This window comes from Solanum lycopersicum, chromosome 2 (assembly GCF_036512215.1).
Source record: "Solanum lycopersicum chromosome 2, SLM_r2.1".
In the NCBI taxonomy this organism is placed as follows: Eukaryota; Viridiplantae; Streptophyta; class Magnoliopsida; order Solanales; family Solanaceae; genus Solanum; species Solanum lycopersicum.
This window is the reverse complement of record NC_090801.1, coordinates 64,334,715-64,440,856: the sequence shown is the minus strand read 5'-3', so window position 1 is coordinate 64,440,856 and position 106,142 is coordinate 64,334,715. Positions and strand designations below refer to the sequence as shown.

Sequence of the window (106,142 nt, the reverse complement as noted above, 5' to 3'; positions counted from 1 at the left end):
GGATAAATTTGTCAACTTGTATTTAGTTAATATCAATGAAAAATAGATAAAAAGATTTGTTATCAAAAAAATTCAAAACAAAGAAAATATATATAATATCGTGAACAACGAAAAAAGTCAATGTGATCGAGCGAAACATGAGGAAAGATCTCTTAAAATTATTCCAAAATTTTATATAAAATGGCTAGATTTGGATCATCTTCTCCTTTAATCTAAAAATCACTTTCAATAGAGGTTAAATTTTTATTAGCCAAACGAATAAACAATTCAAAGTGAAACGAACAAATGTCATTAGTAAGAATGGATAGTACAATTTATTCATTAGGCTAATAAGACCTTCCCTTAAGTAGGTCAAAAGTCGGTTAATCATAGCGTGGTAATTTTTATTGTAACGGTGCACTTTAGGTTCGATCTATTCCTTGAATAGTTTTTCACATATGTATCTCAAGCCTTGTTCAATAATTGTTGGGCTCATTAAATTAATTTGAGAATTTTCATCTACCATACAAATGTCATTCAAAAAGATATGATCTCCATTATGGTTACAACAATTGTTTAATGATGTACTACAACTCAACAATATGAAATTTATCATTACATCAAGCACAATAATTGTACTTCAACATCCATAAATTATATTATGCTCGTTAATTCGAAACGATAATAATCATGGTTATATAATGATAACACTAACACATCTTACTAGATCTAAGAAGAAAATAATAACTTAGTGTATTCATAATTTTGAGAGAATAATGTCTTTCCACGTACCACATATCTTTGACTTTGACTGGTATTATACCTCGTACTCCTGTACAAAGAAGAACTTTAAATCAATTACTTGAACCAAAAAAAAGTTTGACGCATCTCATGAATTGACGGTTGATACATTAAAGTAAACAATGCTTACTAACATGACTTGTTAAAAAAAACAATACACTAAAAACTCCATATTGTCAAGACAAACTTTATGGTAGTATCAGAATCACATATTATAGATTTCAAAGTATGGAATAAAATATTGAGTTAGATAATGGTCGGGTACGGAGTATCTAAGTATATATAGACAAAAGAAGTCTCTCAATACTTACCTGTATTTAGAAAATATTGGACCTTAAGAATTTTATCCAAAAAAAAAAAAAAGACTAGCTAGGAGGATTACATCTCATGTGGGCTCATTGACAGGATAACAAATTGAATGGAATGTGCATGGCCAAACATACTAAAAATATTTTTAATTTTTTTATCGCGTACCTATAGTTTGATCCAAAGTTAATTATATTGTTACCTTTAATCGATTAACGAGACTTTCCACCTGACTTGTATTTTGGGAATGGGACGTCACCAGATTCAATGTGCTTAAGATCCTCTACAAGTATAGCATAGTGATGTTTAACTTCTTCAACTGATTTCCCACCAACGTATCTAGCAATGTTTTGCCATCGATCAGATGTGTCCTTATCGTAGACCGCGAGTGCCTGCTCGAATTTCTTGTTTTCTCTTGGAGTCCAAGCAGTGAGTGAATTTGATGCCATCTTTATGATAAAAATACTGAAGTATATATATTAATTGTTGAGCAAATCTTGAGAACTATGAATTGTAAATTGGAAGTGAGTGAGAAGTTGTTAAGGGAGGTGTTGAATTTATAACAAGGAGAAGATGCTGGGTGGGTGGGGTAATGCCAGTTGGGGAATATATAAATTCTTACAAATGAAAGAATCATTGGGTGATTCGTCAGTTTAGAAACCACAAGTACGTAGAACAAATTAAATGGTGAAGAAGGAGAATCAGTACTTAGTACCATAATATAAAGGACATGTTGTTATTTATTCATGGTCTCTTGGTGTATAACATTTGTAGTGGAATATGATTGTACATTGATAAGACTAATGGAATAATTAGGGAATCAATTAAGGGAAGAAAGTTATAAACCATTGTAATTAGATTAAATTAATGTGGGATATTGGTTATTGGTGATAGGTGTGAGATGATGGAAGAAATTTTTATTATTCCTGTCCGTACTATTAAATTCACTAGAACTTTGATGACCTCATTCCTTTTCTTAAGAATCCCATAAAGAGTTTTCTCCGTCTTATTTCGTATGAGTTAGTTTGATTATTTTTAAAATTAAATAACAATTTATAAAATTTATAATTTAAAATAAATTATAAATATTGATATAAGATATTTCAAAATTAAATTATTACTTTATAAAGAGATATATCATATTTTTGAAACCGATTAAAATGAAAGAATATTTCTTTTGCACTTAGCTAGCTTTATTGTTTGGCTGATCCAGCTTATGTAAGGCCATATACTGCTAGAAATTCTATTAAGTCAAGGATGCGGGGTTATAATTTTCCATGTATCAATCAAATTATTTTTGTTTAATATCCTAAGTTGACCTGAAGTGATAATAGCTAGCTAAGAGTCTGTTTGTATTATCGATAAAAAATAATTAATTTTCAGAAGTGAATTTTAAAAAATATTTTTAATAAGTAAATTGTATTTGTCTTATTTATTTAAAAGTGTTTTTAGAGTTAAATTATAAAAAAATTAATATTAATGTGTTTTTAATAATAAATTATTCATAGAAAAAAGCTATTTTAAATATTAAATACAGAAACTTCAATTACATTTTCAATTTAATTATTTTAAATGTACCAATACAACTTTTCAATGAATATTATATACTTAAGATAAATATTGAAAAGAGGAATCTTTTGTTATTTGTTACTTATTTTTTTATTTAATCTTAGCTATTTTTTTTTTTTGGTTTGTTTGTCATAATACTCTCTAGTTTTAAAAAATTTAAATTAAAATACATAATACGTAAAAGTAAGAAAAGAAAATTTTGTTATATATTACTTTTTGGAGAGGTCTAAATCTTTAATGGTTACTTTTCCTCTTTTTTAATCCTACAAAAAAAATAGTTGTTACTTTTGTTTCGAATTATATTAAATATAATCCATAAAGTAAAATATACAACATAATTTATAAATAATAATATAAAACATAAATAAAATATATAAAAATAAATACAAATTTTTGAATAAAAATTAACCAAACGTATGAGATATGTTAATTAATTAATAAGTGATATATTAATAAATTATATATATATATATATATATATATATATAATAGAGATATTTTAGTCATTAAAAAATTGTTTCTTTATTTTTGGGAAGAAATTTTTAGTTTCTTTCTTGACATCCGAAAAACTAATTTTGCTTTCATTTAAAAGCAATTTTGAAAAACTTATCAAACACTTAATTTCTGGAAAAAAACACACACACACACTTCGAACCCCAAAACAGCAATGTCAAAGTAGTATAATGTCTTCTATACTACATCATTGTGGATGAAAAAAAACTGAACACAAAGATGATGTAGTTGTAGGAGGGTCTGCATTAGCTATTCATGTAACTAAAAAAAAATTGTTTCACATCTCTTTATGTAAAAAATTGAGAATTCTTATAAAAGAATATAAAACTAAAAAAAAATAAAAAGTTTGTAAAGAGCTATAAAATCTAAGTATTTTTTATGATATACGTGTATATTTCTAATACATAAAAATTGCTGATTCAAATGTCTTTAGATTGATACAGATTGAAAGTAAGGTTATTAGGTCAAAGTAGAAGCATCTTGACTTGGCATATGTGGAGAATAAAATATACGAATTGTACAATATAGTCCAAAAATATTTTACAATATCGTCCAAAATTCATCAAGTAATTTAAACAATTTGAAAAAAAAATTGTTATTATTTAGTATTTATCGTTATATCAGGTAAACATATGAATGGTATTTGTTGAGCCAGTGCTTTCGTATTCTTTAATTTGGTTTGTTGTGCCAAGTTGACCATGTACCGGCCCCATATATTAGCATACTTGCCAAAAGGACCATTGCCTTTTTGTTAGCGGAACCAAGTATTGTCACGTCTCACTGCACGGAACCATCTACATGTATTTGTATTGAGACAAAGATTTAACGTAGTTATGACAATTAATTTAATTTCACAGATATAAATAATTTACTATATAAATATAAGAATATACGAAAAATAATTATAACCCAATTTACTCGAAATCTAGCGATGTTTACACAACTTTTCCGCATAGAAGAAATTTTCAAAGCCTTCTAGGACTACGCACCTTGTGAATGCTATCAAAAAAAAGAAGGAACGATTTGTTGGATTTTATTTGCCTCGCCTTTCTTGCCACTAATAGGTTTTGAGGAAAAAGTTTTAAGATTTGACTAGTTTTTTTCTTGTAGGATAGATGTTAGGACTCAATAAATATGTGTTTGCTCCTTCTAACTTGATCAATATTCACAATGTAATAATAGGGTTTTGATTATGTGGGAGAATTTGTGAACCTTTTAATATTTCGAGTGACACTATGACAAAAATGATCATTAGCGACAATTAATTCTTAATTGCTATTAAACATGTATTTTTAGCGGCAATTGTCACTCTTTGTATATGTCCCTAAAGCCTTTAGCGACATATGAATCTTAACTAATGCCGGTAAAAACTTTAACACTCTTTATTAGTGTCAATATTTAATGTCGCTAAAAGTTATTTTTGTTGTAGTGTGAATTGATTGAGGATATTTCTCTCTATATCTGTATTCCTATATTTATTATGGATTGTTCATCTCTTTTGTGAACGTAGGTCGATTGATCGAACCATGTTAAATCTATGTGTTTTTTGATATATTTCTCATATGTCTTCTTACTCGTGATCTTTGAAAGTTTACTTTCCTAACTTTTATATCATATCTAATTATTTCAATCCTAACACGAATCTCTATTTATAGGATACTATACATTTCTACAGAAAAAAGACTAGCAAAATATGCTAATTTTAGGTTTTTTTTAGGAAAAGAAAAATTAAATTATATAAGAAATTAAACTCAAGATAACTATACGAACAACACTGTAACTCAGATAAAATAAAAATAATGGATAAAAAATGTGCTCATTAATAACTCTATTTACAATTAATAGTCAATAGACTCATTTAAGCTTGTGCATATTCTTGCCCACATCGTGTGATGATCCTCTGGTTCGATGCATGAGTCATCAAACCCTTATATATTCGGATTTAACTTATACTTTACGCTAACTTTTAGATGATTTAATTGTGTAAAAATTAATTATTGTTAATATATAACAAACAGTCTAGCACTATATGAGCTGGGGGAATAGGGTAACTATAATGGGGATGCAACCATAGGATGAGAAAGACCTGTGGAAATGAGGATCAATGGATATTCTGCTACAATTATTGGTGGTCCTTCATATCATTTCATTTTATAAAGGTAATATTTGGATTCCTTATCATTTTGTATCTACCACTGCGTAAATCTCCATTTTGGGATATATTTTTTTTCACAATGAGGTGCTTCCTGAAGGTATACGTGGACTATGTTTCTTCGTTTCGTTAATTTCTTTTATCTAATTAATTTTGACATGATCGACTTGAGATTTAAAAAGTAAAAAAAGATTTTTTGAATCTTATAGTCTTTTAACTCTTAAATTATAGGTATGTAAAATATGCATGTCAAAGTAAACCGCTCATGAGGATTTGAGTATTTTGTTCCATTTGGTTTAATTAGTAGCTAATTTAAATATAAAGTTAAAGATAGATATTGATGTATGAGTTTACTGTTGTATGACTATTAGCGTAAAAGTTGAAATCGTCCTTTTGGAAGAATCTGTAGAAAAGCACAATATATTCAAAGAATATTGAATGACGTTAGTCTGATTTTATATGATTTTGTTCTCAAAGATAATACTAAAAAGAATATAGAGATGGGTGCCAAATTATATTATGTTTATACGTAACACAAAATAAAGGATAGGCCACCTTACATGGTTTATATGAGTGCACTACGTAAAAACAATTCTCTGGAGAAAGCTAAGCTTTCAATGACCATCAAAGATTATTCCAGATAAGGGTGATATATTCAGTTCATGATCCCTAAATTAAATTTGCATACTAGCTAATCCTCATTAATTGAGGCTTCACTAATATAATGGGAACTGATGAAATAAGAAATTGTTCAATTTATTTGCTAAATTACTGGACTACGTAGTTGCTGTTATTTTCCCCCAATCTGTCTATGAAACGCTTATAAATGCATATCAAACAAATAATTAATGCATTGCATTTGTCTTGACATATAATCATGGTTAGCTACTTAGTGTCATTTTTATCTATTACCACCTGGTGGTTGTTATAAATACACGTGATTATGATTTGATGAGATAATATCAAGTGCGCATATATATCTCTCATGATATCCACCCAATAAAGAAATGAAAATAAAAAAAGATATGATGCTCTATTCTATGTACGTCATTCAACTCTAAGAAATTTAACTTACTTAATTTGTGTCTTGTACAATTGATACAAATCGCGTTAGACTCTTCAGAACCCAAAAATATAAGATTTGAATTCACTAACTTGGAAAATAAATAGAAATCTCCCTGCCCCTCTCCATCCATAAAAAATGAAAAAGATCCAAAGAAAATAGGTAATAATTAGGGAGTGGGCATGTGGGTGGGGAGAGGAGGAGCTGTTTCTTTTTGTTTTGTGCATATAATTTGTTGAAAAAAAGTTGTTCTTTGTATAGAATCCAGGACCTCCAACCCAATTGGAAAAAGTATATATGAAGGGAATCCTCTTCGAAACTATCCTCGAATTTTGCTCTGAATCATGTTCAACATTGTCAAAAATCCTCTACATTTGTCATTATCATGAATATTTATCTATCTAATTGTTATAGTGGACTAATAATGTCTACACCTCAGGTAGTAGGAATACTTAGAAGGGGTCGATAACTATATTTTAGGAATTTTTAGTATCTCACTTATCTGACAAGGTTCTATTCTTCATCTTATAATCCGTTAGCGAACTTTTTCCTTTAAAAGAAAGGCAAAATTGTATATAATAGCAAACTAATAATCTAAATTAAATGGAATAGTTAGGGTTTGATTTAATTGTGCTCCATAGCAAACATTAGCTAAAATTTGCCAGCGTCTCTCTCCAAAAAATCTTGCTCGCCACTCTCCATTCTCGTTCGCCTCTCTCGCTTTATACACAGAAGTGTATAATTCTGTTTCTGTTTTGTATAAAGCAAGAGAAAATTGTATATACACATGCAAAAATGTATATCTTCGTGTTATACATTTAATTATACAATTTACAAACATTTTACTTCAAATATTGCAGAGAAAAAGGCCAACGAATTATACAACTGCGAATTATACAATTGCAGTGAAATACAATTTTCTCTAGCTTTATACAACAGAAGTGTATATATTGTGTTTCTGTTTTTGTATAAAGCGAGAAAAACATATATCTTCTTGCTATACACTTATAATTATGAAATATACATATATTTTAATTCGATTCAATTGTATGCAAAACAAATTATACAATTGCAGAGAAATAGGCCAGCGAATTATACAATTTAGGGCAGCGAATTATACAATTGTATATGTATAGCAAATTATACAATTTTATATTTGATATGAAGCGCAATTATACAAAGTTTACTATAGCATACAAATATGAATTTTTTGTTTGCTATATGTGAAAGTTAGAAATAATCAATAACTCTCTTTTCAGTATACTTTAGTTGTGAACAATCATACGAGAACTCAGGTAAATTTAAGTAGAGGTAAACTCCGGCGAAAACTATGAAGTATGACGATACATATGTAATCTAGAGGCATGATGATATTGGGCTATAATTTTCTCTCCGGGCCTTCTAAAATTATGTGAAGCCCATTCAAAGCCCACATCTACTGACCGATTCAATTGTGTTTTAGAACTCTGAATTACTCCAAGGCATGACGTTAATTTGTCATTTCTCATATGTGTCACCGTCGTCTAATGTTGATGTTTATTTTACAATGTTCTGTTTTTATGAATTATTATTCTTTTATGTTATGCTAATAATATATATATATATATATATATATATATATATATATATATATATATATATATGTTGACTGACACATGGAAAAAGATTATCAAAAGACGACAATGTCTTTTTCGTTAATTTCTGTGATTACAAATGAATAGGTTAAATTAGTGCTTTATTTTTTGTTTCTGAGTTTGTGGCTAGCACCATCCTGCAAGTTGTTCATGATTCGTTAAACACCATGTTTTCTCTTTTTTTGGGAAAAAACACTATAGATAATAGATTAAATTACTTAATCATATTTTACATGTCCATAAGGTACTTTGTACATTTTTTACAATTCAACTTGGGAAAAGAGATCATTCAGCCATATTATGAGCTAGTATATTTCATACACAAAACATATACTATTAAAATCGATCGCTTGAAAAAAACTCAACAATCTCAAATATTCTGATTTGTAAAAGGTATTTTGATGTAATGACAGAACTCTATATTACGACGATATTAGACGATATTAGAAATGTTTATAAATTCATCTACCACGCAAGTTGCAACCGATTGGATATTTCAACGTGCTGCACCTAATGCACCTTCATTGTTATTTTTTAATCAGAAAGCCCCCAATTTATTTTCATTAATGAAATGTCCACACAGTAGTTCTATCCTATTTATAGATAGTGACATCTGCGTAGGCCAGTGGATAGACATCCATTACATGGTTGTTTATGAACAATTAATTAAGATCCCTTGTAGAGTACCATTTATGAATTAATATAAAAGAAGATATTTTTTTCTGATTTTTTTAATGTAAAAAAATAAGACCTTTTACTTATAAAAAGGATTATTTTTAAGTGAATAAGCTATAAAATTAAAAGAAGATATTTTTTTCGATTTTTATGAAATTAAAAATAAGACCTTTTACTTACAAAAAGGATTATTTTTTAGCTGCTCGATCACATTAAAATATATATTTATATCTCTGAGGCCGATTCATCGAAAAGAAGACGAAATTACACATCACTTGGTTAGATATTTCTAACGGCTAGTCACTATACAGTAATGCTTAGAGTTTGGTGAAGTCAAATGTGTTGCACATTCATTTTCCCAGCAGATGCCTATGATTCTGACTTCCCAATATATTCTCAACTGCAACGAATCCTCTTAGCTACAACCTCTTATTTGCTTTTGCTTACTACTATTTTTATTACGACTCATTATTAAGGACGAAGTCTTTAAAAGGTACACTTGCATGAAAATTAAGTACCATCAACTGCCAAATATATCCAATTATTATCGGGGCCCATTCAACAAAATTGGGGTCTAAAGCCAAATCTCAAAGAGGAGCCCTAATGTTTATTAATTTTTTTTTGAAAAATATATATTCATTTAAAAGCTATTTTTATTGCTTTTTAGATGTGAAGTCATTAATTACTGTTTTTTGATCAATTTATTTTACTAATTTCTTTTCAGTTGATAATACAACTAATACATTCAATCTCACATTGTTGATCTTAGATAAGATTTTATCAATTTTAGTTTTTTCGAAAAATTTCTTTCGACCGAGGCAATAGTTACAGGAATGGTTAACATTATTCTATAAACAATATATCCATTCGAAAAAGAATCAAGTCATTTTATTTGATTGAGTATTTCCAATAAATCATTATCTTCTACTTATATTATTTCTCTTAATAATAACTAAAATGAGAATATATATATTTACTAACTAAGAATATCAACAATGACAAAATTTTTAAAAAAATTATAAAATAAATTAGAATAGTAAAACCTTGATCACAAATTTGATAAGATTATATAATAATATTGAAATAATTTTACGATCCTTCAATATAATTTAAAAAAACACTTAAAAACAAATTTTATTCTTTTTTGATTTGTAAGCAATAGTAAAAAAAATTTTTAGGAAAGAGCTCAATATTGAGAATAAAAATAATAAAAAAGAGAATTTAAAAAAATGAGTATAAAGTAAATAATAATATAAGGTCAATTTTTTCGAAAATAAATAAGAAAACAAAATTTCTCACTTAAGAAAATTATATTCATAAAATATTTCATTTTCTTAGAAAAGTGAGAAAAATAACGGCTATTTTGTTTTTTTATATATCTTACATGTTTTTTTTAAAAAAATTAAACATATGTATAATTTTAAGTAAAATGCATAAGTATTTTTTAAAAAAATTAGGAGCCCCATAATAGAGACCGCTTTAGTAACCTAGTGATTAAGACGACCCTGATTATTACCAGCTTAACCTACAAAACCCTAGATTAGGCAGGTTAGTTAGTAGCTCACCAACAAATGGATGTACTGCATGTCTGCATCGTATTTTGTCTATGATGCTAGCAAAATAATCCAAGGTTTACCTTTACTTAATTCCGAACGAGTATGATCTTATTATATATAATTTCACGCTAAAAGGTAATAAATTCTCTGATTGTTGGGGTTGAATTTTAGTATTGAAAAATGAAAATGAAATTAACTGGGCAAATCAATAGATTTTTGTTTTTAGGTTTTAGGTATAATTAGTGAAATTGGGCTCATGATCATGACTATAGAGGTCACTTTACGTTCACGTGTATTGAGTCTTAATTAACATGCATATACACTGTTCTCCTAATTAATCTAAAATCGACAAGTTGATAGTAAATGCATAAAGCTAATCCTTCAATCATATATTAGTACTTGGTCAAATGTTTTCACAGTATATAGTGGTGACTCTGTGGACTAATAATAATTACGGGTAGACGCGTGGGAGGGTATAAGAGAGCTTAGTCCACAAGATTGTCAATGGGTTATTTAGTTACACAAGAAAATTATGTCATATATTTTAAATTTTGAGATTTAAATAAGTTTAACTAATTTTTATTATAAATTGTTTTGATTTATTTTTTAAATGGTTAATTATTATTATTTATAGTACTTTTTACGTAATTTACAAATACATAGATTTAAATTTTATAAAAATTAAAAATTTCATATGCATTTTCGATCAAACTTAAATTGTTTGACATCAAATAACAAAATGTCTCACCTAATTAGGACGGGGAGGGGTGGGGGGAGTAGTTTTTATAGTACGTAAGTTTTTTTCTTTGAGAGTGTGTAGGAAAATATTTTTATTTTTCTATTTTATTAGGTATGATCGATCGAAATATTCAATAAGTATTTTATTTAAGAAAATAAATTTCTTAAAATAAGAAAAATGATGTTTCTAATTAGGCAGAGAACACTAGTTTGTATGTTTTTAAATATTTAAATTATAACTTACAAATATAAAATAAATTTAATATAATTTAATCTTAAAATTTAATTTAATTGATTTCTCATAAGCATAAAACAATTAGTATAAAACCCCGAGTAATTTTTGCCCACAAATTATAATCTCCACACAATTTACTCTTGACAAAGTCAGTCGCTACACTTTTCTGATTTGTCATTGTCAGAGTCTAACCCTCCAAACAATAAAACTAAACAGAAAAAAGAAATTAACAATAAAGTATTAATCCTATCCTTTTCTTTTTTCTTTACGCCACTATAGAAAAGTGATAAATATTAGACATCGTTTAATAAAGTGTATGAGTATAAATAATTATATTTTATTAAATATATAATAAATATATTCTATTTAGCATCATTTTTATAGTATACTCTATTAAATCAAAATAGCGCTATTAGCAATATTCGAAGTAGATAAAATAATTATTCTTTCTTTGATTAAAAAAAAAGAATGATAAAGTAATCTATAGGTTACAAAGGGAAAGTAAATATATTTTTGCTCCAAAAAAAGCAAATAAAAAAGTGTGAACTTTCTTGGACTATATGAATTTGCTTGTAAGACCATTTTTTAAATTATATTGTTCAAAGTTGGTAGGCTAAATTTCACCTTTAAAAATAGTTGAATTGAACATTTTATTTTTTAGTGAATAAATTTAGCTTGCTTAGCAAATTGCTGACATAATCCAAATAGAATCTTCTTAAAATGTTATTTGTAGATTTATTTTAATGATTTTATCTTTATTAATAAAATTTACATTAATTTATATATATATATATATATATATATAAATATACATGTATCCGTCAAAGAAAGACAAAAGATACAGCTGGTAGCGGGGCCCACGATTTATAAAGTGATCTCATGGGCCTTACAATTATTTGGCTGGGCCTTTAAGCATCAAGAGGGCCCAGTGGTCACATCACTATTTCCTCTTTTAAAGGTTCAAACGACAGCGAATCGCAAACCAGCTTTAACTTTATTATTATAGCCAACTTAGGCGATTGGCTAATGGAACAAGCTAAATAGTTAAACTGTATATCTCATTTTACGTGAAATTTATTTATATTTAAAATAAATACAAGCTTATTATAATTTGATATAATTCATTAACTTTTTTTTTATTCTTAATTAAATGATAATATATAAATACACAAGTATCTAATAATTATTTTACATCATAAATATCAAAAAAATTCTTTAATTGTTTGTTAATAATTATGTCAAGTCAAATACTATCGTATAATTAGGAATACTTTAATTTAAAGTTTCATTTTATTCTTAATTAGATGATGTATAAAAACACAAGTACCTAAGGATTATTTTTAAAAAATCATTTCAAAAATTTACATTTTATTAATAACTCATCAAAAATTATCACATGAAATAAGACGGAAAAGTTTTAATTTGTATTTGTAGCATTTTGTTTTATTTAAGACTAGCTATATAGATTTTATTACCCAATGAGAAATCAAGTTCAAAGAAATAATTTGATACGTTTTCATTAGGATCACAATTTTTTTTTAAAAAAAGTTCCGTGATAAATTAAAATTACTGAATACTTGTGTCTTTATCCTAAAAGAACAGTCCCTGTTGGCTGCTCTGCCTTTTCCATTACTTAATTATTACTTCTTCTACCCTTTTGCTTTAGTTAGTAGTAATATATTATTTTATATATGTATAACATTTGACCAATTCTACCATATTCCTTAAAGAAAATATCAAGGGGTTGTTTGGTTAGAATATAAGAAAAATTAGTTTGATAGTAATATTCTCTATTATTTTCACAAAATTAATTTAATTTTCGGATGAAACGTATGTTGAATCATAATATCTTCTTCAAATACGATTTTCAACTTTAACTACTACTTTTCAAATATAATTTAATATCAGATAAAAATATTTGTACTAGAGTATCTATGGTCAAATGGGCTACATGTGAATTGTGGTATAGTATTGATATTTACATACACAAGATTTTTTAAACAAAATATTAATAATAGTAAATAATTAATGTAATGACATTATATTAATAAAAATTATTCAAAACCTATCAAGTATATTATTAAATTTTACTTGAGAATTTTTATATTTTGAAATATATTGATGATAGTCATTGAAGACAATACTAAGCACTAAATATTCTATTGCAATTGGTTTAACTTGGTCTAATTTGATTTGATTATAAATAGAAGAGGTTAGAGGTTCGAACTAAAAGACAAACTCGAATTAAACTTTTCTCTAAAAATATTTCAAATATAAAAGAAAGCAGTGTCATTAACATTATTTGTAGGTTATTTTTCCAGATTTTTAAATATATATAAAATACTAATTTTTTTCAACGAAGCAGTATCGGTCGATACTCTATGACATAGGATGAGTCCGCTCTTAGTGATGCACTGCTTCATCCCTAACTAAAGATTTCGAATTTTAGCTTTGGATATAAAATCTTTTTATTAGGATTGCCATCAATCCTGCTGTGCGCAATCTGAATTTAATAGGAATTTCAATGTATGCTCCGAACAACAACAGGGCGGATAGGAAAAAAAAAGAAAGAAGAAAAAGGTCAAAATGGACTAAATTAAAATAGACAATTCCAATTCTAATGAATTCATCACACACCAATTTACACATTATTATTCATCATATATGGGCCCGTTTGGCCATAAATTTTGCAAGTAAAATTTGGGAAAAAATTTAACAAATTTTGTTTGTCCATATACTTTTTTATTATTTGGTAAATTTTTTTGGCAAATTTTTCAAATTCCCAAATACTAGAAAAAACTAGTATTTGGGTCAAATTTCATTATTTGGAAAGTTTTAGAAATTCAATTTTTACCTTTAACTTTTTATTTTACAAAAATAATATATTTATTGACACCAACCAATTCAATTAGCACAATGTTTCCTTCTACATGCATTCTTTTGATTTCATACATTCCTTTGTTACAGTTAGTCTTAATGAACTAGCTACTAAATAAAACATGAATTGCATTTATTTTATTTAGTAGATAAATATTACGTTGTTGATGTTGGTCTACGGAACACAAGAGGATTTTTAGCTCCATTTAAAGGAATGCGCTATCATTTGCAGGACTACCGAGGAAGTGAAAGAGAGCCTAAGAATGGAAAAGAGCTATTTAACTATAGACATGCTTCTCTGCGCAATGTAATTAAAAGAACTTTTGGTGCGTGGAAAAGTAGATTCAGAATACTAGAACAAGGCATGAACAACTATGAATGTGACATGCAAGTGAAAATAGTAATTGCTTGCGCTGTATTGCATAATTTTTTACGTGAACACCAAAGTAGTGATGGAATATTCAATGAATATGAAAATGATGATATGGTTGTTGATGAAAGTGACGAATGATTGGCTCAGGGTAACAACATCGCTTCATCTTCTCAATCATCTGATTCGGAAATGCAAGCTCATCGAGAAGAGAATGTTCATAAAATGTGGGAAGGTTATATTAGAGAATATGTTGAACTCTTTCAGATGAGAAAGCATAGGTTCTTAGTGATTGCAATATATATTTTCTTTTGTTTTCTTCTCTTTTTTTTCCCCGAATTTATATTAGTTGTATTTTCATTATCATGATTTGTACCAAGACCTTTTCACTATACTAATATTTACTGTAATGATTCTTGTTGATTTGTTGCGGAAGTCATAAATCTTATTACGTGAGATTTCTATTGTGCTATGTAATACAAATTTATGGTTAGTTTGATAGTTTTAAAAACTTATGGGTATAAATCATATTTCTTTAAAAAATGAAATATGTTTCTCAAATTCTATGGCCAAACACATGGTAAAATTTCACCCAAATTTTCATCCAAATAATATTTGTCAAAAATATTTGAATATCTATGGCCAACCGCTAGCATAATATCTTTGTATTATTAGCTTATTAAAACAAACCATACATTATAATTTGTCAGTATAAACCAAACATCCCTTGGTGAGCAGTTTTTGTAGTTAGTATGCTAAAATATTAAAATACAATGGTAGTTGTGTGGGGTTGATTGACTGGACAAAGGTGAAAAATTGTATCTTTATGCTGAGTGCGGTCTTCTTTGGAGTTTTGAGATTATTATTATTATTATTATGTGTTGACTCTTGACAAAGTTGAGCTCTCTCATATTCAAAAGAAAATCTTCCACGCCTGCTTCTACAAACATAATTATCATATATTCATATGATTATTGTTTCCGAGGTTCGTCAAAAAGGTGTAAAGATTGCAGCTTTAATTAATGTTTTGGTTTTCAAGACTTAATAATTGCGAATATGAGTATGTTTTCCCAGTCTTGACGAGAAAGAATCGGGTCTTATTTCTCCTTGTGTAGAATTGGGAAAAGTATTCGCTTTTGCTGGGAATTTGATGAGGTTTTTGAAAGTGGACTTCAGTTTTTTGCTGCTGGAACTGTAAAGAAACAATTGGAACTATACAGAATTTTGAATTTTCATCTTAATCAGAGAGGGGTTCTTTGTTACTCTCCCCTAGGTATGGATACTATGCATCTTACCTATTTATTTAGGTTTTGGTGCTATCAGCTATGGGTACAAAAAGAAATTCTGAATTTTAAATCTTAATTGCTTGTTAAGTAAAGTTTGTTCTCTTTGGCTTTTCAATGTTAACTTTCTTATTTCTAGAGTTCGTCTGTGAAGGAGAACAGATGTGGTTATGCATCTGTCTTTGTGTTTCTTGATTATTTTGAAAATTGAAGAGAGAGGAGAAAGTGAATATTTGTTATAGCCTGAGATGTAATGATTTTATAAGTAAAATTTTCAATCTTTTATGGATTTGTGTATAGATTTTCTCACCTTTAAGATGAATATGATACATGATGCTCAACCATCAATTTGTTGTATGACAGATCTGCTTTTTTGAATTGTGTGACTATCAGTTCTTGTGTTTACTTAATTAGGCTATTTCATGTGTGGGGCTGGTTCTTTTTATGAGCCAAGCCCGTGGAAATAGTTTTTTGCTCTTTGGTTGGCCGTGAGATTTAAACCCAAGAACACTTGCTAGCTCTGATACCTTATTGAATTGTGCGACTGTTTCATCTAAATGCTTTAGAGAGAGAACACCACTTTTGATTGTGTGATTATATAGGTTTTTGTTCATCAGAAACTTAGAGTGTGTAAACACAAAGCTGTTCCTGTCAATTTATGCTAATGAAGCCATGAATTCCTGATATAGAATAATTGCCTAGTTATATGCCTAAATATATATTATTTTATTTTGGAAATATTTCTATTTCTGATGAATTTTGTCCTTTCTTCATATGGATTTTCATGTTTGTTTTATTCTCTGTTATATTCTGACTGGTTGATACTTGTATTTATTACTCAATATTACAAACTAAGTTTTTTGCTCTTCTTTAGTAGAAGTTCCTTATGGGGAGTGATGCTGCTTCAATTGCTGGGATACCATCTCCTCGTGACATTAAGGTATAGAAATCTCTGCTCTTCCATCTGTTTTCTTTAGCTCCTGATATTATCTTCACGCGGAGTTTAATTAAGGCAATTTACCCTCAAGTCATTCTTCTAATCACAAATGAGATGTGTCAAAAATTCCGGATTTCACTCATCTCTAGAGCAACACTCCTCTTAATCTTGGTGCCTTCACATTAAGGAGTAATAGTCACTATGTCGTATATAAAGAGAATGGAAAAAATGTTTTCTTGTAATGGAGTTTTGCATGTGTCAGCTCTAGCTCCTGATGAACTATAAAAGGGTTATTTAACTCTTGGACTGAATCTTCATGAGGATGCTACAATTCAAATCTGAAATTTAAAGTGGTTACCTCATTTGCAGCATTATAGGTTTAAATTTTGTCCTTCCGAGTTTGCAGAATGCTAAGTTTTGTTCATGGATTATGTACCTGTCAAATTTCATGGTTTCCTTGTCATTATCGAGTCCCATTGTGCTATTTATGTTTTGCCATACAATCTTTTCTATGACTAAATATATCCTACATTGGATGATTACAGGTGCATCGTCTAATGTGCATGGAACTAATTAAATTTGTAGCTGGAGTTTTAATGTTACTTCCAGCAATTGAAGAAGCCCGTCCTGGATCCAATCCTGGAATACAGGTACTTTGCCAGATAAACAGAGCACTTGACAAAGCCAAGGACATTCTTCAGCATTGTAGTGAATCCAGTAAACTATACCTGGTAAGCATCTTTACTCAATCTTACAGAACTAATTCTGTCTGTTTTTTTTTAATATATATCCCAATTAATACCCTTCGGGGTGGCCTAATGGTTTGAGCTTGGGACTTCCATGTTGGAGGTCTCAAGTTCGAAACCCCTTGCCAGCGAAAGCAAGGGGTTTACCTTCTGGGTCGAGCTCGTCGCACCAGGCTTGCCTGGTGCGGTTACCTCTTCTATGTGGTTTGCGAGCTATTGCATAGGGCGCGGTTTACCCTGTGTGCATCCAAAAAGGATAGCGGCTGCGGGTTTCCCTTGTCATCAAAAAATATATATATATATATATCCCATTAATAGGAGATTACTTGCTTCAGAAATTAGTTGAAAAGAGTGTATAATATTTGGCTAGTGGCTGGCATTTAATTGATCATCAACATCTGTAGGTTTTCCAGTGGATTTTTTTTATTACATTTCTATATATCATAGGAAGGGAGAGAAGATCCAAAGAGTTCCAACTACTAGCACACTCGAAGGTCATGCAATTAAGTGTAAAAATGTAAATGCTGCAAGTGCAATCCTTCTTTATGTTATCAATCTACCTGTTTGGATAATTAATGTGTTCATTCATATAATGGAGAACTAAGTCTTAATAAAATTAGCACCGTATTTTCAGGCACTAACTGGAAATGTTATACTTTCAAGATGCAACAAATCAAAAAAATTGCTTGAGCAAAGCTTGAGCTGTGTGCAGAATATGGTTCCTGTGATGTTGGCTACACAGGTGAGTCAAAATATTTTCTTTTTAGAGATTTGTCTGTGTTTATTTGCTTTCTTTTTCTGTCCATCTTGATGGCAAAGACATTGTTGGTGTGTCCTGATTATTAATTCTACATCCAAGCCAGAGTGTATGCAGTTTTAATCGAAAATAACTTTGCTGTGTTAAACTAAATGACAATGTCTGCAGTTTACATTAGGCTATCCATTTACTGTTGCCAGAGCTTTTTGTTTCTTTATCCTGCGAGCTCGTCCAATTTATTTCCTTCATCCTTATTTTCAAAGCTTTGCTTTACAATGAAAGAGAAGGAAGAAGGATCAGTCTTAAACTGTGGATTCTTCTTTTTCTTTCTTTCCCTTTCTCTACCTGGTTGGTTTCTGTTTCTGTTTGATGGCTCTGACAGCACTTCAATGGCATTATTGGCTGCAGATATCGCAACTGGTTGCTGACCTGGGAGCTGGAATATTCAGCTTGGACCCATCTGAAGAGGAGGCAAGGAAAGTATTGAGCAAGCTACTTCATCAGTATACGTCTACAACACATTCAGGGGAAGGACACGTCTTTGAGGCTATTCAAATTGCTATGGAGAAACTGCGTATCACATCTCCAAAAGATCTTTTGATAGAGAAAAGATCCATCAAAAAACAGCTGGAGAAAATTGGGGAGGGTGATCCACCAAAAAGGAAAATCTTACTGTTCTTTCTGAGTCTTCTCAACAAAAATGGCAAATCTATTGTGGCAGAGCACACAGAGAATGGATCTCTGCAGCATGAAGACTCTCTTGAATTTGAAGTGGAATCTCGTCTGAAATGTAATTATAATGATGCTCAAAGAGATATCTTCAACGGCTCTCGACTTCCGGATGAGTTCAAATGTCCTTTATCATCAAGACTAATGTATGATCCCGTTGTCATTGCTTCTGGACAAACATATGAAAGATTTTGGATTGAAAAATGGTTTGCTCAAGGTAATGATACATGTCCAAAAACCAAAAGGAAATTGGTTCATTTGTCTTCAACCCCAAATAACTCAATGAAGGACCTTATATCAAGGTGGACTGCAGCACATGGGGTCAGCGTTGTTGATCCCAGTGTACAAGCAGCAGTAGGTCACTCATGGGAATCATCTTCCACTTCAATTGCTAGCTTGAGCAGTTCAATGATGGATCTATCTATAAATATAGACTTCAGCAATTTATCAATGGGAACTTCAGATGCTAGTTTTGTATCACATACTTCGCATTCTAAGATTTCAAATGACTTTCATAAAGGTCAATCTCGTGAAAGCATACATGAAATGGAACTGGAGCGTTTAACAAGGCTCAGTTCACTCTCTTGGGAGTCTCAATGCAACTTGGTTGGAAACATCAGAAACATGTTGACACAAAACGATGAAGCTAGCAATTGGATGTCATCGGACAATTTTATTCAAAAACTTTTCAGATTCTTGAAAGATGCGCATAAATGTGATGATCAGGATGCTCAATTATTGGGATGTCAGTCATTATTAGCAGTTCTAGATGAATGCGGGTAAACCTGCTCTCTCTCTCTCTCAGTGTCTGATTCTTTATCGTAGATGGCATCCCCCACCTAAGAGGATTAGTAAACGGGTAACTGCTCAAAGAACCTCTGTGGTAACAAATCATTCTAACAAAATCTCTGGGGGGAGAAATCCATGTTACAAAATTTTGAAATCCCTTTCAAGTAGTTACTTTTTCTGATGAAAATGTGAACATGTCTGACTTCTTCCCCTTAGGAAGAATTTATTTATTTTAATCAAATCCAATTTGAAATTCAATTAATTATCTTGATACACTCGGTGTTTAATGCTTCTGGGCCTTTTTGAAATACTAGTAAGTGACGTCTTCTATCTTATTCTGCTTCCACATATTGATACTTGTATGGTTCCTCCGTCTCAGAAGCAGTTTGCCATACTTGAATGATGATGCATTTGCTCTTTTGACTTCATTGCTTGGTTCGGAGGTTTCTAAAGAAGCTATTGCTATAATCGAAGTGTTGTCCCGCCACCAAAACTGTCACCATAAAATTACCATGTCTGGTGCACTACCTATTCTCCTGGAGATTCTTGATGCCCACAGTAGAGAATTGCAGGAATCAGCCATCAAAATATTATGTAACATGTCAGGAAGTAGCAAAATTGGTTCCTTGATTGCACCTTCAGAGTTGGTCCCAAAATTGGTTCCTTTTCTTGAAGATACAGCACTCGCAAGAAATTGTGTTATCATTTTGCATAGTTTGTGCAACAAAGAAGATGCTAGAATTGCTATAGCTGAAACTGATGGATGCATTGCAGCAGTTGTGAAACTGCTTGAGCGTGAGAGTCGCAAGGACCAGGAACATGCTGTGGATTTTCTTCTTTCTTTATGCCTTCAACGGGTTCAATATTGTCAACTGGTAATGGATGAAGGTGTCATCCCTGAACTCGTCTCTGTATCTATTAATGGAAACAACAAAGCAAAGGCAATGGCTTTGGAGTTGCTGAGACTGCTGAAGGGGGAATTTAGTGATACTGTAGAATCTTACGAACCGGAAATCGACATTCCTAAACCCCCTACCTCTGACTTTACTCAACAGAAATCTCATTCCGAAGGAACAGGAATTTTTGGGAAATTTTTCTCAAAACGTAGTTCGACTACTGCCAAAAGGATAAATAGAAAGTGATGCGGTTTGAAGATTTTTGTATGATAGGATGTGTATAATTTCACAGGTTAATCTAGTTTTTGTTAGGGAGAGGCATAGACAGTAAGCATTTATATTGTTATAGCTGCTTGAGAGTTGGGATAGAAGGTGTAATTATTGTTGTTGTATCTAGTTTTTGTTTGTATTTAATTGATTTCACTGGACAACATATTCAGGTGTATAGTGTATTTTGTATGTACAAATATGATAAATTTTCAAAGAGATGGTCATTTTTTGATTAAAAAGTTGAGAGTTGATGAATATCCATCTGTGTCCTCTACTTTCCTATTCTTCTCAAGGAGATCATCATCGTTGTGACATTGGTTCTAATGACTCTTAATCAATGTCAATATTTAAAGCAGCTAAAAGTTTTCGTAGTAATATGGTCATTTTTTTGACTTGGCATTGTTTACTACTTAGACTTGGACACCATCATTATTAATAAGATTTGCAAACATATCACGCCGATTAAATCTTAGTAGCTCAGTTGATTGGTTAATTTTATTTAATACCCCCAAAAAATAGGTAGGAACATATGTTTTTCGTCATTCTACTTTTCTCTTCTTTTTTTTTTCCAACTCCAAATGTATGTGTCTTGATTTCTATTTTTTGTTCAATTTTGACGAGCGAGTTAGTTCTGGAAGTTGACTAATAATAATTGGGAATTCTTGGTGTGCTATACTTTCTGTATTTAGTCCTCTTTCTGTTTTGGCTCTATCTTATTTAAAAGTAAACTTATAGCCTGGGAAGCCAGAAAAAAAATTCCTGAAATTTCTCGTTTTTTGTATATGTTCTTCACCTCAAACCTCAATACATACATAATTCAAACACAACATGTGGAATTTGCTTGTTTTTATTTGTTTTGTTGGAAAAAGAAATATTTATTTCAAAAAAGCTTTTTAGACCTTCAAATCAGCTTTGTTGTACTTTTAATACGAGGATGTAAGAAAAAGACATTTTGTTTTCACCAAACTTTTTGTCATAGTTTCTGGATCTAAAATGTTGTTACTCAAACAGGGTGAGGTACATGCACTTGGGCATAAAATTGCACATTTAAATGGCCATAATAGCTAAGACTGGTAAATTGCGTAAGTTCTCTCCCTTGACATAGTAACTTTCACGTGATTCAACAAGTACAGTACTAATTATATATATAATGGATATTTGCTGCTGTAATATGTCTATTGTCAAAGAACTTGGAGATGTTCAAAATAAGAAGGAGGACTTTGAGATCATCGTGAAACAAAGATAACGTGTTTAAAGAATGGACAAATATTAGTATTATTTATAAAGAGTTTCGGGACAGACAAAGTCACCCAACTATCTAGCTGGTAGTAGTCCAAAACAGCAGCTTCAAGCCTTCAACCAGATACCAATTCAACACAAACAATCTGAAATTTCCAAGGGACTATTACACTTACGACAAGAAATAGCTAAGGGAAACTAAGTTTAACAGACATTTGACGTATAGTTTCCAGAACCTAGGGAAAACTTAGTTGCAAATAGTGATTGATATATGCAAAGGGATAGATAGTGTTATAAACTAGGTGAATAACTTATCGAATGGTAGGAACAATATAATTTATTATGATGACCAAGACTAGTCATTGAACTAATGAAAAACTGGTGTGTATCACAGTACAAATGCAAATTCAGCTTTGAAGTATCAGAAATGATGCAAGTTAGCAACTCAAAGGTCTAGACTGAGAACTAATGCTCATGAAAAAACATTGGAAGGGGATTGTATGGATCATAATTATCTTTTGCACATGAAAGTAAACATGAGAATGCTATTGGAACATGAGAATGCTATTGGAGAAACTGGCACATGGCACAACGAATATTCTCATTTATACAAAGGTCATGCGTTGAGAACTTCCTCAGGGATTCTACATGAATTTGGAACATTACTAAGCAACCAAAGAGAAGAAAAGGAGCTTATCTTGATTTGCAATCTGCACGAAATCATTCACAGGCTGGCTTCGTGTCAAAGCTGCTCAAGCAGATTGCAAAAGCTTGGAAAGCAGAAAGTGGATAGCGGTAGTCCATGGTGAAGATGTCTTTCCCAATTTTTCCAAACTGTAAAATTACTTTTTCTTGTTCTGCGACTGGTATATTGTGAGATGGATCAACTGCTGCCACTAGCTGAAAATTTTTCACAGAAGCAACTGTAACACGGCCTTTAAAATTTAAGCACCAGCACTGCAATTGTTCATGCCACCTAGGAGCCTTGTTTTTTAGCACAAGTATGTCTTGAGAAGTCGCCGTTACTGCTGACCTTGAAATGCCAGAGGAGCTGATATCCATAGCTGACTCCTTTGCTATTGCAAGTGGTGCAGAAAATGACTTCTCATCAAAAGATTGTGGGAATGATTTAGGTGTTGGAGCACTGCCACCCTCCTGGATTGAAGACAAGGGGATAGAGTGCATGGCAGAATGCATTCTCCTAGGTCCTCTGGTACGAAGGACATTGAGTTCATACGAAATGGTAGCTACTCTATAGTTGCACGCAGGAACTCTTGGAGAAACTTGTTTTGCATGAAATCTCCGACTGAGACGACCAGGTTGTTGAATGGCTGCATCACTTGGAGGTTGGCTATCATGTATGGAGAACTTGGTCCCAAGAAAGTTAGACCTGGTCAAAAATTGTTCTCAAACATTATATAAAATGGAAATTAGATTCTTTTCTCTGCCTCCTGCCAATCTGAAGGGTCGACGAGGAGTGAGAAAAGGAAATATAATTGGAAATTTGATTGAACTTGCCTCAGTTTACCGGCATACATATTGCTAGCTCGAGAAAAATCATCTGCAACAAATGATATCACAAAGTCTGTGTTTGTTGCCCTTCTGATTTTTTTGGCAGACAACAATAGTTTATCCCTCTCATCCTCAGCTGTCGTGAAGTAAAATATCAGTTATGCATCTTTCATTGACTTGGAAGAATTTCCGATGAAAAAGATTGACCACAAACATCACTAGAAGTTCTAAAAGGTTGTGAATTTTCTATCTGGTGTACTAACTTGAATGTACATCAGCCTAAGTGCAAGTTCCCCATTAAAGTAGGATCTTAAAATCTTTACAGCACAAACAGGATAGGCAGAGGATATTACTTACATGGAATCATGCCAAAGTAGAGACGATAAACTGAATTAGCTCTGTCCCGTTTAATAAAGCACTGGATTGGGGATTCACGGGGACCCGGCTGGTTTAAACGGTAAAAGTTCTCTATTAATATCAATCAACATCATAAACATACATAGAAAGGAAAGTAAAATAGACTAAGGTGATTACCTGTTTCAGTGAAATGGGAAAGGTAAGCCTACCACATTCCTCAGGAGTCTTAACAATCTCCTTGGTAATTCCCCTCCACGATTTGCAAACAGATGCACAAAAGAGAAGGGCGGATCGAGCAGGCCATGATAACTCACTCTCTTCAACCCTACGGATGATATCAAGAAGAAGTTCCGGTGGTAAATTTGCCCATTGCCCTTGTTCAATTTGATCAGAAAGGGCCACATCAGGGACTATATGTGACCGGGTTCTGTTGCTCCAATGCTTTCTTTCTGTTCCCCTCCTTGATATATTCCCTATACCATCTTTCATCTCCCTCAGCTCACGAACAATGCTCTTCAAAGACATTTCTATCAATCACATCAACTGCAACTTCCCTTCAAATGGAAGGGTAAAGCAATTAGAACTTTGCCTTTTAACCACAGCATCAACCAATTATCGAAACCTCAATTTCAAACATTCTGCTCTACTCGGACCCATATAATTCCTATCCAAAATATGGCCTTCAAGACAAACTAGAAATTATCTATATTTTGATCAAAATCCATAGCTTTTCTGAGGGAGAAAAAAAGATCAACAAGAATGTAAGAACAGGTGCTTTATCTCATTTCAAGCATATCCCAAGTTTCAAAATCTAAACCTCAGCACTCAAAATCGGAATTCTGAGATTCCGCCACTATTTTTTTTTTTTTAAAAAAAACAGAAATTTAAAATGTGAGGTTCTTTACAAAGGCAAAAAAATACCCTGGAATAAAAAACCGAAAAAACAATCAAAATGTGCGATCTTGTGGCATTTTGGTACTATCTCCGACGAAAACCAAAAGCAGAGCTGACATGCAGCTAGGAAGAGAAGAAGAGATTATGAAAATGAAATATATCCATAGAACATAAATGCATCAAAACACAGAAAAGGGTAGGAGAAAACCTAAGAAACACGAGTTACAAAGAAGATGAAATCGTTGAAAGCAAGCTGCGGGATGCAGAGATCGAAGAAGGAAAAAACGCGGCGAATGAGGTGGAACACTGGATCGGCGACGCTTTAGACTTCATGTCATGTCGCCGGAAACACCAGTGGCACCACCACCGAAAAACCGCCGTTAATTCCGCCAACAAATTGAAGGAAAAATGTCAGGAGCTAGGAAGACGAAAGGGGCTTCTCTGTGTGCGTATCTATCAAAGTTTTCCCACACCCAGATGTCTCAAAATGACAAAAATTGTCCCTCATATTTGATGCTATTTATATAATATTTTAAATGAGATTTTTTTTAATGTAATTTTACTTTTTAAAAATATTTGTTTTAATATTATTTACTAAAAAAATGAGAAAAAATAGTTTATTTTAAAAGAAAAAAATATTTTATTTTTTAAATTTACTGATCAAATTTTGATAAATTTTTTGGTCATTTAGCACTTCTCTTAAAAGTTTCACTAAACATTTTGATTCTCAAATTTCTCAAAGGATAAACAATATATATATATATATATATATATAAAGTAGAAATTACAGCTAAAAATTATGGCATACTACTCTATATTACATCAAGTATAGTAGAAATTAGAAACTATAAAAAAAATTAAATCTCTAAATGATGTGAGTTTTTGCTATATATAGTTCTATCAAATTTAAAGTATAGTAGATGTAGTATAAGCGTATAAATAGAAAAATTATTAATTATTTTTTAAATTTCTAACATAACACTTGTTTTATGATAATCTTTTCAAAACTAAAATGACACTTATTTTAAAATTAAAAAAATATAAAACTATGCTCTAAATAAACATAAAGCATGCAATTTATACATGGATAAATCTATACGCGTATTAGCAAGTGCATGAATTTTGGTGAGGTTAAAATTGATTTTATGTACTTCAAAAAATGGATGGTAAAATCAGAAAACCGTTAAATATTCAAAAATAACGTTTTTTTATTGTGGTCACAAGGAGTCAAACGCACTAATCTAGCTAACTATTGTTTTATTTGTCCTAAAATACTTATTACATTTTTTATTCATATGTTTTTTAAAAAAATATTAAGTGTTTTAATTACTATTTTATTATTCTTATCATTATTATGTCTTAAAGATATAATCTTATTTACTGGATGGCTATTTAGTTTTAAGTGTTATTAAAATATTTGTAGTTTTTAAGAATATTTATGGCTAAAGATTATATAATACGTATAAACGTTAATTATGATATAGAATTTTACGAACTCAAATTTAAAAAAGAAACATATACATTTTAAAAATTACGATAAAAAACTTTTGACCAGAGAGTTTTGTATTGAGTGTCATGAGGATGGTTTGGTCTACCAACAGATGTTGTTGTGCAGAATATTTCTGTTTACAACAAATATTAAACATATGAAAAACAAAAAAAAATTATAAAAATAAAATATAAAGAAATATAATATTATTCATTAAAATAGGGGTACAATTCTGGTAATCCCTAAATTTTACTCTCCTGAGATTTATTCATGATTCGAGGGCCGTTAGTGATATATTTCACGAATTAGAATGATTTAGATTTTGACCTCTCTTTATGAATAAATCATCAATTTGTAGAGTATTCGAGATCTTGATCTCTTTCGAGATGCCTTTTAAGAGAATTTAGAACCCTTTATATAAGGATAAACTAGGGTTTAGAGTTGAGTAGCCTTCAAGAATCCTTATTTGAGTTGAACACAATTTGTGAAGTTTCAAATCGAATTAAACGCATTTTGTAGAGTTCCACAAAATTTAAATGTCTTCAATTTCACCTCCAATTAAAAGTTTTGTGTTTGAGCCATGGATATAAAGAAAATTTTGTTAAAACCATCAGTTTTGAATGAACCCTGTAAAGTGCAATTTAAATTTAATAAAAGTTCTAATGTGGACTTCGAATGCCGGAAAAAAAGGGTGGGTTGGTCTGCTTTTCTATCACTTTGTTGGGGAAACGCGTGAGAGTATCATTACCTTACTCAAATGTCCCTCTCCACCGTATGCTTTCCAAGCACGTAATGATGGTGACACAAATATAAATCTCTTATATATAAAATTAACAAAACTTATTCAATAAATCAAAATCTTTCCTAAGCCTCCCACTCATTCTAACAATTGGAGGAGCGTTATATTAATTAATTGAGAAGTTTTATAAGAGAGGAATAAAATTTCAGACAAATATTCTCGTGATTAAGGTTATTAAGTATATTTTTTTCTCAACTAAAAAATAAATTAAAAGACATATAGCATATATATGAACCAATTAAATACTTATTACATTCTAAAAGGATAATACACAAGTATCCTCTCAACCTATGTCCGAAATTCCAGAGACACACTTATACTATACTAAGGTCCTATTACCCTCCTGATCTTATTTTATAAGTAATTTTCTATCCCTTTTTAGCCTACGTGACACTGGTTTGGAAAAAAAAAGTCAACCATCATTGGGCCCACAAGATAGTGTCACGTAGGTCAAAAAGGGGTAAAAAATTATTAATAAAATAAGTTCAGGGATAATAGGACCTTAGTATAGTATAAGTGTGTCTCTGAGATTTAGGGCATAGATTGAGTAGGTACTTGAGCATTATCCTCATTCTAAATCACCAAATGCAGAGCATTTTCTTTTTCATTTTATAGAAGCATCGATCTATTATTGAAAAGCAACAACCATTCATGAGCAGTAAAAAGATTATAATTTCTTATATGTATTCGCTGAAAATGATTAAACAGACACAATATCTATACATATCACTCTCATTTTCCTCTTCTTTTTTTCTTTTCGATTGTATTGGTATCAAATGAAATTTAGATTTAGATATTGCATGACTTATTTCAATGGGCAAGTCACTCGCAACATCAACAACAATTTCAATAAAAAAAATTTCTATCCAAATTAGAATCTTAACTATCTCATCACAATTCATGATCAGTGATATTTTTTTAATTTTATATTTATGATAGCTTAAATTGATATGTTCTTTCTATTTTTGAATGAATTACACAAAAGAATAAGTACTATCATATCAACTTTTTACACCATCACATAAAATTCACTCAGAATAATAGTTCTAATATTTTCATAGCACGCTTAATATATATTACAGATAACCTTTACAAAAATAGAAAAATATTATGCTATAATCGGTTTAGAAAAAATCACAGTATAAACATTATCTACATACTAGTATAATGATTAATCTAAATAATTTTAGCAATTAATATCAAGACAAAAGGAGGTGTGGAAGACCTGATTGGAGGTTATATGTGTCAGGTTTTGCATTGTCTCTTTAATTATTTTCAGCTCTTGGAAGGGTGCATCACCCAAGCATGTTCAACTGTTATCGATTATTATTTTCGTTTATTTTTAAAGACGATAATAATTTTAATTAATATTTTATGATATACTTTTTTCATCATATTAATATGTAAAAGATTAAAATTTATAATTTAAAATATTTATAATTTTTATTTAAAATATTAGATTAATATAATCTAATTTAATTTTAAAAATTAATTAAATTAATTTTAAAAAATATAATTTAACAATTAAAAGCATCCCACTACAACTATACCAATTTTCTTAGAAAGTCAAATTAAATTTATCCTAAAATTAAGAAATTATATCATTCGTTAAATTTTTTAATATTTCCCCTTACATTTATTTTTATTTAACTTATCTAATTTTCTTTTCAATTAATTTAATAATTTGTTAATTATAATATTTTAATTATTAAGTGATATTTTAAATACATTATACATATTATTAAATTTTGTGTCGAGTTAAAAATTGAGACGAAGAAAGTATTACAAAGGGACCAGAGAAGTTGAAAGTAGAGTAAGGCCACAGTAGATGTACTTCAATGGTGCGTGTAAAAATGTATCTTGTCATGTGATGTTTCGATATTCATGTTTGGGCATCCATTCCGTATCTAATCATTCTATCCCATGACTTGCCAGCTCACAAACTTTAACATTTTCTATTTTCTCACTTCTATATTTTAAAAATTATTTTATTCAAGATGATTTCAATTGTGTGTTTAATATTCATAGAGTAAAAAAATTTCTATGTCCACTTAATTATCATACCAGCGATTAATATTGTTGAGTATATACGATTAAATGTGGTTTACTATTAAATAATAAATCAATTAAAATTTTTGTATATCGTTGAAGTGGGTTTATCTTAATCTCAAATGAGAAAATTGAGATTATAAATATTTAATCCTTGTGACTGTTACATGAATTTTTATTCCATGTCTATTTTTGAGAAAACTATCTAGCAACTGATTTTTTTAAAAAAATTAACTTATGAATCTTTCAAAATGTGGTGTAAAAAATCTATTTTGAGTAAATTGATAATTTTATGAGAAAACAATTAGACTATGATTTAAAATTTGTATGTTTTGGCTAGACGATAATCTAATGTTATGAGCTAATATTAGACTCGAGTCTAAAGTTGTCTGAAAGGATAATTTTTCAAAGGTTATATTTGCATAACTTTTAAAATAATGGACAAAATTCAAATGATGGCATGAAAAGTTCAGCAGGCTGTTTTTCTAGTTGGGCTAGAAATAGGTTCTTGTTAGTCCAAGCTAAGTGGGCTGCGTCCTCTTTTGCTGATGGAAAGCCCAAATAGCAGTTACTTACTAACACCATTGGCATTCTCTATTCATTTTCTTAACAGGATTACTACTACGTCATCATTGTATTTATGGTGCAGTAGTGAGACTATTTCATTCTAAACGAGATCTTTTACATTCGAGTTTCGGGTATGAAAAAATCATGTTGAAAGCGCTAAACCTGAATGGGCCCAACAATGCAAGGTTCCAATATAGACTCCAAACATTGCATGACAAAAGAAATCATATTTTTTTATACTTGATCAAAAAAGGTTAAAGAGATCCATGTATTTCTATTGTGAAAATGCTTGATTAATTGCATAAAGTTAATTTATAATATATTACATTTTTTTTTTCTCATTAAGTATTTAAGTCAACTGAGACATTTTATGTTTTGATGTGAGAATATATGAATAAAATTATAATGTAATATTTGTGACTTTTAGGTGAAGAGTTACATCTGCTAAATGTCTACCAATCTTCATCCTCCTTCATTGTAATCTGTTATACTTCTATCTCACTTTTTAAAAATATATATTTGTATTTTTACTGATGATTATTTGCATTTTTCCTTTTGGTGATTTAATAATGTAAAAAAAATTCTTACATGTCATGTTTAATAGAAATTAAGCTCTCTTAGAATACTTACATATGAATAATAATAATAATCTAGTTTAGAGAAGAGTAAAAGATAAACAATGTTAAATAAGTATTTACATCAAATTAATATAACTTATCATACTAAGATAATTAAATAAAGTAAAAATATATATTAATTAAACAATGATTAAGTAATAGTTAACTTGTATTCAAACTCACAGATAATAAAAAAATATCTAAAAAATGATGAAACTCATGATAGATCTTCATGATTATAAAAGCATAACGAATTTATTTTATTTTAGTAATATTCCCTTCAATTTTATAAATGTCTATATCAATTGCTAAGATGAGCAGCCAATGAAACTGAGAGTTCAACTACCATTCATTTCTAGTATTTCCCATGAGCTCGATAGGACACTTCCAATGGATTTGATCCCTGTATAATTTTTTTTTAATCTATTTTGTAGTTTAACTGAGTAATATTTATTTTTTTTTTATAAAAAAATTAACAGAGCAATAAATACTTAATGTTCTACATATTTTTTTTCCTTCCAAAAATGAACTACAAGTATAATATAATAATTGTGATATTTCCCTTTTTGTTCTTCTATTATTTCCTTTCCTTAAATTACCGAATTAAAATTAAAAATCATGAGCATGTGATAAAACTTGCATATGCGTTTGGTTTGGAAAAATTATTATTAGAAAATAATGTCGGATACATGTTTGAAAAAAATAGAGTACTAATTTAGGGAATTATTTTGAGTTGAGTTACATCCAAAAATTTAATTCCTTAATATGATACTTGAGCAAGACTTATCCCAATTTTCATTATTGATGTCACGTTGCCCTTCGTATTAAATTGTTCAATATGCTTCAAACGTCTGTGTGTGAAGACTCCGCATTAGAGCGTAGAAGTGATGGATTATATGCATCTATTTTGGATTGAGTTAAACCCAAATAAACATGACATTACATTGGAGCAACAGTCATCCCAATTTTTGTTTACCTATATGAAATCGCCCAATGCAATTTAGATGTCCAACCCTAAACATGAATGTTTGTGTGAAGAGTCCACATTGATGGTAAAAAGGACGGATGGTCTCTTCTTGAACTAAGTTTTGAGATTGACTTAAACCCAAAATTTATTTCTTTTTAACACAGTACAACTATATCTATTTGTTCATTGATCAAATGCAATGCAGTAAATTAAACCTGGTAATTTAACATTTTTTAGCTGCACAAGTTGTTTTTTCTGCTACTAATGTACAATTTGTTTCGAATGAGGGGTTGTTCATCGTTAAAGGAAACACATTTTAAGTGAAATCTAAGCAAAATGTGGCCACGAATTCGAGGAAATAAAGAAAAGCAACTAAATCTTAGAAGTAAAATTAGCACTTAGAATTAATAAGTCTCTGCAGAATCTTTATTACTTTACTCCTTTTCGTATGTGTTTTTATCCTTTATTATATACTAATAAAACTAAATTTTTTGTTCACGCTATTAATATATTTTAACTTATCATATTTTATTTTTTATGAACGTTTACCGTAATTATCTTTGAGAATTTTTAGTATATGGAAACTATGGAAGTAAGTTATAGAAATATGTCCTTATTACATGCGTCCACCTCAATATGCAATAGCACCAAACAGTGAAATTATCTTCTTCCTTTACGGTTAAGGTAAAGTTGATATACTAAGTACTATTTTATATTCTTGTTTGAGTATATTCGCTTTAATTTTGAATTTAGCCTCTACGTTAGTCAATGGCTCCCAAAATGTCTTCATCAGTATTTGCTTAAAAGCTTTGCAGTGCAGGCCATTGGAATCCTTTTCCACCTAATCTCTGTTACAACAAACTGATCGAATTTGCCTTGTATAAATGTATCTCTAATTTACATTCTTTCTCTCATCATCCAAACAGTTGTTCAATAGCTTCTACCAAAGAAAATGGCAGCGCGGACATGTTTGTTAGGCGTCCTTGCCTTTGGTTTTCTTTGTTTCATTTGTCTACCTGCTGAGGCTGCCCTTAAGAAATATCAATTTGATGTTAGTCTCTTTAATTTTCAAAATGTGCTTTTGTTTATTTTGGTTCTTAATTAGCTACTAGCTAGCTCATTTGGCACCTTTTTTCGTCTTTTACAGGTTAAAGTGTCAAATGTGAGCAGATTATGCCATGCAAAACAAATGGTTACAGTTAATGGAGGATTTCCGGGGCCAACTATATATGCTAGAGAAGGAGATAGAGTTCAAATCAATGTTACTAACTACGCACAATATAACTTGTCCATCCATTGGTAAGAGCATTAGATTTAGATGGAATTGAAGTTTCTGAGCTTTCAAAGGCTAAAACAGATTTTTTTTTTTCCTGATTCTTGCAGGCATGGTTTGAAACAATATCGCAATGGTTGGGCAGACGGTCCAGCTTACATAACTCAGTGCCCTATCCAGACAGGAAATAGCTATGTTTATGACTTCAATGTAACAGGACAAAGAGGAACCTTATGGTGGCATGCACATATTCTTTGGCTAAGGGCAACTGTCTATGGAGCAATAGTGATAATGCCACAAGGAGGAACTCCCTTCCCTTTTCCTCAACCAGATAGGGAAGAAGTACTTGTACTAGGTGAGACTTGACACTCATTAATATACACAGACCAAAATTAATTTGAACTTCTCTTAGTGCAAAGCATGAACGAAACATGACACTTCTTACACTTAAATATTGATAGGGGAATGGTGGAATGCTGATGTTGAACAAGTTGAGAAACAAGGAAATGCATTAGGCTTACCTCCTAATATGTCTGATGCTCACACGATCAACGGAAAGCCAGGGCCTCTTTTTCCATGTTCTGAGAAACGTAAGAATTAAGATACTGATATTCGTTCAAGTATTCAAACCCTATCTTATCAAAATAAATATGACTAGCAACAATGTTAGCATGCAAATCATACACATACTAACCATGATCCAATCACTTGTCAGATACTTTTGCTATGGAAGTTGAAAAAGGAAAGACATACCTGTTGAGAATTATCAATGCTGCTCTCAATGATGAGCTCTTTTTTGCCCTGGCTAACCATACCTTCACAGTGGTAGAAATTGATGCAGTCTACACGAAACCATTCACCACAGACGCAATTCTAATTGCACCAGGCCAGACTACAAATGTTCTGGTTCGAGCCAACCGAGTTCCAGGAAGATACTTCATGGCTGCAAGGGCCTTCATGGATGCTCCAATCAGTGTGGATAACAAGACTGCCACTGCTATTTTCCAGTACAAGGGAATCCCAGAAACCGTGATTCCAAAACTTCCTACCTTGCCTGCACAAAATGACTCGGACTTTGCTTTGAGCTATAACTCTAAACTCAAAAGCCTAAATACTCCCAAATATCCAGCAAACGTTCCCCTAAATGTTGATAGACACCTCCTGTTAACAGTTGGCCTTGGGATAAATCCCTGCCCCACCTGTCTAAATGGAACTAGGCTAACAGCTTCTTTGAACAACATATCCTTTATCATGCCACAAACTGCACTTCTTCAATCTCATTACTTCAACATTAAGGGTGTGTACACTCCAGATTTCCCAGACAAACCACCTACTCCATTCAATTTTACAGGGGCACCCCTTACAGCCAACCTAAGGACAAATGTAGGCACTAGGATCAGTAAAATTGCTTTCAATTCCACAGTTGAAATAGTAATCCAAGACACCAACTTGTTATCGGTGGAATCCCATCCTTTCCATCTCCATGGCTACAATTTCTTTGTGGTTGGAACTGGCATTGGAAACTTTGACCTCAAAAAAGATCCAGCAAAATACAACCTGATTGATCCTATTGAAAGAAATACTGTAGGTGTTCCAACTGGTGGTTGGACTGCTATTCGATTCAGAGCTGATAATCCAGGTACCCAGTTTTCGGCCAAATTTAGTTAAAACTTCTCTATTGTTTTGAAAATTTATTGTTAAACATATCCTAATTTTTTGTGAAGGGGTGTGGTTTTTCCACTGTCATCTGGAGTTGCACACAGGCTGGGGACTGAAAACAGCATTTTTAGTGGAAAATGGAGCAGGATCAGATTATAGTATTCTGCCTCCACCAAAGGACCTTCCATCATGCTAAGGCTTTACTTTTATATGTTCAGATGGATTTCTTGTGCAAGTTTACAGATTTGTTTTATTTTCCCATAAGGAAACAAAAGACTTTGATGATTATATATATATACACTTTAGACAGTGTGAATAGGAAAAATATGCAAAATTGGAAAAATGAAGGAGGAATTTAAATGTAATTTGAGTTGTAATAAAGGTCCACACATAAAAATGTGACTTTGGGCTGTTGTTTTTTAGGGACTTCCCTATCTACTTGGATTGAAATATAGTCTGTTGATACTACTTGACTTTGACAGTTTAAACAATTATAGCAAACCTGTGTAAAATTGCTACAAAACTGTGTAAATTTAGAGCAAAAGCCCAAAAAAATCCCCTCAAGCTTGAGAACAAAAAAATTACACGACTGCACAAACAGTTCTTTGAGTATTTATTCAGGTAATGGAAGTCTTAAAAAGTTGAACAGAAACTTAAGGGGAAGACATTACCAGAATTTTCTATTGGAAATTCTGATTTTTTCTAGTAGTGCCTGATTTGGAAAGTGATGCAAGTGAAATAGGGATTAATTTTATGCATATATAACTCTAATTCTATGAAGAATTTGACCATGGTTTTTAGGGGAAAATTGTACTAGCACCTTGAAGTTTAAAACATCTGGTGAAATAACAAATAAAATTGAAAACATTAGTAACGTAGAACAATGTTTAAATGTAAGTGTACCGTATCTTTGTCGGTTCAACATTTTTCATTCCCAAAATGATCTTAAAAAGGTGTACTATATTAATTTTTACTGAACTTCACGTATTTATTAGCGGTTCATTTTACTTGTAAAATACTCCCTATATCTCTAATTATTTGTCATGGTAAGGTTCATGCACTCCTCCCAAGAAAAATTTAATACAAAGTGTAATTTGATTAATATAACCTAATTATACCAAGGATATCAAAAATCTACATAACTTTTTAATTGAACAAAATGGAGTGATTATTAAGGGCAAAATTGAAAAAAATACTAATTATTTCTTGATTGTTTAAATTGACAATTAATCTTAAACATCTATTTTTAGTATACTTATCAAACAATTGTGGACAGAGGGAATACCATTAAGAATTGATTGTGATTTACCTCCAAAAAGTTATAGTGCGGGGTTAAGTTAGACGGCTCTATATGTAGAGCCGTCAAAGTGGGTTTGGCCCGCAAGGTCGGCCCAACCCAACCCTTGAAATAAGTGGAGTTGAGCTTAATATTTTTGGCCCATTTATGAACGACGCTTTTTAGCCCGCCCTATTTGGCCCGTTGGCCTCTTAGGCCCACCCCCAAATCTCAGAGGCCAGTCCGTGGGCTATTAATATTTTAAAATATTTTTATATATATTTTTAATAGTGTTTTACTTGTAAAATTTTTATGAATAAATATTTTGAAAAATAAAAAATCAAATATTTTGAAATATCATCTTGCATGGTGAACTGTAGATGAAGATGAACTTCTTAAGAAAATAATATCACATGTTGATTCAAATGTGATCGACAGTGGAAGTAGAAGCGGAGTTATAAAACATTAATTAATGCGTCATGTAATATTTAGATATTTAGATTTGTTTAGTATTTAGGCTGCCTTGTGTTGCTGGAAATCTTTTAAACCAGCTAGTTTTTGTGGGAGAAATGGTGAAATGATCAACATTTATCCGCTAAATCTTACGTTGACTATTATGTATTTTTATAAGTATTCACCAAAGTGTGTGATTCACAAATGTATTTTTGTAAGTATTCATTGAAGTGTGTGATTTATAAGTGAATTCTTTATGAATTGATGTCGTGTTCATAGGCGTCAACATTCGGTACTCTTTTTAAGAGAGTAATATTGTTCATTTTTTGATTGAAGGGTCACCCCGTCCCAACCCATGGCCTGTTTAGAATTGGGTTGAGCCGCTATTTTATTGGCCCTTTAATTAAAGGGATCAGCCCGTTTCAATCCATTTAACTCTCTAGCCCGTTAGGATAACCTATTTTGACACCTCTATGATTACTATATGTATTTGAAAAATAAGACACTTACTTTAGGCCTCCAAATTTAAAGATTCTATTTAACAATAGTAAGATTATTACAACTACTCTTAAAAAATAGAACAAAATTATAAAGTTAGTTTTAATCTTTATTTTAAGATTATACGATTTAAAAAATATTGCTATTTCTTATTAAACTTAAAACACTATATCAAGCCAAAATTAGACAAATGAAAAAGTACTATTTACAAAATAAAATATTTTTGCATATAAAAAGAAAGAAACAACTTTGCATCTCAAAATAGTTTTTTAAGATATGCATTTCCAAACACTTCGCATCTTAAAAGAAAACTAGAATAATAGATTTAAAATTAAAAAAAAAGTATTATTATTATTCAAAAAAATTTAAGAGCTCTAATTTATTTTTGATTTTAAGCCATTAAAGTGCTTGAGTCGGCATCAATTACCATTCTGAGTTATTAAAATTATATTTTTTTTAGTTAACATACCATGCAAGAAAAAAAGAGAGTAAAGCAGCTTGTTGAGAGAAGAGTAAATCTATAGAAAATTCTAATGAATGAAGTTGCTATTTCAGTGTCAGAGATAATAAAATTAGCCATAAAAAAAATATGAAAATGGTGATATTCATAGTAGGTTTACATGACTACAATAGCACAACGAACATTTATTTATTTTTGTTAAGAGCTTGAATGTGGTGGATTTTGAATTTAGCCTCTACGTCAGTCAATGGCTTTAAAAATGTCTACATCTTTGTATTGCTTAAAGGCTTTGCAGTAACAGCAAATTCAAATACTTTATGTACCTAATATATCTCTCTTACAACTTCCTTTTCCCTTAACAACTTATATGACATTTCCCTTGTATATAAATATGCTTAGTCTCATCCCATTCCACATACTTGTCATAGAGTTTCTAAGCCAATTAAGGAAATGACAAAGCAGACAAGTTTTTTAGGCTTACTTGCCTTTGGATTTCTCTGTTTCATTTGTCTACCTGTTGAGGCTGCCCTTAAGAAATATCAATTTGATGTTAGTACTTTCAATTTTTGAATTTTGTTTACTTTTCGTTGAAATCTTTTCATCATGGTAAACTATTTGTGGTTTACAGGTGAAATTGTCAAATGTGAGCAGATTGTGCAATGCAAAACAAATGGTTACAGTAAATGGCGGATTTCCAGGGCCAACTATATATGCTAGAGAAGGAGATAGAGTTCAAATCAATGTTACTAACTATGTACAATATAACTTGTCCATCCATTGGTAAGATAAAATTAGAAGTAGATGAAAATTGAAGTCTCTCAACTTTCAGATGCTGAAACAGAATGTTTTTGTTCTAATTCTTGTAGGCATGGTTTGAAACAATATCGTAATGGTTGGGCAGACGGTCCAGCTTACATAACTCAATGCCCTATCCAGACAGGAAATAGCTATGTTTATGATTTCAATGTAACAGGACAAAGAGGAACCTTATGGTGGCATGCACATATTCTTTGGCTAAGGGCAACTGTCTATGGTGCAATAGTGATAATGCCACAAAAAGGCACTCCCTTCCCTTTTCCTCAACCAGATAGGGAAGAAGTACTCGTACTAGGTGAGCGTTGGCACTCGTTAATATACATAGAATTTCACCACCATAATTTCTTGAACTTCTCTTGTAGCAAAGAATGAAAGAAATTAAATGACAGCAATGCTTCTATCTGATTGTGATGCAGGGGAATGGTGGAATGCTGATGTTGAAGCAGTTGAGAAACAAGGAAATGCATTGGGTATTCCTCCTAATATGTCTGATGCTCACACGATCAATGGAAAGCCAGGGCCTCTTTTTCCATGTTCTGAGAAACGTAAGAATGGAAGATTTTGATATTGAGTGGAATATTTCAATCATATATGGTTGTTAAGAGTATTTGCTTCCAACATAATCCAATGTTTGAATTTCTTTTCAGATACTTTTGCCATGGAAGTTGAAAAAGGAAAGACATACCTGTTGAGAATTGTCAATGCTGCTCTCAATGATGAGCTCTTTTTTGCCCTGGCTAACCATACCTTCACAGTGGTAGAAATTGATGCAGTCTACACGAAACCATTCACCACAGACGCAATTCTAATTGCACCAGGCCAGACTACAAATGTTCTGGTTCGCGCCAACCGAGTTCCAGGAAGATACTTCATGGCTGCAAGGGCCTTCATGGATGCTCCAATCAGTGTGGATAACAAGACTGCCACTGCTATTTTCCAGTACAAGGGAATCCCAGAAACCGTGATTCCAAAACTTCCTACCTTGCCTGCACAAAATGACTCAGACTTTGCTTTGAGCTATAACTTTAAACTCAAAAGCCTAAATACTCCCAAATATCCAGCAAACGTTCCCCTAAATGTTGATCGACACCTCTTGTTTACAGTTGGCCTAGGAATTAATCCTTGTCCCACCTGTCTAAATGGAACTAGGCTTACAGCATCTCTGAACAACATTTCCTTTATCATGCCACAAACTGCACTTCTTCAGTCTCATTACTTCAACATTAAGGGTGTGTACACTCCAGATTTCCCAGACAAACCACCTACTCCATTCAATTTTACAGGGGCACCCCTTACAGCCAACCTAAGGACAAATGTAGGCACTAGGATCAGTAAAATTGCTTTCAATTCCACAGTTGAAATAGTAATCCAAGACACCAACTTGTTATCGGTGGAATCACATCCTTTCCATCTCCATGGCTATAACTTCTTTGTGGTTGGAACTGGCGTAGGAAATTTTGACCCCAAAAAAGATCCAGCAAAGTATAACTTGATCGATCCTATAGAAAGAAATACTGTTGGTGTTCCAACTGGTGGTTGGACTGCTATTCGATTCAGGGCTGATAATCCAGGTACCTAGCTAGTTTTCAACCAAGTTTAGTAAATGAACTTATTGCTATTGTTTCAAAACTTTTTCTTTACATATCCAATTTTGTATGAAGGGGTCTGGTTTTTCCACTGTCATCTGGAGTTGCATACAGGCTGGGGACTGAAAACAGCATTTTTAGTGGAAGATGGACCAGGATCAGATCATAATGTTCTGCCTCCACCAAAGGATCTTCCAACTTGCTAACTTCACAAGGCTTTCTGTTTTCTGTACAAATGGATTTTTTGTGCAGGTTTTCAATTCTCTTCATGCACCATAAGCTAAGGAAGCAAAGGCTTCGAGGATCATATAAATTTAGAAAGGAGTTTCCATCCAGAAAATTAAAGGAATTCGTTTGTAATTTGAGCTGTCATAAACTTCCACACAAAAAAATGTGGTTTTGGATTGTTTTTTTTTCTTTTGTTGTCAATTTGGATTGTGTTTTCATGAACTTTGCTAATTTGTTTGATATTTATCATTGAATTGAAATAAGTTTGTTGATACTTGCTTTTGATTTGTCCCTATCTATATGACAAAGATTCAAGTCCTGCAATCAGTCATTAATGTTTTTATCACCATACCAAATATTACCATTTAGATTTATCAACTATAGCAAACCTGAATTAATCCAGTTAAGCACCTGGAAACCTATGGCTAATGAGAAGTCCTAAAATATTCGATTACTCCATGGTAGAAAATGCAAGCGCCAAAACCAAGAAAACACTTTGAAGTATATGTCGAAACTCAGATAACCACACATCCTAGCTACTTACAACAGAAAAGGACATCCTAGCTACTTTGTTTTTAATTTTCTAGGTGGCATTTGATGGGTTTGGGAGATAAAGTTTAGGACTTTGGCTTTTGAAAAATAATTTGCAACCAGAGTCTTAAGAACGCAAGCATTAAAATGGGTGAAAAATTATGACAGACAACTAAACAAAAATTCAACTATAAATAGAAAAAATTGGCTTACAATTATGGAATATTGGGATTACTTTTCTTTAAAGCCAATTTCTTCAATAAATATTCAAAACAATAAAAGCAAAAGAAAAAAAAAAGAATATTCGAACTTATTGTAGAGGCACAATATCCAGTTTAAGTAGTTCAGTGGACAACAAGGACTGCACAGAGCAATAAAAAGAGAACTTCAGTTGAAAGCAAAAAAGACTTACTTTTTGCAAATCCTTAGTAATTTTGCCATCAAATAGAAGATGGCAGCATTGTCTATGACCTGGTCTTGCTCTCCCTTAACCTCCTCAAAATTTCGGCGAGTCAATCGGTGAGTTTCACTTTCATTTTTCATCTCTCTATCATAATTTTTTGGTATGTCTTCTTCTTTCATTTCACCCATTTATCAATCAATTTTCTGCTCCCAGACTAGTGATTAATTCTTCAAAGATTTAAGCTTTTTTTGGACCCAAGTCTTGAAAAATGCGATCTTTTTATGTGGGGTTTTGTGTTTGATGAGAAATTGGCTGAATTGACGGGTTGCGGTTGGTCACAGATATTCAGGAATGGCATTTGCAAGTGTGAAATCTACTGAAGGGTTGGGGAATTTACCCAAGGTCGTTTTGACTTCTCCTCATGGAAGGTACATTCTTAGTTTTTAAAATTGATGATTCTGGTGCTATGATGGTAAATTTGTTGGATACCAAGTAGGATTGTAAGAAATAGTTGTAGCAAAAGTAGGCTGTTTGATATTGAACCTTAATCTGATATCTTAATGGTACTGCATTTTGCAGAAAAGATCTAATCTTAAAGGATTAAATATTACTACCTTGGTTCCAATTTGTTAGTAAAAGTGATTTTTGAATCTTGTGGTCTTAAACTAATGAAAGGCAGAACTTACTAAAATGCTCTTTAATTTTTGGTCTTAAACATGACATACGGAAAGTTAGAATTAAAGAGTTGCCAAAAAAGGAAAGGGACATACTTACTCACTAATGCATTATGTAATGAGGTGGGTGGGGAAGATCTTCCAAGTACTTCATGTTGAACTGATCCCGATCTGGACCAATAGCTAAATTTTCTAGAAACAAAAGTGATGTCTGATGATGCTATGAGCTGTTTATCAGTGATATTAGTAGTACTGCATTAGTCATTCCGATGGCAATATCATTTCTTGAGTAATGCAGCAATTCATACTTCCTATAGCTTTACAAGTTCAAAACACTGGGTTTGTACTATGTAGAGATACTGGGTTTGTACTATGTAGAGATATTGAATAGGCTCGTCAAAATTGTTCCTGGGTACTTACCTGAAAGTTGGCTTATGTGGTCGATTGGCTAAAAGCCTTCTTTCCTTCATTTTGCAGTGAGGCTGAGCTATATCTATTTGGAGCTTGTGTCACATCTTGGAAAGTAGACAGTAAAGATCTACTTTTTGTTCGACCAGATGCTGTATTCAATGGTCAGAAACCAATCAGGTCATCAGCCAGTTTTCAAGTTCTAGAATTTGGTCACAGTTATATTTGCTCTTTTGAACAGCTAAAACTTAAGCTTTCCTCTTCCTCAACACAGTAGAGCACGTTTGATTATTTACAATTCACCTGACTAGAAGCGTTTTTCCTTACTTTTGTTAAAGATGCAGTATTATCAATCTTCTACTATCCTTCAAAATTTAAAATTGGAAAGAACTAAAGAGGTTATATCACCTTCCTTACTAACTATTTTACATTGTACAGTGGAGGAATACCACATTGTTTCCCACAATTTGGACCTGGCCCAATCCAGCAGGTAAATTACTTCTCATGTTTCAATGTATATAGTTTAGACTTCTTAAAGTTAGAGAGGTTGCATTTGTTTATTGAGAAGCAACTCCTTTACAAAAGCATCAAGTGACAGTTTCTTCTGCCAATGCACTCTATCCCTTAGCTACATACTAGAAAAATAGTTATATCTCTACTTACAGTTCTATTGGTAATTGTGTGATGCAATACCTTAACTTATTCTTGAATATTTCATGCTATCCGATCAGTTTCTGAATGCTGGTTTTGAGTCTTAAATATATGCTCATCTGGTTGACAGCACGGATTTGGAAGGAACATGAATTGGTCCCTTGTTAGCTCTGAAAGTGTGAAGGAGAAACCTGTTGTTACTGTGGAGCTAAGGGATGGGCCTTATAGCCGTGCAATGTGGGACTATAGTTTCCATGCTCTTTACAAGGTTTGAGTAGTACATATTTATCTTTCGCCTTTCCAGTCAAAATTTTGAACTAGTTTCTAATATCACCTCTGTAGCTAATTACAGTCACAGACAGCTAAACTGGACGAATACCTGTTTGAGTAAACGAAGGGTGAAAGCTAATGGCAGATCTATAGGGGGAATGCCCAGCTACCTTTGCATCTGCTAATTATATTTGCCTATGTTAATTTGTAACTTTTCTAAAGTAACTACATAGAATGTGCTAATCGCCCCTTTCCCGACATATATTAGCCCACAACTTTCAAATCCAAGACCTATAATTGGTATGTGACTTTTTGTTATAGAGAAATTGGATAAAGGACTCTCATTTACATACCTTGGTAAAGTACCTATTTGATTTGATAGATGTCTATGATATACCTTCCGCTCTCTCATAGTTACAAGGGAGGATTCTTTTGATCATGATTCACGTGTGGTACATGATAAAACTTCTAATTTCTCATTTTGCAATTGATTGCAGATCACTCTTGATAAGAAGACCCTGTCAACAGAACTCACAGTTAAAAATACTGACAACAAGCCATTTTCATTCACTACTGCACTGCATACTTACTTCAGCGTAAGTATTTCTCTGGCAACTTGTGCTTGGAAATTTCCATAGTTTGGGTGCATCTCCTAAAACTCCTAAAATTTATCAGCGATTCAAGACCTGACCACCTGTATGCTAGTAAATATTCCTGTTCTGCTGTCTCACTCTTCAAGTCAAATAGGCCTCACTTGTTCCTTTTCTTTTTTCTTTTACCTCAAGCATTTTGGCTCCATGGTTGATGTAGGCTAACTCATTTCCTTAGAATTTCATAATCTTTGGGGTAAAATTGATTCTTGATCATTGTTGAAATTGTTATCCACTAAAAAGAGAAGATTTTATCATCTAATATTCTCTTCTTCAGGCTTCTGTAACAGGTGCATCAGTTAATGGTTTAAAAGGTTGCAAAACTCTAAACAAGGTTCCTGATCCCACAAACCCTGTCGAGGGAAAAGAGGAAAGGTCAGTATGAGATCTCAAATATATCATGAAATCATCATTCACTTCTCCCAGAACATACTTATTATCTTAAAGAATTCGTGACTGCAATTGAGAATTTATATTCTCTGCAAACGTATGTCTCTGGGAGATGTCTGGTTGGGCTTTATATTTTTGTCATCACGAGTCAGGTTAATACTCTTAATGATAAACTATGAAAATCACTAATGAACATACAAATACTCACATATTGCCTAAAACCAACCCATATTTCTAGAATTCTGAAGTACTTATACTTTGGCACTATTTTGTTGTCAAGGAAATCTAAGAAATGTTGCGATTCTAGTACATGCATATAGGTCATTCTCTCAAGAACCTAATCCTCATTCTGATTATTTCACCTGTTTCAGAGATGTGGTGACATTTCCTGGATTTGTGGACTGTGTTTATCTTGATGCACCTAATGAGTTACACCTAGATAATGGCTTGGGTGATAAGATATCTATCAAAAACACCAAGTGAGTTACTAGTACCCAGACACATTGCCGTGATGGAGTTTATTAAAAGAACTGTCTAGCCCCCCTAGTTGTCTAATTTAGCAAGTTGCTTGTGTTTTGTATGTGCAGTTGGTCTGATGCTGTTCTATGGAACCCTCATTTGACCATGGAACAAAGCTATAAAGATTTTGTTTGTGTTGAAAATGCCAAGGTATTTACAATGAATCTCTCTGTATTTCTAAATTGAAGCGTGTGATTAGATTTTTGTGTCCCATTTACTTTGAGGTGCCGCGTGTGATCTCTTCATACATTTGATCAAATTGCTGACAAATATCCTATTGTCTGTCGAATTGTGTGGTCTTTCCTCTTGTGGTTGAGAAGATTCAAATGCTTGACCTAATAAGCAATTTATATCATTTTTTGGTGTGTTTTTCTTTGGTTCATATCAGATTGGAACAGTGCAGCTTGAACCAGAGCAATCTTGGACGGCTGTACAACATCTAACTGTTGCTTAAAGATACCTCCCGGAAGAGAAATCAACTTTTTGGAGAAACCCTCCCCTGCTTTTCAATTTAAAAGACTCACTTGAGAAAATGATTGAAAATGGCTATACAAAATAAAGAATAATGTTGTATCTAACATGACCTGCATTTCATAGCAGTTAAGAGTGTTAAGTGATATTTACATCTTCTCTCCCATCAATCTTCTCTGTATTTGCAAAATCCTAATTGTACAAGGTAAACGATATGAAGGTGCAAAGTGCATAAGCTGAATTATCCAAGATTTACGATGGAACAGGAAAAAGTACTAGGTAAAGAAATGCTAGTTCCTGTTTTATGATTCAATATGAAATGAATCGGTACATTATGATTGTAGCATTCAAAACATTTCTAACTATCTCTAAGACTGGTAAATACTCAAGAGTCCAGAAAGGAATAACAGAGCCGAAACTAAAATGAAATGACGTTGTATTTTCAAGTGCTATCAAGAGCTCAATGTAGCAATTAAGCAGACAACCAAAATGATCAATAACACAGCCCATACCCAACATATCCATGCCCTTCCCTTCTTCTGCTGCTGCTTAGCATAGAAAAGACTGTTGGTTCCACCACTGATGAAGCTTCCAGCAATGGCCATATTATGCTCAATGTCATCAATCTGTTCACCTTGAGTCTCAACTAGAACAGCCATATCAAGAAACACTTGATGAAGTTTGTCCAGGCTCTTCTTTATGTCCATTACAGCCTCGTGCCTATCTTTGTCATCAAGATTCATCTCTGTTTTTGCTGCAAATATTTGAACTTTTCCGCTTTCTCCTGAAACCATCTTCTCAATCACTTCCTCGTTTGGCTCCTTCCCCGTCTCGTTGTAATATCTTCTTCTGAGGCAGTCTTTGTAATCTGACAAGATCTTTTCTCTCAAAGCCTGAAAATCATTCATGATGTCCCTAAGCTTGACCCTCAATCCATTAGACATGCTAACTCTGGTTCGATCAACCACAGAGCCTTGTGCATATGCCACTGATAATTTGCGATTCCCCACATTTGATTTGTCAAGTGCTTCAAGTTTTGCCTTGACAATCTTGGCTTTGCGAAGGACAGAGACCATGTCAGAATCCATTCTGTCTCTAATGCCACGAAGAACTTTTGGACCGTGAGTAGTTTTTGTCTCCTCATTCAGATTTTGAAGATCCATCAAGAGATTAGTTATCTCTTGAATATCACCCTTCACTGCCTCGATTTCACGGAAGAAGTTGGAAAGATTGTCTTCATCTGTGCGGCTGAGTTGGCCCATCTCCAAATCCCTCTCTGTTTCAAGATCCAGATGGGCTTGTTTCTTCAATTCCATATAACTTAAGAACGATTTCGTCATGAGATCATTCATCTTCACTCCAGTTTACTGAATATTCTGCAATTAGTCAAGAACAGCTTAACAAATACACCAAGAAAACAGATAAGTTTTCAAGAAAAGATTTCTCTACCCCTTCCCACAAGATGACAATTTGTTATGAAATTCAACACCAATAAAAACAAGAAAACAGAGGAAGTAACTGAATGCAAGAAAAGATCTCTACCCTTCTGTTGAAGATGGCAATTTAACCCGATGGAATATGAAATTGAACACCAAGAAACATGAATAAAGCAGGAAGATATAGATAAGAATGAAACGAGTGAATTGAAGAAGAGATTTTTTCACTAAAAATCTCGATTGAACTGAAGAGAGGGTATTACCCAATTTTGAAGAGCTTTGCGTTCTTCTTCTTCTTCGTCGTCTTCTTGATGATGATGGTGCCTGTCTTCTTCTTGGTACTGTTTGGGAGGGGGAAGAGGGATATGGAGATTCTGAGAAGTTTGAAATATTTCAAAGTTTCATAAGGCAGAGATAGTGAGAAGTAGCCGTTTATATTGATGTTCCGCTTAAGGCGGTTACGGTTAGTAACCCAACCATGAAGTGCGAAAAATGTTTTTTAAAAAAAAATTTATTTATTGCTTTAACACCTAAGTAAATTCATGTTAAATATTAAAAAAATTGTTTCAATTAAATATTAATTTATTATAGTATAAAATGTTGTTGGTAGATTTATGAAAGAATAGATGAGTGGAGTTTGAATGTCTACTTTTGAGATGATGAAATGCATTAATAGAGACGTTAAAATTTTGTTTAATTATAAATTTTTTTAAAAAAAACTCTTTAAAAAAGATTTATTTTGACTATAGAATTTATATAGTTTTTTTGGGAGATTTTGTAAATCAAATCTTTAAATGTCAAATTCTATTTTAGACCTCTTTTTGACCCAAGATATAGCTGTTGACCTGTTATAAAATTTTAAAACAACTTTTTTGTAAGGTTAGTCTGTTAATTACTCCCCTATCCCAATATGATATTTTTTCTTTTCTAAGAATTAAATAATTTAAGTTTGATCAATAATACATGTATGAAATTTTTAATTTTTTTGAAATACATAATACTATATAAAAAGTATTATAAGTCACAATAATTGACAATTTAAAATATTTAAAAGATGTATGAAATATTTATGATAAAAAGTAGATTTATTTGAATTTTAAAATTCAAAAAGCCACAGGAATGGATGGAGTATTAGTTTTTGTTTTGCACTAATGAGTCTTTGTAATTAATTGTAAAATTTGACAAATTATAGTAGCTAGTAATTGTATTAGTAGTAGTTGTTATTAAAACATCATGTTGTGATTTAAGGATTATGGATAACCTAGTTCATTATAAAAATATTAATATTTCTACTGAATAAAAAATCTATCTATATATAGGATTTGGGTTATGATGTGCGTGCTAATTATAATGATCATAAATCAATGAAGGTACTGCATAATTTGAGATTAACAAACTGTTTGTTTGGTAATGTTGGATATAGTTGATAGTTTTTAAGACTTACTAGTTACTAGTATAAGTCATGTTTCGTGTTTACCAAACACAATTCCAAGTTCAATCCAAACTTCACTGTAACTCCAAATGCTAGCTAAATCCGTGGATGGAAGTAGAAACATCTGTAGAAATTATGCAAAGGACGAAACAACATGCTCAATTAAATAAAACACAAATAAAGACTTCCTCATGTTATTAGAAAACATTGGCCGGAGATGTAAGTCTACTTTGGACCAATTTGCAACTACTACCAGTCCACTTGCAGCAAAGCCTCCTCATTGCAGAATGTTACTGCCTGAGTAGCAATTGACAGCACTTAACACAAGACTAGTTTGCAACTCTTAAGATACATTGCCCCAATTAAAGCAATTCAATAAAGACTACGAGGAATGGTTAATCACCCTCAACTCCTTTGATCTATTAACGTCTTTTCCCTTTGGGTATGAGTGTACATTCTTGGAGAAATTTCTGTAATACAGATACATATTTGTCTGGAAAAGTTCGGTAATGATCTACATGAGGAGAAGAGCCAAAGTTGAAAGAGTGAACCTCTCTCCCAATTTTCCTCTGCTCTTGAATAAAAGATTCAACTGACTGAATTGGAATGACCTTGTCAGCTGTACTGTAAAGATATAGCTGAAGACAGGAAGGCTGGTTCTTGACAAGGACAGTAATTATCTTCGTCAACCGCCTGTAAATTGGAAATAACCAATAATTAGAAGTAGCTATAAACTTTTTCAATAGACCAAACCTTCTAATCAATAGCTGAATACTTACTGCAAACCATATTTCTCTGAACTATTTCCTAATTCATAAGTAAACAAAAAGAACATAACATGTTGTAGTGCTTACTCATTAACATCAGGCAAATTAAGAAGCAACGAGAAAAGCTTCTCAAGTGTTGCAAAAAGAACGGTTTCCATCATCATGGCTCCCTTAGTTTGAATGTTTCCCAAGGTTAATGGACGTTCCACTTCATTTCCTTCTCCAGCTTCTACTGAAGAATATGCAAAGGAGCTACACTTCTTCAGCATGGCTGCAGTAAATCCAGCTGCCCAGACCTGCAAGCAGTTAAGACTGAATTACCATACAACTTTCCTCATTACTCAATTCTGTAGGATCAGAATCAACACTATACAACAAAAGCGAAAATAATGCACTGCGTTTTTTAAAAGGAATGAATGAAAAAGTGCACCAGAAGAACAAATAATCTTCCAAAATGAAAAGAACAGAATTCCCCCACAAAAGGAAGAGAAAAAATTGCCAAGCATTCTTGGAATGGAATTTCCCCAAGTTGTGAGAAAAACTCCATCAAATAGTTCAACCTATCAAAGAAAGACAATGGCAAAGAGCAATGCTGAAATCTCAAAGAATATTTAAAGAGGCTTGTGTCCTGGCTATACCCAACCAAGAGGTTACAATAGAAACTATCATCTTGAAACTGAAATTTCTATGATAACTTAAACAGTATGAAACACATTCCATACCAACCCATATCCTTTGCAATGAGAAAAGTCAAAAACTTTTCAGGTATCCGTATGTGGATTAGTGAACAAAGAACCCTTGGTATACGTCAATCATCCTGGTCCTCCGACCATATGATGAATCCATAGTTACATTTTACTAAACCAAAATCAATTTTAGAGAAAAGAGTAATTAAGGCTCAAACAAAAGGATAGCATCAAAAGCAGCTGAATGCTATCCTATAAAGCATCAGATAAAGGGAAGTGATGGTAGGATGAGGTAAAAAAACAACCTTAGGGCTTATATCTGGATCACCACCGGAATCTACGACACAACCCTTGATCTTTTCCAACAAATCCTGTCTATTTTTCAGATTCTCAAGAATAGCACCATAACTGCACAGTAACAAATACTAATAAAGGTTAGAACAGCTAAAAATTACTAATAACTTTAGCATGATCAATATTTGAAGTCCCATTAATCAACCTACGCAAGCCAACCGGTATTACTGAATGTGTGAAAAATCAAACACCGTTCACGACCATCGTTATCGGATTCCGACAACCACAAAGCAAGCTCATTTGCCAATACAGCAATCCTCTCTTCCAATTTCTTGCCAAGATCGAAAGAAAGAACATCTTTCACAGAAGCAACAAATGTTAGAGCGTGAATACCCTTAGAGTTATACAACTCGATATACCTCCTCAAATGTTTCGGCTTTGACCCGAGCCAACCCAACATCACAACCGTCACAATTGGGCCTTCTTTGGGTATTGCCCCAATTTCATTACCCTTTTCACTGCCAGCAGCAAAATGCCAATCGAATAATTTATCTTGGGTACCAGATACTATTCGAGCAAAACGATCGCTGGATAAGATGGGATTCAAGAATTTCGACGGGAAAGGGTTTTTCGAAAACCCAAATGGAGAAGAAAGTGGGGAGGAGGGATTGCGATGTGATAAGAAAATGCGGGGGCGATTCTTTGGGGGAGAAGAAAGTGAAGGGGTTCGAAAGGAAGATGGTGATAAAGGAAAGGGCTTGTGATTGAGTTTGAGGAAGAGAGAAGGGGAGACATGGTGGCGATTAGAACAAGTGAGTAGTCTGACAGAGGCTTCCATTGAATGAGGAGGATTTGCGACTTTGTTTTTTTGGCTTACAGGTGATGCTATTTGTACCGAGAGAAATGAGAGTAGTATTTTTGTTTGTCCGAGTACTATCAATTCAAATTTATACATTGTGCATTATTGTAGGACCCGTATACCACAACAATCCATGAACTGTTGTGAAATGAATTAGACACTTGCTTTATCCAACTTCTTTAGCTTTAGTGCTTAGCGTTTGGAACAAGTAAAGTTAACAATTCCTCACCTCATGTTTACCAACACAAGCAAAGAATTTTTTTTTTGACATGATATACACAACGGATCCAGTTTTATTTTTTATTATTTTCTTGAGATTTAATGCTGGACTGATTTGATTGAAGGGAAAGAATACATTTCTTCTGTTTTCACGACTTGAATTCAACATATGTAATCAAGTGTGGAAAGATTTATTTCATCCAATTGCTCTTACTCAACGAAAAATGAGTTAAGGATTTATATGTTCATGATCTTTCTCTATCCCCTTTGAAAATTAGTTCTTTTATCAATTAGATTCACTGCTGAAATCATGCTTATAAGTATAAAATAAAAATGTTCAGATCAAATGATTTCAGAAAAAAAGTTTATATCAGTCTCTTTGGAATAGACCTCAGTGGCTCAGTCTAATTATCTCTTCAGTCTTCGGTGTCTTGAAATGATCGGCTTCTATGCAATCTATTCAGGAAAAGATGATGAAATTTCTTATCGCAGGGCAGTACACTTTGATAACACATACTCTACTACATATGTTAGCAATGAAGCTAAATTTCTGATGTCAAGGTTGATAACCAATCTAATAAAGCTTTATTCACTTGTTCTGGAACTTCATCCTGGGGGTAATGCCCTGCCTGCAAGTTTACAAGGGATGTGTTCGGGTAGAAATCCTTAATTCGATTTGGCTTTGCACGATCATGAACCCAAGGGTCTAGGTCCCCCCACAACAACAACAATGGGCAAGAGAGTTGGCTCAAAACACTGTCAAGTGTGTGCTTTGTGGGGTTTGACATGAGTTGTTTTAATAATCTGCAGAAATGCAAAGTAGACAATATTAGCTAACTTTCTTAGCCTAAACTTTTGGTACATAAACAGGTTGGAACTTAAAAGTATATGTATCTGACAAAGCAGATGTAGTAAATCTCTAGTCTTTTGTACACTTCTAAATGTTAGTAGTATCTCAACATTATCTTTGCACTTCTATCAATTTGCAAAACACTCTTGGCATATGCTGGAAAAGGTCGAACCATCTCAGTTTGAAGTTCCAAAGACAAAACTCGTCAAACAGGCTCGAGTCATGAGAGTCAAGGACTTCAATATGAATGGTGGGGAGATTTCTATTAAGATTCTAGACTAATAAGGCAGATAATGGTGTTCCAAGTGAGAAAATGATAATGGTTTTTAGCTGCCAAAAGGAGGCGAAAAACAATAGGCTATATAGCTGCATTCATACCGGTAATAAACTTCATAGGCATTTGGGTCAGCTGCAGGCCTTAAAATTGAATTGATGAGGTAATCATCCACATTTGAATGGTTTCTGTAGACCTTAAAACAAGAAAAACATCAAGGAATTAGTTATTCTATCTAATGTTCGTCAAGATTATCAGCGGTAGTGGCTAAATAACAAATGAAATGCAAATGCAGAAACCAGCCATCCGTTTCTGATGCATCGTGCAAATAGCAAGAAGATATAAGGTTCAAATTTAGCTAGGAAGGAACCTACACCACTCTTTAGTACAGCTTCAATTTGAACTGGTTGCATTGTTATCCAGAAAGCTGATCTGACAACAACACGTTGAAAAATTTCCTCCATTGGCTTTACAATGAACTTATGTAAGGCAGACTCTTCAGTTTTGTCAGTTGTACTAACGTCATCCCCAAATCGTCCTGCACTATTTAATAAGGAAACTCCCCTGATTTTATCTGGTAGTGCTGCTGCTGCTAACAAAGTAGTAAACCCTCCAAGACTGTTTAAATAATTCAAGAGTCATCATATTACATACTACTTATATATTACTGAAGCTCTACCAATTAAAGCTACTAATTGCATCTTGTAGATTTATTACAATGACAAGTTGGTAAATAAATGAACTCACCTGTTTCCAACTAAAACAGCGGGTTGTTTAACTATCTCCTTTAAGAAGTCGACAACCTGATCTCTCCAAAGCAAAGCATCATAATCTATTAGTGTCTTTTCACTCCAGCCAAATCCTAGCAAATCCAAAGCATAAACCTTGTATCTTTTAGCCAGTTCTGATATGTTATACCTAAAATTTGATGCAAATAAGCCCACTAAATCTTTTAATTAAACTCAAAGCCATACAAACACAAATATTATAGAATTACCTCCAATGAAAAGAAGAAGAAGCAAATCCATGAATCAAAACTATTGGAAACCCTTCCCCTTTCTCCACATAATGAATTCTGTAGCTTCGCCATTTCCAATAGTTGTATCCCTCCGGTTTGAATGGCAATTGCTGCAAGCCTATATATATGAATCTTTGTTAAGTAGACACACACACAATAAACAGACACCAATAAATTCAAAGGTACAAATGGGGTGATGAACTGACCTTGAGAGGATACCGCAACAACAGATGGGGTCATAATCGAAGTACCAGTAGCAACAGTTTTATTAACAGCAAAACTTATTAGTTTCCATCTGCCACCTTCAAACAAAAAGAAATTGAGGAAGGAGATCAAAACTCCCAAATCAATGAGTTTCACATAATAGTTAAGAACTGGTCTGGTGTAAGGTTAGACGAAAAGCTTACTAGAATGATTACTTCTTCCAGGTATAGCCAACTTATTGCCTATTGGATTTAGTGATTCTGTGTTAACCGTGGCAGTACAACTTGACATTGATAATACTTACCAACTAGAAGTATTGAAGAATCTTTATGAACTTTGGGAACAGTTGAACGTGGTACTTAGAAGTTGATGGCAGTTAACAAGATTCTCATGAGCTTTTCTGGAAAAAAAACAAAAATTATTTTATCTTTTTCAGAGACAATGTGAGACCTTGATAGGGATTTAGGGAATCGTTTTTTTCCATGTAGAGACAACAAAATTAGCAAGTTGTCATCCTCGGCAATACGCTTAGAAGTTTCAGAACATCCTTGTAAATTACAGATGCTGCACACAATGTTAAAAACTAACTCTTATTTCTTTATTATACCATATTAGCTGGTCTTAAATATGCCCCAGCTCATTGTTTTCACCAATGTTTCTGCTTTGCCTTCATCGCTCTTTTCATATTTTACTATATATTTCGTGCCATTTCTCCACCTCTTTGGTACCCACTTCAGAATATTCCTGTTCCACTCAATGTGATATCATATGTTGAATTATGATGATCTTATCGAAAAAGTTTTAACAGGTTATGGAGAACACATTTTCATTTACTTACAGCGAGACTTGAACTCACAACATCTGTCTACTTCAATACCATGTTAAAAATTATGTGACCACGTAGTATAAAATTTTAAAGCTGTAATAAAGAGCATATTCCTATTTTATTTAATTACATCTTGAACACCATAGCTGTTCTTTTCTTGTGCTTTTCACACACACAAAAAAAAAAAATTCTTATTGGTACAATTTTGTTGCCATTCTCTGTATGTTGTTGTCTTCACAGAATACGTTGGATTCTAATTGCCACCTATGAGTATTTTTTTCCTCTTGGACCAGAAAATTATTACTATAATTTTTCTACTGTTCAAATTATAGCTAACTACAGAGAAAATACCTTCTAAAATGGAGGGAGCTTCAAAATATAACAAAGCTTTACAACTGAAACTCTCGTCGACCATGAGGCAAAGAAGAAGTGGTTATGAGCCATCAGATACGGAGACAGACTGGACATTGGAGAAGAGTCCACACAGGGAAGTAAACGGAAAGAATGAAAAAGAAATAGATCTTGAAGAACATGAACCAGAAGAGCCCAACGTAGGATTTGAGAGAGCAAAGGACAATAGTTCTTTTAATTTAAGCTGGAGAACTAATAATGTTCCAAGTTCTGCTCGAAGGAGAAGTACTAAGTCTCCTTATAAGCTTCGCAGAGATATTGATGATGGTGAATTTCCTTCTTCTCCAAAGGCTTTACCAAGAAGTGTTAGCACATTTCCACGCAGACCTGATCATTCATATTCTCATAGAAATGTTAGTCCTTTTCAAAAATCTGAGAACCGTAGACATATGTCTCCATATAAATATGCTGGTGATGATCATGACAGGATTTTTGCTGATTCAAATAGGAAGCAAAATCAAACACAAGGTAATAATAATGTTCTTAGTAGACTAGGGGAGAAATCAAATTATAATCGCAGGTACGCTTCTGCTCCTAGACCTGACAGACAACACAAGTTTGATGCTTCCAAGGAGAGAAGAAAAGCAAATAATAAGACGCAGACGCCTTCCCAATTGCCAGTTAGGAGCTTGTCGCGGAAAGAAAGGGAAACTCCCTATAAGCACGGACCTACAGGAGGTGAACTTAATGAAATGATTGCCGAAGCAAAGATTTCTGGAAGTACTACTGGTGCTAATCATATGTTTGAAAGCACAGAAACTGTTTCACCTGGTGATATTTTCTTTTCTCGGGACTATGAAGCTTTGAACATGCAGAAGATTACTGAAAGGAAATTTGATAAAAAGCCTCAGGTACTGACTGATAGAAATGTTGAATCAGTGAAAACGCCTGGTAATTTCAATCAGAGTGGAAGAGGAAATTCATCTAGTAATACTCAAAGAACTATAAGCACAAGCACTTTTGTAAGTAGACAGAGTAGTAATTTGAGTGATACTAGTGGAAGGACGACCAAAAGTATGAAAAAGTTCACCGCGAACAGGCAAAAGAGTCAGTCAGAACCATGGTTTTCTTGTCTCAAGAAGGGAACATGCAGCACGTCAAGAAGAGAATCTCCAGAAAAAGGGCGTCCGATTGATGAAGCTGTAGTAATTGCTAAGGCATCTGTAGTTCAAAGCTTGAGACCCTTCTGGGCTGACAAGCATCAACCTGATTTACTAGAGGGATTTACTTGCCACAAGCAAGAAGCTTTACTACTTAAAGACCTGGTAAACATGATCTAAACTCCCTTTTTCTGATGAATCAAGTGGTGAAGCACACAAAGATACACTCACTAGGACATTTTGTTTTAACATTATCTGCTTAATTAGATCACAACTTCCTTTGGTTTTCTAATGCCTTTTCTTTTAGGTTTCTTCAAGTGAAATCATTCCACAGATCTTATTCAAGGGTCCTCCTGGTTCTGGAAGGAGAACACTCACGATGGCTTTTTTGCGTGAAATCTATGGTGATGCTATCTGCAATGTAAGCAAAGCCAGACTTAGAATTAAGATGCAGATATGCTACATTTTCATGGTTCATCATCAGTACAAAATATTCCAGTTTTTTCGTTTGTTTTTCTGTTTCGCAGATATCCCATGATTTGAGATACTTCCAAATTAAGGTACCTCAGACTTGATTTATTTTCTGCTATTTATTTTCATTTATACAAGTCTCTGTTGATCATGGAAGTTAGGGCTCTAAGTCTGCTTAAATTTTCTCAACTTCCATTTTCCAATCAAACAACAACAAAAACACCACTCCCTTTATCAAATTGTAATCTATTTGGCACAATTTTTTAATACAGTTTTTATTTTTAAAAAGATACTACAAAGGATAAAATCTGTTATGACCGAAAATAAGCAGGTGCAAATCTTTTCCTAAAAAAGAAAAAAAGATTGGTCAATTCAAAATTTTTTCCTAAAAAAAAAACTATTTATGGTTAAAAATTCAAGGCAAATAAAACCCAACAAAATCGACTATAAGATCATGATTTTCAACAGAATCTGGATTCATATGTTTAGTGCTTGATTTATGTAGACAATACATTGTTAATTATCACACATTATTTGGTGAATGGACAGTGTTAAATGCAGTTTAATTTGTTTCCATGCTGCGGAATTTCATTCAATATGCCTCTTCTTTTCCCCTATCTGCCTAATAGGAAACAAGGCCACTGCAAGTTGTCGTACCAGTAAGCTCAAGTCCTCACCATATCGAGCTCAACGTTCAGTTGGAGCCTAATGCTAGATATGTGATAATGGCTTTAGTTAAGCAAATAACTTCAGAGTATGCACTGACCCCTGAAATCAGCAGAGTAAATAAGAAGGCTGATTACAAAGGTGATCATGTCTATCAAAGCAAACGACTATTTTAACCATCAATCAATTCCGTCTTGACCTAATTAAGTAATACTCTGAGTCTTACAGTTATAGTTCTTTATAATGTGGACAAAGCCGCGGAGAACATACAGCACCTAGTTAAATGGATAATGGACTGCTATTCAGATGCTTGCAAGCTCATTCTCTGCTGTGAAGATGATGTAGCCATACTTGACTCAGTGAAAAGCCGCAGCAAAGTTTTTGAAGTTGCAGCTCCTGTAACTCATGAAGTAAGTGTAAAAATAGGAAGTACATTCTAATAGAATTAACATTAGCTATAAATGTAACATGTCATTTTGGCCATTATATCTTCAACCGGACACAAGAATTTCCTTCTAACTTCATATTTTGGATTGCTTAGATCATGGAAGTTCTTATTCAGATAGCAAGAAAGGAAGATTTTGAACTACCAATGGGTTTTGCTGCTAAGATAGCCGCCAAGTCAAAGCAAAACCTGCGAAGAGCAATTATGGCTCTAGAAGCCTGCAAAGCACACAAGTAATATTACTATACTTTACAGATTATGCCTTTGCTAGTTTATGGATTACTGATCCACACACTTTATACAGCTATCCTTTTGCTGAAGACCAACCGATTTCAATAGGATGGGAAGAAGTAGTAACAGAACTTGCAGCAGAAATTCTCGCTGATCCCAACCAAACAAGGTATCAAAATTGTAAATAGCAATGAACAAAGTTGTTCTTCTAACTAAAGAATATCAAAGTTGACAGTAAAGGTGTCTATTTTAAATCAGGTTATTTTCTGTTCGAGGGAAGTTCCAAAAACTTTTGGTGGAGTTTGTGCATCCAAAACTTATTCTCCTGGTAAAGTATATAAATTTGAATGAGGATTTTTTTAAAGAGTTACTAATATCTAAGGAAGATCATTTCATGTTTATGTTGAATGCAATGCAGAAACTAGTTGAAGAATTCGTTAAGAAAGTTGATGCTGGTATAAGAAGGGAAATTCATTACTGGCATTCTTATTATGTAAGTACTATACTTGTATGTTAAAATACATGTTCGAGAAGTTAAAAGTTCATCAAGTAACAACAAGACGATCTGCAGGAGAAAAGGCTCCCTCTTGGAACGACTGCTTTGTTAAAATTAGAAGGTAACTCGTTAAACTGTAGTATTGAACTATGTTTATACTATGACTTTTTAGTGATATTAGTTCTCCTAACATGTATTTGATTCATATGTATAATTGCAGAATTTGTGGCCAAATTTATGAGCATATACAGGAAGAGTTTGAGCAATCGTCAGCAGTTTTTGTAATTCATGACTACACATGGACGCGCGCTAGTCTGATTGAGAGAAGGCTCAAATTTTTGGTCCTACACATTAAATCTTCTTCTTTTATTAAACACTCTGCCTTTCATACCAGTATTACACAGCCATTCTTAGCAGATAAATTTTGTGTTTATATGTTGATGCAAGAGTGTATGCATCTGCTCCTTACGTGATATAAGCACTAGGGCAACTGTTATTATGAAAATAAAATTATGTTGTCATTTTATTATTTTGTTAGGAGCCTTATTAGACTCTAAATAAAATTATATTTCAGAAAAACTATATAGTTATAGAGCATTGAGATTCAGCCTTTTCAATTCGTTTGGATTAGGCTTTTCAGTTGGATTTATTATTTTTTGGGAACACCCTCTACACCAAATAAAGAGCCTAAACATAGTGCAGGTAAAGAAAGAGATTAATGGTAATGGTAATATATCGTTCCTTATTTAAAGTAAGTATCTATGTTGATGAGGAGATTTTGTTTGATTCCATTTAATGGTTCACAAAAAGGGAAGGCTTTAATTAATGACCATATTTATTTAAGCTAATAATAAGATTCAGATTGAGTTAGATTATACTGGATCTTCCAAATCTGAATAAAGAAAAATAAGGAAAGTGTAACCATGGAAAAAGAACTTTTCCATTACTGGGAGTTAAAACTTGGAAAATTTTGTTTGATCATAAATCAATTTTTAAAAAAATTATAAAATATTTTTAAAAAATAATTAATCTTTTTACTTCAAAATTATTTATAAAAAGTTTAAATAAAATACAATTTTAATTTATATTAATGACCAAACATAATTTAATTTTGAAAATCTCATAATAATTTAAGGGTATAATTAGGAAAAAACTTTTTATAGAATTTTAATCTAAGCACTATTTAGAGCCTGTTTGGATGAGCTTAAAAGTTGGTCAAACTGACTTAAAAGTTTCTGCATTAGGCGCATCTCCAACTCAAACACCAAATTTGGATTTAGCACTACTATTTAAGTATAAAACAACTTCAACTCACTTCACTATATTTTATACCAAAAAGTATAGTTTTCTCTCTTTTCATTAATATATTATTATTTTTTATTTCATTTATATTTTCTTAATTTTCAAAATAAATTCTTTCTAAAACATTCGCAATATACAATTCATATTATTTTCTTTTATAGTAATTCAATATAAAATTATTTATACCATAACTTTTTAAATAATATGAATTTCTTGCAAATATTATGCATTATACATAATAATAAATAATACAAATAAAAATGAAATCATTAATAAAATACAATTAAGTAAACATTTGAAAAAAATATATTTTAAATTCTACATAAATATTAAACTTTCAAGATCACTACACTGCTCTCATTAATGCTCTATTAATGCATTACATAGTTCAAAATGAGTTTCTTTGTCCTTTATTTTTTTATGTCAAGCTAAAAATTGTTGAACTCGTTATCTTTCATCTATTGTCATTTCTACAATTGGAGTTAGACCTTTTGACGTATCTTGAATTTGTGCATTAAGATCACACTTATCATCAATAATCTTGTTGTGCATTATAATACGTGAAGTTAATATATCATGTAGCATTTTTTTTCCTCAAAAAATGTGACGACCCTGTGATAATTGCAAAACAAAATTACAAAAACTCCAAGTGCCGTTCAACATCTTTTTTACATGACTCTTGTTTCATGGCAATTTTTTTTTTTTTTTGAGAACGTGAATGTATGAATGTAATTGTGATGATGATAGTTTGGTGTTATATATTTATAGGAGTAGAGTGACTACTGATCTAATAAAAAAAAAGGTGCACAAATAGTTTCTTTTAAGTACATTGTATTATTTGTTTAATAATTTATATGTTTGCATTTTTAATTTTTTGTGATGGATAATTATAGTTATATCTAAATACAATTTGTATAGAAATAACACAACTTTTTAAAAAAAAAATCATATGTAGAAAAATTAATCTATAAAAAGGCTATTTTTTATATCTAAAATTAATATTATAAAAATATTATATAAAAGATAATTAAATATACAAGAGATCTAATTAAAACATATAATTTATAATTTATAAAATGTATAATTAAAAATTTTGTATAATGAAATAATATTAAAATATTTAATAAAGTGAATTAGTGAGATGAATAGTGTTATATCGATGTAACATTATTCACACACCAAAATGATGTAAAATTTAGTTTTGAGTTGGAGCTCTAAAACACCATATTATTTGATACTCTCTCAATTTACTTTTATGGGATAATTGTATAGAATGACAAACTAATAATATAAAATAGATATAGTAGCTATCATTTGACTTATTTGTGTTTCATAACAAACCGTTTGTCAGTCTCTCTCTCCCTCATATTCTCGCTCGCCACTATCCTCTCTCGCTCACTTATTCCTGTCACTCGCCTCTCTCGTTTTATACAATAGAATTGTATAAATTGTATTTCTAAATGTACAAAGCGAGAGAAAATTATATAAATGCATGCAAATACATATATCGTCGTCCTATACACTTATAATTATATAATATAAATTTTTTCTTGCCCAAGTCTCTTTTGCCTTTCTCGTTTTATACAAATTCAAATTGTATATAATTTCTCTTTTTCTTGTTTATACAATGCGATTCAATTGTATATTTTATGCACAAGTCTCTTTTTGTCTTTCTTTCTCATTTTATACAAATTCAAATTGTATATAATTTTCTTTTCCTCGTTTTATACAATTCAAATTGTATATAATTTTTCTCTTTTTCGTTTTATACAATTAGTTTTATACATATATGTATAGCGAATTATACATATATAAGTTTGTTATAGAGAGCAATTTATAAACTTTACTATAACATACAAATATAAATTTTATGTTTGCTATATGTGAAAGTTGCCTTACTTTTATTTGTCATATTACATTTTTCGAAAATCAACTTGACAAATTTTCAAAGTTAAATTAGATTGCATTAATTTAATAATTTAAACAAAAAATTTAGACATTTAAAAATATAAGAAAAATATTATAGATTTTTTTTGTACATCAATATAATAAAAAAATAAATCTTAAAATATTAATAAATATTTTTATAATTCAGTTCTAAAAATAAAAAATATAATAATTAATGATAAACAATGAGTCAAGGAGATATCTTATTGAGTCATGAATTACTAGTCGTACATTATTAATTTTTCTATCAAATGACGCGATTCATCAATACAGAAATTGCGTGGCGATCCGTGATTGGTCCTCTGGTTTCGCATTTTCTATTACAGTTCCTTTGCTTTTACTACTACTATAAAAATTCATTTCCCAAGAAAGGCAAAAATATATAATTATTTTATTATATACAATAAATAAATGAAAACATATCAACCGTTGGATTTAAGCAATTTGACGATCGGACGACGCAACTTTGACTCTAACTGACTAGTGGAAACTTTTGGTAGAAAGTGAAAACGCATATGACGCGTACACACCGCAAAAGTTGTATATATTGCCCCTAACAAAATACTGTGAGCACAGTGTCCTTCTCCTTCGCCCATCATCTCTCTCTGTAAGTTATTCATCTTTTCATTCTTTCTTCTTTATTGAAGTTTTTCTGTTTCTGTTTGTCATTTGATTGCTATAAATGTATATGTCGCTTTTTGGATGGGTTCTTGCAACATTATTTCTGGTGACGATTAGATTGTAGTTATAGTTTTGTTTATTTGATATTTTTCTTTCTGGGTTGATTTTTCCAGTGGGTTTTACTTCGGCTTGTTGTTTGTGCTGGCATTGGTTAGCGTTCTTTTCACTCCAACCGTACCATCTTTTCTAATTTTCAGCTCTTCTTTAAGGGTTTTACAAGCAATCTTATTTTCTTCATCCTTTTTGAATCCACATTCCATCTATCAATTTCTTCTTCTTTTCTTGTTACCTTTTTGGGGTTCTAAAGTGGCTTTCAATACACTTAGTAATGAAGTTAAGGGTAATCTGACAGGGAAAAAGAATACGCATCTCTGCTTGTGAAAATTTAATTTGTATTGCTAACAACCTGGGATGGATTTGTATGTCCTGATAGTCTGATCATATTTGTTACTTAATTGCATTATTACGTTGAATTATGATCGTCTAGATATATGCTAATTGTTGGGTTTCCTTTTTGTTGTTCAGTTAAATATGGCTGAAAATAGTGGAAAAGCGATTGGAAGAAACTCAGGAACCTCCCGTGTTGCGCTTAATGAAAGAATTCTTTCCTCCATGTCACGAAAATCTATTGCTGCTCATCCATGGCATGACCTAGAGATTGGTAACAATAGTTATTTAATTCTTGCAACAAGAAAAACGAAAGAAAAGAAGTAGACAATCTATTTTGGTGAATTTGCTTTTAATCAGCATTAGTATAATACGATTATCCATTTCAGTGTCTGGTGTTATTTCATGGTCTTGTTATACATTGCACTGTATGGGGCTTGGTGTCTTTTTGTACTTATGTTTGATGTTCTGCTTGTGCAGGGCCAGGTGCACCTTCAGTTTTCAACTGTGTAAGTGTTTAAGTGCCAGTAATTCTTTTCTGAAATTATTTGATAAGGTACTTAAGTTACTCCGACAACCATAACCTTCTTATCTGGCTGTATTTGTCCACTTCTTTTTTGTTAGTAGTGATTTTCATTCTTTCCAGAAGATCATTTATTAAGTTCAAAGCAAAGGTGTTTCAATATATTTATACTGGTTTACTCTTTTTGTTTATCTAGTCAATAGTGGTCTTTGAATATTTCTACAGTTCTCAACTGGAAATATATAACAATGATTGGCAGTTTCACATACAGGAAAAAAATTCTAATGATATATTCCTACCTGCTATCTCACACGGGCTTGCACACCCATTATTATCTCTGTGATAGTTGTGATTATTTGTCGGGGGATATAGTCCCAACTCCCAAGTACTACACAGATGGCATTGAGTTTCACGCAAACTTATATCTTAAAGAGTTATTTGGCAGGTGGTTGAAATAGGCAAAGGCAGCAAAGTCAAGTATGAGCTTGACAAGGCAAGTGGCCTTATAAAGGTGCTATTTTAACCCAGTGATCTTTAATTCTTTCCAGCCTTTTGAAATTCATTTAAGAGTTTTCATGGTTATGATAATCATTTGACCGAATACTGAATTGCTGAACTTGTGTCTAAAAGGTTGACCGAATACTGTACTCATCAGTTGTTTATCCACACAACTATGGTTTCATTCCAAGAACCCTTTGCGAAGACAGTGATCCAATGGACGTCTTGGTACTGATGCAGGTATATCTTTGTTTACACATGCACATACACACATCTTCCTTGGGCCCAATCTAGCATTACTTGCCTCAGTGTAACCTTATTCCTAGGTACTCTTACATCCATGCTATATGTTGTATAGGAACCTGTGTTACCAAGTACCTTTCTTCGTGCTCGTGCAATTGGATTGATGCCTATGATTGATCAGGTAAGGTTTTTCAATCGAGTAAACTTTCTGCCACATGTACTTTAGGATATTGAAAATTGCTGAACAAAAAAAAACATTTGCTTATAAAAAATCTGATAGTTTAGTTTTAATTTCCTTAAGTTTTGTTGTGTACATATTTTAACCTTGAGAGGTCAATACACTTGATAACTTCTCCCTTTGTCAACTTGATGAAGGGTGGTGATAACTTCTCATCCGTTGCAGTTGATAGAAAACTATGAGAGGGAATATTGAAACCAGAATTAGAATTTTAGTAGACACAAACCAAATAACTTGGTTGTGTGTGACATTGTGGCACCACAGTTATATTTCCCTTTTTTGTGAGTGAATTGCAACAACTATAGCAAAATATGGAATAACTGATAGATATTAATGCTCTGTTACAGGGTGAGAAAGATGACAAGATAATAGCAGTGTGTGCAGATGATCCCGAGTTTCGCCACTACACAGACATCAAGGAGCTTCCTCCTCATCGTCTTGCTGAAATTCGGCGCTTTTTTGAAGACTGTATCCTCGATATGGCATTTCGTCATGCATTAATTTAAGAAGGAAATACTCCATATTCATCCTGATAGGTCTGAGGCTGCTGGATGTGTATGGAGGATTCTGGGTTTATATGTCACCCCAATGGGTGTCTATTTCCATTTCTTATAAATTTCAAGAATATATTTAAGACCATGTTTGCATATCGTAAGGCTTTTGACACCTTTGCTAGGGTATGTATCTACTGTTTCTGCTATAGATCCTTGACTCTCTATCAACAGATAAAAAGAATGAGAACAAGTCAGTTGCCGTTGAGGACTTTCTTCCTGCTGAAGCAGCTGTAGATGCCATCAAGTATTCCATGTCAGTTATTTTGAATTCTCTCATGTTGTAAGATTGTTTATTCTTTTGTGTTATCAATTTTCCTAACCAAAAAATATTCATCTCCACGGTTGTGATCGCAGGGACCTGTATGCTTCTTACATTGTGGAAAGTTTGAGGAAGTGACCTTGTTGAGGACTTGTTGTCACTACTGAAAATCGAAGCAGAAAAGCCAGTTGACTTGTTGACGATGGCTCCCTGAATTTCATATGCATACTTTAGTTTAATGTGGTAGTATCAAATACTATTTGAAATGCATGTAGAACTTTCAATTTTCATGAATTCAGTAAAGACGTGGAACAGAAAGCATCAAGAAAACCACTGGTAATGTGCAGTGGTAGTGCTGTAGAAAAAATGTTTGCTTAGTCTCAGCATCTACAAAAGTTTACAACATATTGAACTTGCTAGCTATCTTGTTTTGATTGGGTTTTGTTTCTCTTCTTCTCTATCTTAATATCCATCCCAAAAACCTTAAAGCTGTGTGTGAGCGTTGATATTACAAAATTCATTGGGTAACTTGAAAATAATTTAGAGAGAAAATTGTCCTACTTCATGAGATATATATTCACTTGAATTTTTGCTAAACTGATATTCTACACAGCAAATAAATTATGCTGCATGACTTCAAAACAGAATGGCAGACACTTGAGGGTGGTGGGTTCTCGGTCATATTTCTAATTTGGAATGGTAGAGAGGTTGTTATTAATAGAGGCCTTCAGCACAAAATCAGTTACGAAAAGAAAATATAGTGATGAGCAGCAACAAATAGTATGATAGATAAAATAGAGGGAATAACAAATAAAAATAATAGAATTTGTTAGTCGGAGAGTATCAGTAGTACTGTTAATAATAGAATTTGATAATGCTTCCTCAATTTCCATATCCTTCAATTTGGCATCATGTTGTCTATCATGTCTATTTGGTGACCACTCAAATAGTTCTTATGTCTACCTCTAGCCCCTCCTCACAAAACTATTCTTGCATCTCTTTTTCATATGTCCAAATCATTTCAGTCTAGTCTTGTATTACGTTCACCACGGAGATTCTCTCATCTTATTTTGGATATTTTCGTTCTTAGTCCAACCTTTCTTAATATGCTAATACATTCATTTCAATATCCTCATTTCTGTTATTTTCATTTTTTGATTATGTGGGTTCTTGATTGATCAACTCTTCACCCTACATAACATAGTTGGTTTAACAATATTTTGTATTAATATTTACTTTTTAAATTTTAGTAACATATTTTTATTACTACACAAACACAATATCCCATGCTAAAACACTATAAAATTATCGATCTAGAACGATTGATGTATCTTTTTTTTACACTTTGTTATCCTCTTTCATTTTAATTTTGTTTATTCTATTTTAATTTATTTATAAATTTTGAAGAAAAAAAAAACTGAATCACGTGATTTTAAACATATTTAGTTACTAAAAGAGTGATTCCTTTTTAAATGAATTAACTAAAAGAAAAAATTAAACAAATTAATTAAAACTATGACATGGAGAATAATATTTCCAAACAATAGTAACATTGAATAAATATGTGGAAGTATCATTATGATGTGAAATATAATTACTCAAGAGTATTACGTTTTTTTTGGTAATGAGGAGTACTATGTTAGAGTTTGAAATAATAAATCACAAAGTCAATAACTCCTTTAAAGCACTGGAAATAATAAAAATAAATTATTTCATAATAACTCCAATATAGGACTGGAAATAATAAAAATAATGTATTTCATAAGAACTTGTTAAAACGAGAGCACTCAATAGGAGTCGGGGTTTGGGTTCAGCTCACTTCACCTTTTGCCCTTTGTGGTATCAACGCTCCTCATTTCTCAACTCCTCAGCTAAATAATCAAACAAATATACGTTTGAATTTGGAGAAATCCGGTTGTGGAATCGGAAGCAATAGAGGATGGGTTCGGCGATGAAAGCAATCTACACCGTTGGATTCTGGATCCGTGAGACAGGCCAAGCCCTTGATCGGTTGGGCTGCCGCCTCCAGGGAAACTATTACTTCCAAGAACACCGTACGTCTCTTCTTTCTCCTCACTTCTTCACATCTATCACCTTTAAACATGTTATGTTTTCATATAACCCACAATTAGGGCTTTAGCTATTTGAACGATACACATTAGTTCAAGTCACAGAACGCTTTCAATTGTATAAATTCATTAGGCTTCGTTCTGCCATTTCTATTTAGCTGCATTTTCTGCACTCTGTTGTCTGAACATTAATTTTATTAGCTCAGATAGCACCGTGAAGGTGACATTTCAATGTTTGATGACAAGTAGTGAAGTTTTAGTTTTTTTTTGAGCTGCATAGAGCTATTAGCATCTGACTATCTCTTATTAGGGGATAATCCTTTCTTGATAAATGTCGACTTATGTAGAGTAATTTTTCTCTTGTCTATTTCCCTTTAAAATCTACGAATGGATACTTTCCCTTTTAGTTTCAGGAAAAAGAATGTTGTTATATTGATAAATAAAGTAAAACGACCGCTTCGTAAAGCTAGAAAGAATTAAGTGACATCAAATTTCATTGGCATTTTATATTTTCTCCATTCCAAACAGTCATTCAATGCTCTAACTTTGAAAGTGTAGTTTCAAAGTAATTTTCCTGATTATCGGTCTCAAGGAGATGGATTGGTGGTTGCGGCATAAAATAACAACCTAGAGATCTTAGGTATGAATTCCCCTTTGACGCTTAGTATGAACTTACTTCACAACCTTGGTGCACAAGGATTTCCTGTCACTTGTGGTTGTGGGCTGTAGTAGGGCGCTGTAGTTGAAGTTACAATTTTTTGCTTAAGAAAAATAAGGTCGATTACAAGTATTGTTGATTCAAGGTTATCAAGAGTGATGAGTGATCATGTAGGGTTGTTAATTTGAAGGCTGCTCATGATACTTAGTACTTATAGCATGGTATTACTATGACATATATGATCTATCTTACAATATGTCTAACAACAATCCGAGAGCTAGATTATTAATTCTGATCTCACCCAGTTCTCATTAACCATGCCCGCAACATTGTGACTAGCATAAGTAGCTCGGGTCAATTTTGATGAATTATTAGTCTATAAATATTTTCATCTGGGTGAGTCACTGAGGCTTGGGATCTTTGACAAGCATTCCACCGGTGTCGATTGTGATGATCTTAGTTACATTCATATTTATTCACAATCAGCCAATCTCACCATCTTAGGTTCTGTTCTCTATGTTTGGCTGTACTTCTAGAATTATTTCCTAGTCTTCTACTCATTCCTGTGTTCTGTTGTTATATGGTTTTCCTCTTTATGTCAAACCACATATTTTTTATTTCATGTCTAAACTTATTGGTTGTTGATGTGCTTTCTCCAATATGCAGCATGCCTTCTTGCTTTAACGTTTTTTATTCTCTACCTCTTTTTTATTCCAGTCTCGAGGCATAGAACTTTGATGAACCTGTTTGACAAAGTACCAGTTGTTGAGAAAGATGCATTTGTGGCCCCAAGTGCCTCTATAATTGGTGATGTTCACATTGGTCGTAGTGCTTCTATTTGGTATGGGTGTGTTCTGCGAGGTATGTTTTGCTTCTGCATATGATGGTAGTGTCAGTGCTGCTTTATTAAAAAAAGGTAGTGTCAGTGCTTAAAACCCTTCTTATAGAAGTATGCGGCTGTTATACTGATTGATTTTGAAATATACATTTTTTGTCGTGGTAAAATTTTCCTGGAGACATATGACGAGTGTGAGAAAAGTATTCCTTCTTGTATCACAAAATATTTGTCTTTTCTTGAATTATGGTAATGGGTAGATATTTCAGAGACAACTGCATTATGGACTCGTCAAGCTTTATAGTTGAATCAACAGTATGTCCTATGCCAAATCTTTATTTATAAAATGTTGTTTGTTGATAGTTAGCTCAGCATGTAAAGATTGCTTATTTTATCGAAATGCAGCATTATGATTTTACTTGTTTTTCAGAACTGATAAGTTTGATATATATCATGCAGTGGTAGTTCCCTATAAGACAAAGACAGTAGATATTGCTAATTTCTTGAAATACAACATTATAAGGTCACATGCCTTGCCGAACCTGGTAGTCCTGTTGTTTATGTCGTCCAGTAGTTCTTATTTGTAAGACAAGTAGTAAGACTGAGTGTACAATCTTTTCTGCACATCATAGGTAATTAAGCCTTTCTTCTAATTTAGTTACGATGTATTAATTCTTTTTAAGGTGTACCCGAACACCAGTTGTGAACAATAATATCGGGCTTTATAAAAGATACAAGACTCAATTAATTTGGACGAATCTGAACTGAATAAGTCTCTTGAATTGGAATATGAAAAAATTGGTTGAAAGAACCCAATAGAAATTGGCATTGAGGAATGAGGATTGGCACTGAGGATATCTGGACAAGTCTGCACTTGAGCAGAAGGTCTTTCAAAAACAACCTCTCTACCTCCACTAGGTAGGGGTAAGGTTTGCGTACCCTCCCCAGATCTCACTTGTGGTTTTACATTGGGTATGTTGTTGTTGTTATGTACTTAGTTTTAACAATTCAAAAAAATAATTTAAAGAAATGATGTAGGCCATTTATGCTTTTACGATCTAAATATGACTTAAGATTTTGGGGTTTGTGATAAACTTAATGTGTAGATCTCAACGAAACTCAAAGTTGTGGACTCATGGTACGATCATTCTTAATTTTGAGAACTTCTAGCTATCAAGAGTACTATGCTACTCTTTGACGAGTTAAGAATTGTATTGAAAACTTCATGTATAGCACAAGCGAAGACTGGCAGCACTTGATAAATATAGTTTTTTCCCTAATCCCTATATAACAATCATAATCTATATATGTTTTTTAAAAGTGACGGTGGTTTCATTACAACTTACATGTACATTCATGAGTGATGACAAAGGTGAGTTTCATTTTAGAAGAGAAATTAGTAAACTTTTCTGTTGCAGCGAAAACATGTTTTTCTCTAAAAATAAAATTTGTCAAATAATTCTCTTTTTTGAATATTGATCTTTGAGAGGATGTTCACGTATGAAAAGGTCAAATTTGTGAAATAAAAGATTGCTATAGGACTATTTATCAGACAATTATCTGCTTCCACCCAATGGTATTATTAGAAATATCAAATTAGATTGGACCTGATAACTTGGGCTCATTCAAAGTTGAAACTTATATTATTTGTTCAGGGACAAGACACAAAGCCCAAACATGCCTTCACTCAGGCAACTCTACTTTTGACTTACTCCACAAGCACTACTCCTTGAATCTCTTTATTGTAATGTTATCTATTGAAAGCTCAATCTACAACTTAGCCGACTGAAATTTCGAGCAAATTTTGGTTTATGCACACTCATGGCAGCCTTTAAATGAAATACTTTGGAAGTATGTGTCTTTCTTAATGCATATTGCCAACGATATTTGACTGAGTGAATATGCTCCCACACGTACAGTATTGAATAAAGTTTTGTTCCTTCTTCCTTGGTTATAAAACTTACATTGCGCCTCTTATAATATCACCTTGTCCTATCTTAGCTTCCTTAAGGGCAAGAATATGAGTTCTGCATTGGGCTCTAATTCTGTTAAGAAGTTTGGGCTTCAACCAAACTATGATTGCATAGTGTTTTTCCTTTTTGTGTGTGTGGAGTTCCCTGGATGTTTGTGCTCTTTAGTTTTCTTGTTCTTTCTCAACATGAAACTCCGTGCAGGTGATGTGAACAGTGTCAGCATTGGAGCCGGAACTAATGTCCAGGACAATTCTCTAATCCATGTAGCTAAATCGAATATCAGTGGAAAGGTTTTGCCTACGATAATTGGCAAAAATGTTACCATAGGTGAGAAATTTCTGGCAATTTAGAGCATAATATACATCTGCCATTAATTTTTGAGTTGGCTTGATGGTTGACTTTTGACATCAAAAAATAAGGTCATAGCGCTGTGTTACATGGATGTACTGTTGAAGACGAGGCATTTATTGGTATGGGTGCAACCGTGCTTGATGGAGCTGTTGTGGAGAAAAATGCTATGGTCGCTGCTGGTGCCCATGTAAGACAGAATACAAGGATTCCATTCGGAGAGGTTTGTGGCAGACTTAAGTCACTCATTTTGCCATTATTGGGGTTTTTGCGCATGTGTACAAGTTCCTACATGGGTATTTACCAATTGGTGAAAAAAATATTATTTGTTCATACTGATGCTAGTTTCCATGTTAATCTTTAGTAAGTTGTTTAACCTCCCTATTATACACTTGTGAAACTGTGCATGTAACTGTTGACAAATGGACGAAGATTTGTTAGGATGTGGACTGATACAAGGAATTCCCAAAGAAAAGCCCGTCCCTTCCCTAGTTGTCTTGTATTCTAGCTTGTTATGAAATATGTAGTGAATTTTTTCGTTGCAAATTTCAACTTGCTCACATGTGTAATTATGACAACTAAAAAACACAGGTCTGGGGAGGAAATCCAGCGAGGTTCTTGAGGAAGCTCACAGAAGAAGAAATAGCGTTCATCTCAGAGTCAGCCGCAAACTATTCTAATTTAGCGCAGGTTCATGCAGCTGAAAATGCAAAAGAGTTGGATAAGATTGAATTTGAGAAGGTGCTGCGAAAGAAACTAGCGCGCAAGGATGAGGAGTATGACTCTATGTTGGGTGTTAGTGAAACACCTCCAGAGCTTGTCCTGCCTGATAGTAGCCTACCAGACAAGGCACCAAAGGCCTCCTAAGTGTGGTTTCCATCTGGGGTATCCTGGGATTTTGTGATGTTATTGGGTAACTCTTTTTTGTTTTGGGCGGATTAACGTCAAAATGCCTGTGATTAGTTTCCAATAATTAAGGCCAAGCTGAAATATCAAAGTTTAATACGGGTATGCAGCTGTAGCATTTTTCTACTTATCATGTCTGGCTGATCAGTCTTTTGATGTTCTTGAAAAAACAAGGTTACACTAGAGCTTATATTTGTCTGTTTAAGCAATATGAGAAACTTCACATATTTTACTCCTCAACCTCAACCTCAATCTCTTGATGCGCATTTCCTTCTATATCGAAACTTTAGAGGACACTTATCTGGTATAACACACAATGCACTGGGTAGCCAATTTGAAAAAAATCATTATCTGATTTCTATTGTGTTGTATCCGCAGTAGGTGAAATACAGTCAAACCAGAGTCTTTGAATGTGCAGGGAATCCCAGAAAGCAATTCAAAACCTATGGCCTATATGGGTGTACACTTTTTTAAAAATGGTGTCCAATTAAGACATTCAAAACAAAATGAAATTTATGTTTTTGAAGATCTTACATACCTTTTGAATAAGTTGCGTAAAGGCCATGGACACCAGACAGTTTCCCTTCAAAACTTTTTACATTTGTGAATTGTGGACACAAGCGTTAGTATTTCTCTTTAAAGTTTAAATACAGAAAACAAGATTAAAAAATCATTCTTGGGAGTATAATTACTCTATCTATTTGGGTTTCTCCTATAAAATAACAACGTTCTCTTGTCAATTAGATTACCTAGTAAAAAGATGTACGAGAGATTGGAAGAGTTATTCTTGCATTAATTAAATTTTGTAGGTAGATATAGTTGAACATATAATTTTGTAAAGTGATGTATAGATACCCTTCTCTCTGTAGCTTTTTGGTTAGCAAGATATGAGTAGGATTTAATAACTTTTTTGACGGCTAACCTCGTAATAGGATACTCTCGAGGAGACATAGTAGCTTGTTATTTCAAAAAGCTTACTTATAAGGTGCATAATTTATCTTCTTAATTTGATTATAAATGTATTTTGTCCCAAAAGCAACTAGGGATCAATACTATATTCACTAGTAATTCATATGCTCTCTCCATTTCTTTTTTGCTTTTTTTAGCATTGTGATATTGATTGGACATATTTAGTCTAGACTTTTTCAATTGCCATATCTGTTACTGTATTTTTAGTCGATCTGCAGCCATGATGCCATAAGTGAAAATTTTGAAAAAGCATTATGATTTCACAGTCACAAAAATGTTGGAGTAATAACAAATAAACCTAAGTGATAAATATCGATCATGAAGAGCGGATACAGGCTATTTGTATATTATGTTGGCTGCACGCTTGTGTTTTATTTAAAGTTCTTGTCCATGCAATCATACTAAACATCTTTCATGAGCTTAATTAAATCTATATATTATATATGGAACCTTAATCTACAAGATTAGATTAATAAGTACTACACACCGTATATCCATACATGATTAAGTTTATAGACATTAATGATTGAAATTGAGTATTTAGCTTTAGCAAGCTGTGACTTTGAATAAAGTTAACCAACATATTGGACCCAGAGGCATACACTCTTTAGCCTTTTTTTTTTTTTTCCTTCATAGACTCAATTGCTCAATGCCATTATTCACATATGCCCTTTCCTTTTCCAATATAATTTTCAATAAGGAATTTGCAAAAGCATTCATCATTTGGCATTTCATAATTGGTTGGTTTATGCAAAGAGTAACCAAGAAGAAGAGCCTACCTCTTCTTTCTTTAGACATATTAAAGTAGTTTAGAATAATGACATATGTTGGATCTAAATCTTGTCTTTCCTATATAATACAAACAATTTCTTTGAATAAAATATAAAGGTATTGATGAGAGAAAAAAAGAGAAATAGTGGATTTTACTTATATCAATAGTACCACACAACTTTTATTTCGTGTGTTATATATCTTTGAAAAATCAATTCAAAATCTTATCTGATTAGTGAGCATTTGAAATTAAGATATGCCAGCCCATATATATTTAGGATAACATTAATGCCCTGGCAAAATACTCATTTGCAATTATTATGACAATTGTGTTTGTTGATACCAACGTTATTACATTTGATGAGTACTAAGGTAAACTGTGATTTAGTTGAATTAATAACAGAGTTGTCATCAATAACCAACATGGGTTTGTTTGTATTGTGGTGGCGGGACTCTTAACTAAAGGTTTCTGGTTAGAGTCTTGAATATGAAGAAAATTTTGTTAGGAATATTACCTCGAATAAGCATGCAATGTGCAGTTCAAATTTTGTCAGTACTCTGAATATCGAATATAAAATCATAAAAAAATAGTCAACAATAAGAGTTTGTGGTCCCATTCACCAATTCATCAATTGAATTATATACATCATATTATTGAAGCAAGTAATACAATATAGGGTTAGTACTGTTGGGATCATATTTAGTAAGGGACAAAGCATAACCTAATTAGAAACATCATTTTCCATCTATTTATTTGTTGTAATGTTCATGTTTCTACATGAACAATAGTTGTAAGGAGGCTATCAAAATGCTATCACCAAAAATATTTAATGCACTTATGACCAAGAAACCGTTTAGGTTCCCTAAATATATCATGTGGTATATATTTCTCTATCTAAAACTAATGCTATCCACCTACCATAATATACTCTTCTTAATTGCGTTTATTTAAGTAGTAGTTACATTATTAGGAAAAATAGCTTTCATTTTCAGTTGAAATAAGAAATTATTTAAACAAGAAAAATAAGTGTGTATTCTTTGTCTGTATATATTGTTAGGCTGGCCTACAAATTAGAGAGGGGATCGCAAATCGCGCAGATATTTTGTATGTTTCTTATCAGACTAATAATGAAAACAACCTTGGATACAGTGACAGAGACAATATAGCGAATTTGATCAAACTTAATAAAGTTAAATATATATTAAAAATTCAAATTATTGAATTTTAATTTCTGAAACAAGATGAGCACTATTGGTTTTAGTTTCAAACTACGTTTCTTCAGCTTTTTTTTTCTTTTATGACATATAATTTTTATATCTATTAATTAAAGATGATAGTACGTACGTATATTATAAAAAGAAATTTGGGGGCAGTTATATGATTCGTTGTTTGAAAATAGAAATACTTGGGATGGGGCCAATTAAAAGTCTTACGTGCAATCCACAAAGTTTTTTTGATTTTTTTTCCAGTATCTAGAATCTCACCCAATAAGGCTAACCATAGACAGTTGCTAAATTTAAAGTTTTTTAAAATGAAAAAAATAAATAGCAGCTCATTGGTCTTTGTAGTTATAGGTGCTATATGGGTAAATTATTCTTTTAAAAATTAGTTAAATTTGAACAACTCTTTAATAATCTATTTTCTCACTTGTAATTATACGCTCAATAAGAGTCGAGATAAATTTACATATATATATATATCTAAAATATTTATTTATTATTTAACAGTAAATTTAAATATCTATTTATATGTTATACGGAGATATATATAACGTTCCGGAAAGCTGCCGGAGTTTTATACAATGGGCGACTCTTTTGTCACCACGCTTACTGTCGTCTTTGTCTTTTTCTTTTTCCCCTTTTTGCCACTAACGATAATCGCCCATCACAATATATTTTACTAACCAAAAAGTTTCCTCGATATTCAAAATCCTAAACAAAATATGTCTTCTTCCTAACATTAGTTTCAAAAAAGCAACTTCTTTTCTTCTTATAATTCCCATACTACCCCCTTTCACGCTTCATTCTTTCTAGTTTCCACTTTCACAGTGTGAACTGTTTTTTTTTTCTTTTCTTTGAGAATTCAGAGTGACATTTCCATGGAAAATCTGTCACATTCATTTGCTAAAAAGAGTTACCATGGAAGTGGGTTCATTACAACACCAAGTAAGTCTGTATACGACGACGTTTTTGGTGGTACGCCCAAGTTCGGAGTGCCAACATTAGCTCCTCGTTATGAGGATTATACTGAGATTTTTGGAGGTTTTCACTCTTCCCGAGCTTCCTCTATTCCCGTTTTGGATCTTCCGGTGCTTGATGAAGACGATGATCGGTTGTCCGTCGATATTCAGACTTCTCATTTGGACTACTCTGAGATTTTTGGAGGTTTTCCTGTTTTTGATTTTGCCCTTTCGTACGAAGATTTGGTTCGGCAGTCTACTTCTGGCTATGATTCTTCGGACGAGGGCTGGTATGATCTTCTTCATTTTCTCTGTTTATTTTTCGATTCCTTTTTCTTTGAAAATGTGATTAGTGCTTTGCATTCACTCCATTTTTTCGTATGGGACTTTGGAAATGTTGAGTTGCTTTTTACAAATTTAGGGAGAATTTTTTGCTGCAAACGCTGCGGGAAGTAAAAACGCAAATTCTACTTTTTTTTTTTAAAAAAAAAAAAATAAATTTTAACGCTGGTGTTCATGTTTTGGTAGCTCTATCCACCACCTGGAAAGCATCATCTAATTTTTCTGCCCAGTTTCGTTGACCGTTAGGCCATAGTTGTGCTTGTGCTGGCCTTAATTTCTCTAATTTGAGCATGTCTATAAAGCTTTGTTTCTATTGGAAACTAATAAGTTGAGATTGTGGTTTCTCATCTTGGACCCTGCAGCTAAGAGTGAGAATCTGTAATTTGTGATGTATGAATTAAGAGCTAATCTCTTTAATCAAATGTCTTAAACACTTCTTTTTGCGGAGAAGTTTAGAAAATCATAGATATCTTTTACATGTCTATGTCCGAACTGAAACAAATCAAAAGAATGTATTAATAAAATCTCATTTTTCACTTAGTGTAATCAGTTTTATCTTTCTCAGTGCTTTCAATATGAACATGTGGCTTCTTTTTTCTTTTTTCTTTTTTCTTCTGTTCAAAGGGGTTATAATTTTATGTTTCATTTATTTCTTTTATTGATAAAAGGAGTCCAGTTCAAAGTGAGACCCTGTCAAATGAGTCGGATCCTTCAGCTTTTTCAGAAAGGAGTCAGAGCTCTTCTAGTGCTGATGTTCATCATTTAGACGACACCAAACAGTTCAACATTTCATATCACAAGACTTTCCAGAGGAGCGAAGGAGTTATGTCAAATGGCATGACACATGTTCCTCATCTGCATGCTATTCCTGGATATACTTACATGGTCAGTGGAAGTCAGGCTTCTCAAAATACAGAAGATGAGGAGCCACCTGGACAAGCAAACCTTGATATCAACTACAATGTGGACTTCAGTGGACCGCTTGTAGAAGACCAGCAATACAAAAGAAGCACGCCACGTAAAATGAGCAGCAGCTATATCATGCATGGAAGTGATTCAAAACATCCAGAGAAATGTAGTGAGGCTAGTTGTACTCCAGATAAGCCATTCTTAACTGTCTCAGATATCAGCTTAAGAACTAGGCCATCAGGGTTGCCTCCACCATCAAGACCGCCACCTGCCATGGCTGCAAAGAAAGGGAACTCTGATAGACTTAATTCAAGACTCAAAGCGTCTAACAGTTGTGCATTTGAGCAAAAACAAGGGGATAGTTCACAGCCTTACTTTGACATGGAAGTATATGCAAGTTCATCTGCAGCGGCGTCCTCTGCAGCTATAAAAGATGCAATGGAGAAGGCCCAAGCAAAGCTCAGAAGTGCAAAAGAGCTAATGGAGAGGAAGAAGCAAGATCTAAAATGTTATGCAGAACTCCATTTGGAGAAGGGTATTTTGGAGGAAACACCAAGTAAGACATTTGACAAAGATGGCGTGGAACAAAGCATGTGTGTTGGAAGAATTGAAGAAGTCCTTAAGAACAATGATGTTATTTCTGGTAATATTAAAGATGGAGAACATTTCAAATCTACTGGAAAACATGAAGAAAGTGAGCAGGATAAGCCGAATATGTCATCTCAACAACCAATAAAAGCTGAAGGAAGAGTTGCATGGAGGGAAGGTGCGGAATTTTTTGAAGTTGTTGAAACTTACCCATCTTGTGGGTCTCCTGAGGAAGTCAAGATTGAATCTGGTTTGCTGCATAATATGGAGTCACATGAAGACAGACAATCCACAGCAGCCACTGACAGATTTGACCATCTAGAAACTTGCAAAAATGTTGCAGCAAAGGAGGCTCGTGACTGCATAGAGGAAAGTGAAGAAAAAATGGGTAAAGGGTCCTACCAATTGGCCAATACGCATCAAAGGTCAAAAGAAGAAGATTTGTGTGGTCAATTGGAGCACAAGGAGACACTTAAAGCAGAAGAAAACTCACCGGATGTTAGTATGAGTGAGAAACATGTTAAAGTCCAGCAAGAGGGAACAAGTGAGAAGCTAAGTAGCAGTTCTCACAAAAGTGTAGAGTACATCAGAGGAAGTGGCCAGAATGTGAGTGAATGTAAGGCTACTGTGAAATTAAGTGGTGGAAGGAGAAAATTAAATGATCAAAAGAGATGTATAAATACTGATTCTAGACATATTGATTTAGAGTTGATGGTAGAATCTGAGATTGAAGAATGTGAGGGAGGACTTTGGGATGTTGTTGATGAAACAGGAAATGGACAGAGAGTGAATGAGATACTCAAGCAGGAAACGAAGAAGCAACTCGATGCAGTTTCTGAAAGAGAGGAAGGCGCTATTTATTGGGAGGAGGATGCAAAGAAACCAAACGAGGATTTTAAATCAGAAAAGAACGATGAGAAGTCAGAGGTAGCTTGCAAACAAGACAAAAATGAGAGGGACAACACGGTGAGTTTCAAGATGGGCCCAATAGATCAGGATGCAAAAGGTGCTTTTGAGTGGGAGCAGGAGGACAGCCAATTTAGAGTGACTCTCGAGAGAAAAGAGCATGAAGGAGAACAAAATGATGCTGAAGAAGGAGAAGAAACTGAGGGAAGACTGAGTGTTAGTTGTGAAGGAGAAGATGATAATATGGAAATGAGTGAGGTTTTGGAGCAGCAAGAAAATAAGAGAGAATCCCCTTTGACTTCCAGATTAGAATTTGAGAACATATCTGAAAAGGCCGGTAAGATTGAAGAAACTGAGCAAACAATTGTTTGTGATGTTAAGTGGGATGAATTGCGCGAACAGACCGAGGATAGCGCCCCAATTGAAATGGTTGGGTCTGTTTTGAAGCAGAACTCTAATGTTGAAGTTCGCAAGGATGTTACGACGATTGATTGGGCTGGCCAACCAAACTATGAGACCCCACTTGTGAACAAAATGTCCAAGAAGACGGAGGAAGATGGAGGAAAGCTGGAAGCAACTCAATCAGCCCTTTCCTGCGAAGAAAATGAGAGATTAGAAACTGAGTTGCAAAATTGTGAAAAAGAATCAGAAGTTGGAATGACCAATCTGCTGCCTAAAGATGGATGCAACTCTGTTTGCAAGGGACAAGATATCTTGGAGCATGGGAAAGACCCAACTAGAAGAGCAGATGCAATAGGGTCTACTTCTTCAAATGAGCATTTGACCAATCCAAGTGGAGCTGGTATCTACATAGATAAAGCATCGGATAGACTGAAGAAGACAGCCTTTGAAATGGGAAACCATCCTGATCAAAGAAATGGAAAACTTCCTGAATGTCTGGCAGTGAATACCAATGGATTTCAGTCAGGCAGTAACCAGGAAGTTTCAGAGGAAAAGTTTACAGCTGATAATCACTCTAACCATAGAAATGGAACAAATGCTGAAGGGCCAAGAGTGAACACCAAGGTTGTTCAGTCTGGAACTAAGCAGGAAGTTATGGAAGAAAAGTTTACATCTCAAAACATTGTCAGGGAATGGGCCACAAATGCAAAGAAAATAGGAGATGCTTTGGCTGCTGTGCTAGAGGATGTTGAAATCCTGTCAAGTGTAGACCAGAGAGCCGCAACTGGAAGTTCCCAGAAGAAAGAGAGAAATTCAAATAAAATCATTACTCCTGAGGCCCAAAAAACGGATGAGCGACTGAAAAAAGAAAGAGAAATAGAGGAAGAATATATGAGAAAGTTAGAAGAAGAGAGGGAAAGAGAAAGGGAAAGAGAAAAGGATCGGATGTCTGTAACTCGTGAAGCTCTGGAAAGGTCATATCTTGAAGCCCGTGGGAGAGTAGAAAGAGCTGCGATGGAGAAATCTGCAACTGAAATACGTCAAAGAGCTATGGCGGAGGCCCGAGAAAGATTAGAGAAAGTATCTGCAGAGGCTAGAGAGAGATCTTCAGCAGAGCAGGCAGCTAAGGGAGCTAGGCTCAAGGCTGAGCGGGCTGCAGTAGAAAGAGCAACTGCAGAGGCTCGACAACGAGCTTTTGAGAAAACAATGGCTGAGAAGGCTACCCAGGAATCATGTGACCGAGTGGAAAGATCATCTTCTGAAAAGTTTTCTGCTTATTCTAGGAGCACAGAAATGAGACAAAGCTCTTCTTCTGTGAGTATCTCTTCCTTCTTAAATGTAGAAATGCATGCTGGCTGCCTACTTATTGGGGTTTGTTGACAGGAACAACATGCACATTGGAGCACAGAAACCTCGAAATTGAGATATTCATATTCTTCAGCTCGTGCTGGTATGTAGATGAAGCACAACGATTCTGCTTCTTTCTTTGGTTTATAGTCTAGTTTTCCCTCATGTTTCCTGATCCATTAGTTAGGCATTCTGAATTTCCTGTTTGTTTAGTTGCATAAGTAACTTTTTGCGATTAAATTTTTCTTGTGAAGCTTCTAGTAAGATTAAATGCTTTGTAGGCATTGAAGGTGAATCACCTCAAAGATGTAAAGCACGGTTGGAGAGGTATCGCAGAACATCAGAGCGTGCAGTATGTGCTTCCTAACCATCTTGTTCCTTTAAGAGTTAATTTTCTTTTATATATATTAAACTTTTTTTGGCTTGATTTTAGGCCAAGGCCCTAGCAGAAAAAAATATGCGTGATTTTCAAGCTCAGAGAGAGCAAGCAGAGAGAAATGTATGTATCCATATCTTTGAATAACACCATATATCATGAATGATCTACATTTCATATTGTCTTATTTGAGGCATTTCTGTGCAGAGATTGGCTGAAACTCTGGATGCTGAAGTGAAAAGATGGTCAAGCGGGAAAGAAGGCAATCTACGTGCATTGCTTTCAACGTTGCAATATGTATGCCTGCTCTTCTAATGCTTTTTCTTAAGTTAATCAACTATTGAATGCTTGTTAAAATAGTTTTCTTAATACTATACCAAATATATATTTATCAGTATAGCCGAAACAACATTTGATTTATGTTTTACAGATTTACCTTTGCTTAGTCATTTGACTGCTTAAGTCGAAGGTGTTTCATTCTCATTTAAGAGTTCTTTTCAACTAAAAAAAGTTGATGTATTGACTCATAAATCTTAAGAAATTTGGCTGCTCAATCTAGCCTTTACTTGGTCTCTTCCTTTAATTACCTCTGTCAAATTATTGGAGTGGGTAAATGTGACTAACAAAACAAATAGTCCTAACATTTGCCTACTTATGTGCTTCTTGGTCATTTTTATTGAGGATTTTACTAGTCAAATTGTTACATGTGGCCTGTACTATTAATCATAGCACTGAGAAAGCTCAGGCTGACATCAGAACATGACTGCATAACATGTCAGTAGTATTGATTAATTTTGAGTTCTTAGTAGTAACTTATAGCAGCCTTTTCGCACTTGTCATCTTCTGATTTTTGGTCAACCTCCACAATTTTGAATCTCAAGAGTATCTATTCATTATTGCAGATTCTTGGGCCTAATAGCGGTTGGCAGCCTATTCCACTAACAGAAGTTATAACTTCTGCAGCGGTGAAGAAAGCTTATAGGAAAGCTACACTTTGTGTGCATCCCGACAAATTACAACAGCGAGGTGCTAGTATTCATCAGAAGTATATATGCGAGAAAGTCTTTGATCTTTTAAAGGTGTGTTTCATGATTTAGCTTTCCTTACTTATCAACTTGATACAGCCTGTCCATTTTCTGTACACCAATGCAAGCTTCTGGTAGTTTGAATTAGCCAGCAAGAAAATATTCTTTATGTACCTATTCATTGCCAGTTAGAACCTAGATTCAGACACAGATTCAAGTTCTTGGAAATTAAATCTACATATTTGGAAACCACATAAAAGTACTGTAAGTCATTTACTAGTTAATAGTTCAAAATATCTAAAAGTATTTATGAGAAACGTAGTCAAGGAAGAAACACTTTGACTTCCCAAATAGTAATGTTGCCACATAAATTGGGACAGAGGGAGGGAGTACTTTGGAACTGTACAGTTGCCATGTTTATCATCTTAACCCTAATCCAAACTAGTTGGCTGGCTCAATATATCCTCTGTACAAATTCCATTCTATTCAAGCCCATTTTAGTAGTTGTAAGATGCCAACCGAAAATTGATTTACAGTGTCTAGTTAGTCATAGAACAAACAGGGTGACATTTATTATGTAGTATTTTGGCTATCACGATAGCGAAGTTTCATTTGATGACCTTACTAATCGGAAAAAGAAAAAGAAAAAAGAACTCTATTAATTAATATGTAATGTGATGTTCCATGTGGCTTCTTCATTTCTTTTGTTCCCTCTTCATACTCCTCTTCTTTAAGCTTTTTTTTTTTCTTCTGTTAATTGTCTGTTCTGTATGAATCAGTAACTCTAGTCAGAATGGCCTTATTTTGTGGTGACCTAATAACAGACTATCATCTGCGACCTAATAGAATTTACCCCAGCCTCCTTACACTTAAAAGCTTTTCTTCCTACCAGCTTCACCTCCCCCTCTTCTTCCCATGGTCCATTCTCTTTTATTATCTTCTTTGAATTATCTTAGTGGTTATCGTTCTTTTGTGTCTATAGGAAGCATGGAACAGATTCAACTCTGAGGAGAGGTAGTTGAAGACTTGTTTGCTCAGTTGAACATATAATTTGCACAGTAGTGAGTAAATTCTGTTTCTCATAATTTTTTTTGTTTCTTCATGTAAGCAAGCATAAACTTTCCTGAAAGAAAATGGGCTAACATGGCTATTCATTGAAATGAAATTTTACATGAAAAGGCTATATTATTGTGTTATGATGATATTTGTTCTTCTTATTATTATTATTACTATGGATATTATCAATATTATCTCTAGTTTCCAAGATGATTACAAAAGATGGTAATTATTTTGGCAAATGATACGCGAGAGCCTTCAGTTCTTCCATAAAATTAGATCTTGCTTGTGCAAAGTTTATAAAATGGAATATTAATATGTCCTTGTATTAGGATCCAGATCCTGAAGAGATTCTAGTTTTTTTTCCCTACAAAATATACCTAGAATTCTCTGATATCCTACCTGCCCGAATCAAGCAAGATGAGAATATCCATATTTATTGACCATTTTACTCATGTTGTGTTGAAAAACCTCAAGCAGCCATCAAGAACCAAGAACATGTTGGTGAGGTAGCTCGCCTTTTTATTATGTATGGTTGGGTTTCTAGATTTCACCATTGGTAAACTTCCCTGTACAATTGGCAACTGGTGCATTCTCCTTGCCACTTGAATAGTTTTCAGTAGAAATGGGAATTGCTTCTTTGTCTTTTCCATTGTCTGCAGTGCTTCGGGTAGAAAAGGGAAGCAATTGCTTCTGTCGGCAAGTCTCAATGGCCCCTTTATACATATCCTCCAAAGTGTGTTTGAATTGAAACCCCATATCCATAAGCTTCTTTGATGAAAAAGACACTACGGGCAAGTCCTTATCGATACCCTTAAACCTGTTATTTTACCAGATTGAGTTACCAATCCATCACTCTACGAAGGAGCCAATTATACTTGGGAATACAGAGGAGCAGAGTGGCTTACTCAGTAGGAACATAGTACTCTGGCCATTTCTGTCGCACCATCTTAGCCACATCGTAGATGATAGCATGATGGGATGAGCAAATGAATCTTCCCTCTGCCTTGGGGTGCTCATACAGGAATATATGAGCCTCACAAAGATCATCCAAATGCACATATTGACCTTGTTTAATGATGCCGTAGTGAGCTTCATTCCCTGCACATCTCTATCTGATTAAGCCCATGATTGTGAAATGCTGTTAATTAAGTAATAACTGGAATTAAAGGATTTGACTGTCTTCTTGACTGTGATTAATCATACCGGTAATTAGTGAAAGGGCAGTGATTAAGCTTGGTGGGAACGTAGATGTGATGAATGGACCAACAACCAGTGGTGGTATGATGCTAATGAAATCAATGTTATTCTTTCTAGCTTCTTCCATTGCAGCCTTCTCTGCCAGTATCTTGGAAACAAAATACATCTGCAATCAAATTAAATTCACAAAGCAATGTGATGAAAATACTTTTTTTTCTTTTTAAACATAGAAAGGGTATTCTTAAAAGAGAAGAATAGCCAAACGAACCCAGCCTGTCATCTTCTTAGCATATATGAAGTCCAAATCGCTCCAGCTGGTCTCGTCATAGAAGAGTTTTTGGTCCTCTTGGACATCAAGAGTTCCAGCAGATGAAGTGAAAACCAGCCTCTTCACTGTGTTAGCTTTAGCACATGATTCTATGATACTTAACATTCCCCTGACTGTTGGTTTGATTACTTCGTTCTGTCACGTATATCAACGTCATGAGAGTTACTTTAGTATTAATCATCCAGAAATGTAACAAGTCCATAAGTATTGATAAGCTACTCTGTTACATTATAGTACCTCTGGATCCTTGGACTCGAAATCCATGGGTGTAGCCACATGAAATACTCCTTGACAGCCTTGAATGGCTTCATCAAAGCTTCCTTCCACTGCCAAGTCAGCTTTCCACAGCGTTAAGTTTGTATCAGCTTTTGGCAATTCCAACAGATGTTTCACCTTCTTCTGGTTCTCTACAAAAGTTCATGCATCTTATATAAGGGTCATTGCATACAAACAGACACCTCTCTGGATCCTCGTAATGCAGCTTTGTACGGATTGATTAATGGGTTTATAAATTATTTGATAGTCTATATAAGTTAAATTCTTGAATAAAACGAAAACATACCAGGATCACGAACAGTAGCGTGGACATTATAACCGCGTTCAAGGAGTCTCATGACAAGCCAAGAGCCGATAAATCCAGCTGCTCCTGTGACGCAAACCGTTGTCGTCTTCGGAGGAGAGTGGGCATCAACAACTGCATGAGCTTCACTTGCCATTTTCAGAAATGAAAGGTAAAAAAGAGTCAGCAAATTTAACCTTAAGTGTAACTGGACTTAATTACCACTAGTATATGACAATTACAACGATATGAGATTTTAGTTATGTTTATGTATTTTGTTTTTATACTGCTTGCACGTAGAGGTATTAGGAGTGGTAATGTTAGATGGTAAGCACGTGCTCAACATACCGTTCAATAACTTGGTTGGATTAACCAAATGTGACTGGTTGGTGAGAGAAGAAGGGCTAGTGTGAAGTGTCTGGCCACTTTCTTATCAGCACATATAATAAAAGGAATAAGGACAAATATATCTTAAAACTATCGTAAATGGTAATATTGAATACATGCGATTGAAATCTTTTCTTTTTTAAGGATAAAATGGTAATAGTTTGGGATATATTTATTCTTTTTCCCTATAATAAAGAATTACTATGTAGTATGGTATTTGATTTCACTTTTTTACGCCGAAGATTCTATTAGATACAGCTTCTCAATACAAAGTTTGTATGCATTCAATATATCTTCTCTATACTTAGCTTGTTGAATTATATCGAGTATGTTATTATTTTGTTCGAAAGCTCATTACATCTAAAGTTAATAATGAATCAATTTCACGTTAATGCTTTTGAAATTTAAAAATAATTATTCTCTATGTTTCAATTTGTTTATCATACTTTCATTTTTAATCTATTTTAAAAAAGGATATATCTTTTCTGTTTTGACACAACTTTTTAATTTCAATTTGGTACATTAAGTTTACAAGATTTAAAGCCATTTTTAGCTTTTTTTCAGCTCGTATAAAGTTAAAGTTAGAAAATCAAATTAATAAAATAAAGTATAAAATGGACGAACCTTTTTGTTTTGCAGGCATGCTAAACATTTTCTTTACCTGTTTACAAATTTGAATTTGAATCGATCTAGAGATGTTTGTTTATATGTACTTCAGTACTTTGCAATGCTTGTCGCAGTTTTAATATAGTCATCACTATTCACTCAAAACAGCTTGCAGGTATATAATATGCACAAACTATACATAATTAGTGTATAAATTATGTATATTTAATTAGTGGATATAACTATTTTCGTCCTATGTCAAATATGTAACTTGTGTTTTTTTTAACCTATAAAAGTATCCAAATAGTGATGAATATCATAGACTTTAACAAGATTTCAAGTTCTTAAAAAAGAAAAGAAAATTTCAACAGCTGATGAAATCTTTCAGAAGAAAAATTAACCATGTGCTGTTAATTAAGACTCCTGGATAGAAACTTGACAAATAATATTTGACAAGTTGTAGTAGTGCGATAATATTGCTACATTTTCTTCACATTACCAATGTGTTTTTTTATTTATTTAAAAATTTCATAATGTATTCCATTTATATAAGGATAAAAAAACTATAACAGCATTCAGGTCCTTGGAAGTGGTGATTGATTCCGTCAAGTGGATGACAATTATCTATAATCCGTCAATATTTTTTTATATTATAATTTAACGAACTTTTCATCACTTCTCCTTCTTTCTTTAAAACGAACTGGATCCATTCAAACACGTTGGTCTTTCACTAATCATATATATATATCCAAATTGATTTGTTTTCAACAAAACTAAAGATATATATATATATATATATATATATATATATATATAGTTAAAAACTAAAATTTGTCATATATTAGTATAATATTCGTAGCATGCCTAATTTGAATTTGGAAGCTCTATAGTCACACTTTCATTATTAATATTGTTGTTGGCCAGATATAGTCAGATTTTCATTAAGCAGGAGAAGTCAAAACAAGGATTAATTCCTCAGATATGTATATATTATAAAGTAGTACTTAATTTCAACACCCTTAACAATAACATAGCGCACGCAAATTTTGACCAAGGAATTAATTAATTAAAGGAGTTACTTTAGTATCCCAACCTAACTACTATACTTTCTGTATAACAGAGTCCGAAATCTAAAAGATATAAAATATTAACAAAAATTTTAAAATAGTATATAAAATTTTATATTAACTAAAACGGTAAAATTGTTGTAACAACAGCGATCTACTCCACTGAAAAAAGCAAAATTGCTGCCTGCAGTGATTTTGCAAAATGTAATTTTTTTAAAAAAAAATTGAAATCGCTACCTAGATAGCAATTTTCAACTTTTTGTAAAAAAAAAAATTAAAAATCGCTGCCTAAGCAGCGATCAATTTTTTTTATTATTATTGTTTTTTTAAAAAAGTGGTTGTACTATTGTAAAGTATAGAATTAATTTGGAGGTGAAGATCAATATCATGAGCATGTTCTTATTGTGTATATGCAATGTAACAGAGCAGGATTTAGTAATGTTGGTTTGTTTCCTAATTTTATTTCTCACGTGATTATCGGAGATTCTATTATCACTGTAACAAAAATAATTATTAAATATTTAAAAAGGATTAGCGATTTAATTTTTATTTTATTTTTTTGTATGAAATTCTTCAAAATTATGCAAACGTCTCTTTTTCAAATTAAACCGTTAGTCTTAGTTTCACCTGGGGATAAAAGAATCACTCCGGCCACCACAGTTCTTATTGGTATTAATTAGGACACAATATGGAAAAGAGTTGAGTCCTAAATCAGTCGAAACATTTCTTATTTGTGATTTCATAAAGAGCATGCAAAAATGAAATGTGACAACTAATATAGAACAAACAAAATACAATAAGTAGTATATTTATGCCAAATGTATATCCAGGCAATTTCAGTGTAGAAATGATTTTGTATGTTCTTAACAGCTTTGCTAGAAGTATATACTTAGATCATCTCCGACCCTACTTTATTTTACTCTCCGTTCTCTATATTTGGAGAGTAAAATAGAGAATATTATCTCCAACTATTCTCTATTTTACTCTCTATTCTCCAATTATAGTAATAGTAGTTCTTCAAATTTGAAGAACTACTATTTCATACTCTCTATTTCACTTTTTGAATATTATATTATTGTTTTTACTTCTTTTTTTTGTAATTAACGTATTATTTTTTTATATAAAGCTATTAATTAAATCTCTAATATATGCAATTCTTTTTAAAATTAACATTACATTTTTAAAAATATTTTATTTTATGTATACTACTTTCATTTCGAATTAATAATATTTTTAATTTTCGTCACTTTGTGATACAATTTGATGTTATATTAATTTCCACTATGAAGAATTCATAAAATTAAAATAATAAGATAAAAATTTTAATTTAAAATTATAGTACATAAAATAATAATGTAAATACAAGATAACAATGGATACAATGCATAACATAATAATTTTAAAAAATTACAATAATAATTTAGTAATTCAGTAAGTCGTTTCTAGGTTTAACGATATTTGAAAAAGGAATTAATGTATGATTTTAAAAAGTTGTGATTGTGATTGTGGTTGTGCTTGTTGATTTTTTCTCAATTATTGTAGTTGTTCTTTAGAAATTTAGAATAATATATAATTTAATATTAAATTAAAAAATTCCACAAATTAAAATTTATATTACATGAAATTATATAGGATGATTATTCATAAAAAAAGAAAAAAACAGATTTAGATTATGAAATAAGAAAACAAAAAGGAAATAGAAATAATAATATAATATTGAGGAGACAGAGAAAAATTCCTTTTTAAAGAGCAAAATAGAGAATTGGGTTGGAGTTGGTTGTCTAAAAAATTAGAGAACTATATATTTGAAGAGAAAAATAGAGTGTAGGATTGGAGATACATGCTACGTCTGTCAAGTTAAATCGTAATCGAACCGACAAATCAAATCAAACCGGAAGAAAAAAACGACTTGTGGTTTGGTTTGATTAGTTTGGTGGTTGAAAAAAAAATGACCACTCTTATTTTAGTTTGATATCAGAAGAAAAAAGTAAAACCGAACCCAAATCAAATCGAGATATATTTATATTATAAAATTTAGTATTCATTTATAGATAAAATATATTATTTACATATAATCCACTTTGTTTATATATTTTTACTTAGTTTATAGTTGTCAATTTTATATATTTTATTTTAAATTTGGACTTGTAAAACTTTGTGTGTGTGTGTGTATATATATATATATATATATATTGTACCCTAGTGAATTTTACTGTTTTTTCAAAAAAATTATGTTCACTTAACTTTTCAAGTTTAATTTATCACACAGGTGAGTGAAAAAGTATTTGATTGCTTTTACAAATACCTTATAGTTGTAAAAACTCGAAAAAACTAAAAAAACTCAAAAAACTGACTAAAGCCAAAACTGAGAAAATCGACTTTATATGATTTGATTTGATTTTTAGATTTAATAAATAGACATTATTGGTTTAGATTTTTTTTTTTAATGAAAATCCAAATCGAACCGACCTATATAAACACCTACTTTGCAAATTCTTTTAAAATTTCATAAATATTACACATGTAACCTCTATGTGTTTGATATTGAGATATAAGTTTAATTAATTTAATCTATTTCTTTATATTATGCAGGAAAATTTAATTGTTGAATTTGAAATATAAAAAGGTTCATCTAAAACTTAATCAATTACGTTGTAAAGGTGGTACAATAATTTAATAAAAGATGTAATAAAAAAATACTCATACGGGCATGTACACGTACGTTCAATTACATACGTTGGCTTAGAGTAATTAAATAGTTAATCGGAATTGATTTATTTTCATCTAGAAGGAACATGTAATAATCATAGCATGCCTTGTTGGAATCAACAAAAATTAATTGTATTTCTTACAAGAAAGTCAATCAAACTCTGCTCAGCCATATATATATTCTTACAATCACAAGCGCACGCAACTTCAGATAAAGAAGAAGGGCCATATTGTACATGTGTTACTAAAAATACGTCAAATGTATATAGTTGCCTAACATAACTAAGTCTACTTATATAACATATCCTTTATTTTCTCTAATCTCTTAATTATTTCTTCGTTTTAAGCCTAGTTCAAGAAAATTTGGGAGCTGTGTTATTTTGGTGACGTGTAATTACTATTAATATTAATTTGAAGCCATGTTTAGAGCAAGTGTATGGTCTAGTGGCTAAAATTAAAACTACTAAAGCTAAGTTTGTAGTAATATAGGTATAACTATTGATCAATGTATTTTAGATTCTATTATATATACAGGAATGCTTAAGTTCTGATTTTGGAATACAAAAGGATTATCTAAATGTTAATTAGTCTCATTATAAAATGTGTTACTATTATTTGAATAAAAAAATAAAGAAATACTCATGATACTCAAATGATTGATTCACCAATAAAATGACCCTCATAAAATTAAATAACGGCGAATGACAGTTTTCTATAATGGCAGACAACAAACTTTTTATCAATATTTTTGTATTAGAGAGGAATACTCGTCCAAACATTTGTTGGTCTTTACTAGTCCAACTTTCAAATTTGTGTGACGCGATTTGATTTTGAGATTTAGATTTTAATAACAAATTTTAAAAACTAAAAAGAATTAAGTTTTTAAATAATATATTTAAAAAGCGTATAAAATGAAATTTGATTAATTTTTGATATTTCAATTGTGTCACATAAATTAGAATAAAAAAAATATTTATCCAAATTAATTATTTTCAATCAACGAAAAGAAAGATATTAAAATAAAAATAAAAATATTATAAATCACAATATTTAAAAAGAATATAAAAAGAAACTTGATTGATTTTCATATTTTAAATATGTCATATAAATTAGAATAGAAAAAATAATATTTATCCAAATTAATTATTTTAAATTAATTATTTTCAATCTACGAAAAGAAAGATACAAAAACTGAGATAAAAAAAAATTATATTTAACATCTTCTAACATATGTTTCCATAGTAATATTTATTCAAATTATTTGTTTTTTCTGCCATATATTATAGTGAACACTTAATTTTTACCAAAATATAAAGATTTCATAATAATTTTTTTAAAAAAAAAAGAAATTATATTTAAAACGGAAAATACCCAATTACCCCCTCAATCAATAACTTCAGGGGATAATACGACTTTAGTATAGTATAAGTGTGTCTCTGAGATTTCGAGCATAGGTTGTGTCTCTGAGATTTCGGACATAGGTTAAGGGGTATTGAGCATTCCTATTTAAAATAAATAAATTATGTAAATTACTTTAATAATAAAAAATTATGAATTTATGATATTTCTTTTAAATCTTCAACTTTAATTAGTTTAAAAATAATAAATATTCAAATTACCTCTCCTTATCCTAGTTATTCCCAACTTCCTAACTTATTTTACTAAAAAATCTCATCCCATTTTTTTTCTCTCTCTCCTTTTGGACGTTTCTTTTGAAACTTTTCACATTTTTTATTATTTTTTTATTTTGTTAATTTTCTATTATTATTATTTATTTATTTTATATCCTTATCTCAATCCAAATTCCCTCAACAGACTCTCAGTCAAAATTATTATAAAAAAACACGTTCAGTTGAATACAGAGAGATATACAAAGAGATGTAAAAATACAGAGAGGGGACAGATACAGAGAAATATAGAGATACACACAGAGATAAAGAGCAAACACAAAGAGAAGAAAAGTGAGTTATTCTTTTGAGAATTAGGTTAGAGTTAGAGATTTTGTCGTGGTTTTAAATTCGTAGCTCCAATCAATAGATCGTAGCAGTTGTTTTTCGTGATATCCATTTTCGCAGCGAGGTAACTCTAAATTCTCGCATTATTTAAATGTAATGTTATATGAAAATTTGAATCTAATAATATGAAGTTCTTTGAATTGTATGTTATTATTATGTAATATAAATCCGTGATGCATGTTATTATTATTTTTTTGATATGAAAACGGAACAAAAAGAAAATGTTTCTTGCTAACAAAAAAATAATATAAAATAAAAAGATGCATCATATATTTTTTTTGCATTGTTATTAGTGTCTGTTATTTTTTTAGATGCAATTTTTATTAAAATTTATTTTGTGATATTTAATAGCTAATGTTTCTTGGAGTCTAGTTTTCACTCAAGAATTTTTTTTGTAAAAAAATAATATTTGTAAATTTATAGAATTAGGAAATAAATTAAAGCTTAAGTGATTAGCAATTTGAAAAAGCTAAACAAAACATTTTCATATATTATTTCAATAAATAAGATGGTTTTCCTCTGGAATAAACGTAAGATGATCATCACTAATTCATATTATTGTGAAATATAATCAGAAGGATATATAATATTATTTAGAAAATATGGTAAAAAAAATTAGACAAATTATTGAAAAGATTAATAAAAAAAATGCATAAAAAAAAAGAACAACGAAAATAATAATAATAAATAACAACAACAATAATAATAATAATAATAATGAAACAAAAGATTAAAAAAAACATAACAAAAAAAAAACTAGAAAATAGAAAGAGAATGTAAAAAAAAATGAAGAGAAAGAATCAGAATAAAAAAAAATAATAGAAAAACGTAAAAAAAATAAAAAATAAAAAAAATTAAAAGCAAACAAAAAATATTAAAAAACAAACAAAAATGCGTGAAAAAAAATGAAAAAAAAATTGTGAAATGAAAAATCAAAAAAAAGGAGAGAGAAGTAGAATGAAAAAATAATAATATAAAACTAATAATAACACAAGGTAGAAATTAAATAAAATAAAATAAAACGTAAAAAAAACAAACAAAGAAGTGACAAAAAATTATTTTTTAAGAAAAAGAAAAAAAAGACAAAATCTATAAAATAATAATAAAAATAAAGAGAGAGAGAAACAGGTTTTACTAAAAAAAAAAAGAAAAAAATTTAAAATTTAAAATAAACAAATAACGTGCAGAAAAAAAAAAGATTAAAAAAAAAAAGGGAAAACTTTGTTTCATTAAAAAAAAATTAACATATCTAATCTATTTAGGATTTCTTGATAAAAACTAACTTCAAATCTTATAAAATTTATTTATTTTTCTTATTTTTTTATAAAATAAATAAATAATATATATTCATAAATTTTCTTGAACTCAAAAATTTCTTTTCCACACGAATTCTAATTTGTAAAAATCTCTATAATAACATTAAAATAAATAAAAACATACAAATATAAAAAAAAATGTATATATATACGGGTATTTCATGTTTAAAATTAATGGACGCATAAAAAAAATAAATTTAAAACCATTTAAGATAAATAAGCCAATTTCAAATAAGTTTAAAATAAATTTAAGGGTAATAACAATTTTATTATTAATTAAATAATATAATGCCCGAAAATTAAGTTAAATTTAATAAAGAGACCGTGCTAGAACCACGGGAGTCGAGGGGTGCCTAACACCTTCTCCTCGGTTAACAGAGTCAAATTTCCTTTTGATTAGGGATTTAAATAAGGTGACTTGGAACACCAAAACTTAATTCCAAGTGACGACTCTAAATAATAATTATCCCACGTCACTTTAATTAGAAATTTTTTTTTTCTTTCAAAACAAATAAAAATAAAAAATATTGGGAAAAAAAAGAGGCGTGACAATTATGGTCAAAGTATAGCACTATATAATAACCATTTATTAGAAGAAGTCAAAACAAGGAAAGTTCCAGCTTTCTTCAGCAATAGACTTTGAAAGCCTTTAAGGAAGCACGTGCGAACACGCAATTTTTGAAAAATGAGACCTCAGTTGCTTTAAAATACATCAATTAAATAAGCCCCTAACCTAACTACTACTCCTATATAACATATGCGTTATTTTCTTTATCTCTCTCAATCTCTTCCTTCATTTTAAGCAGCCTATAATTGAAGAAATTTGGGTGCTGTTTCCCTTTTTTGCGTAACTTATACACTAAATAATTAAAGCTACGCCATGTTAAGAGCAATGAGTACACGAAGGGACTATAGAGGATACGGAGTATTGAATAAGGGAGAGGAAGATGAGGAGGCTTGTGCTCCAATATTGGGAAACCCTAAATTGAGCAGAAACAGAACAGTTCCTGCTTCTGCTGCTGCTAAGTTCTTTAGATCTTCATCGAAGAAGGTTACATCGGAGGACAATTTTCGTGCAAGTGCTCAGCTAAAAGAAGCGAAAAAGGCGAGCAAGATTCACCCGATATTTAGTTTATTTGAAACGAAGAGGAAGAAAAAGGCAACTGCTAGGCCTGAATTCTCAAGGTACATTCAGTATCTTAGAGAGGGAGGTTTTGGTGATGTATTGCAGACGACTACTACTTAATTAATTCCTACAAAATCAACTTGGCTGCAGTTAATTAGTGATCTAAAATAAGTTAATTTGGATTTTGTGGTACAGAAGACGATCATTGATTTTTTTTATTTGGTTTACTATATATGGTCTTAATTTGGAGCTGAAGAGCATGATATTCAATTGTGTAAATATACGTCATAATGCAAACTTGTTTTAGATTAAGAATGTTAATTATCTATTTCTTCGGAATAACTAGAATAAACAATCTATACATATTATTAAGTGAATTTCTTGTTAAAAAAAAATTAAACGAAAAATATTAAAATTAGATACCAACAAAATTATTAGATTAATAACAAAACATAAATTCACTTGACCTCCGTTTAGTCTTTGAATGAATTAAAAACCATAATTTGGAAGAAGGTTTTCCATCATTTTTGAATTATGTATTTGCTTGGTTTAGAAGGAAGAAAATGTCTCTAATTTGAAACTAAAGGAAATACATTAATATTAATATTATTTATAATAAATCAAGTTGAAAGAAACAAACTACTAATCCTTCATACTCATTCAAACATGTCGGTTATTTGGCTAATCAATTACACTTACATTAATTTATCCATCTTTCAATTTCATGTTTTTTGTGGAAAGGGCAGGGCATACTCATTCAAACATGTCTGCTTTTCGCTAGTCAATTCGTAATACCCAATTTTCTTTTTTAACACAAAAATAAACTAAAAATAAATAGTGCCTGGCCTTAATATACCCAAGCATTAATTGACTCTTCATAGCATATAGGTACACGTGGTGGCAAGTGGCAATTAAAAATTGTGATAAGATAAATGTTATAAATTTTTATTATTATATAATTTAATAAAATAAAATACTTGTTAATTAATTTGATCAAATAAATTATAATACAAACTTAATATATGTATATTGATTTGATATAAATATTTCGTGTCAATTGAATTTTAGCCATAGATAAATGAAGAATGCATAGTGCAAGCTAACTCTATGGCCTTTTATTTTCTTTCATGTGGTCCCACTTCCATAAAATTATTTGATTTTGTTACTAGAAAAGTCAGACAGTTAGCTGTTAGCTTCGTAGTTGATAAGGCGTACGCAAATATTGAAAAATAAGGCCACATATCGTATTAATGTCAGAATACCTCAACTAATAACAATTAAACAATTTCACTTTCCGGCCAATTAAACTATTTAATACTACTTCATTGTTACATTAACATTTCTCAATACGATCTCCAAACTTTCTCATCTTTCCTCCTATCATATTAATTAAATAGGTCTTTCACTGTTTTGTTACCTTTGTTTTTATAAGTTAATTAATTTAGCTTAGCCATGTTTAGAGCACTGAGCACACGAAGAGATTATAGGGGATATGATGAATTGATTAAAGAGGAGGCACCATCCACTCCACTAGTAGATCCAAAATTGAACCGAAACAGAAGCGTTTCAGCAGCTTATAAATTTTTTAGTCCATCCAGGAAGGAGCAAAATTTTCCGATGAGTCCTCAAGTGAATAAGGAAGCGAAAAAAGCGAGCAAAATTCACCCGATATTCAGCCTATTCGAAACGAAGAAGAAGAAGAAGGCAACTGCTAGGCCCGAATTCTCGAGGTACATTCAGTATGTTAGAGAGGGGGGTTTTGGTGATGTGTTGCAGACTTCTTCAGTTCCTCCAACTTCACCACGGCCGTGAATTGATTCAATAAATTCGGTAATTATGATGAGATAACTTGATTTTTTTTAATTTTCTGGTATAAAAGATCTATCGATAACATTTAATTAATAATAATAATTCATATCATCATGTGATTTTAGAGATTCTTAAAATTTGGAGTTGATATAAATGATCATGATATATATATATATATATATACACACTCTTGTCAAGCTGTCCATGTAATCATACAAATTACGATTAAATTGTTATTTCTGATTAAGATGATCTTTTTATTTTTTTCCCCGAAAGTTCCCTCAAAGGGAATCCAATAGATAAGTTAGAGGAGCACGGAGATTAACAAGAAACTGTTTTTGCAAAATGTCAGTGCACAATTTTAATTTGGAGTTTGGGTTCAAGTTACGTTGTTGACAATTTTAACTGGAAATTGATGCTGCCAATAATAATACACCAAATCCGGAGTTTGCTGGTTTTGCCTGGTGAAGAGAACATGGGATGAAGAGTAATGAATTTGATTACGTAAATAAAATGTGAGATATGAGTAATATTCATTTTCCTTCTTAATTTATTAATTACGATTAAAAAAATCTCTTGATTTCCTTTAACTTTGATGCACCGGCCTCTTAAATCCTACTCCTATATACAAAGGGTACGCACAAAATAAGGAGCTAAGAAATGGAACAATACAGAAAATTTTAGTGAATTATGAAAAATATAATCCAATTTCTTTTTTCTTTTTTGTAAGAAAAAACTTAAGAAAGTCAACTTGGAGTATCATGTGACCATCATGAGCATCAGTTAATAATTGTCACATGTGATCTTCTGAGAATAAAATTATATAAAAAATATAATAAATTGTATTTTTTTTATTAATATGTGCAAAAGTATATGTTAATTAAAATTTATATTGTTTAATTCTTTAAAAAAAAAAAAGAGACGAAATAATCCTCACTCACTTATTAAGTCAAAGTATACACATGTATATGTTGAATACACAACATGTATACTTTTGAAATTTCTTAATTTTTGTTTCAATTACAATATCTTGTATCTTTTCATCAAGGTTATGACCCTTCTGGACAAATATTGCGTGAGAATCAAACTCCAGACATAAAATTTTTGTGATAAATTCCATATTTCTGTATGAACATATGGGAATAACGGAGAAGTACCACACCAGCATGTCAGGCTATTTATTTGTGTTTCTAGAACACGAGTAACTGGCATGGGGGGTACAATAAAATAATGTTGTTTTGTTAAAATTTAGTTATCACAAGATTAATTATTTTGAGATTAATTATTTTGAAATAACTTATTTCATCATATATATGAATAACTTATCCTATTACTATATTATAAATGGTGTGATAAGTCATTCCAAATATGTCAGCCAAACAAGACTTCTAAATCTTATCTCAGGACTATTTATGTTTATCTCGTACACCAAACAAACATATAATATTTGAGTACATACATATGAACATTAAATTTTTGAATCAGGCAATTGTTGAAGAAGGTGGAGCCAATTGTTATTCTATTGATTCATTGTGGATACATTTTTTTTTTGGATCAGATTCTTTTTTTATCCATTTTATAGTAGCTCTTCATAAAATTTACTTTAAAAAAGTGGTGGCATAAGTATCGTCAAAATTTTTTTTTAAACTAAATTTTCAAAATCTTTAAGACTATATTGTGAATGTTCAGATCAATTAATAGAATTACATTAAATATTTGTGTGTTTTTCTTTTTAACGTATCTCTCTTTTTTTTGGTGTGTTTTTCTCTAAGTTTAATTTTGTAGATTATGCATAACACATGATTACCTTTTATCTTACTTAGTCTGATGATTACGTAAACTTTCACACTATTAATAACGTACAGTTCTCCACCTACTAATTTCCTCTCTCATTACCCCTTCCCTGCCCCTAATTAAGAAATAAACGATGCCTTTTCCTACTTCTAAACAGTGCACAAATTAAAGAAAGTCGTCTTAGTGAAGCAGTGAGGAAATGATTATTCTAGAAATATGGAACTTGTTTATTAATGTAAATTATTATAGTCAATGTTTATTTATGAAGGGAAGAATAATAGAGATCTACACGTGGTCCAAAATTATTAGACTTTGCATTTATGATCACAAGCTTTTTGTTGGTGTTGATGATGGTGTGAATGTATTTTTTTTTTTTTGGAAAAGGTATGAATTTCTTTTTAAATTTGTATTGAAAAATCAGTTACATAATTTAATTATCATAATAATTTATTATACATTTTAACTATTTTAAAATGACACTTTCAGGAGTATGCACTCTCACTGTCATATCAGCACTATATCAGCGTCATGTCAGAAATTGTATTCTTTAATTTTTTTTACTTTCTTTTTTTTATTATTTATGTTTTATTTTATTAATTATATTTTATACTAATTAATTTTTAATCAATTATTAAAGTTCATTAATTATGTCTTCTTCATAGTAAATGGTAAAGAAGTTTCTTCTAGGAATGACCATTAAAAAGATTATCCAAAATCTGGAGTTTAGTCATGGAGTTGAAGAGTTATTTCATTTCAAAATGTATCAACAAGAAGGTTGTTTCAATTTCTTGGTCATGAAAAATGAGCTTCATTATTATTTGTTGTGATTTGTACTTGTAAATATTTTTCACATATGGACAAACATTCTTTGTTCTTTTCCTATGTTTTCTCATGGAGGTTTCTTAAAAAATCAAAATAGTAAATTATTCTTTCCATTTCAATTGATCACCTTATTTCACTCAAAATGTCCGTCGAAGCTGCAACAATTGAAACCTTCCAAAATTTTACTCCTATATGAAGTAATTTGTTTCTTAGTTGCTTCTTGTTATTGATTTATTTTAAATTTAATGAGGTGTGAAGAAGATGAGGATTGTGGGGTGTGAAGAAGAATAGATGTGGAGGGTGGGGTGTAACAAATATTTTAATTTTTTTTTACTTACTTAATTATCTGACACGCATGACTTTTTTTTAATTATTATTATTATTCCATGTCAGCTTTAGAAGGTAAATTAATTCACTTTTAAATAGCAGTGATGTGTAATAGATCATCATGATAGTTAGGGGTGTTCATGGTTCGACTTGAATCGGTTATTGATTAAAATCAAAACCAAACAAAATCTAGTTGATTTTTAAGTTTCTAAAACCAAACCAAACCAAATAAAAAAAATCATCGATTTGGTTATCGTCGGTTTGGTTCAGTTTTACTGGTTTATTTGGTTTGAAAGTAATAATTTTTTTGAGGACGTACGTAACTCGATAGACACAAACACCAAGTACATGAACAATCTACAAAAAAGCGATTGTCAGTTTAGTCAAGCAATATTAGAGTTATCATAACACGAACAAAGTAATTCATTTAAGAGAAAGTGTGACTATTTTATGTGAAGTATAGTAGGTAAAGATTAAAATGAATTTTGATGGACTTAGATTTGAAATTGTTATATTTGGTCTAAGTGTTGGGCTTGAGAAAATGGTAAAGTTAAAGACTAAGTATTTTTAATCTATTTATGAATAATATATAAATAATTATAAAATTTAAATATCTAATTTATGGGTTCGATTTGGTTATTTTTGCGGTTGTTTTTTAGTAAAATCAAATAGTATCGGTTTTCAAAATTTAAAAACCAACCCTAATTAAACTAAATCAAATATCAATTTTTTAAAATCGATTTGGTTTGAATTGCAATTTAATTTGATTATTAATCATAACTATAAACAGCCTTTTAAGTGTGTAACTGACTTTTTGATACAAGATTAAAGGAAAATCTATGTTTTTTCCCGTCGTGGAAACTTGTGTAATTTTTACTTGTAAAGAATGTCAACCCATATTGACATTGAAGATTAAAAATATCAACACTATGCGAATTTGAGAAAAGAAATAGGTAGAGCCGCCAATTATAACGTCGGCAAATATATTTTGCGCTTTCTAGCCTTTTCGGTTGACCACCAAAGTACTTGTGATGACACTTGGCAGAAATTCCTGGAATTTAGGTGGAACCTATGGTCCTTAGAGCTTCCCCTTCACATGATTTTTCTCCCTTTATATTATAGCTTGGAAGGGAACTAACTCCCAATTGTGATCGTTGTCAACGAATTTGGTCAATTTAACAAAACCACACAACTTATTTATCTAGTCTTTCAATCAATAAAATGTAATGTAATTGTAGCATATTTAATAGAAAATTTGGTCACGCGTGTGAATTAAAAAAAAAAGAAAAGTAAAGGACGTGGGCTGTTGATGGTAGGACAAAATAAAAGAATCTTATAGAAAAAAATAATAAAAATAAAAGTAGGAGGTGCGTGCATTTTGGCCTTTGATTGTGAGAATGAGCAGAAAGATAGAGAGAAATAAGGATGGTGCAAATGCAATGAGAGAAGAGAGGAAAGGAAAATACGCTACTTACTTAACAAACAGACAGAGAAACAAGGAAGAAAGAAGCATTCCATGACCGTGAGGGTACCTTGCCTCTAGGGAACAGGCTCTTTGCCTTCTCCGAAAGGCCAGGGTCTTCGTCACTGTCAGAGTAAGGGGAACAAGTCCTCTGCATCAATGGTAACTTGTTCCACACTGAGTCTTCACCTTCTTCTACCTTTAATCAAATAGCATGACCTTTAACAATCGCGATTCTCAATTTCTGCATCTCTCCCCCTTCCTTTTCTTTAGGGTTTCTTTCCCATCTTCAGGTAACTTCTCTCATCTCTATTCAATCATATCGTTCTTTTCATTTGTAAGCTTTGATTTCATCATATTGGACCTAATCATATTACCATTTCAATTATTATGCTTATTTCATTCGTGTTCATTTTTCTTTCTAAGTCTGGATTAATGGAGGAGGATTAACATGTAATCATGATTCTGGACTTAAGAATTCGATACCAGTACTTCCCTTTGTGATTCCATGGAATTTAGAACATCCTTTAGTTTTCCCTTTTTCTTAAGCTGCTATTCTTTTATCTTAACGATCAGATTATTTGCTAGGATGTCTTTTATGTATTAATTGGTGGTTCTGCAATGTGTCTTTCTGTTTTTTTGTATAGGTGTTGTTGGTATAGTAAGCCATGCCGACATATACAGCAATAGCTATGGATAGATTAATAGAATCCGGGGGCTCGAAATCCATGACAACTTCCAAGATAGAAGCAAGTTTTGATAGAAGCAAGAATGGTTCTAGTTCAAAACTAGAAAGGAAAATCATCCAGACTAATGTAAAGATGGATGATAGCAATGGTAAGCCCTCGATAATAGGAGATAGAAAAGATCACTGGACTCAAATATCTCCTGCACTATACACAATTCCCAAGCCAACACCCCTTCCAGATTCTCCTTCGTCATTTCCTCCGTCGCCCTACATAATTAATCACAAGCGCCGAGGTCCACGCCTTTCTCAAAGTTTCACCGAAGATGATTTTGGCACTCAACAAGAAGCTCTTGATGGAGAGAAGATGGATGAGAAATTAAGAGAGACGAAGAAAGACCTCTCCAGTAAATCTCTTGATGACCCTTCCATTTCCAGGGAGGCAGTTAATTGTGTGGAAGAGGATAATTTGCTATTCGCTACTGATAACCTTGTTAAGGATGGTGAAGTGACTGACCTCTGTGATGGAGAGCTTCTTCACCGAGATATGCATAATGGTTTATCTGGGCAAAATGGTACAATGAAGTCTGTGGCATTCAATTTGCGGAGAGGGGGTGAAGCTGATGATTTCTTTGACCCACAGGAATCTCTGAGTGTCAGAAGTTTTGGTGAGAGTGAGAGTAATGGTGGATTCCAGCGCTGTTTAAGTTCCATGACCCCAATGGGAGAATTTTATGATGCTTGGGAAGGTAATCACCTTTTCATAATTTGATACTTTTCGTAGTTGTGTCTTTTTATCTTACATTAAAATTGAACTTGAGGTGTTTATTTGTTCCTCTTCTAGTAATAACTTGGATGTTCTTTTTGCTGTTTTCTTCCTTTTCTTTTTCCTGGCTGTCACATTGGCTTCATTGTCATTTCTCCTTGATGCGTAGTTGTAGGCTTTACATTTTCAGTCAACTATGCAACTTTTGGTGTTCTATGTAAATACCTTGTTACCATTGAGTCTCTTTTCCTTCTTGTGACAAGTTATTGAGAATTGTATGTCATCACCGTGCTTACTGTAATACTAGTATAACATTATTTTTTGTTGTTTTATGTGCATCCTCTCTTCAGAACTATCTTCAGAGAATGGGCCACAGTTACCTACAAATGATTTTGAAAATGAGCTACGAGAAATAAGATTGAGCTTATTAACGGAAATTGAAAAGCGAAAGCAAGTAGAAGAAGTTCTAAGTAATATGCAAACTCAGTGGCAGACGATTCGTGAACGATTATCTCTCGTGGGATTGAACTTCCCTTCTAATCCTGTTGCTGGAGTGGAATTGGACAATGAACAGCCAGATGATCAGGTGGAAGATTTGTGTCAACAAGTCCACATCCTTCGGGTCGTATCAGAGTCCATTGGTAAGGGAATAGCAAAGGCTGAGATGGAGACAGAAATTGAGACTCAAATTGAGTCAAAGAACTTTGAGATAGCTCGACTATGGGACAGGTTGAATTATTATGAAGCTGTGAATCGAGAGATGTCACAGAGGAACCAGGAAGCTATAGGTGAGTTTATGCTCCATGTCACTACTTATAATTTGAAGCTGATGTGTTGTACATTTAAAGTAGGTATGTGCCTATTCTCTCAACATTGTTTGGCCAAATGCTTGGGGGAGATCTTACATTTGTTGTTCATACTTCTGTGTCTAATCTCTGACTTGTTGCATCCACAAAAAATAGATAAGGTATGCCGATAGGTACTGAGATTTGTGGGAAAAAAAGCACTTTATGTTGGTATCTGCAATTCGAGAGGGAAAATATTCTTTTTAATTTGCAAATTCAGTTGTCTGCAACAAGAGGGGACAAAAAAACTACTAAATAGTAAATTCTTTTCCCTACAAATTTGGAATCTTAAGTTCAGCATAAGCCAGACATGGTGTTTTTTGTTCCAACTGAACTGATTTATGAAGTCATCATTAGTGGTTTCGTGTGAACTGCAAATATCTTCCCCTCTATCCATGCCAAATGTTCTCATGTTTCATCTTTAGTGTATCCTGAATAATGTCTTGGGCTATCCGTTATTCTACAACCAAACTTCAGTGTGAACTTTTTCACTCATACATGCAGTCTTTTCTGTATTCTTTTCTTAAAATAAAAGAATAACATAAGATATGTACTCAATTCTAATTCTCATATCTATAATGTGTTGGTCAAAGTAGGACATTTAATTCAAAATAACGTGAACAAAAAAATACTATATGCAAGGCATATTGACTCCTTAATATATGTCAAATTAGATTGTATGCATACAGGTTATCCGATTTGCCGAACTGTATGAAAGACCAAATTGAGGCTAGTGGCTTCCTTGCTAACATATAATTTACATCAGGAGTACATTTGGTTTATAGGCCAATTTGTAGGTCAGTGCGTCATCAAAGACCTTACAGATGTAGTTGTAGTATTCTGAGTAACAACTATTCAGGCTGCTTCTCTGAGTATCTAATCTTGGTAACCGCAGTTGATATCTACCAGTAGGCGCTGTATGCCTCGTAGAAAAAATGACAGTTTCTTTGTTTTTGTTTGGATTGTGCAGAGACAGCACGTCGTCTTAGGCAAATAAGGAAGAGAAGGCAGAAGAAATTGATATGGGGTTCAATTGCTGCTACAATTACTATAGGCTCTGCTGTCTTAGCCTGGTCTTACTTTTTTACTGGAAGAGAATCATCTTCTTTGGATCAATCTCATAGTCGTGAGGGAGACTCTGCATCAGAACTATGAGTTCTCAATTAATAGGTTAAAGTGTGCTTATTTATTATACAGGCAAATAAGGAAGCCGGAGATCAATCTTACTACTTGTCTTGTGAATATCATCATATATTTTTTTGTCCTTTTTGATACATAAAGCATATTTTTGCTACTACACATGTACAGATCCTCAAAAATAAATAAAGTTTTTACTCTGTGGTTGTTAGCACCACTAGGAAGTGGTTCATATAACTTGAAGTTGTTGGGCAAATTAAGGTGGAAATTTGTTCTATGTGAACTTGGCAGGCCTTGAGAAGAAATTGTATTGTTGATTAGATTTCAAAAAAATAATCTTGTCAATCAATGACCAGCTAAACTTTTCAATTGCCAAAAATCGAGGCCCAATTAGAACATGCAATACAATTTCAGCATGATACATTTGAGATGAAGCAAGAAACTTGGCTGCACAATTAGATTCCCAAATCCCAGAGACAATTGTCATAATGTATTTGATTACGTTAAGTCCTTTAGAAGACGATCACGACTCATGGAGTAACTAAAGATGAATCCAAGATTGTGTCTGTTGTTTAGTTGATAACAAGTATGGTATCACTGACTCTACTAGAGTAGGTAGCTTTCACCCATCATAGGCCCCCCTCTCAACAAATGAGATTGATTGATACTTCTGTGAATTTGTGATGAAGAAGAATCAGATGAGCAGACACGCCACTCAACGTGTCTTCCACCAAATCAGGGCGCACATCTCGCCTCCATTCCTTTTTAACCAAACCAATTAGGATTTAGGAGGACCTACAACCTAATTTCAGAATTCTGTGCAATAAAAAAAAGCAACTACTTCTTCCTCTCCACTTTTTTTTTTAATTACATCTTTGCCCTTTCTATTTGTTTGCTATAGTTTCTTTATTTTTAAAAATGTATTTTGTGATTTCAAAGTTAAAAGTACGTTGAACTCATAAAAAAGGACATTTTATCTTGTCATCTTAGATATGACACGTGGAAAAGAAATTAAGGTATTGCTATAAAGAAATTAATTGTATACCAACTGAAAAGGCAAGTAGGAAAAACAATTCAAAAGACATTGTAGTAATTTAAAGAGTCCTTAATTTTTATTATTTTCTAAAATAAATAAATATGTATATATTTATATAAAAGAGAACTCTAGGCCATCACAAACAAGAATTTCTTTTTAAATTTATTTATTTTTAAAATTAGCCTCTTTTTTTAATAAAAAAATGATACCTTTATAAATAATTGCAACTTTTATGGCGTCATTATTCTACTTTTATATATCCGGGTATATTGTTTGCACTCATTAATTTATGTTTATGATATTAATTGTTATTTTTTAGTACATATTTTAAACTCAGTTGTTTATGTTTTTGCAAAGTTATTATCTGCGGTTATATTAAACATATACACATATAGTACGTATAGTCATTGTACAAAAAATAATTATTGTAACAGTTCAAAGAATTCATGTTTTGATATTTTATATTAAATTATATAACTTAAAAGTACTGTATATAAGCTTACATATTATCTATTTCTAAGTATATATGAAATTTCTCACTTATCAATTAAAGAAATTCATTATGCATGTTCAAAACTTATAATTACTTTCATGTTCAAGCGTAATTTCTTTTTTTTAATATGTTAACAAATTTTTGAATTTTCTACTAAGACATATATCACAATTGTATAATCTATGAAACCTAAATGTTTCTTTTTATTACGAAATGTCTTTGTAACATATTCTTATTTTCTTTTTGTTTATTTTCCTTTTAATGTTGATTAAAGAACCAATGATTTATTATTTCATGCATAATTCATTCATTAGAGGTTCTTAATTTATGTGATAATGACAAAGAATCAAATTCATGTTGGAATATTGATGATATACTTTTAAGAACCTATTTTCCCATTATTTTTAGTGTATGAGTATTAGAAAAAAATTGTTTGCAAGTCCAATGCAATAATTATTTATGAACACGCGAAGCTCTGACAAATTTCCTAGTATATATATATATATTAATTTTAACTTTTCACATGATATGTTTACAATGATAAAATTAAAAAATATTTTGATACATTCAACATATTTTTTTTATTTTTTTGAATTTAGTTCCGAAGTCAAAATCAATCATATAAATAGGAGACTATTAAAAGAAAAAAATAATAAAAAGAAGCTCAGTGTGAGATGTGAGCGAAGATCTATCTAATTTTCTGTGTATGTGTTAAAAGTCAATTTCTTACTTGTTCAACAAAACAAAATTTCCATACATAAAAGAAGTGTTAGAACTATTTATCATCATTCTAATAGTACTATCTTGACATTATTTTCGAAAGAGAAGATGTATGGAAATCAGAAGGAATTGTATGGTGTCCTCTTCTCACATGGGCTGTTGAAAAACTTGAAACCCTACCTTGATGTTCATAACTTGTAACCACATGGCACGTTACATGCCTTAAAAACCTGGATAAAGAAAGGGAAACCGTTTTTTTAATGTCCAATTTAGTTTTATCCAAAATTGTGTAAATATTGCCCTTTACATAGTATTCATAGCCTCGTGATCTTGCTATATGATGCACATCTATCTTTAAATAAAGATAGAAAATCGAATCGAGTTTTCGTCAAGGAGATGCACAAAATTAAATGTAGTAGAGACGTGTCACTATTCACAATGCTTCCAGAAAATATAGCACATTAATTGTCCACAAAGTTGTGTGTCTGTTTTCCGCAATAAAATATAGCACATTACTAGTCATAATTCGAAAGATATATTTCATTCGTCCATTTTTAATTGTCCGCTATATTTAAAATAGTTATTTAACAATAGTTCTTCATTTTGAATAATCAGTAATAATTTATATTTTATTTATATTTTACTCTTAACATTAAATATTAATATCTTATATCCAATAGATTTTTCAATTACTTAAATTTAATATATTGAAAGTGTACTATGAATTATGATCATATTACTCCTATCACTTCATGTGTTGTTGATCTCTATACGAAATTAATAATAGACAATTATTATTTGACGGAAAGCATAGACACCTCCAATTATAGACAATCCTCTTTCCATAAAGTCAGTAATAATAATGATTGATTGGTCATTATGATTTATACGTTTACCTGTCATCAGTCTGACCTGTTGGTTATAATAGTAATAAGCAATAGTTGATAGCCTTTAATAATCCTGCACACGTATGGATTCTTGAACCACTAAATCTAGTAAATTGTTTGTTTAGACCTGTTTTAGGCCTCCAAAATGTTTTTAAAAAACACACTTTCATCATTAAATATTTGTATAATCAAACATTAACAAAACTATTCTTTTATCATAAACTTTTTAGAACTTCAAATTAAATAACCTAAAGCTTCATATTAATAATAAAGAAAATATTTATAACAGTATCTAAGGTAATGCATTGTAAACACATGCCTGACATCTTATTAACTAGAATAATTTTTTGGTTTTTATATTACTATTTGAGTTTTATAATAGAATACTAGTGTATTTTTTATAAATCTGACATACGACATTATTTGATATCATTTTAAATAATTTCAGCAACATAATTAATGTGAGTATATAAATACATATTCAAATA

General features: G+C 32.0%; 18 protein-coding genes across 35 annotated transcripts; 12 read left to right on the top strand and 6 right to left on the bottom strand.

Annotated features, from left to right (window-relative positions):
* Positions 1 to 612: 612 nt before the first annotated feature.
* LOC101261869 (protein RADIALIS-like 5) lies at positions 613 to 1,640 on the bottom strand. Its single transcript, XM_004232367.5, has 2 exons — positions 1,289 to 1,640; positions 613 to 811 (listed from the first exon to the last, which is right to left on the bottom strand). The coding sequence occupies exon 1, from the start codon at positions 1,533 to 1,535 to the stop codon at positions 1,299 to 1,301; it is 237 nt and encodes a 78-aa protein (XP_004232415.1). The 5' UTR covers positions 1,536 to 1,640; the 3' UTR covers positions 613 to 811; positions 1,289 to 1,298.
* Positions 1,641 to 15,137: 13,497 nt separating this feature from the next.
* LOC101262165 (U-box domain-containing protein 5-like) lies at positions 15,138 to 21,114 on the top strand. Of its 13 annotated transcripts, none has more exons than XM_069293880.1 (8): positions 15,265 to 15,453; positions 15,584 to 15,741; positions 16,629 to 16,691; positions 17,234 to 17,419; positions 17,839 to 17,951; positions 18,069 to 18,176; positions 18,600 to 19,699; positions 20,089 to 21,114. In XM_069293880.1, exons 6-8 carry the CDS (start codon positions 18,150 to 18,152, stop codon positions 20,849 to 20,851), a joined length of 1,890 nt encoding a protein of 629 aa, XP_069149981.1. In that variant the 5' UTR covers positions 15,265 to 15,453; positions 15,584 to 15,741; positions 16,629 to 16,691; positions 17,234 to 17,419; positions 17,839 to 17,951; positions 18,069 to 18,149; the 3' UTR covers positions 20,852 to 21,114. The 13 variants fall into 13 exon arrangements, with proteins under 13 accessions (XP_004232416.1, XP_069149973.1, XP_010316375.1 ...); XM_069293881.1 differs by having other exon boundaries at positions 15,312 to 15,453; positions 17,882 to 17,951; XM_069293877.1 differs by having other exon boundaries at positions 15,312 to 15,453; positions 16,626 to 16,691; positions 17,882 to 17,951.
* Positions 21,115 to 22,660: 1,546 nt separating this feature from the next.
* Positions 22,661 to 25,369, bottom strand: LOC101262472 (tubby-like F-box protein 5). 2 transcript variants are annotated; one of them, XM_069293882.1, is made up of 5 exons: positions 24,905 to 25,369; positions 24,161 to 24,537; positions 23,984 to 24,071; positions 23,633 to 23,762; positions 22,661 to 23,504 (listed from the first exon to the last, which is right to left on the bottom strand). In XM_069293882.1, the coding sequence occupies exons 2-5, from the start codon at positions 24,506 to 24,508 to the stop codon at positions 22,835 to 22,837; spliced, it is 1,236 nt and encodes a 411-aa protein (XP_069149983.1). In that variant the 5' UTR covers positions 24,509 to 24,537; positions 24,905 to 25,369; the 3' UTR covers positions 22,661 to 22,834. The 2 variants fall into 2 exon arrangements, with proteins under 2 accessions (XP_069149983.1, XP_010316378.1); XM_010318076.4 differs by having other exon boundaries at positions 25,086 to 25,369.
* A 6,840-nt stretch (positions 25,370 to 32,209) lies between these two features.
* On the top strand, positions 32,210 to 34,765 carry LOC101262977 (laccase-11-like). The gene is made up of 6 exons (XM_004232371.5): positions 32,210 to 32,416; positions 32,513 to 32,664; positions 32,749 to 32,993; positions 33,100 to 33,228; positions 33,354 to 34,277; positions 34,363 to 34,765. The coding sequence occupies exons 1-6, from the start codon at positions 32,318 to 32,320 to the stop codon at positions 34,491 to 34,493; spliced, it is 1,680 nt and encodes a 559-aa protein (XP_004232419.1). The 5' UTR covers positions 32,210 to 32,317; the 3' UTR covers positions 34,494 to 34,765.
* A 2,588-nt stretch (positions 34,766 to 37,353) lies between these two features.
* LOC101263266 (laccase-11) lies at positions 37,354 to 39,888 on the top strand. The gene is made up of 6 exons (XM_004232372.5): positions 37,354 to 37,533; positions 37,613 to 37,764; positions 37,851 to 38,095; positions 38,217 to 38,345; positions 38,448 to 39,371; positions 39,462 to 39,888. Exons 1-6 carry the CDS (start codon positions 37,435 to 37,437, stop codon positions 39,590 to 39,592), a joined length of 1,680 nt encoding a protein of 559 aa, XP_004232420.1. The 5' UTR covers positions 37,354 to 37,434; the 3' UTR covers positions 39,593 to 39,888.
* Positions 39,889 to 40,364: 476 nt separating this feature from the next.
* LOC101263563 (putative glucose-6-phosphate 1-epimerase) lies at positions 40,365 to 44,751 on the top strand. The gene is made up of 10 exons (XM_004232373.5): positions 40,365 to 40,664; positions 40,890 to 40,976; positions 41,700 to 41,810; positions 42,069 to 42,120; positions 42,412 to 42,549; positions 43,049 to 43,147; positions 43,479 to 43,576; positions 43,963 to 44,070; positions 44,179 to 44,260; positions 44,499 to 44,751. Exons 1-10 carry the CDS (start codon positions 40,597 to 40,599, stop codon positions 44,562 to 44,564), a joined length of 909 nt encoding a protein of 302 aa, XP_004232421.1. The 5' UTR covers positions 40,365 to 40,596; the 3' UTR covers positions 44,565 to 44,751.
* Positions 44,752 to 44,854: 103 nt separating this feature from the next.
* Positions 44,855 to 46,422, bottom strand: LOC104645739 (syntaxin-112). The gene is made up of 2 exons (XM_010318077.4): positions 46,281 to 46,422; positions 44,855 to 45,957 (listed from the first exon to the last, which is right to left on the bottom strand). The coding sequence occupies exon 2, from the start codon at positions 45,931 to 45,933 to the stop codon at positions 45,034 to 45,036; it is 900 nt and encodes a 299-aa protein (XP_010316379.1). The 5' UTR covers positions 45,934 to 45,957; positions 46,281 to 46,422; the 3' UTR covers positions 44,855 to 45,033.
* A 1,189-nt stretch (positions 46,423 to 47,611) lies between these two features.
* Positions 47,612 to 51,289, bottom strand: LOC101263863 (uncharacterized). Its single transcript, XM_004232374.5, has 4 exons — positions 49,406 to 51,289; positions 49,208 to 49,310; positions 48,304 to 48,512; positions 47,612 to 48,142 (listed from the first exon to the last, which is right to left on the bottom strand). Exons 1-4 carry the CDS (start codon positions 50,149 to 50,151, stop codon positions 47,872 to 47,874), a joined length of 1,329 nt encoding a protein of 442 aa, XP_004232422.4. The 5' UTR covers positions 50,152 to 51,289; the 3' UTR covers positions 47,612 to 47,871.
* On the bottom strand, positions 50,817 to 52,911 carry LOC101258821 (uncharacterized). The gene is made up of 7 exons (XM_069294404.1): positions 52,836 to 52,911; positions 52,623 to 52,718; positions 52,396 to 52,534; positions 52,146 to 52,316; positions 51,698 to 52,016; positions 51,503 to 51,594; positions 50,817 to 51,078 (listed from the first exon to the last, which is right to left on the bottom strand). The coding sequence occupies exons 1-7, from the start codon at positions 52,909 to 52,911 to the stop codon at positions 50,817 to 50,819; spliced, it is 1,155 nt and encodes a 384-aa protein (XP_069150505.1).
* A 618-nt stretch (positions 52,912 to 53,529) lies between these two features.
* LOC138342238 (uncharacterized) lies at positions 53,530 to 55,785 on the top strand. Its single transcript, XM_069294513.1, has one exon. It carries the CDS (start codon positions 53,806 to 53,808, stop codon positions 55,135 to 55,137), a length of 1,332 nt encoding a protein of 443 aa, XP_069150614.1. The 5' UTR covers positions 53,530 to 53,805; the 3' UTR covers positions 55,138 to 55,785.
* LOC101259119 (replication factor C subunit 3-like) lies at positions 55,337 to 57,551 on the top strand. Its single transcript, XM_069294403.1, has 10 exons — positions 55,337 to 55,378; positions 55,485 to 55,517; positions 56,058 to 56,235; positions 56,323 to 56,504; positions 56,636 to 56,772; positions 56,844 to 56,939; positions 57,029 to 57,098; positions 57,189 to 57,263; positions 57,342 to 57,387; positions 57,487 to 57,551. Exons 1-10 carry the CDS (start codon positions 55,337 to 55,339, stop codon positions 57,549 to 57,551), a joined length of 924 nt encoding a protein of 307 aa, XP_069150504.1.
* Positions 57,552 to 60,893: 3,342 nt separating this feature from the next.
* Positions 60,894 to 64,317, top strand: LOC101264169 (soluble inorganic pyrophosphatase). 4 transcript variants are annotated; one of them, XM_004232375.4, is made up of 9 exons: positions 60,894 to 61,122; positions 61,722 to 61,857; positions 62,064 to 62,092; positions 62,552 to 62,617; positions 62,737 to 62,844; positions 62,963 to 63,028; positions 63,433 to 63,553; positions 63,811 to 63,892; positions 63,994 to 64,317. In XM_004232375.4, exons 2-9 carry the CDS (start codon positions 61,728 to 61,730, stop codon positions 64,034 to 64,036), a joined length of 645 nt encoding a protein of 214 aa, XP_004232423.1. In that variant the 5' UTR covers positions 60,894 to 61,122; positions 61,722 to 61,727; the 3' UTR covers positions 64,037 to 64,317. The 4 variants fall into 4 exon arrangements, with proteins under 4 accessions (XP_004232423.1, XP_019067942.1, XP_069150613.1 ...); XM_019212397.2 differs by lacking the exon at positions 60,894 to 61,122 and adding an exon at positions 61,130 to 61,242; XM_069294512.1 differs by lacking the exon at positions 60,894 to 61,122 and adding an exon at positions 61,156 to 61,346.
* Positions 64,318 to 65,607: 1,290 nt separating this feature from the next.
* LOC101264478 (gamma carbonic anhydrase 1, mitochondrial) lies at positions 65,608 to 70,927 on the top strand. The gene is made up of 5 exons (XM_004232376.5): positions 65,608 to 65,952; positions 67,343 to 67,486; positions 69,635 to 69,760; positions 69,853 to 70,004; positions 70,373 to 70,927. The coding sequence occupies exons 1-5, from the start codon at positions 65,838 to 65,840 to the stop codon at positions 70,646 to 70,648; spliced, it is 813 nt and encodes a 270-aa protein (XP_004232424.1). The 5' UTR covers positions 65,608 to 65,837; the 3' UTR covers positions 70,649 to 70,927.
* Positions 70,928 to 72,280: 1,353 nt separating this feature from the next.
* Positions 72,281 to 81,698, top strand: LOC101259403 (auxilin-like protein 1). Its single transcript, XM_069294510.1, has 8 exons — positions 72,281 to 74,897; positions 75,618 to 79,068; positions 79,138 to 79,204; positions 79,383 to 79,453; positions 79,535 to 79,600; positions 79,685 to 79,774; positions 80,380 to 80,556; positions 81,485 to 81,698. The coding sequence occupies exons 1-8, from the start codon at positions 74,527 to 74,529 to the stop codon at positions 81,518 to 81,520; spliced, it is 4,329 nt and encodes a 1,442-aa protein (XP_069150611.1). The 5' UTR covers positions 72,281 to 74,526; the 3' UTR covers positions 81,521 to 81,698.
* Positions 81,685 to 83,895, bottom strand: DFR (dihydroflavonol 4-reductase). Its single transcript, NM_001247479.2, has 6 exons — positions 83,649 to 83,895; positions 83,324 to 83,493; positions 83,027 to 83,221; positions 82,765 to 82,924; positions 82,467 to 82,659; positions 81,685 to 82,378 (listed from the first exon to the last, which is right to left on the bottom strand). Exons 1-6 carry the CDS (start codon positions 83,800 to 83,802, stop codon positions 82,102 to 82,104), a joined length of 1,149 nt encoding a protein of 382 aa, NP_001234408.2. The 5' UTR covers positions 83,803 to 83,895; the 3' UTR covers positions 81,685 to 82,101.
* Positions 83,896 to 92,637: 8,742 nt separating this feature from the next.
* LOC101264778 (uncharacterized) lies at positions 92,638 to 92,991 on the top strand. The gene has a single exon (XM_004232377.4). The coding sequence runs from the start codon at positions 92,638 to 92,640 to the stop codon at positions 92,989 to 92,991; it is 354 nt and encodes a 117-aa protein (XP_004232425.2).
* A 1,183-nt stretch (positions 92,992 to 94,174) lies between these two features.
* Positions 94,175 to 95,168, top strand: LOC104645740 (uncharacterized). The gene is made up of 2 exons (XM_019212095.3): positions 94,175 to 94,701; positions 95,033 to 95,168. The coding sequence occupies exon 1, from the start codon at positions 94,324 to 94,326 to the stop codon at positions 94,681 to 94,683; it is 360 nt and encodes a 119-aa protein (XP_019067640.1). The 5' UTR covers positions 94,175 to 94,323; the 3' UTR covers positions 94,684 to 94,701; positions 95,033 to 95,168.
* Positions 95,169 to 98,713: 3,545 nt separating this feature from the next.
* On the top strand, positions 98,714 to 102,755 carry LOC101265088 (uncharacterized). 2 transcript variants are annotated; one of them, XM_010318083.4, is made up of 4 exons: positions 98,714 to 99,247; positions 99,733 to 100,519; positions 100,887 to 101,324; positions 102,352 to 102,755. In XM_010318083.4, the coding sequence occupies exons 2-4, from the start codon at positions 99,754 to 99,756 to the stop codon at positions 102,534 to 102,536; spliced, it is 1,389 nt and encodes a 462-aa protein (XP_010316385.1). In that variant the 5' UTR covers positions 98,714 to 99,247; positions 99,733 to 99,753; the 3' UTR covers positions 102,537 to 102,755. The 2 variants fall into 2 exon arrangements, with proteins under 2 accessions (XP_010316385.1, XP_004232426.1); XM_004232378.5 differs by having other exon boundaries at positions 98,767 to 99,378.
* The last annotated feature ends 3,387 nt before the right edge of the window (positions 102,756 to 106,142 follow it).

What these genes read in the sequence shown, in the direction of transcription:
- LOC104645740 (XM_019212095.3), top strand. Translation starts at nt 94,324, where the DNA reads ATGTTTAGAGCACTGAGCACACGAAGAGATTATAGGGGATATGATGAA.
- LOC101262977 (XM_004232371.5), top strand. Translation starts at nt 32,318, where the DNA reads ATGGCAGCGCGGACATGTTTGTTAGGCGTCCTTGCCTTTGGTTTTCTT. An exon ending in GGAAGAAGTACTTGTACTAG is followed by an intron (nt 32,994 to 33,099) that starts GTGAGACTTGAC and finishes AAATATTGATAG; the next exon opens with GGGAATGGTGGAATGCTGAT. An exon ending in TTTTCCATGTTCTGAGAAAC is followed by an intron (nt 33,229 to 33,353) that starts GTAAGAATTAAG and finishes ATCACTTGTCAG; the next exon opens with ATACTTTTGCTATGGAAGTT.
- LOC101265088 (XM_010318083.4), top strand. Translation starts at nt 99,754, where the DNA reads ATGCCGACATATACAGCAATAGCTATGGATAGATTAATAGAATCCGGG. An exon ending in ATTTTATGATGCTTGGGAAG is followed by an intron (nt 100,520 to 100,886) that starts GTAATCACCTTT and finishes TCCTCTCTTCAG; the next exon opens with AACTATCTTCAGAGAATGGG. An exon ending in GAGGAACCAGGAAGCTATAG is followed by an intron (nt 101,325 to 102,351) that starts GTGAGTTTATGC and finishes TGGATTGTGCAG; the next exon opens with AGACAGCACGTCGTCTTAGG.
- LOC101258821 (XM_069294404.1), bottom strand. Translation starts at nt 52,911, where the DNA reads ATGTCAAGTTGTACTGCCACGGTTAACACAGAATCACTAAATCCAATA. An exon ending in TGTTGCGGTATCCTCTCAAG is followed by an intron (nt 52,535 to 52,622) that starts GTCAGTTCATCA and finishes TCATATATATAG; the next exon opens with GCTTGCAGCAATTGCCATTC. An exon ending in TCTTCTTCTTTTCATTGGAG is followed by an intron (nt 52,317 to 52,395) that starts GTAATTCTATAA and finishes ATCAAATTTTAG; the next exon opens with GTATAACATATCAGAACTGG.
- LOC101263266 (XM_004232372.5), top strand. Translation starts at nt 37,435, where the DNA reads ATGACAAAGCAGACAAGTTTTTTAGGCTTACTTGCCTTTGGATTTCTC. An exon ending in TTTTCCATGTTCTGAGAAAC is followed by an intron (nt 38,346 to 38,447) that starts GTAAGAATGGAA and finishes ATTTCTTTTCAG; the next exon opens with ATACTTTTGCCATGGAAGTT. An exon ending in ATTCAGGGCTGATAATCCAG is followed by an intron (nt 39,372 to 39,461) that starts GTACCTAGCTAG and finishes TTTTGTATGAAG; the next exon opens with GGGTCTGGTTTTTCCACTGT.
- DFR (NM_001247479.2), bottom strand. Translation starts at nt 83,802, where the DNA reads ATGGCAAGTGAAGCTCATGCAGTTGTTGATGCCCACTCTCCTCCGAAG. An exon ending in TCGAGTCCAAGGATCCAGAG is followed by an intron (nt 83,222 to 83,323) that starts GTACTATAATGT and finishes TATACGTGACAG; the next exon opens with AACGAAGTAATCAAACCAAC. An exon ending in GAGTACTATGTTCCTACTGA is followed by an intron (nt 82,379 to 82,466) that starts GTAAGCCACTCT and finishes GTAAAATAACAG; the next exon opens with GTTTAAGGGTATCGATAAGG.
- LOC101259403 (XM_069294510.1), top strand. Translation starts at nt 74,527, where the DNA reads ATGGAAAATCTGTCACATTCATTTGCTAAAAAGAGTTACCATGGAAGT. An exon ending in TGAGACAAAGCTCTTCTTCT is followed by an intron (nt 79,069 to 79,137) that starts GTGAGTATCTCT and finishes GTTTGTTGACAG; the next exon opens with GAACAACATGCACATTGGAG. An exon ending in ATATTCTTCAGCTCGTGCTG is followed by an intron (nt 79,205 to 79,382) that starts GTATGTAGATGA and finishes AATGCTTTGTAG; the next exon opens with GCATTGAAGGTGAATCACCT.
- LOC101259119 (XM_069294403.1), top strand. Translation starts at nt 55,337, where the DNA reads ATGGCTTTTTTGCGTGAAATCTATGGTGATGCTATCTGCAAT. An exon ending in GAAGCCTGCAAAGCACACAA is followed by an intron (nt 56,773 to 56,843) that starts GTAATATTACTA and finishes CACTTTATACAG; the next exon opens with CTATCCTTTTGCTGAAGACC. An exon ending in ATTACTGGCATTCTTATTAT is followed by an intron (nt 57,264 to 57,341) that starts GTAAGTACTATA and finishes GACGATCTGCAG; the next exon opens with GAGAAAAGGCTCCCTCTTGG.
- LOC101262472 (XM_069293882.1), bottom strand. Translation starts at nt 24,508, where the DNA reads ATGTCTTTGAAGAGCATTGTTCGTGAGCTGAGGGAGATGAAAGATGGT. An exon ending in TTCCCATTTCACTGAAACAG is followed by an intron (nt 24,072 to 24,160) that starts GTAATCACCTTA and finishes CGTTTAAACCAG; the next exon opens with CCGGGTCCCCGTGAATCCCC. An exon ending in CTACTTTGGCATGATTCCAT is followed by an intron (nt 23,763 to 23,983) that starts GTAAGTAATATC and finishes ACTTCACGACAG; the next exon opens with CTGAGGATGAGAGGGATAAA.
- LOC101263563 (XM_004232373.5), top strand. Translation starts at nt 40,597, where the DNA reads ATGGCAGCATTGTCTATGACCTGGTCTTGCTCTCCCTTAACCTCCTCA. An exon ending in AAATTTCGGCGAGTCAATCG is followed by an intron (nt 40,665 to 40,889) that starts GTGAGTTTCACT and finishes GGTTGGTCACAG; the next exon opens with ATATTCAGGAATGGCATTTG. An exon ending in TTTGTGTTGAAAATGCCAAG is followed by an intron (nt 44,261 to 44,498) that starts GTATTTACAATG and finishes GGTTCATATCAG; the next exon opens with ATTGGAACAGTGCAGCTTGA.
- LOC101262165 (XM_004232368.5), top strand. Translation starts at nt 16,638, where the DNA reads ATGGGGAGTGATGCTGCTTCAATTGCTGGGATACCATCTCCTCGTGAC. An exon ending in CATCTCCTCGTGACATTAAG is followed by an intron (nt 16,692 to 17,233) that starts GTATAGAAATCT and finishes GGATGATTACAG; the next exon opens with GTGCATCGTCTAATGTGCAT. An exon ending in CTGTGATGTTGGCTACACAG is followed by an intron (nt 18,177 to 18,599) that starts GTGAGTCAAAAT and finishes TATTGGCTGCAG; the next exon opens with ATATCGCAACTGGTTGCTGA.
- LOC101264778 (XM_004232377.4), top strand. Translation starts at nt 92,638, where the DNA reads ATGAGTACACGAAGGGACTATAGAGGATACGGAGTATTGAATAAGGGA.
- LOC101261869 (XM_004232367.5), bottom strand. Translation starts at nt 1,535, where the DNA reads ATGGCATCAAATTCACTCACTGCTTGGACTCCAAGAGAAAACAAGAAA.
- LOC101264478 (XM_004232376.5), top strand. Translation starts at nt 65,838, where the DNA reads ATGGGTTCGGCGATGAAAGCAATCTACACCGTTGGATTCTGGATCCGT. An exon ending in CTATTACTTCCAAGAACACC is followed by an intron (nt 65,953 to 67,342) that starts GTACGTCTCTTC and finishes TTTTTATTCCAG; the next exon opens with TCTCGAGGCATAGAACTTTG. An exon ending in TGGCAAAAATGTTACCATAG is followed by an intron (nt 69,761 to 69,852) that starts GTGAGAAATTTC and finishes TCAAAAAATAAG; the next exon opens with GTCATAGCGCTGTGTTACAT.
- LOC101263863 (XM_004232374.5), bottom strand. Translation starts at nt 50,151, where the DNA reads ATGTATAAATTTGAATTGATAGTACTCGGACAAACAAAAATACTACTC. An exon ending in AGTAATACCGGTTGGCTTGC is followed by an intron (nt 49,311 to 49,405) that starts GTAGGTTGATTA and finishes GTTACTGTGCAG; the next exon opens with TTATGGTGCTATTCTTGAGA. An exon ending in ATCCAGATATAAGCCCTAAG is followed by an intron (nt 48,513 to 49,207) that starts GTTGTTTTTTTA and finishes AACTGCTTGCAG; the next exon opens with GTCTGGGCAGCTGGATTTAC.
- LOC104645739 (XM_010318077.4), bottom strand. Translation starts at nt 45,933, where the DNA reads ATGAATGATCTCATGACGAAATCGTTCTTAAGTTATATGGAATTGAAG.
- LOC101264169 (XM_019212397.2), top strand. Translation starts at nt 61,198, where the DNA reads ATGTATATGTCGCTTTTTGGATGGGTTCTTGCAACATTATTTCTG. An exon ending in TTCTTGCAACATTATTTCTG is followed by an intron (nt 61,243 to 61,721) that starts GTGACGATTAGA and finishes TTTGTTGTTCAG; the next exon opens with TTAAATATGGCTGAAAATAG. An exon ending in ATGGCATGACCTAGAGATTG is followed by an intron (nt 61,858 to 62,063) that starts GTAACAATAGTT and finishes CTGCTTGTGCAG; the next exon opens with GGCCAGGTGCACCTTCAGTT.
- LOC138342238 (XM_069294513.1), top strand. Translation starts at nt 53,806, where the DNA reads ATGGAGGGAGCTTCAAAATATAACAAAGCTTTACAACTGAAACTCTCG.